This window comes from Lycium ferocissimum, chromosome 7 (genome assembly GCF_029784015.1).
Source record: "Lycium ferocissimum isolate CSIRO_LF1 chromosome 7, AGI_CSIRO_Lferr_CH_V1, whole genome shotgun sequence".
Lineage (NCBI taxonomy): Eukaryota > Viridiplantae > Streptophyta > Magnoliopsida > Solanales > Solanaceae > Lycium > Lycium ferocissimum.
In genome coordinates this window covers 31,395,107-31,527,954 of record NC_081348.1, presented here as the reverse complement: position 1 = coordinate 31,527,954, position 132,848 = coordinate 31,395,107, and the positions used below count along the sequence as shown (strand labels likewise).

At 33.2% G+C, this 132,848-nt stretch overlaps 8 protein-coding genes across 12 annotated transcripts; 4 read left to right on the top strand and 4 right to left on the bottom strand.

The window, feature by feature from the left end:
* Window positions 1–5,546: 5,546 nt before the first annotated feature.
* On the bottom strand, window positions 5,547–6,167 carry LOC132062128 (3'-5' exonuclease-like). Its single transcript, XM_059454767.1, has one exon. It carries the CDS (start codon window positions 6,165–6,167, stop codon window positions 5,547–5,549), a length of 621 nt encoding a protein of 206 aa, XP_059310750.1.
* A 13,878-nt stretch (window positions 6,168–20,045) lies between these two features.
* LOC132062127 (uncharacterized) lies at window positions 20,046–20,990 on the top strand. Its single transcript, XM_059454766.1, has one exon. It carries the CDS (start codon window positions 20,046–20,048, stop codon window positions 20,988–20,990), a length of 945 nt encoding a protein of 314 aa, XP_059310749.1.
* Window positions 20,991–32,250: 11,260 nt separating this feature from the next.
* Window positions 32,251–33,807, bottom strand: LOC132064379 (transcription factor bHLH149). Its single transcript, XM_059457333.1, has 2 exons — window positions 33,648–33,807; window positions 32,251–32,999 (listed from the first exon to the last, which is right to left on the bottom strand). Exon 2 carries the CDS (start codon window positions 32,941–32,943, stop codon window positions 32,362–32,364), a length of 582 nt encoding a protein of 193 aa, XP_059313316.1. The 5' UTR covers window positions 32,944–32,999; window positions 33,648–33,807; the 3' UTR covers window positions 32,251–32,361.
* An 11,522-nt stretch (window positions 33,808–45,329) lies between these two features.
* Window positions 45,330–70,713, bottom strand: LOC132064377 (protein SUPPRESSOR OF QUENCHING 1, chloroplastic). Of its 3 annotated transcripts, none has more exons than XM_059457330.1 (28): window positions 70,306–70,705; window positions 68,399–68,499; window positions 68,220–68,276; window positions 68,035–68,129; window positions 66,201–66,300; window positions 65,608–65,666; window positions 65,242–65,366; window positions 64,820–64,946; window positions 61,473–61,560; window positions 61,293–61,371; window positions 60,999–61,059; window positions 60,730–60,805; window positions 59,920–60,030; window positions 58,592–58,687; window positions 57,842–57,964; window positions 55,712–55,909; window positions 54,318–54,422; window positions 54,153–54,217; window positions 51,629–51,722; window positions 51,268–51,425; window positions 50,115–50,164; window positions 49,860–49,981; window positions 49,659–49,766; window positions 48,535–48,627; window positions 47,624–47,660; window positions 46,602–46,846; window positions 46,316–46,465; window positions 45,330–45,788 (listed from the first exon to the last, which is right to left on the bottom strand). In XM_059457330.1, exons 1-28 carry the CDS (start codon window positions 70,637–70,639, stop codon window positions 45,627–45,629), a joined length of 3,219 nt encoding a protein of 1,072 aa, XP_059313313.1. In that variant the 5' UTR covers window positions 70,640–70,705; the 3' UTR covers window positions 45,330–45,626. The 3 variants fall into 3 exon arrangements, with proteins under 3 accessions (XP_059313313.1, XP_059313314.1, XP_059313315.1); XM_059457331.1 differs by lacking the exon at window positions 70,306–70,705 and adding an exon at window positions 69,631–69,694; XM_059457332.1 differs by lacking the exons at window positions 45,330–45,788; window positions 46,316–46,465 and adding an exon at window positions 47,512–47,548 and having other exon boundaries at window positions 46,678–46,846; window positions 70,306–70,713.
* A 2,410-nt stretch (window positions 70,714–73,123) lies between these two features.
* Window positions 73,124–78,100, bottom strand: LOC132064376 (putative high mobility group B protein 11). The gene is made up of 6 exons (XM_059457329.1): window positions 77,765–78,100; window positions 76,956–77,031; window positions 75,598–75,802; window positions 75,299–75,442; window positions 73,975–74,189; window positions 73,124–73,767 (listed from the first exon to the last, which is right to left on the bottom strand). Exons 1-6 carry the CDS (start codon window positions 78,064–78,066, stop codon window positions 73,468–73,470), a joined length of 1,242 nt encoding a protein of 413 aa, XP_059313312.1. The 5' UTR covers window positions 78,067–78,100; the 3' UTR covers window positions 73,124–73,467.
* A 5,438-nt stretch (window positions 78,101–83,538) lies between these two features.
* LOC132064375 (solute carrier family 40 member 3, chloroplastic) lies at window positions 83,539–91,100 on the top strand. The gene is made up of 13 exons (XM_059457328.1): window positions 83,539–83,859; window positions 85,157–85,352; window positions 85,457–85,520; window positions 86,117–86,241; window positions 86,444–86,533; window positions 86,617–86,793; window positions 86,890–86,964; window positions 87,188–87,289; window positions 87,376–87,484; window positions 87,563–87,709; window positions 89,995–90,101; window positions 90,200–90,313; window positions 90,623–91,100. Exons 1-13 carry the CDS (start codon window positions 83,723–83,725, stop codon window positions 90,914–90,916), a joined length of 1,737 nt encoding a protein of 578 aa, XP_059313311.1. The 5' UTR covers window positions 83,539–83,722; the 3' UTR covers window positions 90,917–91,100.
* A 7,586-nt stretch (window positions 91,101–98,686) lies between these two features.
* LOC132064374 (acyl-CoA-binding domain-containing protein 6-like) lies at window positions 98,687–103,025 on the top strand. Of its 3 annotated transcripts, none has more exons than XM_059457327.1 (9): window positions 98,687–99,232; window positions 100,290–100,460; window positions 100,927–100,992; window positions 101,068–101,234; window positions 101,323–101,479; window positions 101,565–101,661; window positions 101,757–102,127; window positions 102,243–102,347; window positions 102,443–103,025. In XM_059457327.1, the coding sequence occupies exons 1-9, from the start codon at window positions 99,089–99,091 to the stop codon at window positions 102,755–102,757; spliced, it is 1,593 nt and encodes a 530-aa protein (XP_059313310.1). In that variant the 5' UTR covers window positions 98,687–99,088; the 3' UTR covers window positions 102,758–103,025. The 3 variants fall into 3 exon arrangements, with proteins under 3 accessions (XP_059313310.1, XP_059313308.1, XP_059313309.1); XM_059457325.1 differs by having other exon boundaries at window positions 98,689–99,232; window positions 100,290–100,817; XM_059457326.1 differs by having other exon boundaries at window positions 98,691–99,232; window positions 100,290–100,817; window positions 101,568–101,661.
* Window positions 103,026–115,873: 12,848 nt separating this feature from the next.
* On the top strand, window positions 115,874–123,760 carry LOC132064373 (uncharacterized). The gene is made up of 8 exons (XM_059457324.1): window positions 115,874–116,308; window positions 116,895–116,962; window positions 121,632–121,698; window positions 121,798–121,952; window positions 122,039–122,109; window positions 122,683–122,751; window positions 122,864–122,964; window positions 123,256–123,760. Exons 1-8 carry the CDS (start codon window positions 116,033–116,035, stop codon window positions 123,547–123,549), a joined length of 1,101 nt encoding a protein of 366 aa, XP_059313307.1. The 5' UTR covers window positions 115,874–116,032; the 3' UTR covers window positions 123,550–123,760.
* Window positions 123,761–132,848: the final 9,088 nt, after the last annotated feature.

Sequence of the window (132,848 nt, the reverse complement as noted above, 5' to 3'; positions counted from 1 at the left end):
AGACCTCTTTGAAGGCGCAGTAGCTTTGGCTTTGGCTTTTCTCTTTGATTTTGAAGGTCTAGCAACTTCAGAGATTGGTTGGCTGTTATGTTGGCTGGAAGAGGCATTAAAGCTAGAGTTGGGCATGAAAAGAAATTCAGAATCTTGACTGGCTTAGGGTGCTGACAAGGGCACATCTTGGACTGTTTGTGCACCTCTTTAAAGCTACAAATATTGTCAAGTTAGACATTTAAATAGGATAGTGTAAACATTGAATAATTAAGGAAAAAATATTTTACCAAAGGACATCTTCTTTTGTTGTGGTATGTTGCACTACAGTGCCCATATGTCATTTTCAGACCTTTTCTTGAATTCTTCCACAGCCCCTCCCTCTTCCTTGCCTCATTATTTTCTCTTGTTCTCTTAATCTTTGGTCTGCCAACCATTTTATGTATTTCTGGTGGCTCCAATAGCATGAGATGGATCAACTTTCCAGAATTTGTCACCTCTAACATGTTGTATCTTATGCATGTACACCAACATGTAAGCCTCTTTTGAATACCACCAATGCATCTCATTCAGTGGTTCTAGTTTGTCATGAAGTAAAGCTTTAATGGCATGAGGACATAGAATTCCTGTCAAGCCCCATGTCCTACATGTACACTTCTTCCTAAGTAGATCCACAACATGTTTATCAGAACCCTTAACCACCTCATACCCTAAGTCTTCATTACCTTGAACTTGATAGCCCTGTGCAATTATTCTGAAATCATTATACAAATCCATGGCATATGGGTTGAAATCTCCAGTCCAAATTCTTACCTCATCTTCAAGATCTTTCAACCTAGTCATCACCTATTCATAACATTTAGAATAAATGACAATGAATGAGACATATAGAATAAACTTAACAGCTCCAAACCAAAAAGAAAGCAGCTAACTATGCAGGTAAGTATTAACTATAAGTTCCAAAGTTCCAACTATGCAGTAATTAAACTTCAGGTATGCAGTAACTATGCATGCAGCAACGTATAGACATATTGAACTATGCACCTACTAGGCAGCAACATATAGACATATTGAACTATGCAGCTAAGCAGTAACTATAAGTTCCAAATCAAGAAACAGCCAAACATCAGAACAATTATCATCTCCATTACAATGACCACTTTAGTAGAAACAGCCTAACATCAGAACACTTGAACAAAAATGCTATAAGTTCCAAATCAAGAAAGTACACTTACCAGAAATTATAACTGGACATATAATAAAGCTGGACATTAAAACTGATTATAACTGGACATATAAGCATAGTCTTTGGACTTAATGAAGCTCCTCTAGTCATTATAATTGATTAATAAAGTGGGAAGAAACTGAAAGTACAAGTCTTTATATTCAAAGAGATATACCTTTATTCTAATATCTTCCAACATCTTGATTATTGGTTTGTTCCTTGCTTCTAGAATCCACTTGTTGAATGACTCAGTAAAATTGTTTTCAACTGAGAAGTTCTTGCAGACCGTGTCAAAATAGGCCCTGCACCAATGATCTGCTGGGTACCACAACAGATCTTTGACAGCTTGTTCAGATACAACACCTATGGAATTCAACTGATCATGGAATTCTTCAGCATATGTGCTCCTAGCAGACCACCACATTAACTTCTTCATCTCTACACCCCTCCACATCTTGCTCCAATTGGCTTCAATGTGCCTTACACACCATCTGTGGCGTGCTTTAGGAAGCACATGAGTAACAGCATCAATCAATCCCTGTAAGAATCATTAGCACAACAAGTTAAAGTACATCAACTATACAAAACAAAAAATCAGAAACATTAGTGTCAATCCTTCACCATCTGCCAGCTCTAAAGAATTTCTCAACAACTGAATGAACCAATTCCAAGTTCTGGATGTTTCTCTATCCACTACTGCCCAAGTTAGAGGATAAAAGTGCTTTTGTGAATCTTGACCAAGGGTAACCAATTAAATTCCCCTACACTTCCCTTTCAAAAATGTGCCATCCAGCCCTATAAATGGCCTCAAACCTCCTCTCCAACCACTTTTTAAAGCTTGAAAGCACACATACATTCTCAGAAATCTTCTTTTACCTTGTTCAAGAGCCTCTTTAGATATGTTTATCACCACATCAATACTAGAATTGCTATCCCTCAATTCTTGAGCATAAGCCTCCAACCTATTGAAATCATCAAGGTAGCTACCCTCCAATTTCTCTAAAATAAGTCTCTTAACCCTCTTCATCAACCAAATCCTGCCTCATATCTTTCACCTTGTACTTAGGATTATTCTGCATTTTGTTCTTGAAGTAATGTGCTAAAGCTTGTTGAGTAGCTCTTCTATTCTTAAATCTTTGTTGCTTGATTATGTCTAAATGCAAGGTCTTAATCTTAAATCCGATTTTTGTTATCTTCGAAATCAAACACACAAAGGACGACCATTATCACACTTATATGTAACTCTATGACTGTCACTATGATCAACTATACGTCCTTTCTTATTAGAAACTGATAATAGCTCACAACTCTTTTAGCTTCATCAAGATCCTTAAAGCTCATACCCTTTTCTAACACTAAAAACCTGTCTAGTTTCTCATTCACTTCCCTATTCTTTTCCTTTCTAAAAAGTTCCAATTCTTCTTCCGTCATAGTCTGTGAGGCCCGGTTCATTATCATCATCCTCTTCCTCCCGACTCACAATCGGTTCCTACATCTCTTGATACAAAGCATGGTTCTTTATGATGAATGATGTTGGGGCTAAACATTATCTTCACTTTCATCTACAATAAAGAGACACAAAACTCACTAGAACGAGAGAAAGATTGAAGTGTTCTAATGCAACGTCACTCTCAACCAAAAAATATCTCCCGAATGCCGTGATAATACATTTTACCACACTAAAACCTAATTTTTCAATGTATTCTTTACATATATCTATATAATACAACAAGTCCGGATCATATCCTCCCACATGGTTCTCGTTTTTTTTATGTAGATAACTTGAGGATCGGGACCCACTTGCCTCCATAATTAAATACTAAATCAACCTTGTCAACCATCCTTCAAGAAAAGCATATGGCAAACATAAAATAAAGGGAAAGGGACCCATTAGAAACATTAAAGAAAGGGAAATACAAAGCTGCATACACAACAATTGAATAGGAAATAGGGAATCTATCAATATTTATGTGAAGACAAGGACAAGGGAAGAGGGACCACATGCTTTAAAAAATAGCAGACACAGACATAAGCATTGAATAAAGTACCAAAAACAAACAAAAATTGAGCTGTGCATGAAAAAAAAAAACCTACACCTAACATTCATAAAGACACCCCACAGATACACAATACAAAAACAGGAAGAAAAAAAAAGGCAAGAAATGAAGAGGAAAAAGCATAAAAAGTGGTCTGACCAACAAAAGATTCCAACTTGAGATAACAATCAACAAAATATTCCAACCTGAAACAATAATGAAAAAAACCCTAACTTGTGACACTTCATATAGTGTGATAGAGTAACAGCAACAAAAAAATGACTAAACAAGCATATAACACATGGAAGATCAACAAAAACGATAATATACATCAAATCTCGCACAAAATAAAAAAGATTCTAAACCCTAACTGAAATAAATAAGCAATAAGCAGCAAAATCTTACTTGAAAAGGAGGAACACAATTCGTACAGTCCAAATCTTCACCTAACGAACATATTCACGCAGAAAATAGGGACATTTTGGCTGGAAATTGGTTTAAATTTTCTTGGGTTTCCGAAGTGGTTCAAGTTGGAATATAAGCAATAGCAGCGTTGAATGTTTTTTTAATGGAATGGGTTCCATTCGTTTTTGTTAAATGGTTAGTTGAAAAGGGACGGGTCGGGTTGGGGGGACATGGGTTATCCGGTCAAGATTATTAAAAAGTAATTAGTTTAGTTAATTTTATATGCCAACCAATAAAAACTTGCCACGTGTTTAATGAAATTGGTCTGTTAGCAATAAGGGTATGTTAGACTCAATAGGTGGATGGGAAGGGTATTTGGAGGCTGAAAGGTGGATGGAGGGTATTTTTGCTCCAATTTCAATAGTTCTAGGGTATTTTAGGCCCTTTTCCGTAAAACTTTTAGAAATATTTAATACATAAAAATATTTACTTGTAACGTAATTTATAAATATCTCTTAAATTTTTCATAGTCTTTGTCTTTTAACATAATATATTTTAAGCTTGACTTAGATTTTTGAATGGTCCAATAAATTTTATTGTCAATAGATGTTAGTAACTCAAATAAAGGCCAAATCGAAATCAAACCAATACTACTGCTAATTAAAAAAAAAAATCTAACACTAGGAATGACAATAATGTTGGATATCAATTTTTTTAGTTTTGCATTGGTTTAGATAGTAAAAATGCATAACTTAATTTTCTTTCTTTCTTTGTCATGTAATTAATACTTATTAGCCGTACTTATTTTACAAGGACTTAGTATTTTTAGATTATGATAATTTTTTATGCTTATTAACTAGCAATATTTATTTTATGTGATATCATTATCTTTTTTGTTGAATATTAAATTACAATGTCATCACTCATCTCTCATCTCACATTTTGTGTTGTATTTTTAAGAAACACCTCAATTATATAGTTATATCTTACTAAGATTAAATAAATACTTGAAGTAAAAGTTATATGTTTTGTATGAAGATTTTTTCGGCAAAAAAACCCGAAAAAACTGAGGTTGAAACAACCCGATTATTCTTTTGGTTAGGTTGAAACAACCCGATTATTGTTAGTTTGGTTTGGTTTATAAATTTGAGAACCCGACACAATTGGTTTAGTTTGGTATTTGAAAAACGCGAACCAACCCGGTTCATGTACACTCCTACCCGATGGGCAATAGAGGCAAAGCTTTTATTGCCCGTCAGACATAATTTCTAGCAATTTGATTTAATTATAGTTTTGATGATCTTCATTTGACAAAAATACTTTTTACAATGCAAGCAGATTTTGAAAGCTTCGTGAAACATGCTCTAACTCGACACATTAAGAATTTCGCATCAAACCATCAAAAGGGTATTCTTAATGAAGTACTCAAACAGTCAAATGATTCAAAAGATCTAAAATTATGTCATCAAATGGAAGGCACATGGTAATTTTATCTTAGTTGCGGGGATAGCTTAAATGGAGACATTTAGTATAGGAATATCCTTTCGGACTCCATTTAGTTTAAATTTGTTTAGAATGATCGATGCAAAATATATTACCTCGTTCGAGTAAAAACATAAACTTAAGGCTATGTGAAGATAATACCAGACAGACAATTCAAATTAAAGTACTACTGAATATAGAACATAAATTAAAGTACAAATATCATTCAACTTTCACGAATGGCAATTTAGATGCATACGAGATTACACATAAAGAAACACACGGCACTAGCCTAATCACACTGAAACAAAAACATTTTTAATTCAGACGTCGCTGATTAATATCATTGACAAATTAAACGGACATAATAGTTAACCACATATTTGGACAACTTAAACTTCAAATTAGCTTCAAGTTTCCATAAGGAGCTTATGACCAATCTTGTAGGAAGCATACGCATCAATGCATGCATACTCAACTTGTCCATCATTAAGAACCCTTGCCTCCCAATTGCTTTGACAAACATGTTTTGGCTTAGCCATATAGAGCCCACATATTGCATTAGCAAGATCCTTCAAACCTGGACGTGAAAATCTACCAGGCCACTTATTCTTAGCAACATCACGAATATCAGCTTTACTACTACAAACCAACCCATACTCATTCTTCAGTTTAAGGATATCTTCAGCAACCTCAACTCCAACAAATATAAAATTAGGATTAGCCAAAAAAATTTTCAGGGTTTGTGGGATTTCGTCCAAATAGAACAACTGCACTATCAGACACGAGTTGTTAATGCAGAGTTGGAGTGTGGCTGATTTGTTGCTAGTGTATGGCATGAAAGTGGGCCTCCATTCATTGTCTAAGCCCACAACTGTTTGTTTTCCATAATATTTGGAAAGCATTTCACTAGCCCATTGATTGGCAATTGCAGCTTTGTCAGTCACTGTTGTTTCAATTGTTTGTCCACCAAATTTGATGTGGTACCTGGAGGTGGTGCCAGAGCTAGTGCTACCATGTGATGAGTACATATTTGTTAAGTTGTGATAATAAAATCAGGATTGATGCATTTTGGTAGATGGCTCGTATGACATTTTATAGTAGGGAGATTATGTGTTTATTAATTAATCTTTTTTGGAAAATGAATGGTCTATTAAATACTCCATGCATGCCGATTGCCAAAAGTAAATAGGGATGACTGACGAGTTCTTCAAAATTTAGCTGTCCTATTAATGCTTTTACAGGTTTGATTTTACTCTATGTTAATTTTGTTTAAACTTCCAAGGAGAGAGTTTATCTTTTAAATTCTGATACATCGTCCATAGGATGTTGGAAAATGAAAATCAGTAGGGTCAAAAGTTTCGACGATAATTTCATTAGTGTTTAATTATATACATTCACAATGAGTATATTATCAGTGTAATTTAACATGTTACTCCCTTTGTCCTATAATAAGTGTTACGCTGTTAAAAATTTGTCCGTAATAAGTGTCGCTTGTGAAAGCAAACGTAAATTGGTAATTTTTTCAACTCTACCCTTAGACAAAACTGACAAGTTAAAATAACGTCTAAATGATGATTAAAAAAGCCACATAGTAACGTGGTTGTTGGATTCCCAATATCAAAAGAATTAGTACTACTCGTGCATGCTCTAATCAAGAGGAAAAAGTAATTTATTTTTATTATATAAGGGTAATCTAGTAAACTTCACATTGCATTATTGATTTCTTAATATGCGTGTTTTTGGCTAAGATGACACTTAATTTGGGACGGAGGGAGTATTATATTTTATTAACCATTTATTTTAAGTTACGATCAATGTTATTTAATCGAGTTATTTCAATTATCTTTAAAAGAACTAATTTTGTAAATATTATTTTAACAGTGCATAGTTTTAAACTCATTTCATTAATTCCCTCGACTCATTTTTTCATTATATCTTTGCTTCAAGAACTCGCTTTAAATTTTGAAGATAAGTTTGAACCTAGGATGGACCAAATAAAACACATACTTTAAATTTCCGTTGTAAAAATAGTTCGAGCTAGCGACTTTTCAATTTTGTAATTGAATAATAGTCATAAACTCCATTACAATAACTAGGAAGTTTTATCCTTTGGAATTTGAAACTCCACGTCCATGCTTATTTTTTGAATTACATAAGCTAAAAAGTATCTATCTGCGGATTCTATTCCAGAAAATTAATGCTCCACCAAGGCCTTTGGGCCACCAGCCTTTATCTGAAAAAAAAGCCCATGATTTTCATTCTACAACAGTCACGTTTAACTCATATTTGGAGAAAATGTCTAAATTGTGATGTTTATGCTCCAAGTTAAATGATTTCCTAGTATTTTAATAATGGAAAATATACAATTGAGCTTATTTATAAATTTTTAATATTTAGATAGCAGTCAAGGCAAAAGAAAGCAAATTGGAGTGATCTTGAAAAAGAAAAAGAAGAACTGAAATTAAACAATTGAAGATCTTGGAAAGTTTAAAGTTAAATTATTTCTAAATAAAAAGTATAATATTTTCTTTGAGATCAATATAAGAAAATTATGACATAATTTGAGACGGACGGAACATTTTCTTTCCAACCAAAAGTTTATATAAGCAAAAAGAAGATTAAAAAATATGGGAAGAAGAAGATCATAGTTCTCATTTTGCCCTTCTGTTGGACCCATGAGCATTAATGCTAGAGGACAAAATTGATAGGAAATGCTTTTACAGGGGGTAAATGTGTTAGTATTAAATTAAATTTTAAAAATAGAGATGTTTCTGTGACGTGGCAAGATTTATTGGGACACAAGGACATGAAAATATGATCCCTTGTCCTGGGACAACATCTCCATTTGGATTTGTTTGTGGTCCTCCAGATCCAACAATTGTCAGTCTACACGTGGATGCGCTAGTGCGGAAATTGACGAGTCAAAAATATAACTCAGTAGCTGTTTGGCCATAAAAATTATTCACTTTTTTTTCGGAAATTTTTTTCATTTTTTTTACTTTTAGGCGTTTGGCCATAAATATTCGAATACAATTAGGAGTTGTCTAATACCAAAACAAGAAAAACTTATTTTTCAAACTTTTTTCACTTTTTTACACTACATTTCACTAAAAACTACAATTTCAAAAACTATGGCCAAACACAACTCCAACTCCAACTCCAACTTCAAAAATTCCAAAAAAGGTGAATTTGTTTTTGATATTTATGGCCAAATAGACTGTAATAAACGAGATTTATTTTGTTGAAAATAAACTATCTTGAGATATTTATTTAGAAGTGGAAAAAACAACATTAAATATTTTGTTCTAATTATTGATGCTCTTGTTATTGCTAGGATAAAAACTGTATACTCCAAGAGCCATACCGTTTACCAGGGATTTCAAAGTACTTCTTGAAATTGTACTACTTATAGTATTCCATCTGGGCTTTTGGCAAATTTTAATCCTTTTATCTTTGAGGTTAGTTTGACTTTATCCTCCAAATATAACACTAAGCACTGTCATTCTTTAAATTTACAAAACTTGAGCATATACTATCCAACTAATTAAAAATACTCTCACATCTAGTTATGAAGGTATAACGAGCACATCCTGTCTCCACACAGGATCAAGAACATGATAAAAAGGATAAAAAAAAACCCTAGTTTATACAGACAGCCCAATTCCAACAGCCAAAATTGTATATTTTGTATGAACAGAAAGCAACGACCATGATCATTCATAACTACGGTATGATACGCTACCTAAGCAAACCAATAGAAATATCCTTCATATCAAAGATAAATGAATATATATATTATGTAACTTTATTGCATTTGAAAAGACTATAATATGCTATTCTATGGACGACGATAATTAGAGTAAGGACAAGCAAAATTGGCAAATATATATAACGGACCACAATATAATCATTGTGGCATGTGGTGCCGCGATGCGTAAATCGATGGTGCATGTGACAATCAATTATATATCTGCCCAAAATATCACCCAGAACTGATCATCAAGCATTAATTTACCACTACCTTGTAGGAAATAAATCTGAATACAATTCCCCTAAAGTAGCAACTTTTGTACCAAACATAGGCTTATAAGTTTGACGTGCTTGGTTTTGCGCGTGCTGGTCCAGAGATGTTGAAAGTGAAATAACTAGTAAATTTCCAGCTTCTAACCTAACTGAATTGAAGATGGTAATGAATAAAACAATAGAAATCTCTGGTGAATACGTAGATATATTTATATTTGACAGCATTAATTATCAGCACGTATTGTGAGCCCATGTAACATTGTCTTTACTAGCTCTGGACATTACATTTGTAAGACTTTTTAAAATTGCCTTGTTTATCAGAATATTTACGTGTCTTAACTTATTATAATTGAAAGAAAAAAGTTCTGTCATGGTGCTCTACATATATGGATATTTCATCTATATCAATGGACACCAAGGGCGGAGCTACGCCCGCCATCAGGTGAATGGTGATCAATTGAATTGAGATGAGTGTGACTCTCGTGCCATGATAAAAATAATTATTGGGTCTAACTCAACTCAAAAACCAGTTCAAGAAATGAATATATATTGTCCAAGAAATTCTAACGAGATCAAAGGATCACATCACCGCCGATATGGGGGTATCCACACTCCTAAAATATCTCTATTTTCTCATTGATTTTCCACCAAAAAATATTCAGTGGTTATTTCGTACTGAATGTCGGTGGAAAAAACCTAAATAGTAGTGTTTTCACATAGAAAAATTATGAAGTTTTTTAGTGTTTCAATTGGAACCTGTTTCCCATGCGTTTTTCCAAGTGAGATGGTACCGATGAAAATGAGGTGGGAAATTATGTTTTGTAGCACATATTTCACACCAAATATTGGTGGGAGAAACCCCTTTTTCTAGTAGTGCCAACAAATAAAAACTACGTATATATATTAAATCTTGAACATCTTCGCTAAAAATCCAAACTTGGTGACCGATGGTTACTGTCATAAATTGCAACCGAAAACTGTAGAGAGTTATCGTCGTTATAAATATGGCCATCATAATCTAAGCGCACGTGTTACTGCCTACACCAGAGAAACTAAGGATGGATGAGAGTGACTATTGTCTGCAATTCCACCTCACCATTGTTTTGGAGTATATGTGCATAATGTAATGAACAGACTCACAGAGTATGCATATGTATATGCAGCTAGTAAAAGTGATAGCTGATGTACGAAAGCAATTGAATGGTATTGAAAAGCAAAAAAAAAAAAAAAAAAAAAAAAGAGGATATCTCATCATCGAAACAGCAAATGCTTGGATTCTTTTGCACGTACTGCAACCCCATGCGCATGTGCATCTCTTCAGTGCATGGACCATAGGCGAATTCAGGATTTTAAGAGGATTGGTTCACCATTACAGACTTAGAAAATTTAAAAATAAAAGACGCAAAAGTGCATTTAGTCAGGTTCAATCCCACAACCTATACGAATTAAACCTATCACTTAACCAGTGCTCCACCGAGACTTGTTTGACCTCACGTTGTTCCTTCGATTAATATTAGATATATTTTAAGGATTATATCATAATATCTAGGTTTAGTCGAGGACTATGTGTTCACGTGACCCATTTTTTAAACATAAATTCGCCTTTACTGCATGGGGCAAAATAAACCAGAATTTAAATAAGGGGATTCAGGAAAATATACTTGGAATTTGAATCGATGGCTTAAAGCATTTTTTGATCTTTTTTAAATGTTAAGGAAATTCAACAATTCATATATAAACTAAAAATATATAGTATCATTTATGCCTATTTATAAAACGTATTTTACGATAAAGGGGTTCCCTTACACCCAGCCTCTGGCTATGCCCTTGGGCCTAAGGAAATAATTAGGGATAACCCTTTTGATAATGATCCACTTATTAATTAACTTGGGTTTTAGGATGTGGGGGAGCTCACCAGTCAGTAGGAAAAACAAAAAACAAAGGGCCAACTTAATATCATACAATTAGTAATAGCAGACTAAGTTCTATGCACGGGTAGGAAAGAATTCATCATATGTTTGTTCCTTCAACTTATAATTCAGCTGGATGAAGAACACTCGACAGGTACTTAGGTTAATGGACCAAAGATGTCATCAAGTAACTATACTAAAGCGAGCTACTTAGTTTTTTGGACAGTATTTTTTTTTTATTGGTTATAAAATGTTTTAGAAAAGTTACGTCAAGGAAAAACGTGTGTTCCTATAGTTTCTTTTTAGTATTTTCTCAAAATTCGAGGCACTTTTAACGTAAAAGCTTTTCTGAAAATGTTTTGTGAAATAGGGCCGGCCTGCAAAAGTGTCAACCAAATTCCACCTTAGATATTTAGTTAAAAAAAGAAACTAATATGCATGACCAAAACGTAGTTACTTTTTGCCCTAAGCTCAATCACGACTCAATTTCTAAATTCTCTGAAGAATATCTTGATGACTTTGAATATCAAAAAGATTAAGAAGGATTAGGGAGGTGGGGACTTAGATAACTCAATGCAAGGATGTAATGAAGAAGTAAAATCCAAAGTGTGAACCCTACACACAATGAAGCTGGTCTTGACCATAGCTGGCCATATGATATGGCCCATATTCCGTCTTATTGATGGGAAGCCTCTTAATTTTAATTGGCTTTCCATTCACTAAAACGATAATCAAACAGAAAAGAGGGACGAAGAGGGAACTAAAACAAGAAAAATAAATTATTAAAGAGTATTATAGAATAAATAAAAGTTCTCGACTCATAATCAGAGATCTCAGGATTAAGTCACGAGAATGAAGAAAGTAGGGCAAACTTTTCTCTTTAATAGGCCATAGCAACGCAACTATGAATTAATCAGATCAGTATGTACTAATACCATATGGTTGTACCAAAAAAAAATGAAAATGAAAAAAAAAGATATGTTTCTAGAATGGGCCTTAATTTCTACTGGTCCCATGATCAATAGAGGACAAAATTGATAGAAAATGCTTTATGCAGGTCGCATATTTGTTACTCCTATTAAATTTAAAATAGACAAGTATTATGGCGAGATGTATCGGGACAAAGGCATGAAAAATTTGATCCCTCGACTTGGGACAAAAATTGACCCTCATATTTATAACATCTCCATTTGGATCTTTTGTTGGTTTCTTAATTGTTTAGTCTACACTACTCCACACGTGGATGTGGTAACGTGGAAAATGACCTTTCACGAAAATAATTCAAAAATAAATGATATATTTAGTTATTATTGTTTTTAATTATTCATTCATATATGTATATATGGAAGACAAATTTTATCTCCTATTCCAAATATTAATCGTATTAGCTTAATTTATTAAGTTGACACAGAAGGTAAAAGTGCAATTATTTAACTATTAGTAATTCATACCCGCCTTGTTACTAGAATTGGACTTTCATCTCAGATTTAGAGAGTATATTTTTGTTTGTTTTAAGAACTTTCTAAGGACCCGTTTGGCCATAAGAATTATTCACTTTTTTTCGAAATTTTTTTCATTTTTTTCAAAAATTAGTATTTGGTCATGAAATTTAAAAAACAAGAAAAACTTATTTTTCACAACCAAAACCTTGTTGAAAATGTATATTTCAACAAAAAAATACTATTTGTAAAAATTATGGCTAAACATAACTTTAACTCCAAAATTACAAAAAAAAGTAATTTTTTTTTTTATTTCTATGGCCAAACGCCTACTAAATGTAGACATCTAATATGACTGCCTTAAAGTTGGACACGTTTACTTATTGGCCTACCAATTCCTCCTAGCTCTTCTTATCCATATTTCACCACAACAAATTTAACTTTTAACGATTACTATTTTATAAACAGAAATAAACTCGATCGTTAAAAATGCATTTATAGCAGTTAAGTTTTTTTTTTTTTTTTTTGGTTACCGTTAAAGTCATTTTAAATCAAATATATAAATATGAAAGAATAACATCTACTCCTTAAAAAAGCATCATATATATTCAGCCGTTAAAGACCTTTTTTTTTTTTTCCTTATAGTGTTTGTTTCAATATTCATTTTTTGCCTTTCAATTAGATTTTAAATTTTTTTTAAAAAAATTCTATCAGTTGCTTATTACTTAATGTTATTCAATAGAACTCCACAAGATGGCATGAGAATGGTGTAGAAGGAGGAATAAATACATACAAATGGTGGTCCTTAATCCAATGATTGTGCCAAAATGGCATTCATGAGGTGTCAAAATCAGATGGGCTAGCCTAGTGACTTCCCACTTCCCAGGTTGGATTTCACATGTGTGTATTTTCATATACGTGTGCCATACTCCCAATCCCAACTGAAAACATCTCCCATTTCTTTAATTTACTACTCCTAATTCCATAATACACATAATCCTATTTGATAAACTAATTAAATTTCTCCATCCAATTTTTGCTAATTTTATTTTCGTTTTCAAATAGCTCTATTCATTTGTTTTATAAAATCAACATTTTTAATAGAACTTTTGTTAATTTTATTTTCGTTTTCAAATAGCTCTATTCATTTGATTTAGGAATAGTTGAGTAATGTTCACAAAAGTTCCTAAATCAACTATTTTATCTGTTAAATCTCAGTATAAAATAATTTCTTCCTTGTCGGATACAAATTAATGTACATTTTCTTTCTGCACATGTAGTCTAGGAGAAATAATAATGTAAAGGTGACAAGGGTCATAAAGACCGATAAGGATGATACCTACGCTAATGATGACCAAAAAGTATTATGTCCATTCTGTGAGCAACACAAAAGTAGTAGCTAAAGTTTAATAAGACAAGGTTACAATTTTTGAATTTTTTTTTATTCGTACTTAATGTTAATTTACCCTGAATCAGGTAATTTATAACTTTAAAATGGCACAAGTAGGAGTATAAATTAAAGTGAGAGAAGATATCTCTTAATTGTTGTTATATACAAAACATATATCTTGCATTAATTATATTGTAAACATCTGATACAAGTTTTTAAAAAAACTGATAGAGTCGACACTAACTATATTAACAGAGGCGTATCTAGCCTACAAGTTAGGGGTTCAATTGAACCCCAAACTTTCGAAGCGAAGCCTAAATTTATATGTAAAAAATTATTAAAATTGTAATAAATAGTAGATATGAACCTCTAATTTTAAAAATATAATGGGTTAAAAATGTAAGATTGAGCATAAAATTTAAATCAAATTATACTAACTATATATATATATATAGAGAGAGAGAGAGAAAATGATACAGTATAGTTTTTCTAATTGGTTCGTGTAGGCCTTTCAGCCGGACAAGCATTATCTTTAGCTTTTCCAATAATTCAGCAACAAATCTCCACACACTAAAATTCCACATGCTACCATGTGACTTCAACTAAGACACCCCCATATGTATATATATATAATATATATATATCCCTTCTTTGTTTTCCCATGTAGGCCACCTTCCTTGTGTTTTCCATTTTTGGTAGATAATTTGAACCCCCTTTTTCCATTTCCTTTCTTGCCCTTTTTAAGTTTGTTTACTTTGACTCCGCACGTGAATTTAGGAGTGGCAAATGGGTTATTTGGGCTAAAGTTGAGAGGATCAAGATGGGCTGAATCTATAGATGGGCCAAAGTTCAACCTTGTCTAAAGTTTGTTTGGGCTAAGATGGGCCGGGTCAAGATGAGCTAATGAAGGGTCATAACCCAATCAGCCCAACTTAATCCACCCTTTCAACATTTTGAGAAACTAAAAATATCGATATTCTTTGATTGCAAATATTCTCTCGCTCATGCATTTTTTCAAAAAACAGTGTTTTGAAAATTAATTTTAAATACTTTTTAGATAGGAAAAAACTCAGACGTATGCTTTTGCTCAAAATAATAATGATATTCCTCATAAGTTATTCCAGCACATAAATTATATTCGAAATTATTCCAAAAAGTAAATCAAAAGAAAACTAAATGTTAATTAACGTAATGAATAGTGATTTTGTCAGATTCCTCTCTTTTACCCCTTTGCCTTATTTATATATTTTTGTGGTTGTATTGTACATAACTAGGAGTGGCAAATGTGTGTCGGATATAGGTGGGTTGAAAATAGGTTAAACAAAAATGGAAAGCATAGACCCTCAGGAAAAAAAAAATTAAAAACTTACAAATTAAAAATTACTAGTAAAAAATTTAAAATAAGGAAATAAAAATTTAAAAAATTAAAATAAAAAATAAACATTTTAAAAAATAAAAATAATTACAAAGATAAAATTAAATAATAATAAAAAAAGAAGTTAATCATATTTTGTAGCTTTTATACTTATGAATGGATGACATTTGATGGATCAGTTTGGGCTCATTTAATGGGCTAGTTTGGGCTGATGATTTGTGATAGTCAAGCTTGAATTTAGCAAATCGGCTCATCTTCAAAATCCTTTGTCGTTTAAATAATTAAAAGCTTGGGCCGGTTGGGCGGGTCAAATGGATTTGGGCAAGTTTTGCCACCCCTACACGTGACCACTCAAAATTCTAACGAAAGTTTGGTGTTGAAAGAAATAGTTACAATCGAATTTTAAGTACTCTAAGCTCTAGAGTACTTAAATTTTCCAGCAGATGTGTTTAGTAATGATATTGTAGAATTATTTAATTAAAAAACACGATCTTGGTTAATCTCTGCATTTTCAACTTAAAAATAGTTTAAAGTCTTTATGGATATTGATAATGACAACTAATAGACAAAATTCTTAAGACCACAAAATTTATTATAATTATTTCAAGTTGAAGAACCTAATCCTGATGGATAATGATAATGACAATAAACTTTGTGCATACCATACATTACATGAAAAGTTACAGATAGATTTATGGTTGAAGTCTAATCACTAGAAACAACTTTAAAAAAATTAAAACAGTTTTGATGAAATTACTAATCAAAATGATTCGCACGCTTTTAGTTCGTGAGAAGATGGCATTTGCTTGATTGCTCTTAGTTCTGCTAATATTGCTCATTCACAATATATGGATATTAATTGCATATCAAGCATGGAAGAAATTGTATAATAATGTAACATCATGCACGAATTGTATTAGAAAAGAATTGTGAGAACTGAAACGATGTTTGTTCTTAAAGTAAGAAAATATCTCGGAGTCCGGAGTCAAAATGGCTTATTTTTACAGCCATTAGAAAAAAATGGTATGCATTTTTTTTTTAAGACCAAAATGGGTATTTCGTTGGATAACCAACGAAATACCTATACAACTCTTGTTCATGGCGAATTATTTCAATCAAATTTTTTTTTTTTTTTTTTTTTTTTAATTTGGTTGCATTTCGTGAAATGCTTAACGAAATAGCATTAAATTTTTTTTTTTTTATTATTTGGCTCATACAAAAAACGAAAGTAAAAAAATTAAAAATTTTGTCCTAGTCCAACGAAATAGGACAAAATTTTTATTTTTTTACTTTCGTTTTTTGTATGAGCCAAATAAAAAAAATAAAAAAAATTTAATACTATTTCGTTAAGCATTTCACGAAATGCAACAAATTAAAAAAAAATTATTATATTTCCCTATTTCATTTTTGTATAAACGAAACATTTTTTTTTTTTTTTTTTAATTTCGTTTTTTATAATTTTTTTTATTTCGTTTATACAGAAATGAAATAGGAAAATATAATAATTTTTTTTAATTTGGTTGCATTTCGTGAAATCTTGAAAATAGCATTAAATTTTTTTTATTTTTTTATTTGGCTCATAACAAAAACGAAATTAAAAAAATAAATATTTTTGTCCTATTTCGTTGGACTACCAACGAAATAGGATAAAAAATATATAAATATTTTTTATCCTATTTCGTTGGTAGTGCACGAAATAGGACAAAAAATTTTATTTTTTTAATTTCGTTTTTGTTATGAGCCATATAAAAAAAATAAAAAAATTTTAATGCTATTTCGTTAAGCATTTCACGAAATGCAACCAAATTAAAAAAAAATATTATATTTCCCTATTTCATTTTTGTATAAACGAAACAATTTTTTTTTTTTATTTCGTTTTTTGTGTAAACGAAATAATTTTTTTTTATTTCGTTTATACAAAAATGAAATAGGAAAATATAATAATTTTTTTTTAATTTGGTTGCATTTCGTGAAATGCTTAACGAAATAGCATTAAATTTTTTTTTTTATTTGGCTCATAACAAAAACGAAATTAAAAAAATAAATATTTTTGTCCTATTTCGTTGGTAGTCCAACGAAATAGGACAAAATTTTTAATTTTTTTAATTTCGTTTTTTGTATAAACGAAATATTTTTTTTTTATTTCGTTTATATAAAAATGAAATAAGAAAATATAATTTTTTTTTTTTGTATTTCGTTTATATAAAAACGAAATAGGAAAATAATATATTTTATTTTTTTTGCATTTCGTTTATATTCATCGTATTTGATTATCTAAATCTCAAACTAACTAACTTCATTAATGTCTAAAAAACCTTTTTTCAGCGGATGGTTTTAAAAAAAAAACATAAAGGAGGGGGGAGTTGGACTACGACAAAAAAGGCTTGAACTACGACGCTCTCGGATGGGAGGGGGGAAATCGCTCACTCGATAATGAAGATGGACGAGATGGAGAGGAAGATGAAGATGAATACGATAGCATTAGCGTCATTCCTGAGACTGACGAAGATTAGAATATTTACATTAATAAGATATCGTTTATATTTTTAATGAAGTCGGATTTATTTAGTTGAAATTCAAATTGAAATAACATTGAAAAATGAAAAAGGTACAAATACAACACTTAACTAGCCGACATAACAACGAGAAAATGCTTATGGAAAATCATCTTCATCGGACATTTCGCGGTCGAGTTCCAATCGGGGGTAACATATAACCCCGATATTGTCCCTCAAACGCAACCATCGCAAACGCATCCTATTATTTTCTTCGCGAATGCGGTTCAAAGCAAGATTCAATTCTTGGGGTGATGTGAGCGGCATGCCTATTGCACGGCGTTTTGGACGATGTAGGCCACGACTTCTTAAATCGGTCTCAATATTATGAGCTTCGTCAGGCGGTAGTTCCATTCTCTCCTCATCTTGCTAATGTATTGTCTATTGTAGCGCTCGCTCGGATTAAGCGAGTACTCAAATTCACGTTCCAAAACCCATTTCCTACCCATTGACTCAAAAATGTCACGGGTGATATGTCATTGGGCGCGTTAGGAAGAATGGATTCCACGATGACATTTTGAAAGAGTTTGTTTTAGCGTGGTGAGATGAATGAGGTATTATGGAAGACTATTTATAGAAAAATACATGGTGCGAAAGGTCTAAACCCCACATGCAATTTTCGTATTTATTAAAAAAACAATTCATATAGAAGTCTAATTAGTCAGAAAAACACCATAATTCATATTGACGGAATATATGTCGCTATAATAAGTCATATATAAGTCTAAATAGTCATAGATACACAATAAATATTTTTGTTCATTTCTATTGGTTCAATCAGTTTCAGACGAGCATTGAATAGTTGTCAAAATAATATCTTTTACATTTCGTGACTTAATTTGCGAAATTTCTTACATTTCTCCGTTTATAAATATTGTCCTATCTTTACCTATGGTATATCCTTCGTCTTTCAATTTTCTTTTATCCATCTCATATCTTTCATCTATTGTTTTTCTCTTATCTGTTTCATATCCTTCAACTTTTATTTTTTCTCTCATATATTTCATAAAAGATGACGGAAACTCATGTTAAAGTGTATTTATTTTGGGGTGGTGAAGTTGTGTATGAAGCAGGTTCGGTTAGATAAGTAGTCTGAAATAGGACAAAGGTTTCCAATTTTCCTAAAATATGATCGTCTGCAACGCGTCTTAAGGAGTAAAATGTTCGTAAATGATCCTGAACTATCGGTGGTTATAACCGGATGATGTCCAAGTTCATTTACAGCCGATGGTTCACCAATTTATGGTGAGATGCCAATTACGGACGATGAATCTTTATCGTCATTTCTTCGTTGTCCTGAGATTTTTAAAAATCACATATGCATAGTTGACATGTATGCTACGGTTCAACGCTCGGAGTCGAAGTAGCGACAATGAGTTCGATTTTGGAGGTACTACCTATCTCCCAAGTTTGAATATTGATTTTTCAAGGGGTGTAGTTCAACAACAAACAATTGTAGGATTTGGTAGTCAGTCAAATGATACAACTAATTATGGTAGACAGTATGATGGTATGGCTTCAACGCACGATCATAACTTTGATTGGAGTGGACGAAATTGTGAGACAGGTGGACCAAATAATGCTACTACGCAGTTGCATAATTTGAATTGTAATGTACGACACCGCTTCACGTTACGGCCCAAGCGAATGGACGGTGATAGGTAAATATAATCATATTTTATTCACTTTATTCATGGATTGTATAATTGTATTTGACTTGTAAATTCTATGAATTTTCTTATTTATAGGCATAACAATTTTGAAGATAACCCCACGTTGACTCAGCTCACACAAATTGTGAGCAATAACGATTTAGCTAATGATATAATAAATGAGTCGGATAGCGATAGTCCGTTAGATCATGAAGGGACGGACGATGATCAATCGTCTGCTGACGGTGACGATTCTGATGAAGATGTTGCGGCCCCCAGAAATGTTAGTGTAAATTATCATTCAAATGTGATCCCATATTTGGATAATACAGAAGAAGTAGAACCGGAAGATTTTGCATACATGAGAGATAACGGATGCATTCGAATTTGCACTTTGGAATTCCGGTAATCCTAAAGTTATCAAATCGGAGTTAGTTTCTTTGCGACTAATTTTTTTAATAATATATTATTTTTGAATTTTGTGATTTTAATTGGTGTAATTAGGAATTGATATTTTTTCTTGTACATGCAAATAGGTATGTTATTTCACAACAAAAAGCAAATGAAAGGTGCGGTGAGACTCTATAATATAGCCCACAAAAAAGAATATAAAACGGATCAAACCAAAGGTACATTTTGGAAGGTTATTTGCAAGCGGCATGAGGAAGGTTGTAGTTGGATGATCCGTTTTTCGTTGATCGGAAGTGGTATGTGGAAAGCAGGAAAAATGATTGAGCCACATAATTGTGATACGGATGATTATACATTGGATCATTTCAATTTGAGTAGCAACATGATTGCTACTTCGTTGATACCATATGTTATGATCAATGCACAAATCAGTATTAAGTTTGTTCAGGAAACTATAAAAGGCATCCATCACAATACTCCTAGTTATAGAAAAGCGCAAAATGGGCGTAAGAAAGCTTTTGAGATGGTGTATGGTGATTTTGAAGGTTCTTTTAGGGCATTGCCTCGATACATGGCTGCCCTAGAACATTTCAATCCGAGCACTATTGTTGAGTGGATACACAAGTCAACTACAATGCAAGGCGAACACATCTTCAAGTATCTTTTCTGGGCCTTTAAACCAAGTATCGATGGATTCAAAAGTTGCAGGCCGGTCACCTCAATAGATGGCACCCATGTCTATGGTAAGTATGAGATGAAATTGTTGATTCTTGTTGGCATTGATGCAAACGGAAATATTTTTCCACTTGCATATCTTGTAGTTGCACGTGAGAGCTATGAGTCATGGACTTGGTTTCTCAGTTTATTATGGAGACATGTTGTTTGTGATAGAAAAGGCATTGGACTAATTTCTGACCGTCACCAAGGGATCTTGCAATGTGTAATGACACATGAATGGTTACAGCCACCCACCACACATCATAGATTTTGTGTTCGACATTTAAAAAGCAACTTTAACAAAAAGTTTCTTAACTCTGATCTTGAGAAGCTAATGTGGTTGGGTTCTACGAGCACGGAGAGAAGAAATACCAAATGAGGATGCAACAAATCAAAACTTTGTCACTGCCAGCGCATATGTGGTTAAGCGAGCTTCCGAAGGAAAAATGGACATTGTATAAGGACGGTGGTTATAGGTGGGGGGCTATGACGACAAATGTCTCTGAGTCTTACAATGGTTTATTGAAGAAAGCCCGTGGATTGCACAGCCATGGTTCGCTTGACCTTTAAAAATCTTGTTGATCATTTTGTTAAAAGAAGCGCCCTTGCTGCTCTGCTAATGGTAAATAAGAAGACTTGCTGTTTTCTCATTACAACAAACATCCATTATGCATTTTCAGTTAAGTAAAGATTAGAACATTCAAGCAATTTCCTTCCTTCCAAATACACAAAATTTCATCATTTCCAAATCGTGCAAATGAAGAATAAAAAATACTCAATAGTAGAAAGCGTATCATGACCAAATCCTTGCTAGAAGCACTTTCTTTTTTATTCAGTTCCAAAGCATAACAAGAACATGCTACAATGGATTTTGATGGAAATAAAAACAAAATAAAATAGTTTAGTAACCTTCTAGCCATTAAAACAAACCTAGACAAAATACTAATTATGCTAAAAGAAGAAAAGCTAATAAAAAATATCACAACCAGTAGCAAGTTGTAGCAAATTAGCTATAACAAATTAAAACAAAATCAACCCATTATCACAGTACGAGTTAGCAAAAAATGAACAAATCTATAAAAACTCTATTGTTGTTATATTTTTCACATTTCTTATCAAAAAAATTTAAAAGGAAAAATACGATCATCGGTTAGGTTGTCTAAAACATCTCTACAAATTACTAGCACGGCTCGTGCCTCGCTTTCACGAGCTCCACGCCGAGTCCATACTGCGCAAATACAATATCTCGTTCGTTTACTCTTGGAGGACGAAGTAATGGCTGCATCGGGATTATTCGCTCCCAAGCCCAAACTTTGTATAAGTAAATTTAAATATATAAATATTTTTTGAATTAAATAAAATAACCCAAAAATACACATGAAAATTGTGTTGTTATGGTTGGGTTAGATAATGCTCTAATATTGTCGTGCAAGCCATTCGACAATATTATAATTTTTAATGATTTATTATACAAATTATAACACTAGGAAATCTAAAATATTATTTAAAAGATAGCAAAGAAGTTGACTATATAAACGTGTATCAAGCAATATTTTTAAATTGTTAGCGTGATAACTCAAGGAAATATGATTAGCTGACATTTATATATGTACACAAATATTAATAATCCAGATTGCATTATATATAGTGGTACATTTAGTGTTTATAATAAAGCTCAACTTTCGGTTCCTAATTTCATTTTTCAAAATTTGGGTAATGGTGGTTATAAGAATGCTGCTTGATCTCTTATTTCTACTGAAGTAGAGCAATATAATATTGCAATTCACGTACCTGTAACAAAGCAATAAATCCACAAACATCACGGCTATTAGACATCGAAGCACGGCATGAACAACTGTACAAGTATGATAATGCGGCTGCTCCACTAAGCTTTATCGCCTATTGCATCAAGGTCTACTATGTCAAGCAAAAAGTGTAAACTAAGCTTTAAACCGAGAATTATCGGGGAATATAGAGCCACCAATCAACCAAAGCGAGGTACAACTTTGACCCTCTTTTGTACCTCGGCCTCATCGGTGTGTTCATCGATAATATCATTCCCGCAATCAAGGTTTCCAAATGATTAGATAATTGTGTTATTACTAACAAGCTATTACCTATAATTGCTTCTTCTCAGGGGAACCAACCGGTAAGGTCGTACATCAATTCCCGCCACGGCCGATTTAGTTATATTTTTAACATTACTGCACCAATGGGTGGCCATCCACGGGAATGCCATATAACACCTCGACATCTAACGGTGTGATGGTATATTCGCCAATCCGCATATGAAATGTATGCGTCTCTGGACGCCATCTCTCAATAAGTGCAGTGATGATTCCTTCATCATACTGCACATTACCTACTGCTAAAACTCCCCCAAATTCACACCTCTCAAAGTAATTAAGGATGCGATTATGTAAAGGGTATTGCCTCACGTGATTCCGTAATTCATGATCCGCGCGACGTATAATTAAACACGCGTTCCGTCCGATCAATGTTCCATCCCACACACTGGGATCGATGTTGTTCTTTGGAGTGTTAATAAATCATAGTTTTACGGACACTGGATGTACGGTGACTGCGGGGGCGATCCATATCTATAACATTGCAACACCAAGCCCATTTGTTAGAATAATTGACAACACCTTACACAATTATTTACTATATATTCAATAGGAAAGTCAACAAAGGTCAAACTATAAGATATATTATCACGTGAGAAAAGAAAAAAATTTCATAAGAGTACAACTATCAAAAAATAATTGCAGTTCCCTATGGGGTCAACGAAATGTAATTAAACTTTTGGTTAAGCTCATAATTAATTGCCATAATAGTATTCATCTTACATATAACTACTTCTTTTCTATTTAAAACAAACCATATTTGGAGAGGGGATGCAAGGTCAACCAATTTTTTTTTACCGGATCAGAACAGTATTTCGTTAGTTATCCAACGAAATACCCATTTTGGTATTAAAAAAAAAAAAAAGGTCATGCTATTTTTCTCTATTATCTTCATAAACAAGTCCAACTTCCTCACGGTTTCTTGATCTTATACTTTTAATTTGAAAAGTAAAAATTCTTCATGCTTATCAACAGCAAATAATCTCCAACGACTAGTCACAATTTGAACATAGAAAATGACCCAACAAATGATATAAATATCTTTATGTTATATTTAACAATCTTACTTTCCTCACAATTTCTTCATCTTTTTTTTAACTGTTGTTCTATGAAATTGACTAACTAAAAGAACATTTTATAATATAAATTTATACCTTTTTAATCAGTAACTTCGACGATCTTTTTAGTATTTTAATTGTAGGTCGTTGACCAATAAACTCTACTAACATTTTTTAAGCTTTTTTTTTAAGCAACGGCGTTGAAATTACCAATTATTGATTAATTAAACTTGTAACTTTTGTTTTCTTTATTATAGTCTACTACACTAAGTACTAAATCAAAAAATATATGTAAAAACTTATAAAATTAAGAAATTACCTCAATTTGAAGAAGATTATAGAGCAAAAGTTGAGGAATCCTTGTGATAGGATTAGTAGAAAAAAGAAGAAAAGAATGAAGAACGGAAGAGAAAGAATGGAGGAAGAGGAAGAAGGGAGAATGGAGAATGGAGAAGGTCAGCAACAAAATATAAAAAACCTTAGCTTCCGTATGCAATGTATACAAAAGTGCAAAGTATGCAACGAAATATAAAAGAAGAAAATCAATTTTTTAGCTTTGCATTTCGCAAAGTATGCAACGAAATATTAAAGTGCAACAGTGCTTCTTCCAAGTCAAAAAAAATAATTGAAAGCTATTCACTAGCTTCTTTTTTAACTCGACTTGGAAGCAATTCTTCTGACAAGATTCTTGAAAATAATTGAAAGCTATTGTCCCTATAAAAAACAGTGAACAATGGAATTCGTTTCCACCAATTTTTTAACTTTGCATTTCGCAAAGTATGCAACGAAATATTAAAGTGCAACAATGCTTCTTCCAAGTCAAAAAAAAAAAATTGAAAGCTATTCACTAGCTTCTTTTTTAGCTTCTGACTTGGAAGCAATTCTTCTGACAAGATTCTTAAAAATAATTGAAAGCTATTGTCCCTATAAAAAACAGTGAACAATGGAATCCGTTTCCACCAATTTTTTTACTTTGCATTTCGCAAAGTATGCAGCGAAATATAAAAGTGCAACAATGCTTCTTCCAAGTCAAAAAAAAAAATTGAAAGTTAGTTAGTTTGAGATTTAGATAATCGAATACGATGAATATAAACGAAATGCAAAAAAAAAAAAAAAATTATTTTCCTATTTCGTTTTTATATAAAAAAAAATACAAAAAAAAAAAAAAAATATATATATTTTCCTATTTCGTTTTTATATAAACGAAATAAAAAAAAATATTTCGTTTATACAAAAAACGAAATTAAAAAATTAAAATTTTTGTCCTATTTCGTTGGACTACCAACGAAATAGGATAAAAAAATATTTATATATTTTTTAATTTCGTTTTTGGTATCCAACGAAATAAAAAAAATTTTTTTTTTAATTTCGATTTTTGTTATGAGCCAAAAAAAAAAAAAAAAAAATTAATGCTATTTCGTTAAGCATTTCACGAAATGCAACCAAATTAAAAAAAATTATTATATTTTCCTATTTCATTTTTGTATAAACGAAATTAAAAAAAATTATTTCGTTTACACAAAAAACGAAATAAAAAAAAAATTTGTTTCGTTTATACAAAAATGAAATAGGGAAATATAATAATTTTTTTAATTTGGTTGCATTTCGTGAAATGCTTGCTAAAACAACATTAAATTTTTTTTTTTTTTTATTTGGCTCATAACAAAAAACGAAATTAAAAAAATAAAATTTTTTGTCCTATTTCGTTGGTAGTCCAACGAAATAGGACAAATTTTTTAATTTTTTTACTTTCGTTTTTTGTATGAGCCAAATAAAAAAAAAAAAAAATTTAATGCTATTTCGTTAAGCATTTCACGAAATGCAACCAAATTAAAAAAAAAAAATTGATTGAAATAATTCGCCATGAACATGGTGTGTGTGGGTATTTCGTGTATTACCAACGAAAATACCCATTTTGGTCTTAAAAAAAAAAAGCATACCATTTTTGTCTAATGGCTGTAAAAATAAGCCATTTTGGCTCTGGACTCAAATATCTCGCTGGTCACATAAAAAAACATACTTAGTACTTTATTTTCTGAAAGTAAAACAAAATGCTTTTCAGAAACAAAGAAGTACAAAATGTGTTCACGATGATTAACATTCTTAGGCTATTCAAACAAACATTTTTCCCACATTGTAAAACCTTTTTCATAATCGAAACCTAACGAAATCCAAAAGCCGAAATTGGTGTCACTTCTTTATGCTAATTTTAGTTTATATATCTAATGAACTATATAGAAATCACACATTTTAAAGCAAGAAAAAACTGCTGAAGTTTCTTGTTACTAGCCTCACTGACGATTTACTTAACTTAATTCTCAGCATAATGAAGTATCTTGGATGAATTTTCTAAAATATTTTTTGTGCCTTAAATTATGCATCTATGAAGAGATTGGAGCAATTGGATTATTTTTTCCCCCACCGAAATAAGTACTGTGGGAAAGTTGAAGCAGTCCTTCCACATTTATTCATAGTTCCTTTCTAGTATGTCTTTTTCCCTTTTCGTGATTTACTTTTAATTAATTCTTTAAAAAAAAAAAAAAAAAAGTCTCACTTGTTGTATTTCTTTTTGTTGTTGTGATTTAGTTGATGACTTGAAAAATTGAGCTGAAGGTTGATGGCGGCCCACGTGTTAGCTGTTTTGACTGTAGAAAAGTCCTATTTGGGGGCATGGTATCTTAAACCAGATGACAATTATTCCAAGGTCCAAGCTAACACCTCTTTCATTCATTTTGTAGCACGCAAGTTTTGATAGACATCATTAAGCAAGGTTTATTGCTTGGATCACAATTACAAACACTCACACACCATACTTAATTAGTGATAATTGGGTATATTAATTTATTTTTCGATTTTTCAACAATATTTTAGATCAAATATCCCACTATTAGTTTGTAAGGCACACATATTTTCTAGAAACGCATAAATATTGCATGTATAGATGATGATTTTCAGTTAATCCTCTAATACTCGCTTCAATTCCACTTTACATAGTAGGATATTTAGCCATTTAGGTGTAGTATCGGATAAAGGGAGGATGAGATTTTTAGTTTCCCCCGACTGAATGAGTTAATTGAGGATTTTGCTCAAGTAAATTTGCATATAGCTTCCTTTAGTTGAGTACTATATATTAACTATTATAGATTTATATTTATGTTAAAAGTAGTTTTGGCAGTAACTATACTAAGTAAGACAAAATTCATTCTGAATTCATACCATCTATAGGCATAATGGAGATACTAAAAGGGGAAGGTTGAGATATAGTATCCAATCAAACAAAAATATAGCGAAGATTTTAGTTTTTGTACATGCTATAAGTAGGATGATGATGGAATATTTTCAATGGTGAATAAGGGGATTCCAGGATATTTATCAATTTACTCCACGTTCTTACTGCATTATTTCCTTATAATTTCATAAATATATAGTAGTATCTTCCTAGATTCTCATAATTTTTCAATCATGAGGTGAAATTGAACATATTGGTTCGGGTAAAGAGAATTGAAGAAGAAATTATGGGATATATACCTAATCTCATTGTTGTGGCACTATTTGTCGTCTTACCAAATTTGCTCTTAATGTGTCATGTCCTTATAAAGGGAAAGTTAGGCAAAAAGTTAGAAATTGAACCCTTAGCTCCGCCCCCTATGCAAGTTAGAGGTACAATTTCTGAAGTTGCAAATATTGAAGTACGTATTTCTGTTAGGATAGTTTCACCTAATGCCTTCGAGGGTTTGAAAATGATATTGAGCCCTTAAAGTATGAGAAAATGGACGCTCCTTTTTTGGTGTTTAAGTTTTACAATTCTTTTGAGAAAAAATCTACTTTCTTTGTCCCAATTTATGTGATGTAGTTTGGTAGTCCGGAGTTTAAGAAATAAATGAAGAGTTTTGAATTTTGTAGTCTAAAACAAGTCAAAGATATTTGTTTGGTTATAAATCATCTCGTTAAGTGTAAAAGGTACTAAGTTTAAAGTTAAATATTCTTGAGATAAGGATATGTGTCATTCTTTTTTGAACTGACTAAAAAGAAAAATGTGTCATATAAATTGAGACAAAGGGAATAATTGCTTTTATATATGAGTAAGTGTCAATTTTCAAAATTGAGAGATTTGTTTACAGACAACCCTTTATTATTGGACCAATAATGTCTCTCGACTCTTATCATATAAAGGACAGCACTTCTTAAAACCTCGAAAGGCTTGAGTATTGCATTTCAAACTTCTAAGGGGGTTCAAAGTGAAAATTAGCAAGATAATACCAAATCAAAAAAAAAAAAAGACTTAAGGGTATGGCCTAGTAGTCAATGAAGTGTGTTGAAAAGCATTAAGTTACAAATTTAAACTCCAACAGAAATTAAAAAAAGATTACTACATAATAGGTAATTTCTTTTCATCTATGGATGATGAGAGATAAGAAGTATCCTACAAATTAGTCCGAGCGCAAACTAACCCAAACATTACGATTATGGAGCCGTTTCGACACGATTTCATCTCATGAGATGAAATCGTGAGATGAATGTATTTGGACGTACGATTTGGATTTACGAAGTTCGATTTTTTTTTTTTATAAACATAAAAACCCCACAAGTTGTGAAAACCATCAAAATTTTTCCAATTCTTATAAAATCTCACCAAATGAGTAAATCATGATTCATAATAAAATTAATACGTTACTAGAAGACCTTTTTAAAAAAAATACAATATCAATTGATCAAACGTTAGTTCAATAAAAAGAAAAATTTAACATGAATATTAATGTAAATACTCTTTAATATAATCCTTTCACATGGTACGAATAATATATCTACGACATGATTGATAAATATATCTACCAACTTATGAGTCTTTTTTTACAAAACATAAACATACGGGTCAAATTTTATATTTATATTTTTTGAAAATATGATTTCAAATCTCAAATCATGCCTTTTTGAATGATTTGAAATTTTATCTTATGAGATAAAATTGCATGTCCAAACGCCTACTAAGAAGGAAAATAGTACTCCTATTAATTAAACACAGAAAACTTTCACGTTGCTGAAAATAAATGGGTGGGGTTGGGGAGAATAGAGATTAGAAATAGTGGGTGTTTCAAAGCGTTAACTCGTACATGTCACATGGTCGTGAGATAGTGGGTGGGGGCAAAAGGAAAGAGGAGTTCAAAATGTAGCACGTGAAGAGAGTCTCTCTCTCTCTCTCGCTTTTGTAGACTCATCTTTTGGCCTATTCTCCCACTTGCCAGCTTTTAACTCATGTGCATTGTGGGGTTTGGTTAGCCACTTCGGCCCCCTAATCCCCCTCATCCTTCGAATCCTTCGAGTCCGCGACTTTTGTAGGATAAAAAAAAAAAAAGTTGAATCAAACTAAAAAAAAAAAAAATTACACAAATAGGATTCGCGCATTAATTTAGTGCGTGAAAAGCCAAACTGCAAAATTAATAATTTGGCCTTTCACGCATAAAATTTGTGCGTGAATGAGGCCTCCTCTTTGTCTCCTCTCAGATCTTTGTCTCCTCTCTTTCCTTGCACCATCTTCAACTATTCCCTTCATTTTCTTCTTCTTATTAATTACTTTTCCTCCTCTTTTTTATTTTTTTATTTTTTTATGGTGAACAAATAAATGGGTCCTTTTTTTTAAGTTGAGAATTAAAGAATATTGAGAACACATATAGATTTTTTGACGGTGCACCTTTTATTCTTTTTTAATTCTTCTTTTTTTGTTTTTGTTATTATTCTGCAGGAGGATCTTGTTCTATCTAATCTGTTTGATTTATCTTTCTCTGTTTATTTGTGTATAGTTCATTTTGGAGTCCGAAACCAAAATGACTCAATAAAAAATTAAGTGAACCAAAATACCCCAACAAAAAAAAAAAGTTACGGAGACGGAAGCTAGTTAGCGCTTTAGCGATGATATTTTACTACGCTAAAGATTTTTTTTTTTTTTTTTGCATAGCTCTAGCTTTGAAGAAAAAATTTGGTAAACTTTTTTTTTTTTTGAAAAAACTTAGTGTTTTTTCCATACTTTGACCAACGATTAGTCGTGTGTCAAGATTCAAAACGTTAATATTTTATATAGAACACGATATTTTTTTGCGTACAATAATGTGGCCCAATACATCAAGGATACATAGACGTTCGGATAGTCATTTTAGGGGTTGAAAAGGTGCCGAAGTAAGTTTTGTTTGAAAAAACTTAGTGTTTTTTCCATACTTTGACCAATGATTAGTCGTGTGTCAAGACTCGAAACGTCAATATTTTATATAGAACATGATATTTTTTTGCGTACAATAATGTAGGCCCAATACATCAAGGATACATACACGTTCGGATAGTCATTTTAGGGGTTGAAAAGTAAGTTTTGTTTAAGGTTTAAGTGTTTTATTTTTTTGTTTTGAAAAAATAAAAAAACTTAGTGTTATTTTCCGAGAAAAAATATCGGGTTACATATAAAATATTGATGTTTTTGACACCGATAATCGTCGTTAAGTATGGAGTAAGTGTGTAAAATGACTATGAAACGTCAATATTTTATATAGAACGATTGTACGCGCGAAAAAAATTTTCTATATAAAATATTGACAATAATGTATGGAAAAACACTAAGTTTTCATACATCGAGGATACATAGACGTTCGGATAGTCATTTTAGGGTTAAAATATTAACGTTTCGGAATCTTGACTGCAACTAAGTTTTGTTTAAGTTTTTTCAAAAAAAAAAAAAAAAGTTTACAGAAAAAAATATTTTTTTCTTGAATCTTGACACACGACTAATCGTTGGTCAAAGTATAAGTTTTTTTCAAAAAAAAAAAAAAAAAAAATTCTTTAGCTATGCAAAAAAAAAAAAAAAATCTTTGCGTAGTAAAATCTTGCGCTAAAGCGATTCTAACTCGTCTCAGTAACTTTTTTTTTTGTTGGGGTATTTTGATTCACTTAATTTTTTATTGAGTCATTTTGATTTCGGACCCCAAAATGAACTATACATTGAAAGCAGAGAAAGATAAATCAAAGCAGGTATTAGATAGACAAGATCTAGCGAGAATAATAACGGGAAAACAAAAAAAGAAGAATTAAAAAAAATAAAAGGTGCACCGTCAAAAAATTTATATGTGTTCCAATATTCTTTAATTCTCAACTTAAAAAAAAGGACCCATTTATTTGTTCACCATAAAAAAATAAAAAAATAAAAAAGAGGAGGAAAAGTAATTAATAAGAAGAAGAAAATGAAGGGAATAGTTGAAGATGGTGCAAGGAAAGAGAGGAGACAAAGACAAAGAGGAGGCCTCATTCACGCACAAATTTTGTGCGTGAAAGGCCAAACTATTAATTTTGCCAGTTTGGTCCTTTCACGCACTAATTTAGTGCGTGAATCCTATTTGTGTAATTTTTTTTTTTTTTTGTATTAGTTTGGTTCAACTTTTTTTTTTTTATCCTACAAAAGTCGCGGACTCTCATCCTTCCAACCCATTGCCTTAATTCCATAGCAATACTTCTGTTTCATAATAAGTATTACCCTAATAAAAAATATTTATCCCATAATAAGTATTATCTTAAGAAATCAAGATAGAAATTAATTAGTTTTTTTCAAATCTATCCTTATACAAAAACTGAAAAATTAAAATAATATCTAAGTGATAATTGGACAGACAACATAGTAATTTGATATTGTTAAATTCTCAATGTCAAAAAATTCTACTATTCATTCATGCACAAATCAAAAGAAAAAAATAATTTATTTTTATTATGTAGGAATAATTTAGTAAGTAAACTTTACATTGCATTATTAATTTTTTAATATGTTTATTTTTTGCTAAAATCAAACTTATATGAGACGGAAGGAGTATAACTAACCATTTTTTTATCAGTCAAATCCTGTAATTAAGTGTTGATAGTATTTCAATATAGCTCGATCAGTGAACAGTTTATACAGGTCCATTTCAAATAGATAATCAAGATTTGAAAGCACGCCAATGAATAATCAATCAACAGATATTGGTCCCTAATATCGATACTTTGTACCCATACGTTATTTTACTACCCAATGGCAAATGCCCTAGATGGCGGGTTTACCCAATACCTTAGTTTTATTTTTGTTTTTGAGTAAATAATCGACATGATCATTCAGTATTTACATTATATCATCATCTGCCACCCAATACCTTAGTTGTTTTCTATTTACTCAACTTGAACTTAAATTTATTTAAACTTCATTAACAAATAAATTGGAAGGGAATCAAACAATTGATCGTTCGACTACAGAAGAATTTAGCTGGCATGTCTACTTAATCAACCAATAATTGATGAATAAATTAATTAACAAATAGATATATAATGTTAATCCAAAGGCAAGACATCAAAAGAAACATAAAAGTGAATACTACAAACATAATCAAAGAAATAAAAAAATTTCGAAGGTAAACAAGGTGGAAGAGAGGGCAGAAACTTTGAGAGCAAAACAGGAAAAAATAAAGAGGCATCATGTATAGAATAAAATACACCAATATAAAAACTCTCAATTATTAACAAATAAAAAAAGGTTTAAAGAAATTAAAAAAGAATAACGAGCCATTTAGCCGAGCTGATCGGCTGTTCCACCGGCGCTAAGGAGACCGGTGAGAAAAGTCATGGCTCGGATTTGCATCTCTAAAGCTGATATATAATCAGTAGTTTCTTCTAGAAGGTTCGGAAACGGTAGTTTCTGACAGCCTGGAACTAAACGGCCTAGAACACGAACTTTCCGTTGCAAAGCCGGTAATCTCTTCTTCACCACTGGTTTTCTCGACTTTATATTATTACCGCTATTCAGCTTAGCTCTCTTATGCTTTTTATTGATTTGGCTAAGCCTTAAGCTAAGCCGACCGGTTAGAATAGCTCTACTCCAACGACTCCGTCCTTTTGCTGTAACAGCGAGTACTCTATCGGCGGTTTCCCTGATGGCGCGTGACGGACTGTCGTTACTCCGGCGAACTTGACGGAGTGCTTGGAGAAGCTTAGAAGAGTAGATCTGTTGTTCTGTATCAGTTCTCCACTTAGATTGATCAAGGTTTGTGTTTTGTGGTTCAACTTCGATTTTTCTTCTCTTTTTGCGCTTTGATTCTCGTGTGCGATTGGAGTTTGCATCGGGATTCGAGATGGTTGAAGATGACGACATCAGTATGCGAAATTCAGAATGATTCTCGTGAATTGTACGGTTCTGATAGATGCAAACTGCAGAAAAAAAGGAAAAAGAGGCGATGAGATTCTGATAACAGGTTAGTATAAGCTTTTTTTGAAACTGATTCTTCTGTGTGCAAATATATACTAAATAAGGTGAATCAGAAATAACGCTTTTCTGTTCCGTACATAAATCTATACACATATAAGGTAGTAGTAATATGATACTCCTTTCATAGAATGAATTGAAAACAAATTCAGAACTTTTTTCGATTCTCATGAATCTCAGTTCAAACAAAAGAAAAGTTGAAAATCAGAGCACAATAACGAAAGTAAGCTCCCGTTTTGGCCATAGATTTTGAAGTTGATAATTGAAAATTTGAGTTTTTAAAATTGTGATTTTTTGGAACTTAAAGTTACGTTTGGAAATGCATTTACTTGCCAAAAAATAAATTAAAATTTTGTGAGTGAAAGTGAAATTTCTCCCCAAAAAAATGCATTTTACTTGTAAAAAAATAAAATTTTGTGAGTGGATATGTGAAATTTCTCCCAAGAAGTGATGTGAGCGCATTTTTGTTTACTCGAAAAATACTTTGGAGATAAATTTTCAAAATTTAATGAGAAACAGATGTTTGAGGATGGCCAAACGCTAGCTAAAAGAAACAAAAACGAAACAACACAAGTTGAGTTGCAAAACAATACCTGAGTCGTGAGTGCGGCGGCGGCGGGGAGGTAGGTGGCCGAGGAGAGAAGAAGGATTATTATTGTAGAGAGAGAAAATGGGAGAGAAGAGAGTTTGAAGGAAATGGGAAGGGGGAAGGGGTGAGTTTTGTATTGGAAAAGAAGAAGGCGACAACCCACGCGTCTCTTGTTTATTGCCTTTTCCTTTTCCCCTTCTCTCTCTTTCATTTTCGTTCACCCAGGTTCTCTCTTCCCGCTTGTATTTTTTTACTCTTTTTTTTTTTGCCCTTTTTCCGACTTTTTTTTTCTTCTAATTGAAATTGAATAATCTAGTATTTAGTTTTTCACAAGTTACAAACTCCATGAGAGTCATTGGTATTCCTTTAAGTTACATTATATATAATGATGTTAGTTGCTTATACTCACTCTGTTTAATAAAAAGTGTCAACGTTGCATTTTTATTTTAGTTTAAAATAAGTGTCAATTTACATAATAAAGGAGGAAGTAATTATTTTCTTTCAAATTTAATGTTATTTAAATAAGTGAGTTTTTATATAATCAAGAAATCATATTAACTAGTTAGTATTTAATTAAAGATAGTTTAGTTAAAATATCTATTTTTTCTAAGAGCTCGTATTGTTTTTAGGAGTATGCTAAAGGCTGGACAATTATTTTGAACCGGAGGGAGTATTATAATACTGATAGTGGATAAAACACTAAAGTAATACTAGTTGAAAAGTTGATTTTGATTTGTAGAAAGAAACACTTACATTAAATATTTTTAGAATTTAAATAATTTGGTAAACCAATTTTTAAAAGTTGTGAAAGTTATTATATTAAAATTACGGTATTAAATATTTTGAAACGTCATACACATAAATGGAAATGAAAAAAATTTCCATGTCGAAATATTAAACTAATTTGAATTCCAGATTTCAAATTACGAATGTATATCCTTCACGTGGGAACTTTACATAGCCATGCCACCTTCATATTCAAAAGGCTTTGGACTTTGACCTTTGCCTTCATCAAAGAAGATGAAAAAAAAAAAAAAGTTCCATTAATCTTAGAGTTCCAAGATTGGTAATGCATAAAAGTTCGACTGCTATTTCAATTAGAGAAGAATATTGATAATTCCATTTACTTCTGTCCATTTGTTGAACTGTATGGTATTCTCCTTATTTAATTTACTGTGTCATCACATGGATATATGGCCATATAAGATACGTCTGTCTGTAACCTGTATGATGTTATGAATTGTGAATTTACTAAAACATGCATCATCTTAATAAGCAAATTATGAATATTTATGAACAATACTTAGGTCAATGGTGTTTGTTGCTTGGTACCCGCAATTGATAAATTATTTTATCTTACCCTTCATGAATAGTTTAGACTCCAAATGTATACATTGTGGTCAACCACGTTTCCTAAATTCTATTGTATATAAGTGGCTAAGAGGGACCAACACCCTAATACCTATTTGTACTCTAACTTGTACACTTTAATTAACTGCTTTTTTATCCCACGTGGACATATGTCATAGTGCTTAATATTTATTCACTTCTCATATATAGACGTATGCACTTTAATTTTAATTCTCCGACACATTTATTTTCTCCCTGTACTTTTACTTGTTCACTTTTGACTTTTCACGTTCTTGCTGAATATTTATTTCTTTCTCATATATAAAGTATGTAATTCAATTTTAATTCTTCTACACAAATTTATTTCCTCCGTGCACTTTTACTTGTTCGCTTTTGACTTTTCGTTCTTTAAGAATTAATAAATCTCATGTGGACATATGTCATCTTAAATATTTATTCTCTTCTACGTATACACGTATATGACGATTTTAATTCTCGACACATATTTATTTCCTCGTGCACTTTTACTTGTTCACTTTTGACTTTTCACGTTTCTTTGAATATTTATTTCTTCGTATGTGTACGTATATACTTGATTTTAATTCTCCGACGCATATTTATTTCCTCCGTGCACTTTTACTTGTTCACTTTTGACTTTTCACGTTTTTTAAGAATTAATAAATGAAGTACTCCCTCTGTCCCGTATCACTTAGTCACATTACTTAACATTTCACGTTCTTTAAGAATTAATAAATGAATACTCCTTCGTCATATTCTTGCGCGCATTCTTATCTTGACTTTTCATGTTTTTTAAGAATTAATAAATGAAGTACTCTCTTCGTCCCATATTACTTGAGCCACATTACTAAAAATATATGCCTATTTTTCTATTCTATATTTTTTCTTATTATATGGCGGACGAACACAGCAACAATAAGTTATACAAAAAGCAACTGAAATTGTACCCTAAGTAGGGACTAACATGTGTACATTTCAGAAGTTGAACATAAATTCTACCTCTTGTGTGTTTACTTTTTAAGTTAAGTACGGATCATGATATCTTAATTGTCTTTCATTTGGCATATACTCCCTCTGTCTCAATTTAAGTGTCTACGTTTGACTAGACACGAAGTTTAAGAAATAAAGATAGACTTTCAAATCTCGTGGTTTTAAATTAAAAATATTAAAAATGTGTATAATATAATAAAATATCTTTTGAATCTTGTGATTATAAACTTGACATGTAGGATATTTGAAAAGTCAACTCACTAAATATAAAAGAGGCGGACATAACCAAAATAAGACAAATTTATTTTATTTAACATTTAACAACAAACGCCCAAGGTGGACGAACACAACAATAATAAATTGTTCAAAAAAGACTAAAATTGTACTCTAAGTCGGGATTAACAAGTGTACATTTCAGAAGTTTAACATTAATACTACCTCTTTTGTGTTTACTTTTTAAGTCCCCACGTATCCGCAGTATCTCAATTGTCCTTTCATTTCCTTCATTTGGCATATACTCCCTCTGTCTAAATTTAAGTGTCTACGTTTGACTAGATACGGAGTTTAAGAAATAAAGATAGACTTTTGAATCTTGTGGTTCTAAATTTAAAATGTGTATAATATAATAAAATATCCTTTGAATCTTGTGATTATAAACTTGACATGTAGGATATTTGAATTGTCAACTTACTGAATATAAAAAGAGGCGGACATAACCAAAATAAGATAAATTTTAACAACAATTGAGAAATTAAGAGGAAAAATAAGAGGAAAAGAAAAAAAATATGAAGCCTCACTAAGGAGAATCGCAGTATCCTTTGCAAAATATACAAACCATAAAAATTAACCAAATTGAGTATCCAAATTAATTATATTGGGTCCTGTGCATCGCACGGGCATAGTTTGCTGGTATTAGTTAAGTAACGTTCTTTCTACTTCAGCTAGTAGGAAGAGTGATTTTATCAATTACTGAACCTTCTTTTTTCTTTCAAAATCTATTGTTGCTTATTTTTTTCCTAAATTTTTCAGAAACTAAATTATATACTAGCAATCATATCCATAGTTAGGAGGTTAGAGACTGCCATTTTAGAGCTTCAACTATTACATTGATGCTTCAATAAGCTTATATAGATTCACCTTGTTAATTCTTACCACAAATTCAATAAAAACAAGAGTAGCATGATGCACGAAATATCCTGCGTTCATGCCGTATCCAAGGGAAAGGGTCTCAACCTAATGAGATGTAGTGTAGACAACCTATATTATGACGCAAGCATCAATTGCTAATTTCACGATTCGAAACTATTGATCACATAGAAATAACTTTACCGTTATTTCAATGCCTCTCTTCATTTAAATATAAAGAAGATGAAAACTAATAACTTTTTCTTGATTTTATTCCTTAATATCTATTTACTTTTAACCTAAGTAATTTTTTTTTTTTTAATAATCCAACTTCATTTACTTAAAGAAAAAGTCAATTTATTCTGAAAATAATGCTCTTTTCTAAAGTTCTAGAAGAAAATCTGTGTAGTGACTCATCAATTACACTGCTTTACCAATTTGGAAGTAGGATTTCTTGGATGAAGAAGAAAGCTAATTTTGATTAGTCTATCAACATTATCCATCTCGCACTTGTACTTGTTTATTTATAAAAGAACCCTAGCTAGGGAGTAGGCATGTTAGTTGAATCACCTTATCTTGCTCACAAAGGTAGAGTAAGCCTGAAAAAAGACTAATTAGGTCAACCTAATCCTTCATTTGGTGTAATGTAATTATTATTTAAGAGACTTAAAGAGCGCTGTTTGGTGACATAACATATATGATCACAATCAATGTCACTTTCATATAGGGAAAATAATGATCTTTTAATTAATTTTATGCATTTTATCACATCCCTTATACGTTTTGAATGTGACCAATAAGAACCTATCAAACTTGATTTTACCTTTCACCAAACAATGCCAAAAGATAGCCATCACTACAAAAAGAAGAAAAATATCAACTATAAGACGAGGGACTCTTTGCCTATGTCAGACAAACAGAAAATTCATTGAATCTATTTTGTTTTGATTGAAGTGGGAAAAAAAAGTTGTGGGGAGATAGGTAAGGCTTTGAGACAACACGACATTATTACACCACAAAAAAGTAGAATATATATTTATATGTCTTAGATTCATATCTAGATCATGAGTCTCACTTGTAATTTTATGATATTGGATATCGTTCACTTATTTTCTATAATTTACTGCAATTAAAGTCCTGAATGATTGAAGTACTAAAAGTGACATTTGTTATTTATGACCATATTAGCAACAACAAAAAAAAGTAATTTATTATCATGAAAAATTAAAGATTAAAAATTCGTGTTAGAATTAAATCGAGAACACTTTTGATCCTTGAAGAAAGAAAAAGGCAATGTGATATAATCATATAAACAAAATAAAACAATTCGTTTCGTTAAAATTTTCATGTGCAAATGATGTGTAAAGGTTCTATTGAGCCAAAAAGGGAGTGTTGGCAGCCAGTGATTGGTTAACATCTGGGGTCAAATGGAATTTGCTTTTATTCTCTACAATGATTATATTAGTGGGGTGTTAGCACATGCAAATACGAAAAATGATAAAAAGGGAAGTGTGTGAGTGAAGAAGAGAAAAGAACATGTGGTTGTTTTCATGGCACTTCCTATCAAATTCTTGGCTTTTGCTTTGTTTTCGGGTCTCCTTTATTTTGTTTTTCTATGAATTGATGCCTTTGGACTCATTCATAATCCTGTTGTTGAATAATGTGGAGATGTTTCATCCACATGATTAATTCTTCTTTCTATAATATAATTTCTTATATATTTTCCTTTCCGTTCCAATAAAACTAAAGGCGCGATGTGTAAAAGGATTCAAAATTGAAAGTTTATTGATTTTTACAGTGACTTTAAGTTAATACAACAATAATGATTTGAATTCACATTAAATATTTAATAAATTTTTTAATACATATACATAGTCTGAATAAAAGTTTTTGGATACAAGTTAACCGTAAATTTGTCGTCTCTGAATCAGCCCGTGGATGTGTTAGCTAGGCAAATAGTTCATTAGTGAAATTAGAACCTTTGACTTGAATATAGTTCATAGTGGAGTTAACTATTAGACTGATAACTTCAAATAAATATTACTTACCTAAAGAGAGCGGGGGAGACATACATATTCTACTTTATATCTAGATGTTGGAGTGGCATGCACATTCTCATTCTATTTATGACAATTACATTACGTATGAAATATTAAAACTTTTGGACTCTCCACTAATAAGTGAGAGCATATATCATTCTAAAATTCTTCTATATTCATGAATGAGAAAGATGTAACAGTGCAAATTGAACGTCAATAGTTGCTCTACAAGTTAGTTGAAAAACTAGGTGCAGCACGCCGATTTACATTGCATTTATACGGGTCCGGAACTTTTTTAACCAAAAAAATAAAAAAAAAATAATTGAAACCAAACTAACCCATTAAAAAAAAAAAAAAACTAAAAGTAGAACCGCGCGGAATCATGCGTGAAAGGACCAAACTGTAAGTTTTTGAGTTTGGTCCTTTCGCGCCTGATCTGTGTGTGTGAAAACAGTCTTTTTTTTCTTTTCTTTTAATTTATCAAAATCACGTTTTTTTTAAATACTTTTAGCGAAGATTAGTCGTGTTTAAAACCGAAATATCAATATGTTATATAAAACTTAATATATTTTTTTGCGTACAATAACATCTATTTCGTTAGATCAAGTATACCTAAACATTCGGATCATCGTTTTAGGGGTTGTAAAGTGCCCCGAAGTAAGTTTTGTTTGTTTGGAAACTTGTCATCTTTAGATCTAAGTGTCATATTTTATAGGGTTTTGATTTAAGTGTTTTGAAATAATTAAAAATATTATATTAAAAAATAATTCATCTAATACGAGAGGTTCAACCAAGGTATAATATATCTCATTCAATGCTCCCACCAAGGTTTGATCCCATGTTGTGGCATACAAAAGAAGTAAGTAAAAAAGAGAGGCTAAACCACCAAGCCAAATTGGTGAATATTACAAAGTAGACACTTTTTATTTTTTATATTATTCACTAATGCTATCTAACTCGTTTTCATAAATTGAATTTCGAACCTCGAAATTGACATTCAAAACATCATTACCACAGGATTAGCATCTCGAAATAGATTTTTTATCATTAGATTTTTACTAGAGAAGAATGAATTTTTTGCACAAATTTGGGGGAAAATTCAAAGTGAATGGGATAACGAGCGTTTTTTGGAAAATTGGCTCAGCCAAACCGCCTTGTCCGCGTAGATCTTGAAAAAATACCATGGGTAAAAAAAAATCGTGTAAATCAGACATCCGAGTGCAAAGTTATGATCATTTAAAGTTTCAACAATTTACAACTAGTTTTCTACCTATGCTCATGTCCTTATTTTTTATTTACGTGAGTGAAGAGGCATATGTATACCTGATGTAATAAGCCAATATAATATTTATATTCCGTGGTTTTAAAACGTGACTAATCTTCGGTCAAAGTATGAAAAAAAAAACTTAAAGATAACAAGTTTCCAAACTTACTTCGAGGTACTTTACAACCCCTAAAATGACGATCCAAACATATATGTATACTTGATATAATGAGCCGACATTATTTTACGCTAAAAAAAATATGAAGTTCTATATAAAATATTTATATTCCGGTATTTGAAACGTGACTAATCTTCGGTTAAAGTATGGAAAAAGCTTAATTTTGAGTTTGATTTTCAAAGAACAACGATTGTCAGTTTCCAAGCAAACAAAACTTACTTCGGGGCACTTTACAACCCCTAAAATGACGATCCAAACGTTTAGGTATACTTGATGTAATGAGCCGATGTTATTGTACGCAAAAAAATATATTAAGTTCTATATAACATATTTGATATTTCGGAGTTTTAAAACATGACTAATCTTTGCCCAAAGTATGAAAAAAAACGTGATTTTGATAGCTTAAAAAAAGAAAAAAGAAAAAAAAAAGGCACCCTATTTCACGCACAGAATCTATGCGTGAAGCCTACTTTGATTTTTATTTTTTTTAAATGGGTTAATTTGGTTCCAAAAAAAAATTTTTGGGTTAAAAAAGTTCCGGATCCCATTTATACCCAACAGTAGTTGGTTTTTTCCTTTTATGCCTGCTATATGAGTAGATAAAGTAATCTCTGATTTTGCATGATTCCATACCAATTTTGTTTGATGAAAATATCATTACACTCCGAGCACGTAAGCGTAACAATTCCCTTGATATTTATAATTATTCTTATGTATACCTTTTTTTTTATGTCTTTTCCTTTTACTGCACAAAATTGATACTAAATAGATCGATTTTCCAGATTTTTGTGTTAAAACACATATATGTAGCTCAGCATCTAACTTTTATTATAAAAATGGGATAAAATAATCTCTGAACTATACCCGAATTTGCACAATCTTTGATTTTTTTTTAAAACGGAATAATTTAGCAAAGAGAGTGTGTTTGCTCTCTTTGAGAGAGTGAAAACATAAAAAAAAGGGGAAAACTTAATTTTTTTTCCTTTTGCATTTTCTTAAAAATTTGAAAATAAATCTAGTCTTCCACATTTAGTTTTAAAACGTGTTAAGAAAATAATTAATTTTTTCAAAATTTTATAAAAATTGCCTGAAAAAAACACTTTTGATTTTATTTGAAAAATAAAAGTGTCCTAAGAAAATGAAATCATGAAAATCTGATTTTTTTAAGACATTTTAAAAAAATAATCAAGTTTTCCATATTTTTAACAAATTTTTTTATTTTAAAAAAATAAATCATTTTTCCTCTTTTTCAAAAACGGGTTTTAAAAAAAAAACAAATTTTCAATTTTTTTTTTTTAAAAAGGGTTTTAAAAATCCTTTTTTTAAAAGAAAATTTCTTTTAATCCATGTTTTTAGATTTTTTTTTTTAAAATGGGTTTAAAAAAATTAAATTTTCAAATTATTCTTTTAAAAATTTTTTTTTATGAAAATTCAGTTTTTTATTTTTATTTTAAAAAAAATTCCGTTTTAAAAAATTTAAAAAAAAAAAAAAAAAGAAAACAAATAAATAGATCGATTTTTTTTGTAATTATTGTTTTAAATAAAAACACATATATGTAGTGTCATCTAACTTTTATTATAAAAATCTAGAAACCTGGTCAAACTAACACTGGATATATATAATATATCTCACGAACTCTGAGTTTTGAAGAATATATTGGGTTATTAGGTGTTATTAATTACCACTGCGAAAGGAATTAACTACGAAGTTGTTATTAATCGCCGCTAATATGTGCTGATTCGTCACTAAATGGTTAGTGACGAATTTTGTTGTTTAGTAATGCAATATGCCCGCCATTAATTTCTACTTTTTTTAGCTTGTAAAGCAAGATAGAGAGCTAGAACGAGTTCAAATTACCGCAACCTAATGTCATAATCATGCTTGTTCCCTCAAGAATATGTGCTTTTTGAAATTAACATTCATGTGACCTTTAGATATGTTCTCAATCTTTGCTTTAAAGCCCTCTCCATTTTGCAAGGGTTGATTTGGACACAAGGGTACATTAAAGAAATCCAGGAACGTTAAACAAAAATTACCATAATCTCTATAAGATAGTGTTAGGAAATTAAATTTCAATTTTTTTGAGATAGAAGTAGCATGCATGTATCTTACAACTCATAGCAAAGCATCCTTCTAAATCCTTGTGTGGATATATGCCTAAATAACCAAAGGAGCTAAAAAAAGGATAATGTAAAATAGAAAAAACCGGACAAAGCCAATTTATTAGGCAGTGACATGCTAGGATGTTTTGCCTCTTTTAGTCAGGCATGGTTCAATGTCATTTAACTTAGAAATTACAAATTTCCAATTGTAAGAGAAGTGATCAACAGCTATCGATCACATGCAATAATAAACTCCGTAAAGAAGATTTACAACTTGCATTTTAATACTTAGTACTCTAAATGAAAAAGAAGAGAAAAATAGTATTTCTGTTTTAACATCACTTTACTATGTCTCTTGCTGGAAATCCACCAATTATACATAGGCAATGCATATGTTTTTAATGTAATCTTGGATAAGAAGGTGAGAGCTACTGGATAACTTTAGGTTTTGCCAATATTAAATGATTTCTTTTTTCTTCATCTTCATAAGATATGCCTTTAATTTACTCTCAATATAAAAGGCAAAAATTTAATTATTTTGCAGTATGTTTGCATTTTTGTTCTCGTCCAACCTGTGAAGACTTAATATGAATTACCAGTACTAAACATGCATCTTTGATGAAATGTTTCGATAACATTAATTTATTTTCTTTTCAGTAAATAATACCACGCCGTAAATTCTCCCTCTTCCCTTCGCTCAATAAAAAGAAGTAAAACATACACTTATTGTCCTCTTTTCTTTTCTATTTGCCTTTACTTCTCCCCTTATTTTGGTACCTTGCAATTGTGATGTGGTTATGCTGGACCCGGAATTATATTATTTGATTTGTAAAATATAAAAGAGAAATACTCTTCACATTAACAAGATGCCAAAACGAATTAGGACCCTTTTTTGTTCTTTTTCATAAGGTAACGAATTAGGATGGTTTATATTCTATGAAACAGAATCAAGTCTGCTTAAAATAAACAGAATAATTATATTTGTTATCGATTCAACTTTCCATCATGTAAAACTGTCCTAATGACCACGCTTTTCAAAGTCAATTGTGAATTTGCTCTGCCTCAGTTTTTACCTGAACTAAAGTCACAAGACGAATATGGTACTCAAGAGTGTGTTCCATGAAAAATATTTTTATGAAAATAAGTAGATTTCTTATTTTTTTTTTTTTTTTCGGTATATGAGCGAAAAGTATTATCCTAAAAGCATTTGTATATAATCTAAATAAAACAGTAAAGGGTGGGGGTGGTGGGTGGGGTGAAGATGACGTGCATTCAACGGTAGGGAGGAGACAAGTGGAATGCCACTTGTGGCACTTGTTTTTCTTGTTTCCATTAGAAAAGTCATTTTTCTCATTTTTAAAGAACATATTTTCCTATAGAAAATGTTTTCCAAAATTTTTGACCAACCGAACAAGAAAATGTTTTTCAAAATTTTTAATCAACCGAACATGAAAATGTTTTCCTCCATATTATACACACCCTTAAAGTCTCTTAAAAATTCAGAAGAAATCAAACCCAAAATTTGAGCAAATTATTGATCCTCTCTTCGAGCACCTCGTAGAATACAATATATTGTAAACAGAAATTTCCCAACACTTTCACAAGAAAGCCTACATGAGGTGGTATCTATACTTTTCTTGTATTTGGTGAAGGGCCAAACAACTCCCACATGCTATCTCTTAATTCTTCTTCTAATTAAATCATTCTTTCATGCTAAGATTCTTACTTATCCATAACCTTGACCTTTTCGTGCATTTGAAGTCTAGCTTTGCCACTAAAGTACTACCAACTGATTATTAATAGTATTAATTAGCTTTATTTCCTCGCTCTTAAGATTTAAGAACATGGAGATATTTTTGTAGCACTATCTGACGAATAATTGTAGTTTTAAAACAAAATTAACAAGGATAATTGTGATTAGAAAATTAGTCTTTCATAGTGTTTGAATTTGAGAGACAAACTCTTCCCTTGTCCCATGGTATCACGGGCATTTAATTTTCGGGTTTCCAAAAAATTACTTCACATAGTTTCAAATCTCAACTGCCAGTTCATGATTATTTTTCAAGAAATTAGTTTTCACACTGTTTCAAATAAGACTAAAACAATTTACCATTATCAAATATAAAAATATAACAACAAATAATAATAATAATAATAATAATAATAATAATATATATATATATATATATAAGGACCGAATATTTAGGTTGATACTCACGCATAATTAGGGGCACCTCCTAAATTGAAATTGAAAGAAAAAAAGCTGGAGAGTGCGTAAGAATACAATTAAAGCTCACTTAATCATACTTATTGGTGTGCTTGGCGAGGAGATAGACACGTTAGGCTTGAGAGTACCATATGCATCAAATTAGTGCAATAAACGCGTTGTAAGCTGTCAATTAACAAATATAATAAGCGATTCCTCTTTGCATTATTTTGATTAAGAGGGCTCCTAACTTATTTGTCCTTCTAAAAGGATTAATTATATGACAAATCAATACTAACCAAAAGGTCTTTAAACCAAATAACAATGTATCTAAAATACCTTGAACCGAAATAATTGAAATTAGCATATGCTAGCAATCATCATCCGACCATTAAAAGACAAGTGCACACGAGTGAGTCCCTTTCCTTTATCCTTTGCTTATCATGCAATTAATGATCACGTTGGTCGTTAACTCGTGACTCATGATTATGATTATGACATCTATTAAAGTACTACTACTACTAAATATCATCAACTACTTTAAATATTTTAATACTATTTTGGAGGATAAGATGGTACCATATCTTGAATTGAATGCAAAGCACAAAGGTAGAAGACTACCCCCAGCGGATGTGTATTTTATACATTCATTTATCACGTAATCATGATTAAGTAAATATGCATGCTCACTTTAATTTGTGATAGATGAATCACCTGACCGGAATCTGTAAGGTACTTGGGGATGTTTTTGGCTTCACATCAAAAGGAAGTGTGATGATGGCAGGGGCAGAATCTGGATTTACCTCTTGAAATGGTACTTCAAAGGTCAATGACTGGTACAAGCAAACCTCATCTTCTTTGCAATAGTATACCTGAAATTGTTTTTACAAGTTTTTACATTAGGGAAGTGGAAAAAGCTGAGGACAAATAATCCTGTTCTTTTATAGTTAGCCCAGATGTAATAGGTCTCAAAGTGGAGAACACAGAAGTACTCATAGAAAATGTAACTGTAAGATGAATAATAATCACATAGCATCCTCATCGTGCAAAAATGAGGCACAAACTTAATCCTGTGGTAGAACATACTGCTTTGGTAGACTGAAAATTGAGCTAGCTATCATTATCGGTTTCATGAGATGTTACTAACCAGTGCTACTCGAAAGCGTATATATCAAGTCAGTACCAATGCCAAAGCACATGCAAAAGAGGTCAAATTGCCATATGGCAAATCTGAAGCAACTGACGCTTTACTTTGCTCGAAAGATTGCCTAGCTACCAGCCACAAGCTTTCTATTCATAAAATTGGTCATATATACACTTGCCCGTGGCTTAAGGAAGCAAATGCAAGCCATAACTTGATCAAACTAAAGTCAAAGATACATTCTACAGATAATCGTACCTTGCAATAAACTCTGCTGGTGGATGATGAAGCAGAAGATCTTCTGAAGTGCACAACTGCAGAACCTTCTGGGCTGAGATTTCCCTCCAAGGAATCAACCTCAGCAGCATTATCTGGATCAAAATCTATGCTAAATTTACTCTGTGCTTCCTGCATTTTGGTAGAAGGCAGAAAAGACTATGAGGCAAATAAAAAAGGGGACATATTGAGGTGGTAAATTCAAGGGTAACAAAGTACGGCTCCCTATTTTCTTAATCAATTAGTTCAGGAAAGAGAGAAAGAAAACCTTTGAGAAATGGTATCCTTCAGGTACTGAGATCCGTAAGTTCAATGTTCCCTCATTGGATGAACCGCCATTAACTACGACAGTCTGTGTGTCAGCTCCTGATCGGCGTCTCAGGCGCTTCAAAGATCTGGATCTAAGTGGAGGCTGCACTCCTTTCAACTCCAGAGTAAGAACTTCAGCTTCTGACTTGTTCAGGTCTAAGTATCTTATCACACTGTTATTTGTATCTGCTATGTATAATCTTCCTGAAAAGACTCGTAGAATAGAGTCAAATAAAAGTTTCAGCTGTTACATTTTCAAACATGACCACTGAGATACATAAGATTAGTATTAGTTGAATACAAGATACGATGAAGACGATCCAGAAAGTATTAATGGATCTTAAGCAATTGATACCGAAGACTCTCTCTCTCTCTCTGATCTTAGGACAAATGTGAAAGAACAAAGCAAAACAGGGTGGCCCATATGTGGTAACTTGAGATAGAGGAGCAGACCAGTCATGCAGGAATGAGCACTTCAGACGTGTTTATGCAGAGATGAGCATTGACATAATTGATTTCTTTTCACAGAGAACTCATCCCACAAATGGATAGACTTTAAACTTAATGCTTTAGCAGGAACATCTGCTTGATCAATTACAAACAACTGCCATGCATAACAAGCACTCGTATAGTTTCTTGCTAGTGCAAGCTTATGATGAGTATACAAAAATTAAGCGTGATAGTTCTCCTGCAGTAAATTTTCCCCTGCAGTAAATTGAACTTGAAAGGAAGAAGCAAAGTAGGTAATATCATTTGAACATATTCTAAATGACAAGGAAAACAAGAATGGTCTTTTCAAGGTGAAAATGCAACATTTGTCAAAATGCTACTGTCCTGCTTTGATTGCGAGTAAATTTTTGAGGACAGACAACCAATTCATAGAGATTAGTAATGTCTCTCTTATTCCTGCAAAGTTTTACGGTCCACTCTTAGAGTTAGCAAGCAGCCAAATGAAATTGTGCACATAGAAGAAGAGAGTACCATTTTCTGCTTCAACAATTCCAGATGGCTCTGAGAACTGTAGGAAAATAAAAATAAAAAAGAGAGATGAGAATCACCAAAATTGCAAGTCAGAGATTTAAGCAGTGGAAGCAATTTGTCTTTAGAATGAGAGAAATTATCCCTCCCACATGTTAATTGAAGCTTTAAATGGACAAAACACAAAGACTATAATCCCTACAGTATTGACTTAACAAATACTCCTTATTTTTTCCCTTGATAAGGTAAAATTTTGTGTTTATGTATAGTATCAACAAGTCTTTCCACATACAAGAGGTATGTAAAAAGTAGAAAATAGTTTTGTGCAGATTCACGGAAATAATAATATTCATTTGTGAACTCTTGGAGCACGTTTCAGGTCCAAATAAGTGTGTACATGATTGGGTGCTCTTTACAGAGACAGCACAACCTCTGCATTCACCACGCGCCTCACATTCTCAAGTAGCTTCAAAAGAAATTTGATTTGCAGTCAAAGATTCAAATAAAATTGTAGAAAACTTTCCATCATTTTAACATCGAGAAATACCAAACATATGTTGCCAAAGACAATGACCTCCACATGCTACCGTGATTGATGGTGAAATAAAACATAGAAAAAGTTTGGCGGGAGGGGTATGCGGCGCGTCTTATAACTAAACAGGTTGTCTACAGACACAGCCACACATTTTAGTTATAAATAATATGCTAGATTTAATTATTCATGTGTCAGCAGCTTATTATGCCCATCAAATTGGAGAAAATATGGTCTATGTCGTGATACCAGTTACTTATTTCCATGCAAATGCTATCAAGTGTAACATAAAATGTGGTTGGTTGCAGTGAATGTCAATGAATATAGCACTAACGTCCAGAATACGATACAAGTAAGAAAAGATATATGAAATCTCTCCCACCTGAGCTGTCACTGCTGCTCCATCTTTGAAACCAGCATGACCAATACCAGCTAATGTAGTCACCCTTTTACTAACTGGATCTAGCTTCTTAATCTGGCAAGTTAAACAAAAAAAGGAAGTTCAATTTACTTGAAATGTTTCTGTCACAGTACCAAATAAGTACTTCATTATCGAAACATAAGTTACATATAAGATGATTTCTTTGAGCTGAAACCGCAATAAGCAGCATACGAAACATCTCATTGCAAGCTCACTAGATGATTGCAAGAAGTTCCATATATACCACTTGAAAATCAGGAAACGGCCAAAAAATTGAAACCTAATACTTCGCTGCTATTCTTCATTCAGGCAACTGTTTCTTATCTGCCATCAGGCCAATATTCTATCTACACATAAATTACGACATAAATCTAAATTAAATGGTTTTGCAAAATTCTTTATAGTGCCAATTTCCGGTTGAGCAGACTAATCTTTATTAAATTGATATCTCAGTCATAATTTTATTCAGAAGGGGGAAACCACAAACTCCACCATAAGTTGTACCATTGTTGACATGTGTTCTCGCCTTGATATTAAGTGTAATGCTATTAACAATCCTATTAAGTGTTATCAACTAGTGCTTGCAACTACATCCTTCACACGGTTTTAATCCTACCAAAGGCCTTCTCTCTACTATCTTCTCCTCCACTTTTCGTAGACCCAACCCGTCATAAAGATTTTAAGACAAAAAGGTGTAAGTTCAAATAATAAGCTTTGATCAAGTCCAAATAACTAGAAATAAGTTAAGACTGTCCAGATTATGTTTGGAAAAAAAAAATAGCCAGGAGGCTCAAGGGCCTATTTCTCTTCTTTCTTCTTATGCATCTAATATTTCATCAATTGGAGGTATGCCTTCTAGAAGCACATTTGTTTGGTCTTCTCCACTTGAATAATATGTTGATAGTAGTAGAAACATATTTGAAAGTAGCGATTGAGAAGTTAGTTTGACAAAGAAATATCACATCGTAGTTTAAATTAAATTAATAATAAGATGTCTTAGGAAGTGTATCAAACATCATAAGATGTCATGAAATTATGTCACATATGGAAAAAATATTTACTGTCAAAAATTTGCCTGTAAGTACCTTGTGATTATAAGAATCTGCAATATAAATTTGACCATTCTTTCCACATAAAACACCTAACGGATGTTGAAGAAGTACCTCGGAGCCTATTCCATCATGGTCACCGAACTGCACAAGAAATGTTTCTTTAACAAGTTTTATTCTGCCACAAGTGTCTAGAGAAATGCAAATCTGGTTTCTTTAGCTTCAAACAGAAATTACCCTAAACAAGTTTTCCGCAAAAAGTGGATCACCACCAGCCAGTGATCTTGAACCTCCCGTTCTTAGATCAACTGCCCGAATAGAGCTACTCTCACTATCAGCAATATATGCCTCCTTTAGATCTACCAAAAAACAAGTAAACCAACTGTATCAAAGGAAAAGGTGAAAACTGTAGCCTGCTTTTTTTAGAAAGGTAACAGTAAAAACTTGTAGACCAGTTCAAAAGAACAATTCATGACTTGTTAAAAGAATTACCTCGTGATAAAGAAATCCCAGAAGGTTGTGCAAATGAGGTGCTTGTAGAGCTTTCCCATCGCAAAAAAGAAGACGATGCGTGACAATAGTCAAAATTTCAGCAAGTTCGTCTAAAGTGAGTGGTGATGATAGGAAATGTTCTCACAACTAACACATACAAGGAAAAGCCATACAATGAAAGAATCTCAAAACCCAAAAACTAAGCGTACAAAGCCGGTTTCTCTTTTCCACATTAAATTAGTTTTTTTCCCTGTTTGCTTTTGATTGCAAGCTCCTGCTGATTCATGAAGATCAATTAACCTCACCACGTGTTACTAGGAAGTAATAGCACTAACCATATGATAAGTTGCCGACATAGAAAATTTTATTAGAGCTAATGTTGAACCAAATTTTTTACTAGGAAGAGATCCAGAGCACATTATCAAGATTCAAGTCCAAAAGGGAGGCACTGCAAATATATTCCTTTGAGTGTGGGTTCTTGCTTATAGGAAGATATTTTTGTTTTCTTCATGTTCCAACTGATTTAGTTAGAGGATAATGCTAGAGTCCACAGAACATGGTTCCAAATTCATAATGGAATTTTCAAGAAAACAAATTGATGTTAAAATGCCACTCCAGCTAAATTCCCATGTACTTTTTGACAACTTCTCCTATCCTAGTGTATACCTACCTTGCCAAAAGCTCAGTCCATAAAAACTCTTAGTGTTTCCACAAAAATTGAAAGATTTTTAGAGGCAGTTCAAAAGAAGAAAGATATCCGTCCTTGCTAGAATATGAGTACGCTGATAGAATTTTGTGGTGAGCATGCCAATAGAATTTCAGAGGAAAACGTGAATTTTAGTTTGTTTCTGTAGGTATATTGGTGAAAGATCTGGTCCTCAGTTGGTTCTTCCTTGCTCTAGATTAACATATGGATCTATTTTTCATCAAAAAGAGGAAACTGTACCTTTTCGTCAAAAAAGCTTGGAAACCGGTTTAGAAGTAGAAAAAACACCTCAAAAGAAAGTGTGACAGGATCCAACAGGTGAGCATCATAGCATTCCATAATCAATCAATCACTATGCTTCAATCTCATATAAACAACTAGCACAGTTAATCAGCATTCTTAAGCAATTCCAGTTAACCTAACACCAGGCAGACACACGCATATTACCTTGAACCATTCAAATTTCTCTCATAACCATTCCCACTGAAAGCTCTTGTAACTCCATCTGACGTCCTGTGCTCCCAGATCTGATGCTGACCGGCAATTGCAATGTAGACAATTTCATTCTCGGGTTCAAAGCAGACATCCCAGGGAGAGTTGAGAAGCTGAAAACAAGACCAATGATGTTCAGTTCCAAGGAAAAAGGGATGATTCATCAGACTATTTGAAATTGATCTAAGAGAAAGACAAGATTAGAAAATGAAACTACAAATCATGGAAATAAGCTAGAGCTAACAGGAACCAGTTTGTGACCAAGTTATTATTTAATGACAAGCTTGAAGACATCATAAATTTGATCCAATCTTGCCTGTGCAGTTCCAGTTCCTCCCCCTTCATAATCAGAACCTTTTGTTCCATTTCCAGCAAGGGTCCGCACTGTCTCATTCACAAAGTCAATGACCCTACAGTAGTAGAACTCAATTGGTTAAATTAAAGACTTCATTAACATTACCCAGGCAAAGAATAAAGCTGTGATCTCATAAATAAGCTGATAAACACATCATGCCCAATTAAAAAGGAAAATTGAAGGAACAATACAAAAATTGGGAAACAGAATGTCCAACATCATGTTGTCAATGCTAGGAAATGAGAAGATATGTTCAACATGTTAAAAAGTTTTTCAAATGATTTAACCACAGTAAATACCTTGATAATTGGCTTAAAGAACTATAAGTTGGTTATATCAAATGAGCAAAAAAACATCATAAGCCTTTTCATATTACATTCCAATGGAAGTTCAGAATCGGGTACACCTTTTAATCCCTTAGATTAAAGGCTAATACAAAAAGAGTATGTATTTGGTTAACAATAATTTTATCGAAGACATTTTTTGCATTTGAACAGAAATTGTAGGGCTAAAAAGACCTTTCTTAAAAACTGTTTTACTTCAAATGAAGGGGTAACTGAGGAGAATATTAGTTTACTAGTAACTTTGTAAATGTTTAACAGCTGCTAATGTCTTTAGCCCATGAACAATATATGTTTAAATTAATCAGAGATCATGACAATTACTACGACATTAATATCATGTTATCTTCAAACTTAGTCAAGAAAGTTCATAGATGGGCAAAGTAGCAACCCTTGACCCAACCTGCCTTTCTGGTTTTGAAATTCTGTTAACGCCCATTTGGTAGCCATAAGGACTGGATTAATGAGGGATGATAGTTTCACAGAAATATGAAATCTGAAACTACTACTAGAGCAAATTGAGGAATATCAGCGCAATTTGGTATCATGTGATCCAGTGGGTGAGATACTAATCTGAGGATTAGTATTCCATTGGATTTCATCATAGTAAAAGGGCAAACATTTGCCTTCCTCAAGCCGATCCAGTTTCTCCTTCTCCTTCCTCACCTTATCCGCAGCCTTACTCCACTAATATTTTTAGCCGATCTAATTCATTATTTCACGTGGCCTGATCACAATGCCTGTCAATTCCAACACCACAAGCTAACCCAGCCTACTGGCTCCCCCCCAAGCTCGAGAAAATCCGTCTCTTTTTCCCCTCGCACCCACCCTATATTGAGTAGGTCTCCTCCCCCTTCCCATCCGTGGTGACATAGATATCCTTACTCATTTTTTTCTTCATTCAGTTGCTTCTTTTTCTGTGGCTATGTTTTTATCTAATATCTTCTGGTTCTTTGAGGAAACATAGCACAGCTATAAGTTCTCTGTTATCTACAATATATTTCCCTAAGTTCTTTGCCAGGAAAAGATATGCAGGCCTGTCAAAAGAAATCATTTGCAATCAATTATTCACGGTTTAATTTAACCTCGTGGAAAATCAGCTAGTTCTAGAAAAGACCTCATACGAAAATTTTCATTAATGCGTAGAATGAGTGATTGTAGCTAATACATGAAATACTGAACCTGTTTGGCTTCTAATTCTCAAATAAACTTCAAACCTACCCATTATTACCCACGTACCGATTGATCTCTTTTCTGATCAGCTACAGATTGATTAGTCAAAACTTACCAATTGATCTCTTTTCTAATCAGCTACAGATAGATTAGTCAAAACTAAATGAAAGGAGGAGTATCTTATTAAAAGGTACAGAAACAAAAAGCAAACATGGTTATCAACATGTATAAGTTACAGAAATTTGAAATATTCAGATTCTGCCATTGTAATCTTCAGTTGAAGAATACTGATTCCAACTTATTTTTTTGGCAGACAATGTTGGGTGAGAAATTTTATTTTGAAGCTCCAAATATTTGTCCTACACTAATAATCAATGACATTCTATCACAAATATCAAGAATTCAAGTAAATGCAAAAATCAAATTTAGCCATTGATGTGAAAAAATTAAAAAAACATTCAAACTACCTTGCGACACCTACTTTACCAGCTTGTATCCACCTACATCTAATAAAATATGCAACTCAAATTAACTTAAAAATCTCCATGTGCCATCAAACTACTTGACGTAAAGACAGAGGATACAATTATAGCACAAACATTTCCCATTTTAAGAAAGAAAGATAAAAACACATCACGAAATCCATCACAAGAAGTACAGTTTTTGATTTTGTAATCACTGAGGAACAAAAATTCTTTCATGCAAAAAAAAAAAAAAAAAACGAAATTAGATTCCAATATACCCTTTGGTCAATCCAAGTTTTTCCCGGTAATAATCAGTATAATAAACCCATAATGTCAATTTTATCCTCCTCAACGTCTCAAAGATGAAGGCATAAGCATCTACTCCGAGGAAAATATTTGTGGAAATGGAGAACTCAGAATATAAACAATAGGTGATAGTCATTTAAATATGAGAAGCAAAAACATATATGTATTGCCCAATCACAGGCATGCCTCTTCTGACATTACCTTAAAGCATGGTTTTCAGTATCTGCCACATATAAGAGGTTTTTCTTCGCATTGTAAGCCAAACCCTACAGAGATAATAAAAATTAAGATCTGAGATCATTTTTGCAAATGGGAAAAAGTGAGCAATCCAACTTTTAAGAGAACCAAAAAAATTACAATAATTACCTGCGGACGATTGAATGTGGCATCATCAAAGCTACCGTCACGAAGGCCCTCTGCTCCTGTGCTTCCAATTTGGACTAGAAAGTTTCCTTCTAGATCAGTTACTACCTGTCCGCACGTGAAAATTTTCTGGGATTACTAATTTTACCATTCAACTCATAAAGAGAACGTGGACATGAGAAAGAAGACTAATAATAATAAGATCTAGGGGTAATACAGGTGTGATACTAGCAAATCCGGTCACTCAAATAGTGTAGTATATGCGGGAAAGATCTGATTATGGGAAAAAGTATCAAAGAAAAATCAGGACCATGTTACAAGTTACCATTATCAAAAAAAAAAAAAAATCAGGACCATGTTCTTGAGACTGGGACAGAGTAAGAAGGAACTATAATGTAACAGAATGAAAAAATTTCAGAAGAGAGCAAATAAGAACCAGATTGTACATAGAAGGAAACATAATTTCCTACACAACTTCTAAGTCCCCCACAAAGAAGGAACCAGTTCTGTAATAAAATCATAACTAAAAGACTAACAGAGACATCTCTTATGAGCCCTTCCTTACCTCCTCCCAGCATTTTTTCCATCTTCCTCGTGAAATTTGATTCTACCATATTCAACAGCCCTAGTAGCTTACAATCTTTATTCTTTGCTCTTTCATCACCAAATTTGGATAAAAGGGAGACTGCCAAATGCCTAAAATCTCTCAATCTTATTTTTAATTATATTAATTTCCAGTTTGACATCACCCAATCTTCATGAGCAGGAAATACTTTCCAGGAGAAACTCTAATTTCATCTCCCAATTACCATTACTATACACTGCATTGGCATATGAATGATCATGCTTTGACAGTTTAGTGATATTATCCCTTGCCTTTTCAACAAAATGTATAAAGATTGATCTCATCTTAGCATAGCCCTAGACCTTTTCCCACTTGTGGGATTACACTGGGTATGTTGTTGTTGATTTCCTGTTCAAATTTTCTGTAGCACTTATCTTGCAAATATCTTACAGCAATTACCTTTTGCTGATATCAAAACACACTTTAACAATGAAATAAAATAAAAACTTCCCTCTTTAAGTTTTCATTTCCAAAAGTAAATGGAGACTTGGATCACCTGCAACTCAGTGTCGCGAATACATTTACTTTCAAAGGTTGGAATACCTTCATTTATTGATTATCAACAATTCATTTTCCGCGTTAAACTTGAAATTCTTCAATAACCCCATGGTCAGTTCATGACTTCGGAAGAAGAGCAAACCACAAAAAGGGTTAATAAACCTTCGACACAACAGACATCAACCACTTGCTGCATTTCATGCATTTAAAATTTCTCAAACTAATACAATAACCATAACAGAGAGATGACGGAGGAGAGAGAGGAAGAACCTACTATTCGGTTATGATTGCTGTCTGAAATAAATAGCCGGTTGTTGAGGACATCAACTGCCAGCTTACCGGGGAACTTTAAAGGAGATGTTAACAAGCGAGGATCATTATCTTTCTCCAAGCGCAAGGGAATGGGTTTGCTATCCAAGAGATTCTTCTTACCATAGAACCGAAGAGCAGCCTCGACTAAATAATCAAGATCCTACAAACCAAAGCAGAAAACATCAAAATGATAGCCAGTTCTTGTCAATGATCTTCACTATCAACTGCCAGAGATTCTTTTATGAAGTTGCATTTGATAACAGCAGGAGCTTCGACATTTTAATACTTTTTTCATGAAGGAAAAGAGAGGAAAAGAAGAAAAACAGAAAACAAAATAGAGGAGTTCCAGAGTAAAAGAGAAGTGACCTTGTTTCAATTCTCTAAAATATCAACACTTTCCTAGCCTACGTTTGTTATATTACAAAATATATTTTTAAAATTCAGAGATATGTCACATTGAGGTCACAGATCAGGGTCTGTCAGCTACCAAAAGAGATCTGGCTATCCACCACCTCCAATATTGTCGGGAGAAGGAAATTTGGGACAGGTTTCTCACTTGCCTAAGGTTACAGAAGCTCCAACTTCTAGACTGTCATTCCTCTATTGTTACTTTTGAACTATATATATCGACTGTAATACATTTTCATAGTATATTTCAACTAATTTCTTACTCAAACAACATTTTTCCACTTGAACTGGTCAATTTTGCCTCTCAATTTGGAATACTTCCGCAGAAAATTCTTTTTCCCTTCCACATTTCCAACTTATACCCCTTTACATCTGGAAGTAATTCGTTTTATTTTTGTGATGCAATGACATCAAAACAAGCTCTGGATAAGCTTTCTTTTATATATGGAAAGAAAAGGGAAAATAATCATCTACATTGGTCCATACTACAAGACGGTTTTACTCGATTTAAAAGTGGATTCATGAAAAGTCTTAACATGCCCGCAAGAATAACATGCATCTCTAAATATTACAGTCTGTCTTCCATTTTTCTTCAAATTAATTCAGTATGTAGTTTGACATTTACATTATATAACTACAGAGAAAAGATATTAAAGTTTGTTCAACAGAGAAAGCATATATCATCACACTTCAAAATTGATTAGCTAATGAATTTAAATTCTTGACTCGAGTGTAAGTTGTGTAAAACAATAATATTAGAGAATGTTGCCAAATTTTGGGACATCCGAAACAAAAAGTTTCAGAAATTGCAATAAAGATTTAGGACAAAGGGAGTGTAGCTAAGATTGATACAAAATAATGAGGGTTTTTGACTGCTAAATGTAAAAACATATCCCTCGTAATAATTGTTGGCTTTGTCAACTTTAGGAAGTCAAATGAAAGAAGAGCTTCTCCACTGAAACAGAAATAAGTTAATGGCAACAGGAGATTTGAACTGTGTTAAAAACGTAATTAAGTAAATAAAATGTGCTTTCTCTAACAACTTAATTTTAGATAACATGGTCACATAGTTCAACATGATATCAAATCAGGCAGAGGTCCTTGTTTCGAGTCTCATCGCCGCCCTTTAAGGGCAGCCCGGTGCACTAAGCCCCCGCTATGCGCAGGGTCCGGGGAAGGGCCGGACCACAAGGGTCTATTGTACGCAGCCTTACCTTGCATTTCTGCAAGAGGCTGTTTCCACGGCTCGAACCCGTGACCTCCTGGTCACATGGCAGCAACTTTACCAGTTACGCCAAGGCTCATCGCCACCCTTTATCAAAAAGAATTTCCACGTGTTTGACCTATGAAAAAGAGTCAGGCTCGCAGGTAAGGGGGTATATGTTATGGACATTATGACATAATTAAGTAAATAAAATGTGCTTTTTCTAACAGCTTAAACTTTTAGATGATTGTCACACAGTTCATCAGTGAAAGATGACATATTCTCTCAAAAGATTCCTTTGATACTGCACTTTGAAAGGCGTTTACTAATTGAATGTATTACATCAATTGTCAAGTTAATAAATGAACCATTTTCCATCATTTAATCGTGATTGCGCCATCATGAATGGGTTAGATAATCTGTATATATACTACTGCTAGTGCTTGAAATATCAAAGAAAAAAGGAATCCTGTAAGAAACCTTTCTATGACCTTCGCCAGCTATTTGTGCCAAGAGCTTGCCATTTGGCCCGACAAGAACAAACGTTGGCCATGAATTGATACCTAATTCGCGCCATAAATTCATTTCTCCATCATTGACAACCTGATAGTTTGAAAGAGCTTAAGGAAACTATTTAACATACAGAAAAGGAGGCAAGAAGCAGAGACCCACAATCAAAAATTAAAGCTGATATTTTGAAATGATAACAATGACAAATTAAGTTACCCTATGCACCAGTATACCGAATCTGAGTAATGAAGTGCAGTAATAAACAAGAGTTCAATTGGAAAAATAGATTACAGACATTGTCAGACAATCCTTAATCATTAACAGTGAATTAGCAAGTACTCCCTGCTGTTAAATTTATGGAGTCTTCCTTCTTAAAAAAAATATGGAGTCCCCGAGGCTCAGAAGGTACATTTGGATTGGAAAAGGAGGGAAGGGTGGGGGAGAGGTTCCCAAGACAGTGTTAACAATTGGAATGGCAATTTTAACATAGCCAAGTATGGTGTAGATAGCAGCGGTGGTTCATCCTTAATCTACCAAAAAAAGTAATATATAACCTAATATGGATGCTCTAAATTCTCTGCACATTTATGTTGTTTCCAAATATTCATTCATTTCTTGGGGATCTAATAGATTCAAGACCAAGCAGACAGGCTGTTCTTATTGGAAAGAACCATCAAACATTAAAATCTGTAATAGTTTAGCTCTTGAACAAGTACTTACTGGATGAGTGATTCCATAGCGTAATACAGCACTACGAATGGCTTCAAGGTCCTTCTCGTTGTCAAACTTAGCTGAATGCACCCCCACAACCACAAACTGCAAAACTAATGTTTGATGAATCAGCTACAACTATGAATAGAAGTGTGTATGCAAACCTTCAGATGCAACTGCGGATAAAAACTACTAAATTAATAACAAATATTAGTTCGTCCTCCTGTTTTTTTGGATAAGCAATATTGGCTTCCTCCTAAAAAGACTAGAAGTGAATATAGATCAAACTTTCCTCAGTCTGCAGTGTTAACTTTCACTCTCTTTTTTCCCGTTCCCAAGAGAATATCAGAAACGATTTCAGAGTAAGATATATGAAAAGTTGAACTTGTGACAATATTCCTTCATAAGCTCAAACCCAGTATACAGATCTTATTATGAAAGCTAGAAGGGCTCATAAGAAGTGCAGTTATCCTTCTGGTCATTTCACATGTATGAGACAATAATTTGAGGCTATATCGGTTTGACCAGTCAGTAATAACTCAGAAAGTTTACAGATAAGCCCAGTTAAAAGCTAAAACCTCATGAAATTTCCTTCTCCTTTAACAGCATTTGCGATCTGCAAAACGCACTTCATGCCTATTTTTTTGAAATTTGCTCAAAACCAAGAGTTTGTAGATTTTATAGATATTGGATACAGGGAATATTACAGAATAAACTAATAGATAAACTGCCTGGATTTCAGAGTAATCTAAAGCCTAACTAAAACTAAAACAAATTACTTAGTGCATTTACCGCACAGAAAGAATATAGATCGACACAGATGTGATATCAACAAAGACAAACCCCATGGAATTGCAGTCTAGACAGCCTTTCATTGGTATCACAAAAGTACAGCTTGATCTTAACATTCCTACATTTTAGCAATATTTCTTTGTAGATGAATTCTAAACATAATTTAAACCAGCTAACTCACCCTAACCTGACCTAGCCATGGCTTTTTTAACTTCACTTTCCCTTCTCTCCTGAACATTTAACTGCTGCAATTGTGCACCTCTATCTAATGAGAACCTCAGATTGTCTGTAGTCCTACATGAACTATAGCATGCATGTCCATGTATCCTTCTGCCGGAATTAGTAGAATAATGATCTACTCGTAATCAAACTAAAAACAATATGGTTAAGAATTTTCAGGATAGGTATACACTATTATAACTATGAGAAACAGTTGGAGTACATCTCCGATGATCAACTTGTTGTAGACAGAATATCATTTCATGAGACAACCAACAAAGCTGAGATTGGAACCCAAAAGGTGAAAGGGTGAAAGACAATCTTACAGGCATATCTTCATATTTCTTTTCCAGAAACTCCAGATCTGGCAGTACATGCATACAGTTAATGCAGCAGTAAGTCCAGAAGTCCAAAAGAACAACTTTTCCTCTCAAATCCTGCGCAAACATAGGAATGTTTCAGGGAATGAGTGCATAGTAATAGCACAGATATATCATCCAGAACTCCTTTTTTTTTTTCATTTTTCCAGCAAATATGTGCATATTAAACATACCTCCAAGAAACAATAAGATTAAAAGTACTACTCAGCAGAACAGAAAATTTTCAAATTCATAGATGGTATAGGTATTCATGGTTGTCTCCCATCTGCCTAAGCCTTGCGGGCAGAGTTATCCAGTACTTGTGTGGTGGGAGGTAGCAGGTGCCCGGTGGAACAGTCGAGGTGCGCCATGCCGCCACAAGCTGGCCCGAACACCACCATTTAAAAAAGAAAAGGTATCATGGTTGTCGCTAAAAGCTTTTTGCAACCAATATCATTGCCAGAAGATTCTTAACATCACTCAAAAGGATAATATAGAAATCCATTGAAATAGAACAGTATATTATGAAACAACATAATATTATATTTGGGAGGAATTCCTCTCCAAGTTTCAACAATTTTACATACACATGTAGTTGATAGAAAACACTGTTTAGATAGAAGTAGATAACCAAAAGTTTCCAGAAGAATATTTGCATGAAGACTGGAGGATGAAAAAAAGAACATAGATATGAACATATACAAAAATAAGCTATAAGAAAAAAGACATAAAGTTGCCAGAAGAAGCAGAAAGTGAAATATGGAATTATGTATTTACCCTGCCTAGCTGAAGGGGAGCTGTATTCAGCCAATCTAGTTTAGATGGGAACTCAGGCACAATGGTCGTAGATTTCCTAAGCAAAATGCAGAATATTAAACATGATAAAGTAAGTCAGGAATCAACGAAACAATTAAAGATGCCAAAAAGCATGCAACATAAATGATACTAATTTCATAATGTAGGAAAACTCGGCAACCTTTTTTATTTATAAGGCAATAAAAGGTTGCAGTTTACATGTTTAAAAAATACAAAAAAACTTCTGTTACCTTGCGTCCACATCAGATATATAGTTTACAAATTGTTGAATCCTCTGTGAACTGGATGCATCTGCAGTGGCAATAGACAAATAAAAAATAATCTCCTTCCATTATTATCTCAAATTTCGTCCAAAAAAAAGTAGCAGCCCATACTTCATATACAGAATGGATAGAAGCCACATTGGAAATGCCCCCAAAAAATAAAAATAATAATAATGTCATCGAGAGAAGTTTTCTACATCAAGAAGAATGGAACAATGATAATGAAGAGAAGATAAAAATACTTCATTGTAAGAGGCAGACCTTCTTTCTGTCCAAAAGGAGGATTGCCAGTGCCAAATAACAAGTTCCAGATAGCTTTGGGAGATGCATACTGCATTGCCTGCATAGGAATAGCAGAGCATGCAAATATGAACACCAAATCAGGTAAAACCAAAAGAAATCAAAAGGATGACTTTTGCTTTCTGTCTTTAAATTCTATACCTTCCAGTTTGTAATAGTGAAGAGGAGACAGGATGCAGCAATTCCTAAACTTCCATATCTTACAACATTTCGTCTGGTAACCTGCACCCTGTCCATAAATTACTTCTACAACCTCACAACATTATACCAAATTCCCTAAATGGTCATCCCATAAAGGCATATGAACCCTCTTTGGGGACAAAAGTATTCCAATTTGCAAACGAGAGAATTTCATTTGTACGAGTATTATTCATGTCACTCTAAGCAGATTTGACTTTTTGTTCATACATGCAGCAAAATGAAGCATGTAACTCAGTGATTATACATCAACAACAACAAGTGATGACAAGAAAAAATCTTACGCCTGCCTTTCTGGGGCAGAGAAGTTGTTTCCAATAGACCCTCGGCTCAAGAAAAACATTTTTCAAAGCAGGTTTGAAAAATACAAGAAGAGAGGGACAACCGCCCTTAGAAGAAAATCCCTCCACTCTATTAACCTCATTTCTCTTTCGGGGCTGAACTTTTTTTAGGAAAATTCTAGGCTCCCCTGACAATTTCCCAACTTTATTCTTCTCATAAGGATGCATTTAACAATCTCTGTTTCATCACAAAATAAAAAGAACATTTTCCTTCATACCGAGGACACCCTTTTAGAATAAAAATACAATAGGTAACAAGATAATAACAACATCGCCATGGCTGCAAACCTCGGTTGGATGACACCAAAATCACTTGCCTTCCGGGTCGCCCCACCAAGATACGGGTCTCTTAATTTCTCTTGCCAAGTATAATTGAAGGTCAGAATCTATCTATCTCTCTTCTTTGTGAGAAGAACTTAGTTCAGCTCCATAACATAAAGGACCATTTGAATCAGAAATCTCAATGGGGTGTGAATATTTCCTCAATTTTTTTTTTTTTATAAGGTAAGGTTTAAAGGGTTGTTTGATTCTTTTCAAACACTGGAGTTGCAGAGAGGGGCAACCACCCTTGGAAAAAATCCTCCTAACATGAATAACTCCCTTCCTAACCAGCAACCAAACAACCCCTTAAAGCACAAGAAGTCCGCTGTTTGATTCCGAAAAATTTGAGGCTCAGATACTGCATTTTGCTCGGACAAAGAGAAGGCAACCACGCCATGGCTGCAAAATCACGATTGCATGCAAAAAAGAGAACCTCAATTGCAGGCCATCTGGGATTTGCCAGGCCAAGATACAGGTTGGATCGACTTCAATGCCCAGCGAGTGACATTATTATCATCATTGAGATATATGGATTCATCTTCTGTTTCTGAGTACTTCGTGAATATGGGCTGTTGGTTTAGTAGCTACAGAAAATCATTGGCACAAAAGAGAGGGACAACCACCCTGGAAGAAAATCCCTTCTCTCTATTAACCTCATTTCTCTTTCTGGCTCACTTCTTTTAGGAATTCTTCGCTCTCACCTGAAAATTTCACTACTTTTCTCTCCTCAGAGAGATAAAATGGTAACCAAGTGGTAATTTCATCATGCAAAAATGTTTTCCATCATACCAAAGACACCTTAAGAGTAAAGTTGAGGCTCAGATCTGTTGATAAGACAAGAGAATGAAGACATCGCCATGGCTGCAAACACCGTTGGCATGACACAAAATCACTAGCCATCCGGATTGCCCCGCCAAGATACGGTCCCTTTATTTTCTTTCCCTATTGAGTTGCTCAAAAAAAGAAGGAAAGAAACTATCATCATAGCCTCATATTATCTATCTATATATCTATCTATTAACAACATCCACTGAAAAAGCAAAAGTGCTTTTGGTTCAAATGCAAACTGACAGGGTCTCTTAGGTAAATTCTCTCTGAAATCATGGGCTTATTATATCTAAGAAGAAGATAAAATAGCCATCATTCTTTGATACATCATTCTTTTGATTCCAAAATTTTTGAGGCTCAGATACTACATATTTGCTCGGTCAAAGATAAGGCAACCTCGCCATGGCTGCAAAATCACCAGTTGCATGCAAAAGAGAGAGCCTCAGTTGCAGACCATCCTGGGATTTGGCAGGCCAAGATACGGGTTGGACTGTCCTCAATGCCTGATTTTTGTAGCCCAGAAAGTAAAACATTATCATCATGACAGCCTCTTTTGCACAATTTCGCACTTTCTTCTTCTCAGGGTGCTGTATCAGTAACCAAACACTAATTTCATCATGAAAAACACTTCATACCAAAACACCCTTTTAGAATAACAATACAATAGGTAACAAGAAAATAAAGACATCGCCATGGCTGCAAACCTCGGTTGCATGACACCAAAATCACTTGCCTTCCGGGTCGCCCCCCAAAAGAGACGGGTCTCTTAATTTCTCTTGCCAAGTATCGTTGAAGCCTCAGAATTCTATCTCTCTCTCTTCTTTGTGAGATGAATTAGTTCAAATCCATAACATCATAAAGGACCATTTCAGTCAAAAATCTCAACAGGGTGAGAATAACTTTCCCCTGAGATTTAAAGGGTTGTTTGATTTTTTTTCAATTTTTTTTTTCATATGAGAAATCACTGGAGTTGCAGGGAGGAGCAGCCACCCTTAGAAAAATCCTCCTAACATTATAACTTCCTTCCCAACCAGCAACCAAACGACCCCTTAAAGAACAAGAAGTCCCCAGTTTGACTCCGAAAACTTTGATGCCCGGATACTGCATTTTCCTCAGACAAATAGAAGGCAACCACACCATGGCTGCAAAATCACAGGTTGCATGCAAAAGTTGCAGGCCATCCTGGGATTTGCCAGGCCAAGATATGGATCAGATTGTCTTCAATGGCCCATTTTGGTAACCCGGGAAGTGATATTATTATCAACACTACCTCAAAAAAGGCCATCAGTGCAAATTCCCCGATAATACACACTTACTGAGATATATGAATCATCTTCTGCTTCTGAGTATCTCATGAATAAGGGCTGTTGGTTTAGTAGCTACAACTGAGAGGGGCAACCACCTGGAAGAAATCCCTTCTCTCTATTAACCTCACTTCTCTTTCTGGCTGACTTCTTTTAGGAATTCTTGACTCTCACCTGAAAATTTCACAACTTTTCTCTCCTCATAGGGATACAATGGTAATCAAGTGCTGATTTCATCATGAAAAATGTTTTCCATCATACCAAAGACACCTTAAGAGTAAAATTGATAAGGATGTTTATTGCCATTGTGCACTGTTCTTAGCAATTCAACTTAGTCTAGGTAAAGTTCAAGAAGGAATTTCAGATGGACAAAAGAGGAAAAGAAAAAAAGAAAGGAAAAAAGATGAATCTACAAAATGCATACAGCAATTTGAGGTATTAGATATCAAAAGTGGTCATGATGATGGAGATGATCTAGATATTGAATCGCTCTTACCCTCCAATTGAGGATACGGCACCACTGATTGGATAGTTATCCAGCTCTGCCATAATCTCTGTCCTATTGGATTCAGGTGAAGAGAGAGCTAGATCATTAACGGTTTGAGATTCCTGCACCCTCACATCTGCAATGTTTGTCATTTTATAGTAAGCATAGAAAAGGAGCCACTATTAACCACAGATGATATGCTAGAGGAACATTAAAACCAGCAGCTTTCTATCAACTAAGTAAAAGACAGCAAAAGCATACTGCTTAAGGGAGCAGAGAAGAGGAAATCCTTCAATAAATTATATAAGACGTTACAAAAAAGAGCTTATTCGCAAGTTTTTTCATAAGTAACACAAAAGAGCTTCAGTTTTCTAGATTTCTCAATGGTACATGAAAAGGGCAGTTCTTAACATGTTGGTAGAACTACATACTATGGCTACCAGAGCCACCACTGAGGATATCTTCAAGTGAAACATCGCTTATCTCCTTTCTGATGAGTGATGGCTCCGCTACTTTTAGAGTATCTCCTGATAGTGTTGTCGTCACAGCTATACATCTGCAAGTAGGTCAACAGACTTAAGAATGTAGAAGAAATGGAATCAAAATTATCACAAAAACGAGATGCAAAGAGAGTACAATAGATGATTAGAATGATGCTGATACAACTTATTGATTCAGTTGACCGATGAAAGAAATGAAGAGGAAAGTTCAAGTAGGATTGGAGTACCATCAACTTTAAATGATTGCACAGAGTCCAACTATATAAAGAAAAAGAAAAATCGCTCAATCACAAATACCTCATGTTTGCTGCTTTGGCAGCTTGTACTCCAGCTAATGCATCTTCAATCACAATACACTGTCAAGATAGAGGATTATGATAATGTCTGACAAGGTCAACAAACAGAACACTGATCTACTTAACACATCAAAACTCCATCGGCCTCGAATATGAACCTTCAGCAATTCATAATGCACATTATTTTATAAGAGAATGGCGTATCATGACTCAGAAAAACAGTTCTCGCTGAAAGAATGTTTGTCACTTAAGCATCTCTTTTCCATCCCGACATTAAATTTTCAACACAAAAAATAGTAACATATTTATCAAGTTTCTCAGTATCTTTTTTGCTCATAATTGTTTTCCAGCTAGCTTCATCTGATTATTACAGCCATATATGGATAATAATGTAGAGAAATCTCACTTAAACAAAATGTGAATGCAAAAATCGGTGATATCTTAGGCGACTAGAAGTGTCTCGTCAGATTAGCATCACGCACCCACAGCTACATGTCTTTTTTTTATGACAAAAAGACGGAAAAAAAAAAAGACATGGAGTTGTTCTAAAAACAAATTGTGATGGGAAATAGCATTGCATATTCTGGAAACTACCTCACTAATGGGAACATCAAGAATCCGTGATGCAGCCAAGAAAATATCAGGAGCAGGCTTCAAATTTTTGAAAGCATCAGCAGATACAATTGCATCAAACCTGTCAAATCAAAGAAAAAGTACGTGAGGTCAAATATAAATAAGAAGATAACTAAAGATAAAGGTGACGGAGACAGGGAGCTTTCAATTATTTCACTGCAAAACAGCGAGTTTTATCAGAGTTTTACACTTTCACTTGTATAACCACGATAAAGTACTATGTCCTTCCAAACTACATTATCAACCAACTCATAGTGTGTGTGTTTGCGTATATACCATGAAGAAATGGACCTTGAACATAACTCAACCGCAAAAGTTAGCTCATATATATTCATACAACACACAGAAGAACGATGTTTGACTTGACACATTAATCATCGGCAAGTCGGAGAATGTAAAACACCCCAAAAATCCCCAAAATTTACTCCTATGCCTCATTTCTTTAGTGCTGAAATAAAATGCTTATTGAAAGAAAAAAGAAAATTCATGGTAACAACAATCCAAACAGGCTGTTAATAGTCCCTATGTAAGAGGGAAGAAAGGGATGTTTTGCACAAATAATCCTGAAGAAAGGGCTGTTGGAGTTGTTGAGAAATCACGGGCTAATACAGAGAGAGGCAACCACCCTTTCAACAAAATACCTAAACTCCCTTGTAGCCTCATTCTCTCCCTTCTGGGATTTTTTTTTTTTTTTTTCTCTTTGCATCTTTCCTTCTCTCAAGAGCAATTGGACGAGATGACCCTTCAAGTCTTGAATTAAGAGAAAAGAAATTCCTTTTATTTTCCATTTTCCCAGATATTGAGGCTCAGATCCCTTCAAGTGTTATAGCTCGGGCAAAAGGAGAGTCCCGCGACTCAATGGCTGCAAAAACCACCAGAAAATCTGGGGGCATGCCCCACCAAGATACATGTAGGATAATCTCAAATGCCCAATTAAAAGAGAAGATCTGCAAATCCATCATTGCCTCTTTCAAGCTGTCAATCAAACTCACCCAGCATAACTTGTTCATTCTTTGAGTCAGAAACGCCTCATTTTTCAGCAGAATAAAGGTAATGGGGGTAGGCTCAGATTCTGACTTTTTTCCAGACAAAACGCAAAGAGTTTTAAAACCTGTCATGGCTGCAAGCTTCAGTCAGCCTTGTGAGACAGAGAAGAAACATCAAAACTGGATCTTTTCTCCCCACACCTCACAGACACACGTGAGCTGCCATGCCATGCCAAGATAAGACTAGATTTTATCAACATCAATCAAATATTGTCCAAACACCTACAGTATTTTCAACTTCAAGAGTAAAATGTTATATTCATTTTTTCACAAACAACAATCTTCATAGCCCTAATACTATGGATCAGAGGCTATTGTAATAAGTAATTCAATCAAGGGTGGTTTTGTAATTGGAAAACAAAAATCATTTGAGTATCATTGGCAGAGGAGAATGACAGAGAGGGGCAAAACCACCCATTGTAACTCCCAACAGCTTTCTGCTTTCACCGCAGCCTCAAAATATCCTATTTGTGCAAATCCTTCTGCTTCGGTCGAATCCCACCATTGAAAATCGTCGGAAAAAAGGGGGGTTTTGAGCAAACATACAATTCAATTTCGCCGTAAAGATATCGTACCGGAGCAAGTTCAGCAGCCGATGATTTGGCTGGACATCCAAAATCGGGTTAAGATAATTTAAATAAATAAGTTCTTGATATGTGTTGATTCAGTACAATTCGGAGTTTCTTGAATGCCAATTATAAAAAGAAATGAGAAGCAACTATTCACGGCTAAAGTGCAATGCAACTCACATCGTTATTGGTAAACCTGCTGCAGCCAAGTTTGCATCAACTTTAATCCGGTCAGCGCTAGATGCAACAGCCACTTTGAGGCCATTGCTTTTACACTGTTGTACCATATCACCAAATTAATGAAATGCAACAAAAGCAGAAAGAGCAAGAACATTTAGTCAAGTTGCATCACAGTTTATACATACCTGAGAGACAAGTTCAAAAGCACCAGGGAAACCTATGCCAGAATTTGGTTTTGCATACTACAAATGTTTGTCAGTTCATCAAAAAAAAAAAAAAAATGTCAGTTCTGGGGTCAGTTACTATGACTAAAAGGAAAGTGCTTCGAGAGTAGATATTCTAAAATATATGAAATTTCAATCACCTTTAATAGATATATCTCAAAAAACCTCTTCTTTGCAGCCTCAGTATCAAATCCTTCAACACCCTTAGCAGAAGCAACACCACCTAAGAAGTTTGCTTCACCTGATTTATTTCGACGATAAAGGACAATGAAAAGGAGAACCGGTTATTAAGATAAAATGACAAAGAACAAGGTGGTACTCACACAAAAGTTGATTTTCTAAAGGATAGTAACATCAAACTAGCTTTTTTATGCGTTTGTTACTTGCGGGTCAAAAAAAGAGTAACTGAAGATCAATAAGTTCAACTGATTTATTTGGATCCAATGGCAATTAACTTTCTTTTTTGGGAAAATGGTGGTGTCCAACCAATTTAATATGCACCTCGAGTATGATACATGCTACCTTCCACCTGTCTGCCAGGGCTTAAGAATATGGGAAGAAATCACATACTGGAATTTCAACCCTGGTCTTGTCCAGTGGCAAGAAATTGATAATCATTCACAAGAACCAGTTTTTGTAGACAATAAGGATGATTTTGTAGTACAATTGTTTCTTGTGGAGAAGAGTCCTAGTTTCACATAGCGAATGAGAGAACTCATACAAGACCTTGGCTTGCTATATGCATGAAAGAAAGCAACGTGATAAGATCTATAACCAGAATTAAGACCTATTATTTGACGGGAAAGAGATAAAGCTTCACAAGAATCGAATATTCAAATAAGGTGGATGAAGGCCACTCTAGTTTTTTGCATAACAAAGTTCCAATGGAGGGGACTGGACACATATTCTGGTTAATTCTCTTGTTTTGCTATTCATCTTTTGCATATTACAGGTAGCTGACTTAGTTGTTACCTCATTAAAGTCACCAGCATGGCTTTTAAGAGAATGACGAAAGGCTGAGGTAAAAGATATAATGACTCAAACTGACAATAGCATTGAACAATTGCTTTCTACACAGAGATTTATCAACTAAAAAGTGAGGACTAATGCTGTGATTTAACCTCAATGATATCCAAAGCAGTCAAATGTTCCCAAACATATCAATCAAGAAACTATGTCTTAATCACAAACTAGATGGTTGGTTAATTGTTTTCAAAAATATGAATAAAAATTGGAACAATGACGATACTGTCCACCAGAATCCTAATGATAATTCCATACCCATCTTTCACATCAAACACATAGAAAAGAACGTAAATTTTCAAGAAAATCCCAATAAAGAAAGACTCCAAGAAGAAGAAGAAGAATTTACCCATGCCCATGAAACAATTGCATTGAACGATTGCTTTCTGGACAGGCATTTATCAACTAAAAAGTGAGGGTCTAATGATTTGTGCTTTAACCTCGACTTAATGCATGACATCTAAAGCAGTCTAGCGAAGTCAACAAAAAAAAAACACCCAATATTGTCAATTGTTCCCAAACATATCAATCAAGAAACTAGTTCTCAATCCCAGACTAGTTGGGGTTGGAAAATAGTTTTCAAGAATAGGAATAAAAAATGGTACTTAGAAAAAAACAAGAAGGGACACAATGATAATTCCATAGCTATCTTTCACATCAAAGACTTAGAAAAAGATAACAAGGGACGCAATGAAAAGAATATAATAATCAAGAAAACCCAATAAAGAGACTATCCAAGAAAAAAGAATGAAAAAAAACATAGCGATCAAGAAACTACTTCTCAATCACAATGTAGATGGAGTTGAAAAATTGTTTTCGAAAATATGAATAAACAATGGTCCAATGATGATGCTCTTCATTAGTATCCTAATGATAATTCCAAACCCACCTTTCGCAACAAACACTTAGAAAAAAGATAACAAGAAGGAAAAATACAAATCCGTATAAGCAGATTGACAAAGAAACCTCAAGAAAATAATGTAGTAATGATCAAGATAGTCTCCAAGAAAAGGAAGAAATTTACCCATGCCCATGAAAGGAACAAAGTCATCAACAGTAACTTGAACACCCATCTCAGCAAAAACATCAACAGCAGCTTTTCTTGAAGGTTCTTCACTATTGCAAAGCACACCATCCATATCAAACAACACAGCCGATACTTTCCCCCATTGAGCATTCTTGTCTTCCAATTTCTGGCAAGCATTCACCTTTAAACCATTCTTTCTTGACCCCAACTCCATGTTTCTAAAGGGTTTTGGAGAAAATTGAAAGGAAAATTTGGATCTTGAATTGAAAAGTGAAGAAAGTTTGGGTTTTCCAAGAGTGCAAGTGGACAGTGTAGTAAGCCTCAACGCCATTTTTTTTGTTTGGCCTTTGGAGTAACGCTTCAACTGAAACCTTTATTATATGAACTTGTTTTCTTGGTTCTTGATATTGGGTGGCGGGGAAAGGGATTCAGTTGTGTTTCGGTGTGATTGGACTATTATGCCCTTTTATCCGTCTTGGATATGAGGGCCGTTTTAAGCGGATTATCAGAATTGGGGTGGGATTTTGTCTTTTCCTCTTATTTTATGTGATGGACGATACATTTTGATTTCTTTTTGTTGATTTTATATTTCCTTTCTGTTTCTGTTTTACATGAGATTCCCATAAGGCAGGTTTTTTATTAAGGGTGAGACTTAAATCAAATTTTAATTAAATATTTTAGTTTCTTAATAAATTTATATATTTTATTTGGAGTTTATGCTTTTAGCTTTTGAGTAATAAATTCTTACTTTTTTATACTAATTGATTTTTTCATATATTTTGTGCGCAGACAATAGAGCCGGTCCAATATGTCTCTAGATATTGATATTAAATAAGATTTTATCGATTTAATTTTGAAAAATATGTTTCAACTGGAACAACTATCACGAGAAGTGTTAATTTTATTCTAATTGTGGTATAAATATTTGAAAAATAATCAAATTTGATTGATATGATTGAGTATATTAATTAAATCATTATATTTTACTTGTACAAAATTTTTAATTTCGGAAATTAGTCTAAACATCAATATTAGAGTGACTATTGTATTCTGTTTTAAGAGATTAAAATAATGTTTTTCTCCCGATCCTCATGTCTCTTTCAGTCACACCATCAATTAGAAGGCATATGTTCCCCCTCCCCCCCCCCTTTTTCCCCCATTTTTATAAAGGTTTTGCACTTTCATTCTTTTCTCCACAATCTTCTATATTATTTATGTGAAAATAAACCATAATTTTTACAATTAATAATTTTTGGGCTTTATTAAAAATATTGAGGCCTTAAGATGTACCACCATTAATAACTTGCTTAGGTCGTTTGCCAAAAAAAAAAAAAAAAAAATTATGCCATGATGAGTTAGTTGTTGTGTTACTATCAGAGATTGAAGATAGTTAAATATTTCTTTGACAAATAGAAATTAACCTTGTTTATTTACAATTTTTCGTCAATAGTTAGGTGATCAGGGTCATACTTCTATCGTTGATTTGTAAATTTTATTACCCAATTCCGCTGAGGTCTAGAAGAAAAATAATATTTTTCGTACTACTAAACATTAACAACAATGTTGTAGTCATTCCTAAGAGTCTTGATTTACATTTTAACTAGATTGTGACGTTACCATAACCCTAGTGTAGCTATATAGACTAGAAAACGGTCAATTGAAAATCCTTCGTCGGCAAATTATATTGTATATAAAAAATAATACTGCATATATAAGTCCAAAACTTATTTGCTCTGAGAAATTCCTAACTCAGTGCAAACTTTGTCAACAGAATCCTAATATTGGAACACAATCAATAGAAAACTATATAAATTACCAAAGATTGATACCGCCTGTTTTCGTTAAGTTCTACAAAATCCACATACAACAGGGGAGCCATTAAGCCTATCACCTACTAGTGCTAGCACCCAACTATAATAGCCATCCCCTTCCACTAAAGATAGATTAACACCATAATCTCCTCGATAAAAGTCTCTTTCTTGCTCTCCAATATTACCATCAGCTTAAATTTTTCAAAAGGGTAAGGACATTACAGACCAACCAATGAAGACTGCAGTGTGGCTTTATTAGTGTTTCTTAGAACATCACTGCTATGCTTTGAATCTGATGGCAAAAGGTAAAGCATTGCACCTGTACCAGAAGCATAAATAAATGCTGCATATTTTCTGGAGGAAAGCATTGCACCTATACCAGAAGCACAAATAGAAGCTGCAAAGCATCTTGAGGCAAAGAACATTGCAGATCAAAAACCAGTGCTGCAAGGAGCTGATGCTATTGAAATAACAAAAGTGATGCTAGAATAACGACGACAATTACAAAGCTTATGGTAATCCTTCTGGTTCATCCAGCAAGACTCATCGCAGCTTCAATTACGAAAACTGCCCTCATTCCAAGTAGCTGAATAAATCAGATGTTCCTTATATACACATACACGTTTTACAGTAAAAATGTATGTGGAGCAACACTTGTTCTGGTTTGTTCCTTAAGGGTTTCACCTTACATACATCTTGAGGAGTGCCTAATACCATTATGTTATGTGTTTGGCCATCAGGCCTGTGGTGTTCTAATTAGTATTTCAGTGACATGAAATGTTTTAGTCATTCTGTGTTATAATGAGGTGTGCTGAATACTACTATGTATGTGATTATCTGTTCTTAAAAATGACAAATAATCGAAGGCAAATATGTATACTAGCTAGTTGTATGGCCCGTTTCATAGTTTAATAAATTATTACCAAATATTTACAAAGTTTATTAATCCTGGATAACCGTAATGACATACAAACACTAAAAGAAAGTATCGTGGAAACCGATTCCTGCCAATGTAAATTGCTTATATAAAGTTTATACATTACTTGTTGATGCGAAAGTGAGTATTGCATATTTGCATAGACAAAACTTGTGGAAACTTCCCATAACCAGAAGAGCACATGGACCCTTTTACAAAATTTGCAGGCAGCGAGCTGCATTTTTCTTGTGCGTACCTCTAGAACCTAGAAATGCTGCTTCTTCACATGCTAATTTCAAAAGACTAAAAGCTATATACATCTTCAAAACACCATGCTAAGGTTATGACATACTTTCTATACATACCTTCTAAAAACTACTAAGCAGTAAGGCGCCCTAATCAAGACCTCTAGCAACTGAAACTTTGCCTCAACTAGGCTAAATAACCCCAATCCATCTGAAATATGGGGTCACTTGGCTTACCATTCTTCGTTATTTGTACTGTGGACTCCATAAAGGATGCATCAGGGACAATGTTGCTTCCAGTATCAGCTTGCGGTGACACATAATACCCATTATCTATTCCTGATGGTGCACCGAAGTTGATCATACTAGGGGACAAACCCCTGTGCAAGTTTTGATCTTTTGCAGTTTCCTTGCTCTTATGCTGATTATAAGCAGCCATCTCTCTGTTATATCTTTCCTTGTCCAGCTTGCTTGCTTCAATATAAGGCTGCAAAAGTTAGAAGGAAACGATGAACAAGGAGATAAGTATTACTTCCCACTTGTTATATGGAGCAATTCAAATTTATGTTTGTTAAAACATAAGAAAGAAACATGAATGCTTAATAGATACATAGAGTACATAAAAGGCCAAATAATGATAAAGAGATTTAGGAGGTGATTCATATCATTTTAAAGCTGCTGGCATTTTCCGTACCTCTTTGTCATTTTCAGACAGAGTCCTCCAGGAATTAATGGCCATATCTCTTATTTTCTTAGCACCAGCACTCTCCCCAAGTACTTTCTTTAGTCTTTCACATTCCAACTTGAGGTATATCTGATATGAAGTCCTTGTTCTTACTGGAGCACCGGGGTCTTTCTTCAGATACGTGTTGATTGATGAAATCTGAGATTTTAGTGCTTCTGGCCCTACTGAAAGAAAAATTTATGATCCACTTCAGTCTTGACCTAAGAAAATATGAAGTCACCTGGAGGAAACAAACTCAATTTTGGGTCTTAGTTGGACAGGCTTGTAACTTTATGACACTGCAAGGACTAATATCAATTCATGACTCTTCAAAGTAATTGCATGAAGAGAAACTTATCTCCAAACAAATAGCACGCATCCGAATGGACATGCCAAGGATAGAACATGTCTTTGAAGGTTATTGATGCCTTCTGAATGGAAGCAAATCAAATCTTTTACTGTATTCTTGTTCTTTTTATGGAAAAGGTTAAAAATATCTCCTACTCTGTATTGCTTGCAAAGATTAATCTTGATGCCATGTATGTCGCGCTTTTCATCCATCCCCTCTCTTTCCCCTTCATTTCTCTATTTTCTGTTTTCTTTTTGGCTTAAACATTTCTCCACAAGGGAATTCATACATGTCGTATATACCAAAATAGAATAAATCTTTGGCACTTAAATCATCATATGCTTCCAAAGAGAAGATCAAGAGTGATAGCGGAGTAGCTAAAGTAAGCTTTTGAGGTGTGAGTTTGTTGGGGAAGTGCCTCCACATTGGAAAAGATCATCAAAGAAAAATCCACGGCAGGATACTTCTTGGTTTTGAGTGTTTTTACAAGTTTTGAAGATTTCAGAAATGAAAAAGTTGTTCAAAAAGACTTCCCTTAGGGAAAAGGTAAACAACTTTGTGAGACCAGCAAGGTAAAATAGAAGATAATCATATTCTTTGTACAACAAGTCTCTCTCTCCCTCTCTTTCTTTCTTTCTTTTTTTTTTTTTTTTTTTGATCTAGACAAGTGTATGAAAGTCTGGTAGATACATATTCTTATCATTTACATAATTAGAAATCTACCCATTCTGTTTCACACAGTCACTTGGACCACAAAAATAGCAATTTCATGATGTGACTCTCTACAACTGCACCAACTTAGGTCCATCCCCAGTTTCATAGGACATAAAGCATGATTGTGTCCATTGATGGTTTAATATATTGACTTAAAAAGTGACATTCTGAGGTGAAGAATTTGGAACCTTAAAGAACTGTAAGTCTCTGTGATAAAGAAGAACAACAAACCTGTTGAAACTAGGCAAGTATCACTCTTGCACTTCCTTTTTTCTACTGGACCGTCCCTATTATCAGAGCGCAAAGCTACCACAGGAGATGACCAATCACAAAATTTTCTCTTCCCTGCGGAGTCATCTGACCTATCTCCAGAACCTAAAGAAAGATTATAAATCATCAACCTAAAGAAAGATTGTAAATCGTCCGCAAAAGAATTGATGGAAAACCACACACACAAACTAGGGGATTAAAAAGTTCAACTTCTAGTCTCTAGTGACCATAGACCTCCAGACTTTCAACAAGAAAGTTACCTTTTACTGGTTCTAACCTAGCAGCACCAGAAACCTGACTAGGTGGTTGCATGGTTCCTTTTTCTCGACTTCGATAGTAATAAAGTTGCTCAAATTGAAGAAGAAGAATTTCGTACACCTTCTGAAGTTGAGTCGGAAACATCGTGATATTGCTGTTCACATGCAATGTACAAGCAACTTCACCCCACTTAGCATCCTTCGTGACCTAAATATTGCAAATCAAGAGAACTCATACTAATAGTGGGAAAATCATATGCATTTCCACATTCAGTGCTAGTAGGGGCTTCATTTCATTTCCATCATTTTAGAAACTCTTATGATCAGAGACTTAATTGATAGTGGAACCATGTTAATTATTCGTTATATTTCTCTATATCTCTCGAACACACTTCTTTGCTGAATGAAATATGATACAGTGAGTGAATAAGCTTATGTCATAGAAGAAAAGATCCTTCTAAAGGATGAAGAACAAGTATTTGGTACTCATTTCAGTAGTTTCAATATGTTAACCATCTCATAAACAGCAACTACTTATCAAACTTATCAGATATGAGAAACTGAGGCATAGAGCAATTAGATATCAGAAACACACAAATCTTAAGTGACTAATTTAGATAAGGTTGAATCATAAGTGACTATTGACTACAGCATATTTTCTCCATCTGCCTACTATGTGTGGACTTACTCTGCTGTGCAGTTCAGAGAACTATATCCATCAAAACAGTTTGTGAATGATTTCAACTCATTCTTCAACATGTTCCTGGTTATTCCGTAGGTCTAAGAATACCAAGTCATGAATCATCTTAGGATATGACAACAAAAAAAGAAGTGATGATATGCCCATTTATCTCACGCAACTTTGAGGTTATTTTTCAAATGACATTGCACAAGAAATACACCGAATTGGCTAATGAGATCATACAGTATCAACTAGACTAGGACAGTAACCTCCTCATATATTTACCTTTGTAGAACTTCCCTTTTTTTTTTTTTTATTGGATAAGTTTTACATGAAAATATGTAAGCACTCAAAATACAAAACATGAAGGTCACTATGTTGCTGATGGAAAAGAAAAGGTAAATAGAACAAATACCCATGTTAAGTTGCACGTGGATACTAATATCATAGACTGTAGTCCAGCAAAATCAATTGTATTTTCCAGAAAATTCCAGTTCTTTCAGACAGTGAAAACATTCTTCATGCTTCAGAAGATATAGAAGTTCAATAAGTAAAGACCACCAATTCACTCAACCAGATAATGTGGGGAAAATAACATATGTTGTTGGTATTGATATAAACTACAAGTTACTACACAACAAGAAAGCTGAATCGTTGAGCCATGGTGGGCGGAGAATACCTGATTAAATCCACCTCTTTTAGTGACTTCTTCATAGAAAAGATGCAAATCCAAGGTTGTTTGTCTTAAGTTAAAGCTGCATATATAGAAATAACCTTCCTCAGGAGAAATTTCACTGTCTCAACCAGCGTTCAGAATTTTCAATATGCAATCCACTAAAATTAATTTACATAGTACTGCAAATACCCCAATTTGAAGTCAAAATAAGGTCAACAGCTCCAAAACTACAACAAAATTTATACTTTCCTCTCAAAAGCATTTCATATTTTTACACTGGATAATGCAAGAGGCCAACAGAGCTTGCTAGCTAGTCATGAGCATTATGCATTTTGACAATCAAACCTTTTTCACTGGATGATGAATTTGAAATTGCATGTGGCTTCCAAGTGCAGAGAAATGAAAAAAGGATCATTAAATTTTCATTGATGTTGCAAATGTGATTCTTAGAATTTAGATTTTTAGCACGTCCAAATACCCTTGGCTGACAATTTGCATGAATACTTCAACAACAACATACCAAGTGTAATCCGGCCACAAAGTGGATCTGGGAAGTGTAGAGTGTACGCAGACCTTACCCTACCTTGGAAGGTAGATAGGATGTTTCTGATAAACCCTCGACTCAAGTAAAGCAGAAACACAACAATTATGAAAACACAAAGAGTAATAACAACATAATAGTAAGAAAACTAAAGCAGAGGAGACAACAAGTAGTAATAGCAAACTAATAATAATTGCATGAATACTTCATGATGTATATATGACAGAGTAACTATTTACGCATTGTTAGGAGAAAATGTAAGAAGCCTCACACAAGACTAAGTCCAGAGGACTCGTTCAACTTGTTAAGCTTTTCATAAAAGCTATCCTTTCCATCATAGGAACTCCCTCTAGCCAAATTCTGCATTGTGCATGCATCAGTTCCGGCACCGGAAAACTTATCGCCGCCGTGGATTTTCTTCTCCGGTGTATCGGTATTATTCTTGTTTTTCTCCTCTTCCGCCATGCTGAAACTGCATACATGCATGGTCCAATTTTCAATGCGACTGGTATTTTTAGAGGGCCTGGTCTGAAGTGGCAATATTTGTGGGGCCGATTTATGTACGTGTGTCATACATGCAAAATGGATAAGATATCAACCGTTTGTAGTGGGGATTCATGCAAAATCTCAGCCGTTGCTAATTCCACTATCACTCTTGTTCTTTTGTGGCGTTGGAATTTATGCTTTAATTTATTACTCGACTGACTAGTGACACAGATATCGACGACCATTGTCCAGGAATATGTGTTTCATTCTCGGGCAATTCGCTGGATGGTCTTTAATTTTGTCCTTCAAATAGGTGATATTTAATTTTTGTCCTTCACTAAAAATTTTTTAATTTCGGATTTGAACTTTGGCTCAATTAAAAATTTAAAAAAAAAAAAATGCAGTTTTTTCTTTGGCAGTAGTTTCAAACTCTACCTTAAGACAAAATTTTGTCTTACGAATCCAAACCTCATTCGCCGACTGACTTTTTTTTTTTTTTTTTTATGAAATTTGCGTTCAAACCCATAACCTTGATGTATTAGGCGAAGGATAAAAATTAAAGACCACAAATTTGAGGGGTAAAAATTAAAGACCACCCTAAGAGAGAGAGAATCCGCGCAAAAAATTGTTCACTCTCTCTCTTTTTTCCCAGCCCTATATAAGATTTGAGGAAAACAGCGGGAGCAAATGATTTAATATGCTTAGTTACAATTTAAATAAAAGAAAATAATTTTGTAGCGATTATTTATATTTTTTATTCTGGAATAATATTTTAGAAGGGACAATTTTACATATTTCTGTCAAATTCTTCTTATTAAAAGTAAGTTATTAGTTTTTTTTTTAATTTTCAAGGAATTATTTAATTAATGTAATATTTGTAATTAATTACAAAATCAAATTTCAAAAACGCGGATCATTTGGGCAAATTTAAAAATGGTGCTGTTACTTTTTATCGTCCTCGTTAGGATTCACTTTTTCCTTCTCTTCTCAGTTATCCCTCAATTTCTTTTTCCCTTTTGTTTTTTTATACCTCTTTTATTGCTAAAAATAATAGTGGCGAATATTTAATTGAATCTCCCTCGTTAAAAAAATATACGGTCAAACCTCTGTATAATTGTCATTCGTTGTAATACATTTCACTATAACGGCCTGATTTCCTTCAAAACCGATTTTTCATGTTATTTTTTAATTTTCTATAATAGCATTTACTTATATAGCATTATTCATTATTTAAGACACTCTTTATTAAATTAGTTATAGATTTATTAGTAATTTATTAGTCTTTTCAATTTTTAATTAATGAAATGTGAAAATCAATTGAGAATTTAAAAGTAATAAGTACATTGTTTTCGTTTATGTGACGAGTGTCCCGCGTATATATATTTTAACACGTACTCTATCAAATAATAGTATAGTAATTTAAACAGAGATTGGTTTATCTATTCTACGTACGATTTCGTTTTAATTACTATTTGAGAAAATCGTAAAAGAGTTGAGGGGTGAATTAACTAATTAATAATTAAAAAGAGAAATTATTCCTTTTTGGTTTTCAAAATTATAATAAAAGGTGTTGCTTTGACTTCACTTGATATATCTATTATAAAGTAAATTCTTTTTTATTCTTCCATTTCTATTTTCAAAAATGTATAAATGCCTCTCGCGATTACATTTATATATTATTACTTAAGTTGAACAATTAATCGCACTTTTGCTATACAAATTAATTATCAAAATAGTAATATTAAAGAACGTAAATATATGCTTGAACCGTATTCGGGCAGTTCTTCGCTTACCTTACTCATATAACGAATTACTACACTATCCGCTCTCTCTCGATTACAAATAAGTGTAAAATTAATTATAACATAAAATAGATAGATGTTACTAAATAAATGTTAACATCTATCAATACCACAATTAACTATGTTACTTTTTCCGTCTCTCTCGATTCTTAATTAGTAAAATGTTAATTTGTAGTATAAATTAGATAGACGTTAATAAATAAAATAACATTGTTTTCAAAGCCGATAAAAGTTTAATTAGAAAGCTTCTTCAAACATGTGAAATGAGGAATAATATCTACCGTTATATAGAAATATTTATTATACTTCCCAACACAAGAAAAGTTACTCCATAATGGAGTTATTACCGATAATGAAAATATTTTTGTCCATTAAATAAGAAAATAGAAGAAATATTCAAGAAGAAGAATTCCTCTATTTAATTAAAAGCAGGAACTGGAATACTTTTTAACACCGAATAATTAAAGAAATAGTAGGAGAAGAAGGCTTCTAAGAATGGAAAGGATTATATTTGCCTCTTCTCCTCCGAATTGGTGTCTGAATTCCTTTTCCCCCATTTTTTTTTTTTTTGTTTTTTTTGTATCCCAGCAGCTAAAACAATCTCTATTTATAGAGTCTTTTCAAGGTCATATATCTCTAGATTTAGCAACTTGTGGCTTGTAACTTGCAATTTGCAATTGCGTTAACTTTAAATTGGTGTTCACTGCAGATTGTCTCCAAGTTGGCAAATTGCAACTTCATGTTTTAAAATTGGTTTCATGACCTACAAATTCTCCTTTAAATTATAGCCCACTTGCTTTAAAGTTGCATGTATATGGCAATAGGCTATAAAGTATGGTAGCCTCTCTCTTTTTTTTTTCTTTTTTTCTTTTTTTTCCTTTTCCAGCTGTTCTTTTTCCATTTTGTTTTTGTTTCAATTTGACGGCTCCCACACTAGAGAAAATTTGCACAAATGGTTTCCTCTTTGCAAGCTTCCTTTTCTCTTTCTTTCTTCTTCATTTTGATCTCTTGAGTTTATTTATTAGATTATGGTATTTCCTGCATATAAAACATGAAAATATTAATATTAAAATTAAATAACAACTTAATTTATATATGTATTTTTTCCTCAATCGAAAGAAAATAATTGTTTACACATTTTTGCTTATAACAACTAAATGAAATATAAACATCAAAGGCAATATACATACACCTCATTATAACCATGGAACATGCAGTTAAACCTACACATTTTAGAGAGGCTTGACTGGAATGTTAAAAGTTGTGATGATTGAGGTACAGTCAAACCTATCTATAATAGCATCGTTCGGTCCAAAAAATTTTGGCTGTTATAGAGAATTACCGTTATACACCTATAACAATATTTGACATTTAAATACTAGTTGGCTGTTATAGGCAAAATAAGATGCATAATTTTTTTTTTTTAATGTCATAAAAATAACATAATTTTTTAAATTTTAATCTCAAAGATATGCTTACTTCACTAACTATATATTAAAGAAAGTTAATACAGTACTGGATGTATAAAATTTTAAGCTCTAAGGCACACATTTCAACTCTACTTGAAAATTAAATAATTTCAAAATTGATGGAAGAAATTTATAATGGTAGCTTGTTTCGTAGATTTTTAATCTTTTAGTGGTGATATAACACTTGTTTTTCATTTTAAAAATTATTTATAAATTATAAATAAAAATAGAAGATAGTGATATTTTTAGATTACAAATGTGTATTCATACGTAATATTCTGTCATAAATATAGTATATTAAAGTATCATAATTATTTGGCCAAGACCTCTACACTTATCATTGGTCTATTATGATTTTAGTCTTTGTGTTATTAGTCTATTATGATTCTGATAAAGTGTGGAGAGATTGTTTAAGAAGAAAAAAAAGTTAAAAGTCAACGGTGTTAATTTCAAGTTAGGTATAAGGACTAAAATTACACACTCTATTGAATTAAAAGTTAAATATGCTTAGTCTAGTAACACAAGGACCAAAATCATAATTGACTATTAACACAGGGACTAAACCACCATTTCCCTTCTATTTTTTTATAAAGATGGTTAATTATTATATTACAAAAAAAAAAAAAAAAGATAGATGTTATATGGGGTAATTTTACAAAAAGAACGTATTGTTATAAAGTTACATTGTCTATTGCATAGAGAATTAAAATATAACATAAAAGATGGGTTCAAAAAAAAAAAAGAAAAAACTTACTTGTTACAGAGAGAAATGATTGTATTTAGTGTTGTAGTGACTGACACGATGGTGGCGGTTGGTAATGGTGATGGTGATGGTAGCTGATGTTAGTAGTTGCCGGTATTCGTGGTGGTGACTGAAGAATGTGTGGTGGTTGACGATGGTGTTGGTGATGATGGAGTTGGTTGGCAATAGGGATTGACTGAGTGGTGATAACGGCGATGTCAATGATAATTACAATGATGGAGATGGTAGGTGTGACAGCGACTGACAATAGTAGTTGACAACAGTAATAATTGCCAATGATTGTTGTGATGGCAGAGGTGGTTGGTCTTTCACGGCAGTGGTGATGGCTAACGGTGGTGTGCAGTGATGATAGGTGTGGTTAGTCATAGTGGCTGGTTGTAGTGGATAGAGTGATTATGAAAATTATTCCACACAAAAATACCTCTCAATGATATTAATACTTTATCAAAATCAAATTATTAAGATCTATTTAGATCAAATAAACACTTCTTTTATGTGCGACAATAATCACAACTCACATATATCATGAACTTCAAATCATGTCCTTAAATTGAAGTGATGTCTGAACGTTTTAACTGAGTGGCAAAAGCTCGAGGGTCAATTTTCGATAGAAAAGTGTACTCTATTAATTATTGAATCAACAATGAAAATCTATGGAACAATGTTTGGACGGAAAAATTTATTTTGTGTAAGATACAAAACTGATGTGGCCGACAATTGTTGCTTGATTCTATTTAATGGTTTACTAATTGAGATAATTCAATGTTTCAATTAAATTCAATCATAGTGTTGATTACTTGTTACATCTACTATTTTGTATAAATTGATTGAATTATATCTAAATTTGCTAATTGTTGCTTGATTCTATTTAATAGTTTACTAATTGAGATAATTCAATGTTTCAATTAAAGTCAACCATAGTATTGACGACTTGTTACATCTATTTTTTAAAAAAAATATTGATTGAATTAAATCAAAAGCTGTTAATTGTCACTCAATTAGTCACAAGAAGGTGGTCTACGACCATTAGATCCCTAGAAAGAGGAGCAACTAAGAAGAGAGGGGTATAAAAGAATGAAAGGAATGTCTTCGATCTGGCTCTTGTTCCCTGTAGGTTTATAGCACGCTAGGCTAGCTAAGAAAGGTATTCTATCTTTCTCTTTTTGTTGTTCGGCTCGATAGAATTGTTTAGAATCCTCGTACACAAATACACTTTAACGTGTAACCATTTGGAACATTCAGACTATTTAAACCTACACATTATTAGTGATGATTTCATTCCTCCCCAAATTTGTACTCCCCTTCTGGCCTTCTCCGCTCCTATGTGTATCGAAAAAGTAAACCTTGGGGGGAAAATAGACCTTGAAGCATAGTTAAGGGACGAATTTCACAATTTCCTTAAGGAACAAATACTAGCCAACAGTTTCCATCAAGTGACACAGCATTGGAGAAAAAGATAAAACACGTCAGCATCTAAATTCTGGTGTTAAGGCAATCAATCCATTTGTTTCGAACAAAAAGGCAATCCTCCATTTGAGTTGTCCGCCTCTCCTCTTTCCCTTATTATTCAACCAGATAACCATCCATCAAATTCATTGTCCAATATCGAATGACCAAAAGGAAACCCTAAGATTTACCAAATCTGAAGGCTGCATGAGTATTCACCGACAAGTATCAATCGAGTGCTTCATCAAAGTAGTGAAGCAGCAATGGTGGTCGTTAATGCTCAGCCTTGGTCTGCCTTCCTTACACTCCGTCAAGCTCCTATTACGACATCGTCTTCCTTTAAAATACGCCCTTGCTTCTCTTCTCGTCGACGGCTAACTCCTAGCTTTACCACTCTAAGGTAGTACATGTTTATGATGATCTCATACTGATTGTACAGACTTATGTATATGTTATTTGTCGTTATGATCTACCATAAAAGCAGTGGATGAACTTACCAGAGTTAAAACAAAGATTGCCATGTTGGTTCTGCTATTGGGTGGTTACAACATTTTATCAGTCTTGTAGTGGAAGCAAGAATACCTATAACAACTTACAAGTACACATTTATCAAAGAATGACTCTGGTTATCAAATGATTGAACAACCGGGAGCAATTTACTTTTATACTTAGTTGACATTCATACTAATGAATTATGAGTTCTATGTTTATGACAATCACTTATTCACAAACTTCGTGTGGGAAGATACATTACCAATAATTAAAAATAGATTCATTACTATGTTTATACGAATCTCGTCAATAATGAATGAAATTAGAGGTATTTAGTGAAGTTGTTCCTTCTAGAACTGTAGGAGCAGTTCAAACTCTTCTAGGTAAATGTAAAGTAAGTCTCATTGACATTCAGTCTTGTTATCATTTGGTACTGTGTCATGATGAAGATCAATTGGCGCTATGAGTGAGTTGTGTGGTGCAGTATGAGTGACCTGTTTATCATTGGATTACGAATGAAGTTAAAGCTTGTAAAACTGTTTGGTGCATTTGGCTTTATTGCAAATGAATTGTATTTCAAGACAGGAGTATGTTTTCGACATTATTGTGGGATGAAGCAGTAACTGGCTTCTCTATAATGCATAGTTACAGGATTGGACAGGATATCTTTGTTTCCATAAGTTGTTCTCTTTTTTCTAATCAGAAAACATATCTTGCTTTCGGATCCTATTTGTGTGAATTTGGATGGCCCAAAGGAAAAGGCTTAACTTGTGTGTTATAGTTTTTCTTGTGTGTCCTACAAATAATTGGGAACAGATGCATGCAGACAATAGATATACACGTACAATCGCACATATGTGGGTGCATGTGTTCCCCAAATATCTTGCAGTTGAAGCACAATTAATTTACTGTTGATGCACATGCGCACATGTTAGACGGAATTGAAGCAAGCAGTGGTCTTAACTTTTGGTGTTATTCGGCAAGTGATAAAGTATTATCACTAGAATAAATATAGCATGTTCACTGGCAGGTAGCCTGTAATGACAATAATGATGTTCAGTTTTTGTCTTGGTTTTACTAACTCCAAATCTGCTTATGTAGTACTGCAGAAAATAGCATTGCGATGTGACAGTAGTTGATTGTCATCTTTATCCAAAAGAGTTATGGATTGTCATTGCAATTTAACTTCGTTTCCTTCAATGCAGGGTTGGAAGTCTTAACCCTAGATGTTCCATAAATACTGACATTGCGACTGATCAAGAGGTTCGGGATGATGTTGCAACTGACGATTGTGGCTGTTCAGTACCTGTTCTTCATCTCAAATCTGATATTCTGGAAACTGAAGCACTAAATCTGCTAGCCAAGGGCACATTTGTGGACACTCTCTTGACAACATTGCCTGTAGGATTTGTTATGAATAATTCTGCTCCGTCATTTCTAGTACCTCTGCTCCCATCTAACTCTAACTACCGCGCTTTTGATTTGTCTATTATTGTGTTGAACAGGTCTTATCAGAGGAAGAGCAGAATATTATTGCTGCAACTCCTGCTCATCCAGCAGGGTTATATGGTTAGTGCCCCTTAATTGAGTGGTAGAATCTCAACTTTTGTCTGTAAGTGCATCAGTTGCTCTCTGTTGTATTCTAAAATGATGATAAAGGCTGAACCTCGACCTAGTTTGGAATTTACCAAAGGATACTTCTGTGAAATGCTAATACTTTGAGAATCCAGTGAGTTCCTTTGGAAGTTTGGACAATATGAGGTTTGGACATAAATATATAATATCTTTTTTATCAGATTTGATACGTTATATGGACTATTTGGAGAAACAAAGCAATGCCACTGTACAAGCTGAAGATTTGAGAGCTCCCTCAGAACTCAAATCTTTTATCTTCATTAACAGAATATCTAATGTTGACTATGAAAAGCTATCTTCTGTATGCTTTGATACTTTAATTTAACTAGGCTTCAGGCCACCATACTGTGATTGGTGGTTCACGGAAGCCTGTTAGGGTGAACCCCCCTCCCTCCCCTGCCCCTGGCACGTCAGGGAAAGTTTGTTTATTAAGTAGTTTAACTTTGAAAACATGACCAGTTAATCATTAGTTGCATTATGTCTGTAATTCATCATTTTATAGATTTCTGATGTCAAGTGCATTCATACAGCTTTGTATGCTAGTTGCCTGGCTGGGAATATGGTGGAACAACTGTGGAATTTTGCCTCGCCTGCTGCCATTGCGTTGATTCATCCTAGTCTTCTTCCTGTAGCACTGATGGGTTTCGTTGCTAAGGTATTATTAATAAGTGCTACAAAATAAAAAAAGGCTAGAAGATAATTGTTTGCCTTATTGTTTTTGTACGGGAGGTCCCAGATTATGTACCTGCAGGCTGCAAGCACGATCTTAGTGTTTTGTTGTTTATATCAATAAAATACTTAGTTACCTGTTTTTTTTTTTTTAAATATTTGCCTTACATCCCGCTTTAATTGTACAGCTTGCTGTAATTGGTGGAGGTCCTCTGGTTGGCAAACTTATGGATCATTTTCCTAGGGTTCCTGCATATAATTGTCTATCTATAGTCCAGGTATCCTTTTCCGTGTGTGTCACTAAGGAGAGGTGTGTGCAAAAAAAATTCCTGAAAGTTCTCTAATACGTCTCTTCTGTCAGACAGCTGCCCAGTTGGTGTCTGTTGGAATGATTATACATGGTCATACTCTTCATCCAACCTCTGCATCATCTTTACTTTTCCGTCCTTGGTTTATTGTGCTTGTTCTTGTGGGAGCTGTTGAGAGGCTATCTGGGTTGGCATTGGGGGTTGCAGTGGAGCGTGATTGGGTTGTTTTGGTATTGCTGATTGAACTTTGTTTTGTCCCCTATGTCTCACTTTTGACTCCTTACTGTGCTTGAGGAACTTTCTAATTCAGAGTCTTGTTTATGCAGTTAGCTGGAACCAATCGCCCAGTTGCTCTTGCTCAAGCAAATGCCGTTCTAAGCCGTATTGACCTCTTATGCGAGGTAACAGACACATCAAGTGGCAGCTCCCCCACACCCCAATCTTTTGCTGCATAACGGATACCAATGATCTTAACAAATATATTCAAAAGTATTGATATTTTGTTTCTGTTTAGTTTAGTTTATGATAAATACTTTTCTTGAATTTTGTAGTGCTTATCATTTAAGTTTAAAAAATTATTTTATTATTTATCTTATAATTCTCCTTTTTGGGGGATTACTGTAGATTGTTGGAGCAGCATTATTTGGCATTCTTCTATCTAAATATGAACCAGTGGTATGCTTAAAAATTGCTGCTGGTTTGATGATGGGTGCACTTCCTATCGTGGTAAATCTTAGTCCTGGTTCTATTTCATTCTATGATTTGAAGTTTAAAGCACTGCGTAGCATTTGATTTGATCATGCTTTTACTAGGTATCTCTGACATGGCTAACCAACAAGCTTTCCGCTGGGGTTCTTGACCGTGCTGTGGAAACTTGTTTCAGTTTTTCCTCCCGGTCTTCACTAAAATCAGAAAATATAGGTATCTTCTCTTGAGTTCAGTTTCGTTGAAGGTGGAAATAGATTTTACTTTTATACTAAGCCCGTTGTTTGTTTTCAGTGGGAGTGGGTCTGGAAGCTATAAAGCATGGATGGTTTGAATATGTTAGACAACCTGTTCTTCCAGCAAGCATAGCCTATGTGCTTTTATACTTCAATGTTGTTCTTGCACCTGGTGGTTTAATGACAGCATTCTTAACGCAGCAAGGTAATGTCTGCTTTCTGGACTCGTGATATTTTCACCTTTAGATTTCTGGCTGCAGTCACTAACTGGATTTTGACGACATAGCTACACTTAATACACCAACAATGGCTATCATGATGGCTTTCTTGTCTCTAAGCACGGTTGTGTTGGCTATGATGATGTTCTGGTGGCTCTGAGCATTTTCACATGGCGGGTTTTGGTTGAGCGGTGTAATAAAAACTGATTTGAGATGCATGACAATACATTTTCTTTGTTTTGGATAAGTAAGATGTATGATAATCTATCTGATTCTTGCAGTGTGCTGCAACTTACTTACCACTTCATGAAGCAATTTAGCTCATACAAATTTTAGAACATTAGGGGTAGGCTTTCTGGATTTGGTATGATTTGGACCATGACCTATCAGAAATTAAAGAAGTTTGACCTGGATCAAATGATCAATGCTTTGGTTTGTTTGAGTTGATTTTTACTTCATCAATCTAACGTATTCATCTGGTATTTTATTATGATCCTGGTTTGTTAGATTGAGAATGTTTAAAGCAAAGGTAGCTACTTTCACAACCCTTGAGGTCTTGAAAGAAATTACAATTACTTCAGCATAAATACTCATATTTGTCATGCTGGCACTTTCAAAGTACTGAAATGTGCCACATAGAAGGGATTTCCTTAGAAAGAAAAGACATGTTTACCTTCGTTGACTTTAGAGTAAGTCTTTGTGACCAGAAACCTTTAAAAAGGTTTAGCTGTTGATTGTTATAATGTCTTTATTTTTTGTTTTTACCTTTTTGACAAATGAGTTCTATGATGATTTTGTCAAAAAATCCTTCTAAATGCCATAAAATATTCTATTACAAGTAGCCAAAACTCTTCTTTATAATGTGAGATCGTTCCCATCTTTAGTTCTCACTAGTTCTCTTGCAGGAATGTACTTTTAACATCTTGTGAAAGAATGTGAGCATCGACTCAAAATCTTAAGACAACACAGAAGATCTTTACAAAATCACTTTGGATTCCCTTACCTACCCAATGTGTAATATCACACGAGTATCTTGATGAGTTGAGATGTGGACTTTAATGCAAATAACACCCTATGTGTAACTGATTTTGGGGTTGACACGTGTACCTCATTGCAAAGTTATGAGTGTGAGAACAGGTACACAAAGCTTGGTCTTGATATGAGGATCCAACTCGAAAGCTTAAGACAGTAGGTCGAGTATTTCAAGACCTTTAATACTCTCTTTTAGGACATTAAAGAATTGCTGAAGAAATGGATCTTGGACTTCTCCAAAAAGTTAGCTCATGAGGTGAGGATTGTCCAAGACCATATAAGGAGACAAATGATCCCATGCCACACTGTTGTGGGACTCTTAACACAACTCTTATCACTTAACAATAAACTAGTACATATTATAAATTCATAAAGGGTTTCCCTTATCCTCAGAATGGATTTTCCTAGAAAATGATCCATTACAAGAGCACCCAGAAGTGGGGCCTATCGGTCAATGAAGTGGGACAAAAACCAAGAGTAAGGTTCAAGTTTCAGCAGAGATGAAGATGCTAGGTTGCCTAAGACTTGGTGGATAAAGTTATTCCATACCTATGTTGGTTAGAGGTAGCAGGTACTCATTGGAATAGCTGAGGTGCATGTAAGATGGTCCAGACACCATCATTGTAAAAAAAAAAAATATCCATTACAAGAAGGAAATAATTAATTATTGATTTCTAAAATCCGTATTGATTGCTATTGACTTAGAAATCCATGTCTAATCATTTGACCTGCACACACCCTGGGAATGTTTTGGTGTTGGCAAGTGTAGGAGACTGTTTCTCTATGTGGTGCCTTGTGCAGTTTCACTCAATGGGCCGGTGTTTTCACTTAGTTTACTTACACACACATATCACCTCTCAGTTGTTTCTTTTGGGATATTTTTCTTGTGAAATTGTGAGTGCTTCAAAGAGTGCGGTGGTCTTTTAGGTGTAAATTATGTGTTAACAGCTTTTAAATCCAAACAGTTTGCTGGCTTATTAATAATGTTTTTGCAACTCTGACTGGCGCATATCCTGTAAACAATCCACTCCATCTTAAATCTTTTGCAACTAAATTGGCCATTCTTTGTAACTTACATTAACTTGCAATGGTTTATACTGCATAAGTCCTGTATGACCTATATGCTTTCTGTAGTTCTGTACTTAATTGTTGGAGGAGAACCTCAATGCTTAAAAAAGCCTGAAACTGAAACTAGTGACCACTTTAATCTCAAATGTTTCACCACTCTTAATGATTTCAGGTTTAAATCCATCTATTATTGGGGGCTTCAGCGGATTATGTGCTTTTATAGGCGTTGCAGCGACATTTGTGTCTGCAAAGATGGTCAAGCACCTTGGCATCTTAAGGGTTGGTTCTGCTTCTTACATTTTATCTTGTTCTTGTCAGAAGTAATATCCTCTTATCATTCACAGTCTGGGCCTAACTCTAATGAATTTCAATACCAGGCTGGAGCGGCTGGCCTATTATTCCAGGCTTCGCTTCTGACTACGGCTGTTGCAGTTTATTGGAGTGGATCTCTTTCTCAGCAGACTCCTGTTTATTTTTTCTTGGCTTTAGTTGTAAGTTCACTGCTGTTACCTTTATTGCTTTAAATGAGAATTTTGTGGCGAACCATGTGTCTTTTAATTTGCATTTAAAAAGGTATATTCGAGAGTGCTTTATCTTTCAACATATTGCTTCATGAGAATTTCATATTCATCTAGTTTCATTGGAATGGTCTGCTACTTATGTTACTTAGTAACTTAAAGATATCTGATATTGTCATTTCTTTTGAATTGGGACGATCTGGTACTCATATTGTTTAGTAATAGTAGAAATGATCTGAAATTGGACAATTTTCAAGAAGGCTTATGTTGACCCTTTCACAGGTATTGTCAAGGCTGGGACACATGTCCTATGATGTCATCGGGCAACAGATTCTACAAACTGGAATTCCTGCATCTAAGGCCAATCTTATCGGAACAACGGAGGTTTCTGTTGCAAGTTTAGCAGAATCAATAATGTTAGGAGTTGCGATAATTGTAAATGATGTCTCACATTTTGGATTTCTAGCGACACTTTCCCTTGTATCAGTAGTTGGGGCAGCAGGTCTATACTGTAGATGGTTGGAAAATCCGACAGATACTCAAAGGACTCTTTTCTCTTTTAGCCCTGATTTATGAAATGCCAAAAGTATATAATTAGTTGTATGTTATTCTGTAGCATGGTATTAGTCATCACATTGAAAGTTGTACTTCGCAATTGAAATGCATCCAGTATGCCTTTGTAAATTAGTTATTGTTTCCACTAACGTCAATGCAGATTTTATAGAAAAGTTGAGTACTCATTTGAAGTAGGATCTGTCAAGTTTCTGTAAGGGTTTGTTAAGTTTGGGCATTTGTGAGGTAGAATCTTTAATCTCTATAATGGGATTATTTTACGCTGCTGAAATTCTTACCCCCTCCCGCTATCCATAAGGCCAAAAATTTTCTTCTGCTTTGTGGACATGACATCCTTGTATAACTCTCGATTTTACTCATGTGCAGTGACTGCATGACTGCTAATATTAACATGTTCACTGATGCCAAAAAAAATTATGCTTCTCCTGAGGCTTGAGTTACCCAATTTGTTTGTTAAAAAAAAAAAAAAAAAAAAAAAAGAGAAAGAGTTACCCAATTTGTATGATTTCTTGCTATTGTATAGTGAAATGCATGTCATGATCAGAAATGACTCCTTTGTAACACTATGTAAAAATACATATCCGGTAACTCGAGACAGTATTAGTTATTACCTGGCCATCCAGGTGAGAATTGAAAAATAATTATGCCCAACATGTTAAAACTGCTGTACATATATTCAAGCAAATATGTGAAATGGTGATTTATCTAAAGTAGGTACCTTTTTTTCCCCTCACATGTCAATTCCTATTACATCTGCTCTTATGTCATTGTTTGTCATTTATGCTGTATGCACAGCATTAAAGATGAACATTGAACATGTAGCTGCAGTTCTTTTTCTGCTAACTTCATGTGCATTATGTTTCTTGTAGCAAATTTGTAAGTAAACTAAGATGATTTTATTGTTCTTTTGCTACAAGAGTGTCAGTATCAATGTTCCAGTAAGGACATATTAAACAGCATTGGCATTGGTTTCAAATTGTCACGGTAAATGCTTGTAGTTGTATTTGAATGACGCTTCAAATCTTATCTCTCATAATACGGTGAAAGTGTTTTGAGCCATAGATATATTCGTGTATCAAGACAAATAATAACCCTCGTGACTATATTAGCTAAACCATCAACTCAAGTCTGTTGGTAAGTTTTCAGCCCAGGGTCTTTAATTGCTGTCTGGCAAAGTCGAGTACATGACAGCTAGTAAAATGAAATTAAAACGTAAATTTTCCGTTAGAACTTATAGCATTTCAATCATATTTATATAAATTAAGCTGGCATTGAGGTACAATTGCTGTGGTGGACCATTGTAGTAGTCAAATAATGGGATAGAAACTTCTAGAGATTAGTCTGTGCAAGCAATTGCAAATAAACAAGAAATCCTAGCATGTGAAGTTGGTAAACTCGTCTAACCTTTTTAAAAATAAAAATACTAATATTAGTACTTTGTTGGGGTTTCATTTTGAGTCAGATTTGAAAACGAGGCACAGAGCCTACTTCGAATGTTGCAAAAAGTGAACAAAACAATGTGTGCCTAATTACATTACACGTTGATAGTAGCAAAGAAGAAAGGAAGGGGCTTTGATTGTTGGGTCACGAGTGAGTTTAGGGTAAAGGGTCAACTGCACGTACCCGTTACGTTGTTTCTGCCTAAGATTCCAATTAAAATCTTAGTCTTTTACTGAGTACTACATTTCCACATACCCCAATACAATTAACACACTTTCACACAAAAGTACAATTATATTATTTTATTACTAATACCCGACAATCTTTTGGTATCTTCATGTCGAGTTGCATTCCAAATTTATCCGTTCAACTTGTTTTTTATTTTTGTTGAACTTTTTCATTAATATGGTATTGGGAGAAGGAAGTGTAACGAAAATCAAACATGCACCGTGCATCCAAAGGTGTTACGCGGTCGATGAAGTGGGTTGAGAATCATAAGATCTCAGGTTTAAATTTCAACAGAGACAAAAAGATTAAACATGCACGCAAGCTGACCTGAGCACCACCGTACTTATTGTGTGTATGATTCAGCATCGAATGTTGTACCGTTAGTCTTGAAATTTTATTTTATTTCATTTATTTGACCACGCTACACTTTTGAATGACAAAATCTTCTATCTTTAATAATCCATTGAATAGTTGTTTCTAGTGCATTAAATATCACTACTTTCGAATATGTTCCTGCTTATATTTGAAGCATCTGTCTGAATTAGTTCTTGTACATTAAATTATCATCCTTTTGTTTGTTTAACTTTTTATACGGATTTAAGCTTGCGAAATGCGAGTAATTATTTTTACTCTTGAGTACCTTAAAACACACTTTAGAAAAGAAAAATCGCTCGTCGTACCTGGAATTAAATTCTAATTTACTAGTACATCACATGTTTATATTTTCGAAACATTAGATATAAAATCTTTGGTGTAGAATCGTTTGAATTGATTTTTTTTTTTTGTCCTTAGTTTTCTTATTTTGTTTTTAAAAGTTGATTATCATTGTTAGTTCTTAACAAAGACAAAAAAAGGAGAGAGAAATATGTCAAACAAATACACTAGGAAAAACTTTTATGGACAAACACTAAAAGAGTATGTCTAGTCAAGCAAAAGATCCAAGATTAATCGAGAAGAAAGGGAAAATTAAATGGGTAATATAAGTGTAAACTGTAAAGCCACCCACAAACACTATAGCACACATCCAATCTATCATAAATGGTTTCCCTCGATAGGATTGATGTCTTTCAGTTTTCTTTTCCTTTCTTTTCTGTCTCTCTGTCAACTAAACAAAGCAAAAAAATTTAAAAAATATATTCCAATTCACATTCACAAAAGAAAAAAGAAAGGAAGTCAGTGAGGGTCACGTGAACCAATGCATTATACCTTCATCCAACACACCAAACACGAATTTAATATCTATTCTACTCCTAGTATATACAGTGATAATGAAAAGTAAATTTTTTAATTCTGTTATAAATAAAACTAAACTCAATCAACTGTTAGTTTTTCTAATATCTAGCTTACCTATGTTACTTTTAAGTTTATCTTTGGATGGACACGGTGTAATTCTTTTTAGATTAGCGGTACATAAATAAAAGTTAAATCCTATGTCAAACAATAAAATGGTTTGAACAATTTAAAGCATATTATAAGCAAAATCATTAGGTGTTTTTCTCCAATCTATTCAAGTATGTAGAACAGAGTTATCTAGTACCGGTGAAAGGTGACAAATATTTAACGAATTAAATTAATCGAGGTGTGTGTAAGTTAGTCCGGACATAAATTGTATATATGTCTCATCACAACTTGAAATGATTAATATTTTTGAATATTATCCGTGCATGTCCTATACTAGTTGTATAGTCCCTCCATTCAAGTTGTTTGTCTTACTTTCGTTTTTAATCTGTTTAAAAAAGAATGTTTCTTTTCTTTTTTAGATAACTCTTTAGTTTCAACTTTCCCTATGACATATATAAGACCACAAATTAAAGAGCATTTTGATAAATTCTACATATCTTTAGTTAGTAACCACAAGATTCAATAATCTTTTTTTTACTTTTTAAAATTGCATATCAAGTTAAAACTAGACAAATAAATTGAAACGAATGGAATAAGAAAAGCGGGTTAAATATACAGCCCGTATTTGTCGCGTGCACTGGTGAAACATCTTTTGGTGTGTGTCTGACCATAAAAAATGCACTACTAGTGCAGTTCTTTTGCTTAGGGTTTTCCTGTCAGTAGTCAACAAACTCTCATTTCTTTTTCTTCCTTTTTGGGAATTGCTTCAGTCCTTCACTGCTCCTTTTTGTTTTTCCTATCCCTTGCCTTTCTTTATGTTTGTTTATTCATAATGCATAATGCATAATATTATATACTTCTTTCTGGCCTCTCCTCACAACATGCATCCATAATGCATTCTTCTGTCTGCATGACTGTCTCTATATGTTTGGTTTTACATTCTATATTATCTTCGAATAATTATCTACATCCAGACTCCAGTAACAGTGTTTCTAGTCACAACATATAGAAAGTTGTATACTCACAGCTGAAGTTCTTTGGTGTTAGTCAGTTTATTTGATCCCAGTATTTTTTATACTGAGAATAGATTTATATATGTGAAAATATGCTAAAATTTCAGTAAGTATATATTAGTTGGACCCTTAATTTTAAAAGTAGAATAAAATCCCTAAATTTAATAGTGCTAAAATTGTTAAAGATAAACTCAATAATTTAAATCCTGGATTTGTTTCTATCTATCATATCACACATGGTGAATCTAATACTATGAAAGTTAGTTTATTTAAACTCATAACTTTTAGTTCAAAATAATAGATTCACTGAAATTGTTAAAAATATTAAAATTATGAACCCAGAATTCAAACAAAGGTGATAGATTCAGTTATTACAATCTGAATCCTGAACTCATGAATTAAAATCTTGAATCCGCCCAAGATACCAAATTGATTCAACATATAGGTTGGAATCTCTCGGTAATCTCATGGTTAACTGTTTCTTAAATTAGTTGCTACTTCCTTGCTAAGCATACTAAAGAAAAAGTTTACCTATAGTTTACCTATAGCTGATAATAGCTCTTCAGGACCCCCAACAAATAATTAGTTTTTGTTTTATAATGGATTGAACTCCTTTTAATTTGCATCCATTAATTAAAAAGAGTATTCCTTTGGTGGAATATCAAGTCTACTTCCAGTCCTACACCGCAAGTATATATCCATTTCAGCATCTTTTCAATATGAATGATTGGTATTAACTAAAGTATTGATGTAACTCACCCTTCCTGAGTATTACGGGAGTACATCGTATCATTGTAAAAATGATCTTATCTTCATTATAACGCAAACTAACGATTTAACCCTTAAATGTAAATTGTATGAACAGAAATTAAATTCCGAGCCTACAAAATTTACTATGTGTGCTTTATATAGATCTAATTTAATCCCCTCACACTATTGAAGTATAAAACCTTTTTTCTCTCATGATAGAACGAAATACCTTTGCCAGATAACCAACGATGGTATTAGGCTGGAAAGCTACAACCCACCTTTGCCTTTTAGTCAATCGATCAGATCATAAAGACCTCGAGAGCATGACTTGTCTTTTTCCCTACTCTTAAGTTGGTGTAGAAGTATTTTTCTATTTATATCTAATAAAAATAAAATCTTCCTAGGTGAAATAAAAGTCCCTTTATTTTTCATTCACGACTAACCCAAAGATCATAGGATCAAAACCCATTAACGCTTAAAAAAAACCCAACTGACATAAGATATACCTAAACGATCATGATTGGAGAAGTAACTACTAAGATGGTTCACTAATTTGATGGACAGATAAAGAGAGAGGATATGAATTTCAACTTGATAAGACGGCGAACAAATGCTATAATAGAGTAGCCTAATCATCAATTATATTTCAAACCCCCCGTCTGATAAGACAAATCTCAGAGACACTTTGCATTGAAAAAGAGCTTAATCAATTTATGGCTGATTATATACTTACATTGTTTTTTTCGTTGCCAATAGATCTAAATAGTCCCTTTCAAGTTAATATACTAAAAAAATCGATTGCAGTTCAATAATAATCTTTCATTTTAAAACCATTTTAAACTATTCAAAGTATTTTAGTATCAATATTTATCATTATTTTCATACAATTTATAAATAACCTCAAAGATAAGTACGACGTGATATTCATTTTTATTAATTAATCACATTTAACTTATCAAATGATGTCATATAAATTTGCGTATTTTGCAATTGCTGGCCAGATTCATTTGCTATTTCCTGATAAAGAACAGTACTCCATATGATCTTATATCCTTGTCAATTCGAGTTCTGAGTATGAATTTTTTTTTGGTAGGGAGCGTTTTTCTTCGAATGGGTCATTACATGGCTCGAATTCAGATATAATCGGACTTCAATACATATACAGAACATCGGATGGGAAACCAAAAGAAAAATATCCTTGTCAAGCTAAGGTAATATGATGTACAACCAAAGTTCTTCGCAACAAAAATATGTCAAATATATTTAGGTGAGTGACCTAGATTCAACAGCACGCGTAGACAATTAGTTTTAAGTATTATATTCATTTACAAGGTGAATTCTTCAGGTTCTACTACGAGAATCTCTTTGGGTCTGTTAAGTTGAGGAAAATATTTTTTTCTCATGTGTAGTTGGTTAAAATTTTGATTAATTTTAAGAAAATGATTTCTTTAAAAATATGTAAAAATGATTTCTTTCGGAAAAAGTACACTCTACCCTCCGAATCTTCGCGTTGTGGATTTCCTGGGTTATTGTTGTTGTTGATGTTTAGTTGGTTAAAAATTTTGATTTTTTTTTTTTTAAAGAAAATGATTTCTTTAAAAATGAGAAAAATGACTTCTTTAAAGTAAGGAAAACAAGTTTCACATAGCATTTCACATTAATTCTGTCCTCTCCACTCTACAACACACCTCATCGATCTTCACCCTATCCCACCTCCCCTTACCCCTACCACCCACTCCCACCCCCGCCTCCATATTATTTGTCTAGATTATATACAAATGCTTTCTGGATAATATTTTTTACTTATACACGGATACAAAAAGATAAGTAAGAAACCTATTATGCTGAAACATTTTTCATAAAAAAATATTTTTCTTCATACTTAACACACCCAAAAGTGAAAATAAAAGTGAAAAGAAAACGTATCTTACTCTTCTCTTTGCTGGTATGGTGAAACAAGTTAAGAATTTATTACTCCTAGTAGTAGTAGTAGTAGTACAAGTTAGTACTCGATTAAAGAGAAGAGTGAGATGTAAAATTAGAGAAAAAATTGGAAACTTTTGAGGGGAACAGGACCCTTCCCATTTCCCAAAACTAAAGAAAGAATTAACACAGTTCAGTTTTAGTATGAAGAGCACGAAGCCCCAAGTTGGCCAAAAACACCTTGAGAAGGGACATTTATCTAGATCCACTTCACTAAACCTACCTTGAGAATTGGGTTTGCGTCAAAAACTTGGCAAACCATCAATCCCAAGATAATTATCTTCATCACCAACAAAAACGAAAAATCAAAGGAAAAAAAAAAACACTTTTTCACTTTCTCTCTAAAAGCTGGGCAGTTTAGAACGATATATAATACTAAGATTTAACGAAATGATTTATGTATCAAACGTAGATCATCTTTTCATATTTAGAGTAATAATTAATTTTTTTACTTTAATGAAATGATTTATGTCAAAAAAGTGGAGTAGAGTTAAGATTTATTTTAAATCATAAGTATCAAAATATTTCTTTCGTTCTCAAACATCATGTACAGTAAAATAATGTTATATAAATTTCTTCCTAAGTTTACCTTTAATTGATGAATATTTGTAATTGTTTCTTAAGTTTGATAGGGTAATATAATGTGGACAAATGTTATATAAAATTTCTTCCTAAGTTTACCTTTAATTGATGAATATTTGTAATTGTTTCTTAAGTTTGATAGGGTAATATAATGTGGAAATATAATGTGGACAAATGTTATATAGTAACAAAATAAACCAAAAGAGCTTCCCCATCATTTCCCACAAACCAATGCCCCAAAACTCCACCATTTTGAGTTAGACAAGTGAAAAAGTAAAGAGACCACAAGTAAACAACACAACAACAATATAAGCAATAGACGTGGAAAACAACAAACAAAAAGATTCATCTTTCTCTCTCCCTCATACTTTGGTTTGCTACTTTGCTTCAATATATATCATCACCTCTTCTTTTTAAAAAATAAATTTCTTTCCTTCTGAAAGAGAGAATATGGAATTTGAAATACTAGCGTGTAGTAGTACTCTGTAGTAAGTGTAAATGGTAAAAATTGGAGTAATTTCCTTTACTGGTCAATAATAAATATTCTTTTCACTCACTCTAGCTAACTCCCTCCTGTTGTTATTGGTGTCACAGTGATTTGGACGTGAAAGCGCCCATCTTTTCATGTCTATTGACATTGATAGTTGATATGTCACTTGGCTTCTTCATGTCCTCTTTGACCCTAATTGCTAGCTACGCACCCCCCCTCCCCCACCCCCACCCTCCTCCTTTTACCTTTTTCTTTAAAATATATCTTTTTTCTTTCATCACCATTTTGAGTTGAAGTTTTAGTTCTTGAACTTTGATAAGAGAGAAAATAGAGAGAGGGAAAATAAAAATGGGATCTTTAGGTGGTGAAGTATCAGCATCAGTACAGAAGAAGAAGGCAATGTGGTTATATCCAAAGGTGATGGGTGTTCATCCTTCTGAGAGATGGGGCCATTCTTCTTGTTACTCTAATGGCTTTGTTTATGTTTTTGGGGTAAGTTAAATTTTTTTTCATGTCTTTTTTTGTGTGTTATAATTTTTCAGTTCATTTATACTACTTTTTTTGTTTCTATATTTGCTTGTTGAAAAATATTGCTAGGAACTGTATTTCCTATTCAAGAATGGGAGTTATGGATGACAAACTCTGAGTTAGTTTTGTCATGTTTTCATTCCATTTTATGTTAGTATGTTACTGTAGTAGTTATTTTTGGTTATTACCAGCAACTCTTTCTAAAGCTGTCCTTTTTGTTTTGCTATATTATGCCTCTCTTGTTTGTTCTTGTCCTAACGTCAATAAATCAGCATATAAATTTGTGTGTTATATGTATGAATGCTGAATGCATGGTTCATTCATGTTCTTTTTTCCAGGAAAAGAAACATGAAAGAGATGATGGAAAGGGAAAATAAAATGAATGAGAATTCAGTTTTCTGCTTTAGGTTTTGTCTCTTTTGTACTTTTTTCATATTTCGTTTTCAACCTAGATGCAAGAAAATAGTAGTGACTTGCTGCAGCAAAGAAAAAAATGGACCAAAAGAAGGTAACAAATTTCATTTTTTAAGATTTTCAAACTCAATTTCGGACTTCTGAAAAAACTAAAAAACTCCAAAAATTGCTCTTTTTCCCCAAAAAAATCATGACTCTTAGGGAGAAGGTTGTTTGGTGGGGGGAGGATGTCAAACTTGTCACAAGATGTTTTTTTCTTTATGTTTCTTCTTGTCACCATATGAACAGGAGGATCATGCTATTTCTTGAATAGTTTTTCTGGGACTTAAATGTTGCCTCAAAAGAAAAAATTACATTTTATGGTAAAGTTGAACTTTTTAATCCTTTAAGATTCATCAACAAGACAGCTTTCCATTAGGCTGAAAATCTCTTCGTCCTGTTTGATATGTGTTGGATACATATATAAAGGTATTCTCTGTTCTAGAGATTGAAGTGATCCACAGCAATTTTAATATGTGCAGCATATGTCTAGATAACTTTGTGTGAATTGGTTGATATCTTTTAGTGGTCAAATATACCTCCATTAAATCGATTTTCTCAATTTCAGGGATGTCGAGGGGGTTTACATTTTAGCGATGTACTTGTACTAAATCTTGAGGCAATGGCTTGGAGCATCCTTGTGACAACAGGGCAAGGACCGGGGCCAAGAGATAGCCACAGTGCTGTTCTTGTTGGCCACAGAATGGTAGTATTTGGGGGTACAAATGGCTTAAGGAAGGTCAATGATATTCATGTATTGGATGTCAGGAGCCAAGAATGGACTCAACTCGAATGTCAAGGCAATCCACCTTCCCCGCGTGAAAGTCACACGGCTACTCTCGTTGGTGGTGATAAATTAGTCATCTTTGGTGGTAGTGGTGAAGGCGAGGCAAACTATTTGAATGATTTACATGTTTTGGACCTTAAAACTATGAGGTGGTCATCTCCTGATGTGAGGGGTGAAATGCCTGCTCCTAGGGATAGTCACAGTGCTGTTGCGATCGGTAATAGGCTCTATATTTATGGTGGAGACTGTGGTGACCGATATCAAGGTGACGTTGATGTGCTCGACATGGACACACTAATGTGGTCAAAGGTACTAGCTTCAGTCTTTGTCTTGATTTTCTATTTCCTATAGTCTGGATATAGAGATAATAATTGTCTAAAGATTGTGTAAGATGACGGTTCGTTCTCTTTCTTACCAGCTGGATGTTGTTGGACCATCACCTGGTGCTCGAGCCGGTCATGCCTCTGTGAATTTTGGGTCGAAGGCAAGTAACTGATACTGTAGTCTTTCAGTAAATATACTAAACAATTATTAACAAAGGCAAAAACTCACTTTACAGGTATATGTGATTGGTGGAGTTGGAGACAAGAAATACTACAATGATGTTTGGGTTCTTGATGTGATAAATTCATCATGGACGCAGCTTGATGTAATGGGCCAAAAACCACAGGGACGATTTTCTCATACTGCTGCTGCTCGGAACACGGATATTGTAATCTATGGAGGGTGAGATTTTTATCAACTTTAGTCCATTTTTTCCTGTTTAATTCCAGTTTATTTTATATCTTTAACTTTTGTTTCTTCAACCTTGCAGTTGTGGTGAGGATGAGCGGCCACTTAATGAGTTACTTATCTTGCAGTTTGGAGTAGAATATCCTAATGGGACTAGCACCTTTTCTGGTTGCAGAGCTTCTGGAAATACAAGTCATTATGATAAGAAAAGGTTCCTGAGAGAAAAAGACAATAGCTCGGTACAATAGATGAAAACTTGGTTCTTTTTTCGTGAATATTAACAATTTGAGATTTAGTTTTCTGATTCATATAAAATTGGTTTAGCAGGAAGCTATATGTAGGGGAAAGAAGGAAGATATACTAGCAACAGGATCTCAAGAACTTGAGTTCGTATCAAAAGCAGCTTTTCGCTTTAGTTCTGGTAGGTTATGAAATGATTTTGTCATGTTAAGCAGCAAGTAGTTTCTAGAAATGAACTAAGCATGACTAACTTATACCTCTCATGTATTTTGGAAGACACATTGCATCCAAAGAGGAGAAGAATGAGCCACAATTCACACGTATTTAATCTGGAGTCGGATCAAGAAGATCAGCCTTCTCTATCTCAACGCTGTTCTCCTCCGTCCCAATCCGACGTAGAAATGAGTACTATTAAGCCAGTCTCTGGTTCCGGCACTGCATCAGATCGGTTTCCTTTAGCAAGGCAGCAGCAACATTTGACCCCTAGCAATTGCCAACCGAGGAATGTCGTAACAAGGAATCCTCATGATTTACAATTATTTAGAGAACAATTAAATCCATCAAACTCAGGACATGTATCTGCCGTTCTTATGGGTAAGCAGGAAGTACAATGCCAATCCGTGGAGGCAGGACGATTCCACAACTTGGTATGCCATTCAAGTTAGAATTACTTTTGTTATTCATTTACTGTTTAGTGTAGCATTCCAACTTTTATTTTGAATAAGGACCTAATGTCCTTATGTCTGTATATTTGCAACTCAGATTGGAGCTGAGATCCGGGGAAAAGTGGATGGAGCATTTGATTCTGGTTATCTGATGACCGCCATTGTTAATGGAAAGATTTTTCGAGGTGTTCTGTTTGCTCCGGTATGATTGCATATCTACTCTATATACTTTCATTTCAATCAAATTGTTTTTAGTACCTCAAACTCAACATCAACTTGGATCTTTTTATATGCAAGGCACCTGATCTAGTACAACGAGGACCCATCCTTGGTCAGAATCCTTCACCCCCTCCGGGACAGATTGGTGTCAGCTATGCTAACACACACGCTAATCATGTAAGTCTGGCTTGTCGAAGGCAACCTCAGCAGTTGGTGCAAATGCAAGTTCCAGAACTCGGACGACAGAGCTTAGAGAAGGTTCCGGTTAGAAGATCAACATCATCAGTCATGAGATCATCTCATCAACTAGAGAAGGATTCACAGCAAAGAAAAGAACTTGAAGGAGTGGTTCTCACACTAGGAGGTCCAGGATGTGGCAATGGAAGAACATAGATGACTTAAAATAATGATATAGAGAATTAGAAGTTCTCCATCTTTGGTCTCTGAGTTTTTGTACATGCTAATTAGGTAGATATACTGGATCCATGTTCTATGTATTCCTTTCAAGTCTTTTTACTACTTAGTTTAGTCTAGTGCCTCCTTTCCTCTAAATCAGACATGTATCCTCTCTGTAATTTGAAGCAAAGTTTTGCAAGGTGAATATTTCTTTTTACTAAAGGCACGTGGAGAATACAATAATATGTCACACTAGTTAACGGTCTCTCACAATTCAATTTATAACAAATGAAATAGATAATGAGCTTTTCATTGGTGAATCACGTAACATACCTTTGTTGATTAATTAATGTGTACTTAAAAAAAAGGGCACCCGATAAAGAAAATTAACTTTAAGCCTAGCTAATTCAAACTAGCGTGGGGGAAGATTGTTCAAGATTCAAGACCAGACGTCTCTGGAACGTGAACTATTATGGAGATTCATTATTAGGAAATCGTGAATCGGGATGGGTATGATTTTAATACCATGATAAGGAGATACATATCGGGTCTAACTCAATCTAAACTAATAGTTTATGGGTGATTCATTATTAGGAAATCACAAATCGGGATGGGTATGATTTTGATATCATGATGAGGAGATAAATATTGGGTCTAACTCAATCTAAAACTAGCAGCTCATGGGTGGGCATTGTCTAAGACTATATAAAAAGACCTTTCCATCCTTAAAAAGGCGATGTGGTTATTCAATAATTCATATACTAAACATTTTGTGTTAACACAGAGTCCAAGGCAAGAACCACACCTCAAAGGGGCTATAACATAAACAATCTATCTTGACACAAGCATTATAAATAATTCCACAGCTTGAACCCTTCACTTATACTCTCTCCATTCACTTTTACTTATCAACTTTTGACTATACACACTCTTAAGAAATAATAAATGAAGTGCATAATTTATCAGTGTACACATATTAATTGATGCATATTTTCATTGGAGTTAAAAAATAATTTGAAGTGAGTATTTAATACTTACCATTGGTAAAACAGAAAAAAAAATCATTTTCTCTTCTTGATATGCTAAAAGTGACAAGTAAAAGTGAAAATCGATTTTTAGAATACTGGACAAGTAACAGTGCACGGAGGGAGTAGGTCATACGAAGATTTATGTATACTCATTATTAAATTATCAATAAACATACCCAATGTAATTACATAAGTGGGATCTGGAAAGGATAAAATGTACACAGTCCTTATCCCTAACTTTGTAAGATTGGTTTCGATGGACAGACACAATGCAGGATTATAGAAAATACTCCGTAGATAGTAAAATAAATACATAATAATAATAATAATAATACACATCAAAAACCCCAAGTGGGAGTGAAAAAAGAATAGTGACTCAACGTGAAACTGTGAAGAAGTCAAAAGACCTCTCAAATCTTAACTGTACATTTTTGCATGTGGCCTATAAAAAACAAAAGTAAGTTAAATAAAAAAAAAAAAAACTTACATCAACACTGTTACTATGATTGATTTATTAACTCACAGATATGTCCCATCTCTATGATACAAGTCTGTACCCCCCTCTTACTAATAAAGCTCCCGTGCCTCCCGCGGGATTTTGCTAAAATTCAGTCATTTTCAACCGTCCGATCTATTCTCAAACGTCATCTTACCACCGCCAGATTCACTTTTAGATTTCAAGTACGTTCCCTCATACGTCTTTTCAAACATGACATGTAGTTGATTGATTTTTTTATATGACGTCATTATCTGTACTTTTTTTTATCTGTGACTTATTTTTTTACCAAATAAAGGAAAAGAAGAAAAGATTCCTTTGCTTTGTGGGCCCCATTTTGGGTTCAACTGCAAGTCACGTGTCGTCATATGATTGGGTTGGGCCTCTTAGCTGTGTTTCTCCCCCGGATGAGAAGGGATCTGTATCCGTTGGAAGCAAGTGAAGGCCCTTTTGGTGCTCTGGGCCCACCGTTATCATTGATGTAGGGCTCCGACTGATGGGCCATTATAGTCAAAGCCCAAATAATTAGGTGATTGGCCCGTAATTCGTTGATGCTTAAATAGGGGACAATTTGCAGGATTGGCCTTCGCTGGGATGGTCTTTAATTTTATCCCTCAAATTGGTGGTCTTTAATCTAAAAATCTCTTGATTTTGGATTTGAACCCCTACTCAATCAAAAAAAATTTAAAAAATAATTACAAGACAGAATTTTAAACTCTTTCTTAAAGGTAGAGTTTTGCCAAAACTCTATCTTAAGAATCCAAACCTCTGCCTTGCGATTTTTTTTTTTTAACTGAGCTGAAGTTTGAACCCAGAATTTTGAGGTATTAGGCGAAGGAAAAAAAATAAACACCACCAATTTGAGGGACAAAAATTAAAGACCACCCCAAAAGAAGGTCAATCCGCGCAAAAAAATGTAAATATGTGAAGAAATTGCACGATTTTCCCTTCAGTTGGGTTGGTCTTTAACTTTTGCTCTTAGCAATCAAACTTATGACTAGGGGTGTACAAAGTAAACCAATAAATCGAGTCAAACAAAGAAAAAAAACTCGATTAGTGGTTTGGTTTGACTTGGTTTGGTGTTGGAAAAAAAAATCGACCATAATTGGTTTGGTTTGGTTTTAGTTGAAAAAAAGTTAAACCGAACTAAACTAACCCGACATTACATGTATTTCATTTAAAAATATTTATTTGTAATGTAATTTATAAATATTTCTTAAATTTTTTCGTAGTTTTTTGTCTTTTATCATATTATTTCAAGCTTGAACTTAAAATTTTGAATATCAATAAGTTTTATATCCCATGGATGTTAGTAACTCAAATAAAGTCCAAATCAAAACCAACTCAACACTAATGTTAACAAAAGAAATTCAATTTTACCACTAGGAATGACAATAATGTTGGATATCTATTCTTTAGTTTTGCATAATTCGTTTAGAGAGTGAGAATACATAACTTAATTTTTTTTCTTTGTCATGCAATTAATATTTAGCCGTACTAATTTTTAGCATGACTTAGTATTTTTAGATTATCATTATTTTCTTTATGGCTTATTAATTAGCAATATTTATTTTAACCGATTTTATTATCTTTTTTTGTTGAATATTTTAATACAGTGTCATCACTCATTTCACATTTTGTGTTATTTTCTTAAGAAACACCTTAATTATATAGTTGTATTGAGAGTATATAATAGTTTATTTATGGTACAATTATACGACTAAAGAAATATTTGATGTAAAAGTTATATGTTTTGTATGAAGACTTTTCCGGAAAAAAAATCCCAAAAAATCCGAGAAAACTGAATAACCCGAGAAAACCCGAGGTTGAAAAACCCGAAGTTTATTGGTTTGGTTTAGTGTATGAGTTTAAAAACCCGACGCAATTGATTTGATTTGGTATTTAAAAAATTTGAACCAATCCGGTCCATGTACACTCCTACTTATGACTACCGGTGTATAAGTTCTTTAAGGGCGTGGGATATAACTTGTGAAATATTATAATGCGAAAATATAAATTTATGCACTGCTAAAATATGTTTGTTATTATGACTATGGTTAATTAAAACCGAATAAAATATGTTTGTTATATGTTTGTAAATTAAAGACCGGATCATAAGTGCCAATGACCCTAAATATGTTCCCTGGTTTTTTCATTTCTTCTCTTGAAGTCTGGCATTTGGTTCAGAATTTTGTAACTGACATTTTGCAAACTTTATCTATTCTTGCAAAAACTGTTTTCTCAACCAATGTTTATAAATAACATTTTTTTTTTTTTTTGCAAAAACTAATTTGTGATTGACTTTTGTTTGAAAAACAGCTAAATACTTTTATTTTTGGCAAAAGTGATTTTTTTTTTTTTTTTGTTAAACTCTTACTCATGCTTTTGAATCAAACGCCAAATGTATTTAAAAAAAAGGAAAAGGCTCATAAATACCCCTAACCTATTGAAAAAGGCTCATAAATACCATCCTTCCACCTTTGGGTCTAAAAATACCCTTCCATCCACCTTCTAGGTCTAAAAATACCCTTAAGATTTATTTTTGGCTCAAATATACCCCTCAAACTAACAGGTCAAATTTAACTCTTTAAAAAGCCACATGACATTTTGTAATTAGTCACACATTTTAATTTCAGAATAAGTAAAACCCACCCAATTTTTAAGACCCAAACCTATTGACCCGTTTTAAAGTAAATTTAACAAAAAATGCTTGCAACAAGCCACAAGTATCCCGGATACTGAGAGTTCTTATGAATACTCGATTGACGCATATTTATAAGCCAATCCTCCTTAAAATATCCAGCACAAGAAAATTTTCTGAACATCGAAGTTCTTTTGGCAACAGGAGCACGAGTCCCGAAAGCTTGGTGGAAAATTTGATTCGTATAGATGCATCCGACTTCCTTATTAGCATGGAGTTTTCCACCACAGCTATTTCACCAGCGTATTTCATGAAATTGTTAAGTTGATTAACTACTGTAAGTGGAAAAAAACTCCCCTCCCAAACTGTGCAAGAATTCACGACTAGCACGGGTCGTTACTAGTATCATTTACTTTAAAACGGGTCAAGAGAAAGTAGTTGCCCATATCATAACACTTATAAGCAGGCCCAGAGCTTGACATTCCATATTTGATGTTGAAGGTAGAAATGGCACCAGGTAGCTGCTAGTTAAGGTCGTCTCAACTAGATTGGAGGCCTAAAACCAAACTTCAAAGAGGAGCCCTAATTTATTTCGTTATTTTAAAAAATATCGTCATATATATCTTTATTTAAAATTTACTTTTCTAGTTTTTTTAGATGCGAAGTCATTAATTACTGTATATAAAGAATTTCCAAATTAATTTATTCTAAACAAAACTCAGCTAACACTATAGCTAATCAATCACGTGACTAAACAATTTTATTCTCCTTTTTTATATAAAAATTGTGTACTCCTCTGTCTCAATTTATGTGATACAATGATTTTGAGAGTCAAAATTCTTTATATTTATCGTGAATGCGGACATACAATCTTTAAGTTTTTTGAAAAATAATTTACATATTTAGAAACTACATAAAAATACGATAAGTTACAATAATTTTTTAAACAAATTAGCAATAAAACTTAATAAAAAAATGGGGCCCCAAAGTTTGGGGACCCAAAGCCATTGCCATAGTGGCTTTGGTGCCATAGTGGCTTTGGCCTTGAGCTGGCCCAGCCACTAGTAGCAAGCATCCCAATTTAAAATGAGTCGAAGTTATATACATTGCAGGTATAAATCTTTTTTTATACTATCAGGCCAATGAAAAGATATCTACGGGTAAGCCTTATTAAAATGTGAGATTTATATCTTGAGTCTAGATTACCTGCTTCAATAGAAAAAAATGATCTGATGATATAAAAATTCCTTACACTGACGGTGTATATAACTTACACCCATTTAAAACATATGCAATCTTTAAAATCTTTTAAAATGTAGCTAGCTTCAACAAACTTCAGACTGAACATCATGATGTTGCTACAACTTCTACTTCACGAAGGTTTGAAAATTGGGTTTTGTCAAAGCCTAATTTCAAACACGAAGATCTGAAGTTTGAAAACTCAATACTAAGAATCAGACCTTCTGATCTAAAGTTAGGCTATTTAAGAGCTTAAATTTAGGAACTTTCTTCAAATCTGAAGTAAGATTTTTGCAAAATCCAACTTCAGACTCGATAACCTGAATTTTTAAACTTCATATTTGCAATTTCAACTTCAAAAATGTATGTTTAAAGTTGATTATGAGGTGATTAAGCTTTTAAAATATATTAATTTCCAATTTTTATTTAAATAGAGGTCCTACAAACGACTATTTGTGCACTTAGCTCATGTTGAAGAGCAGCAACTGTTGAATATATTTGAATATCTCAAAAAGAATTACTATTTTCTAAAAGCTGCAATTACACTTGTAAAATATTGTTGATATATCTTTTAAATAAACTTAATGGGCAACAACTATGTTGTAACATTGAAGGCCTTGAATATTTTCATTTATGAGAAAATGATGGAAGATTTCAAACGGTATTTCGACAAATTAAATTGGTCATTTAATTTGGCTTTATGGCTTTGATTATTATTAAATATTATAGACGTTTTCTGGTGATTGAAAAATCACTACTTTATTATATATACCTATATTCTTATGTCTTCAAGGGAGGTACAGTGATAGAAATGCAGAGACAGTGAAAGTGAAAATCAAGAAACAAAATCTCTTTCCTCTTATTTTGTATTGCTAGGTTTTCTTCAAGATAAATCTTTGTTAGATTCCACAGTTTTGTCAGAGGAGAGCTTTTGAATCCGGGATACACCTATACCGGGTGAAACATCCTTTAGGACAATGTCTTAATTGACACTTCTCGAGCTATGAAATTGTTCACGAATTCTCTACAATGTTCGTGATCGAGTATTTTAAGTAAGATTTCCGACAATCTTAAGATTGATTCTAACTTTATTCTTCCGGAAAATAATTCACAATTATGTTGATGTTGTCCCAATCACTCCTCTGATTCCACTCTACGGTATAAGATCTTTCACTTATTTCCTTTTCAGAGAAGGTAAATGTATGTGCTCAAACTTCTTAATATATGTTTTTCAGTTTGTGAATAATTTATATTTCGGGTGTTAAGCTAAATACAGTACATATGTTCTAATATATAGCTTGTGCAATAAAGCTCTTGAAAAACTTATTTTGAATGAATATTTTTCTTTATGGATTAATGGGTGTGTCAGAAGTTAAAGACCCCTCTTATAAGGTCATTGTTTGAATTTGATGTTTGGACAATGTTCTCGCACCTTGATGGTGGTAAATATACTTTAAGCTCTGAAAAGTTGATTTGTGCTTTTTAATTATTTGGGTAAAATAACTGCTGAATTATTACATATTTTATTATTGTATAAATATGATATATCTATGAGCAAGTCAAGCCTGTAGCTTTGTACCTTTCGTATTGTGAAAAAGTTGTTTTAATTTGGTGTTTTAGGAAATGAAATTGAAAAGAATTTTATCATGAGGTGGTGCTTGACAAAGTCGATTTCACGTGTCAAATGGTATGATATTGAGATTCTACAAAGCTAATTATCAAACCTTCGATCGAAATAATTATTATTTTGTGTGCGGCAAATTATGGCATCATATCCCTCGATGTAAAAGAGATTCAGAGAATTGATAGTCCCGCTAAGCAAAAATAAAATTGTCTAAGTGGATGATATCATTGTCGTGGTCATTTCTCAAGTGAATCTTGTGGCTAATGTGAGAGATTGAATGTTAGACTATGGTGCTATTAAACATATTTATGCTAACATAGTTTTGTGTTCTACACCCGTGTTGAAGAAGATGAATGATTTATTTATATTGGTGATTCTAGAACTACTCAAGTTCTTGGAATGGAAAAGTTCTTCTTAAACTCACATCTGAAAAACATAGCATTAACTGAGGTGGTGCATGTTCCTAATATTTGAACTAATTTAATTTCTGTGGATTATTCGAAAAAGTGGGGTGAAAGTTTTATTTGAAATTAATACAATTGTCTAACTAAAAACAACGTTTTTGTGACAATGAATATTTTAATCGTGATTTATTTGTGTGTGCTTACTATGTTAAAATAAATACTCCTTGAAATTTCTAGTAGTTATGATTACTTGATTCATTCATGTAATTTATTGTGGCGTTTATCTTCTAATGCAAGATCTCATTTTTAATTAATATTTCAAGCATTGTTAAGTATGTCAAAGTTCGTTCTTCTAATATCTTTTTAATTAATTTTAATATGATAAATTTTCCTTAAACATGTCTCCAATGTCTGTTTTGTGAAATGTAATGAGACATTAGGTGGTTTTATGATCTCTTCTCTGCCTATATATGATATTATGTATTCATTTTGAAATGTGAAAAATATCTTTGATATATTTTGGTGTATAAATTTGTACAAAATATGATACCTTACAAGACTCGAAAACTCTTGTGCATCGTGGAAAGATTATCCCTTAGATTGAAATATTTGAAAGTGTGGGGGTGTCTTGCTAATGTTTGCTTGATTTTGGAGGGAGGAAAAAATTATTTGAGAGGTACCGCAATTATGGTACTATAATGAATCGTTGGTGATGAGGCTAAGCCGTTAAGAGACCTCTTAGTGAGTATTCCAATTGGAATAAAATAACATATTTTTGTGTTTATATATTGTGGTTGTCAAGCAGCAAGAACTATAGTGAAAAATAAAATAAAAATTATTGGCAAACATAGACTTTGAGATATAATGTGATAAAGCAGCTGCAGTGAGATGAAATTATTTTTGTTAATTATGTGAAGTCAGAAGGTAAATTTGATCAATTCTCGGACTATAAGAAACATCGAGGGAAATGGAATTTTTTAATCAATTTGAGAAGATCAACAATGATAGTAACCCAACATATGTGATTGGAGATCCCATGAATTAGGTTCATATGGGTAATAGCAAGCTAAGTCATTAGTTGATCGAGTATGCACTATAAAATTATGTCCCTTCTATGGTGTGTGAATATAGTGCAGTTATGCAAGGCAAAATGAGGTTGAGTTATAAATTCTTAATATATTACCATATCCTTTATAGGTGATGTATTGTTCTGCAGAATACACTTGATGGGTGGACCTATATGAGTGTGGAGTGGTGCCGCTCCTATTAAATTGTGACAGATTTCTAGAGTACTCATGAATACCAGGACACACGCATGGCCTCTTAGCGCAAAACCGCGATAACGACAGAGATTGTGCGAGTATAATGTGATAGAATAAGCGCTTGAGCTTACAAAAGAATTCTTGGTTCATAAGAGTTTTAAACTTCACCAATTGTTCTGTAAATATTATTCTTGTTATATCTAGGTTTGATTCATAGTATTCGACGCATTGTACTCATATGTGAAAACCCAACAAAGTTTCTTATTTCTTTCTATTCCAAAACTTATTATTTCATTTTATTACTTAATATTCTTTTTAAGATATGTGGGGATTGTTGAATATATTTGAATATCTCAAAAAGAATTACTATTGTCTAAAAGCTCCAATTACACTTGTAAAATATTGTTGATATATCTTTTAAATAAACTCAATGGGCAACAGCTATTGTGTAACATTGAAGGCCTTGAATGATGTCATTTATGAGAAAATGATGGCAGATTTCAAACGATATTTTGACAAATTAAATTGGTCATTTAATTTGGCTTTATGGCTTTGATTATTATTAAATATTATAGACGTTTTCTGATGATCAAAAGATCATTACTTTATTATATATACCTATATTCTTATGTCATCAAGGGAGGTACAGTGATAGAAATGAAGAGACAATGAGAGTGAAAATCAAGAAACAAAATCTCTTTCATCTTATTTGGTATTGCTGGGTTTTCTTTAAGATTAATCTTTGTTAGATTTTGGCTTATAGTTTTGTATTAGAAGAGCTTGTTGAATCTTGGGGGATACATCTATACCCAGTGGCGTGTGCAGGATTTTTGATAAGCAGTGTCGCATTTAAAGAAGTGAACAAAAGAATAAATCACTGCAATAACACCATATTAAAAGGTCGCATCTTTTGTAAACATTATCCTCCAACCTATTATACTCAAGTTGAGTAACTCAACAAACATCGATGATTTAAACGATGCAATTAACCATATAAGAAAAATTGAGAAAAAATGTGATTTGAAGTGGAAACTTATGTTTTTTAATATATATTTTCTTCTAACATCATGGTCATTTAGATAATTTCAAATGTTAATCTTTTCCATGATCAACTCTTAAAGAATTTAAATCAACTCTTTCACTTTACAAACACTTTTTCTTTTTCTGACTTATTCACCTTTTCTTTCAAGCTGGATGAAATTTGATATGTTAAATTTAGTTTTAAAAATTTGGAAGATAAGTTAGAAAAATCTCTTCACTTATTTCTAATTAAGAAATTAATTTAGATAATTTCTAAATAATATCATAGAAACAAACAAACAAAAGTAATTAATTATTCAAGAAATTATAATTAAAAAGAAGAAGAAAAATAGTAAGAGACGTGTTACAGAGAAAATCGTAGCAAATAGAAGCTTCGCCCCCAAAAAATTACATATTAACATGAATAATTGTTCAAAGTTATATTTTAACATGCTCGAATAAGCCATATTTTTCTAGTTTCATTATCAGTTTGCAACGAAATGAGGTCAATTTTTTGAGGCTATAAGCTGCAAAGGCTCAAAATGTTAAAAATCAAGCATTCCGTGCTTACAGAGGATTGAACCCCCCGACCCCTCAAAGGCCATCGGCTTCCTTTGCCACTGAATCAAATGCTCTTTTCTGTGAAGTAGTGTCATTTTATATAATTTATCCCATATTTTTTTCATATAATTTGTATTTATATCTAATAAAAATTTCCAACGAAGCTGTGTCGGGTGACACACCTTCATACAAGGTGCGCCCGCCCCTTTTTAAACCGGGTGAAATATCCAGTGAACAATATCTTAATTCGACACTCTCGAGTTTGTAATTATTTTCAAGAATTGCTATACAATGTTTGTGATCAAATATTTTTCGTAAGATTTTCACTAACAAAGTTGTAATCGTTACGATGATGAGATGCGTGATGTATATATACTTGATATTTCTCGTCAATTTTAGTGTGAAATTTTAATCTCATGTCATTAAAAGAACAAACTTAAAGATAGGACGCTTGACAAGATTCTACACTTAACAAACTTAACAAACTCATGTCGCATGGGCAGATCAACATGCGACATGTTTGGTTGCTGTTTCTACACGTCATCTATTCTCCACTTAGCCAATTATGCTGACCCTATCAATAAGGTTAGTAAATGTTCAAGCTTTTTTTAATGCATGGATCATCACAAAACATATTAAGCCCATATCCTAACTGGTTTCAAAAGTTCGATTCAAGATAGTCTTATTCGATACTACTATATATTATGCAGCTTAATTTTTGTCACAAAATATTTCATTTAATGCCCCGAGGGTTGGCTGTTGAGGTCTTGAGTAACAATATTAGGAATTAGGATTTCAATCTTAGTCTTAACAGAGACGCACTAACATAGTGAAATTTCTAATTATCCGAATCTTAATGGATATAATTGGTCGATATATCTATATATACTGATTGAGATAATAAGTATACCAATGAATTGATTGAAGCACAATATACACGTAATCTAGCCTGAATACTATAATATAATAAGTTAAGAGGATATCTATGTTTAAGATTTGTTTCTTCAGGAAGTTGGTGCTTTCCTTACTTTGTTAAAACAGACTTATGAAAATACACTATTTATCCCTCAAACTTATCCCATTATACACTATTTATTTTAGGATTCAACCTTCTCACCAACAAAAAGCGCCATGAGATGATTTTCCTCTATTTTTAATTCGAAATTGCAAATTAGAGCTTTGAAAATAGAGGATATTGAACGTTTTATCCGCTTACAAGAATCTACTTGGCGTGAATGGTTAGTTGTCTCAATCAATTTCGAATATCAAATGACTAAACTAAAATGACTTTGCATTTACTAATATTAATTGCAGTTTCAACTATGAATGACTAGATCATGATAAGTGGACGACACAAAAACAACTATAGTACTTCTGGTTCCATATCTATATTGACAATAATTCATCCCCTTAAAATGTCTCACTGTTCTAGAAATCTTTGGTTATATGCCAAAGTTTTAAAATTCATCACTTCATTAAGAGCTTGTACGTTAGAAGGAAATTTCTCCATAATTTCTAAGTCATAGAATCTTGAAATTTACATCGTGTAAAAGCTTATGTCATTTAGTGAGTAAGAAACTTCCCTTAAGAGTTTGCAATGTATCATCTTAGATAAATCCACAATACCAAAGATTTGAGAACTATCAGTTATAAGATAATTTCGTTCAAATTTAAATAGCGTACAATTAACTACTCGATTATTTTGATGGAAAAAATTGAAGACTACTGTTATCGAAAGAGATAAAGAAAGAGTTCCGTTAGTCATGTCATGTTGAAGCTTCGTTAATGGCATGTTCAACTAATTACCCTTAATTGAACTTGGAGGACTCTATGAGCGCTCTACTTTATGCATATGTATTTCCTCCGGTTGAAAATTAGTGTTCACTTAGCCTTTAGCATACCCCTTAAGAAAATACTAACTGCTTTAGGTATTTCAACTAATTACCCTTAATTAAAATTTGCATATTACTTGAACCAAAATAAGATGATTAAGAGCCCGTTTGGATTAGCCGGAAAAAAGTGACTTTTAAGCATAAGTGCTTAAAGTCCTTTTAAGTGCTTAAAGTTATTTTATAAATAAATAGTTAAGTGTTTGAATAAAAGTGTTGAAGTTGAAAATAAGATGTTGAAAGGGAACGATGGTAGCTTAGAACTTTTAATAGTGAGGGTAATATTGAAATTAGAAGAAAATATAAGGGATAAAAGAGTAAAATTGTTGGTCAAATCAAAATGGCTTTTAAGCCAAAAAGAAAAAGGTTGGGGTTCCCCAACTTCTTATTTTAAGCACTTTTTTATTTTGCCAAACACACAAAAAGTTAAAAATGTCTTATAAGCTGATTTGATCAGCTTATACTGTGAACGAAAGGGGATGCCATTGAACCTCTATTAGAAGTCTATTTTGGACCTTTTGCTAAGGCCCCGTTTGTCCATAGATACAAAAAAAAATTCACTTTTTTTTGAAATTTTGGAGTTGGAGTTGGGTTTGGCCATAGTTTTTGAAATTGTAGTTTTTGGTGAAACGTAGTTGTAAAAAAGTGAAAAAAGTGATTTTTTTTTTAAAAACAAGTTTGTTAAATTTTTGGTATTCCGGAATCCAACTTCAAGTTGTATTCAGAATTTTTATGGCCAAACGCTGATTCAGGAAAAAAGTGAAAAAAAATTCGGTAAAAAGTAAATAATTTTTATGGCCAAACGACACCTAAATATGTAGAGGGGCATTTAGTAATTAAGCCACAAAATAAATGAAAGTGAAAAATCTAAAAGAATTATTTAATAAGAAAAAGATAAAAGTTGGATCAAACTGACGTGAAGGAAGGAAACATCCTCGAAAAAACAGTTGTACGACTAATCTACAATTTGTCCCCCTTTGTACTTTGCTCCAAATTACTAATTAACTGCCATCTTCAATGGCAGCCAATTCTACAGTTGAGCCAACTCTTCATTTCTCCGAAAAAACACTAAACGATATCTCTTCTTTCTTCCCAAAAATTCAACCAAATGGAGCAACCCATGCTCCTTAAACTCTTGTTAGTCTCAATTGCGGTTCTTGGGTCAACCCGGATCCAATTCGTCTCTACCCATCAAGAATCCGGTGACTGGCATTGCGATGCTGACGTGGAATCCCGAGTTTCTGCAGAGTTCAAACCTGGACTTGTAACACTTGATGGACATGCTGATGATTGGGAGAATATTGATGGGTTTGAGTTTTCTCTTCTTCCTGCTCTTGACCCGGATCATGACCATGAATATAAAGATGGAAAGATGACTGTTAAGGTACTATTGAATTCTTGTTCATAATTGCTTTCTCTTTTTAGAAATAATAGTATTTTTTTCCTTTTCAAAACCCCACAAAGGTAGAGGTAAGCTGTATGTACATCTTATCCTTCCCAGTCATCCAGACCCCACTTGTAACATCACACTGGATACTTTGTTGTTGGGTTTCTTTTTTGTTGCAAACCCCCATAAAGGTAAGAGTTAAGATATAGGTACTTAGAATTAAATTCTGTGTACATCTTATGCTCCCCAGATCCTACTTAGAGTTAGGGTCTGTTGTACACCTTACGCTCCCCACACCCCCACTTGTGGCATTATAATGGATAGGTTGTTGTTGGGTTTCTTATTTTTATGAAATCCCACAAAAATAGAGGTAAGGTCTGTGTATATCTTACCTTCCCCGTACCCCACTTTTGAGATTACACTGGGCACGTTGTTGTTGGATTTCTTTTAGGTAATGTTTGTGTACATCCTATTCTTTCCCAGACCTCACTTGTGGGATTGCACTGTCTATGTTGTTGTTGGGTTTCTTTTTTTTTTTTTTTTTTTTTTTGGTTGCTTATTGGGGGTTTTTGTTCTTAATTAGGCTTTGCACGACGGAAAAGATGTGTACTTTTTGTTGCAAGTTGATGGAGAATATGTATACAAGAAAGGGTGAGTAAATGCTGTCAAAATTTCTTGTCCTTTATTCAATTTGTTAGATTGAAGAACATGCTTTTGCTGTGCAGTAGTGGGATTTTAGGATTCAATTAGTGATTAGTGCTTCTTGTGATGGAACTATTCCAGTGTTAGAGACTGTTGCGTCTTGTATAGTGGAAAATTGATTAGTAATCACATGGTCTCTCTAAGTGATCCTTCATATCTTATTTGGTTTTGAGGTAAATATGATTGCTGTCATCACACAGCAAATTGCTTGGTGGTGTAATTTTTGTTTCTTTCTTTAGTATGGTAAATCCTAAAAGGAATTACATTAATAGCCATGGATGCTTAATTTCCTCTCTTTCCCAGTGGATGAATCAATGCATTGCTACTTCTCGGCTTTTATACAATAAATTTGGTCAGGAATATTCTACTAGTGATTAGTGTTTCTTGTGCTGGAAATATTCCAGTTTTAGGGACTGTTGCTTGTTATATAGAGGAAAAGTAACTATCTTTCTTATGGTTTCTCTTATGGAATTAAATTGATAGCCATGGAAGATCATGCTTCTTCAGTTTCCTTTCTTGTCATGTACGTTAACTAATGTGTTGCTACTTATTTGGTATGAGAGTTTCCAAAACAGAACTTTCTTTTGCTGAAAGACACTTAAAGAAAATTTTCCTGCATTTCTTCTATAGAGAAGGTGCCAACAAGAATATAAATGTTATTTTTATTTCCGACATAATGGAGGTCTCAGGTTCGAAACCCCTTGCCTACAACAGTAGGGGATTTGCCTATCTGGGTCGAGCTCGTCGCATGGGGTTGCCTAGTGTGGATTATCTCTTCTGTGTGGTTTGCGGGCTATTACACAGGAGCGGGGTTTAACCTGTGCGCAGTCGAAGGGTAGCGGTTGCGGGTTCCCTTGTCATCAAAAGAAGAATATAAATGTCATGTATCTTATGTTACTACATGAATTCTGGGGTAAATGGAACAGAAAATCATTTCCTGCAAGTAGAGACATTTTACAACACATTATGAAATTCAATATATTTCCTTTTTCACTGTACACCTATCACAATTTCAAGGGTCAGTGATCAGTGGTTCAGATAGAGTATATCCAAGGTTAGCTTCTCTCTTTTTGGAAGTAGATGATAGGGATGTCAATCCAAAAAGGTTTTGGGAAGTATTAGACAAAGGATGGAAACCCAAATCTGCAGGCAAGGATTGTTATATGGATATATAAAAACCTTCAAGATTTAGTTTAACTTCCAGCTGAGTTGTTGATTGAGTGAAAGAAAGACAACCAATCAGACAAGAAGCTATTTTGAAGATGTTACAATCTAGATGAGTCATGAAGTGGTTAACAAAATAGTCCCTTTTTCCCAATCTATGTTGCACTTTTCCCATTTTTGGACACTCCGAAGTCCACAATGTGCGACCTTATTTTATTTTTGTATAATTTTCTGCACTTTCAAGAATTCAAATTCGCTGGCCAACTCAAATTTTAAACTTCAATGTGATATTTTTATATCGACCTAACTTTTCAATCATCACTTCTATATTTTCTTCCACAATAACTAATATGTATGTCATATTAATATCTTGAACTCTAGCCAGTCAAAAACTATCAAATGAAATGGGATTGTGTGTTGGTGCGTGGGGTGGGGTGGGGGGGGGGGTAAGAGTTAATTGTGAAGCAACACTCACTCATAGTCATGACAGAAAAAGCTGTCAAATAGCTTGAGAATTCAAGCTCAAAAGTGTTTAGAAAGTACCATTGATAAGGTACCTATCTCGTTTCTATATTTTTCACCTCAACAGCACCATTTTCTGCTCTATTTTGACCTTCGATGATGTGAAAACAGCTTTAAGTATTAACTCTAGCTAGATTGGTTGCTTGTAGGAATAAAAAGGTGGAGTAGATACTTTAAGAGATAGGTGACTCCCTCTTGATTTGGTGTCATAATAGTTAGGTGACTCCCTCTTGATTTGGTGTCATATTGTTCATACTCAGTCTTGCCTTTCATGTAAATATATGTACTTTTATCCCTTCCAAGATTATTTCAGGGTTGTGAACAAGATTGACCACCATGTGCCTGATTTTTGGGTGAGAAAGTAGGAGGTCTATGGGGGAACATTTTCTTGGGTCCAGTTTAGTTTACGATGACTAAAATAAATGCAAAGAGTATTTTAGTGAAGCTCAAGGGAAGTATTGAGGGAGAAAAGACAAGCAAGTGAGATGAGAGAGTGAAGGAATAGTTTGACGAGGTAAACTAAAAAGGGAAGCCACGTTGCTTTCTTTTTTTGCTCTTACCAGATATACCATATAACAGTTTGAGGAATAATTCTACTTGCTTTCCTGCTGCTGTTCCTCTTCCCTTTGGCCTGCCAGCTTCAAAGCAGACCCTTGACGATGCTGGCATTCTCCTAGCAGACTTCAAATATATTCAAGATAGTGTTCAAGTGAATTTTGAATAAACATTAGAAACATGCAAGTAGAATTTGGTACAGAGTTCTTGGTACTAGTTGCATATGTGCAGAACCATGCGAACCATGTGACAGAATCATACTTCCTAAGAACTGTTTTCCAAAGTGGAAGGTTGTAAAATGAGGTTATGTGTGGATAATGAGCTTTCTTTACATGTAGAAACACTTTGACTGATATCAACTTACAGAGCCTACAAATCTATGTCTGCTATACTACCTCTCCAGGATGGGTTAGGGGGACCAGAGCTTCCATTGAGGTCAGTCAATAATTACTGCAAGCATGTGCCCTAGTAAATCATTTCTAGCTGCACTGGGAACCTAGTTCCAAATGTTGTTGTGAACTTGGCGTGAACTTGGCGATATGTAGTTTTGAAGGACTGCAGAACAAATATTAGTTGTATTTTGTGTAAAAAAGGAAAACGGTTGCATGTTTTTTTCTTTTGGTATGCGTAATATCATTTATTTGTCTGCCATTTTGTGCTTATGCATTCTTTTGATAAGCCATTTTCTGCTTGTGCCTTATCATGCTAAAGTCATGGCTACTATCTCTGTAACTTTTCTTAAGTAAAATGGTGGCGACTTATTCAAAGATGGTTTTTTATTCAGAACTCTCACTTACTGGAAAATCAAAGTTTGAGGGTAGTTTGGAATTTTTTTTGTTAAGATTTGATTACGTTTTTCAGTGATTTTAGGAAGTTAAATCTCAATGATTTGTTATCATTTTTGGGACCTTTTAAGCAACTTTTGTGACATCAAAAAGATCTTTTACCCAGATTTTTTTTTTAGCTCTTCCTCTTAATAAGTTAATAGGCTTTTTATAGATATAAATATAACTCCTTAAGGACATACCTCTTCCTCATTTAACACAGATCTTTCAACTTGCCCAACTGCCAGTTCTGATCATACTTGACTTGGATGTGGGTGTCGTTATGGTACATACCGGATTTGGTTTGTTCACCTCGGATGTATGGACTACAAGTATGGCTGATAACCATAGGTTGACCAGGTTTTCAGTTTTGATTTTTGAGGTTTATACACACACCAAACACAGTATACATCTATTAACCGTATTTGGACACCCCTGCCCGTACTACTTACCATATTCCTGAATTGTGAGATCTATGCGACAGTGAATCCTACTTATCCAAAAAAACAAGTGATGATGAATCGAGCTTCGAAATCTGCACGTAGACCTCTTCTAGGTCTTGTAAACTCATATACTTGAATTTCTCTTCTCTTTTTGGCTGTTCTGTACTTCTGTTTAGTTCATGCTTGTAGCCTATAATTAGTGAAACAAAAAAAGTACAGTATGTCATTCTAAGTATGTAAACAGACTCACTCTTGCACCCTCGGTATGAATATCTTTCCTAATCATGTCAAAGCTCGGCCACTTCTTTCTTGCTCAATTCATCCTAATTATGACGTGCAACTTGATATGATGTTGAATGAACCTTCCTTACACCTTTTAACAATCATTTAAAAATACCTTCAGCCAACTCAAATATTACAGAACCCTCATAAGGACTTTCTTTCCTTATCGTTGGTCAAACCTGGTCATAAAAGCGTGGGTGAAATCACGTCTTAAAACTATGTGCACTCGCACACACACATATATAATATGCATGTATATATTTCTTGATTCTTAAGGAGGAAGATTTTGTTTTTATTGAATATCTTTCTTATTTGGGATAAAGTACATGAAGTTTGGCCAAGGTAATCGAAACTTGTAATTCTGCTTAAAGAAGTGTCTGCATGATATTGGTATCTACATACAAATATAGATATTCTGTCTTAATTTGATGCTTAAATACATTACGGAATGTGTACAACATACAATAGAAGTTCTGAAATGTAATGCATAAAAAATACACGTTATCGTGCTAAAAAAGTTATTTGACCAAAAGGCATGCACTTTTAATTTCTTCATCTCTATTAAACTGAGGTCTATACAAGCTGATATGTGCATCCTGGGGATTGAAACTGATCTGACTTGTTTCATGGCAAGTTTCGCTGTGTTACATGAATATGATTGAGTAACCGTCTATATTTTGTAATTGCTAACTCTCTATATTTTATGTCTGAGACACTTCATATTTTCTATATGGTACTTGTACAACAGATATAACACGTTATCAACTTAATTGTGTTATATTGTTTATTTCATGCCACCATACTTAGGGTTCTTTCTTAATGATGCAGAAATGACAAGAATTGCCCATCTGTAGCACTGATGTTTCAAATTGGTGAGAGTGCCACATATCATAGTGTAAGTTGTGCTCATTCATTTAAAGGAAAAATACAACTTTCTTATATTTCTGTTTGGTATCTTTTTTGCCTAAAATGTGGATTTAATTTGTTGGATTAGATGGGTGGGTGTAAGCAATCACCTGATGCATGCAACAAAAAAACTTGTCGTGGGCACGAAGTCGATATCATGCACTTCTCTATTGGAAATGCTATCCCTGGCAGATTGTATGGTGGAAATCCAGTCGACAACCGAGATGGTAATGGGGGAGACAGGTAAATTTGGATACACTATTATCTTGTTTCATAAACACTTGCGAAATTCTCCAACTTATCTTCACTATGTTCACATGGTCTAACAGATTTGGTCATCTAGTTGATTTGTATGCATGGAGCCCACACTGTCTGAATCTGGATGGGGTTAGTCCTAAAGGTAAGAATGTCATTGGAGTTATTGGCACTAGAAGGAAAATTACATTTTGTTACAACAATATACCCATTATAATCCCACAAAGTGGGGTTTGGGGAGGGTAGAGTGTACACAGACCTTACCCCTACCTTGGGTGGTAGAGAGGTTGTTTCCGATAGACCATCGGCTCAAGAAAAGTGAAAATTACATTTTGTTGAATTAAAGATATGCATGTAACTTGAACGATAGATATAAATATCAGATATAATTTCTAATGGAATATCTGGTTGCTATCGTGGTGGAAATGTAATATCAGATGGATAGGCATCATTAGGTCTAAGCCAGTTTTAAGGAAGAGAAAACCTTGCATTCATCCTAGTCCCTGCTTGTTGACTCAGAAGTGGTCTCTTAAGAAAGAGGACTTTAACGCACATAAATTTGGCATCAGTGTCTTCTTCAACTATTATATGCATGCACTTCATTCTTGTGATTTTGGCAATCTTGTTTCTGCTAAATTCTATTAGCAGGACACAACATTCTTGACCTGCGATTTTTGACTCGAATCTGTTAGTATTTACCCTTATCGTTTATTCTTAGGAAATGATACTTCTGCTCAGAATGACTGGAGGGGCGCATGGTGGCATAGCAGCTTCACAACCCATTCAGGTAACATCTCTCACCCCATGTCAAATCAGCTTTGGGTTTCTTCAGTGATCCTTCTTGGTGATGCTGTGAAGTTGGGTTCTTCTTCATTTCTCAAACGAACTTGTATTGACAGGTTATTCTGAGGAAGACAGTCCTTATTCGACAAAGGGTCAAAAGGGAACATTCTATTTTGAATTTTCTAGGCCCCTGAGAACCATGGATCGTCTTCAGCAGGTATTCTATTACACTGATGTATTTCATTATCGACTGTCTTAATGAAATTTGGTCATGCATTTAGGAATCTCGGCATTTAATATAAACACCTTAAAGGTCCCACATCCAAAGGTGGACACGTATGTATATAAACATCGTCAATGAGACACAAAAGTAAATAGAAAAGTTCACTAAACAAAACATCCATTAGCATGCTACTTCATATTTTCTTTCCCACTTTATTAGCGCCTGGAGAAGGAAATATATATGTTAAGAAAGAATGCATTAATTAAGTTTGCTATGGGGCTGTAGGATGTGCAATTCACTATCGGTCAGATGAGCAAGTTTTCAGCTGCATTTTGGTATCCGGAGGATGGAAATGCATGGCACGGATCAGGACATTACACGATTAGCTGTGACTGGGTACCTCTAGATGTTCCTCCAGGTTCATCTGCAGGAGCCAAAGTGGTATCAAGAAGCTCTTGGGATGCTGTTTCCAGTGGTTTTGCTTTTCTGTTATCTATTGTTTCATTTGGTGTAACCATTTTTATTGGTTATTGGGTTCATAAGAAAAATTCCACCTCTTTTCAACGCATTGGTGGTTAGACTCTTTTGAGTGCTTCTTCCCTTATATATTCCTATTTTTTTCCTTTTCTTAATACAGAATTTTAGTATTGTCTTTACCTTTTTATATAGCGGGATGATGGACAAGGTATATTCTTTTGTAATAAGTGCAGTTTTGTATACTTATCTGGTGCTTATATCTTGTACCCATTGAATGTCAAAATAGTGGATTTGCAATATCATTAGGAGATAACTCCATCTTGTATTACTTTTGCAAGTTAGCATATCGAAAAAAGAAAATAATCTAGTTAGCAGGTACGTGTTTCTTAAGACACCTGCAAGTCGGTCCAACTTGAAAGTAAGTCTTAAAGAAGATGTTTCTTCAACGCTCGAACCTCCACTAACTAAAAAGACAAGAGGTTTGGCCAAAAAATAGAAGGTATGTGCACAAAGATACCATCATTGTTTGAAAAAGAAAAATTATGATTTCTTTTGTTTTAGCTAGTTGATATTTCAAGTTTTTAAGGGACGATAAAATAGAGATTAGAGATTAAGTCCTTTTAAGTTATCAGAAAAGAAATTTAAATGTACTACTGAATTTAAAGACAATGGATTATAAAGCACCAAAACCAGAAAGTCATGCCATTTCATTGAAAAGAAAATTCAACAAGAGAAAAAAAGATACAGATATATACATACTAAGAACCATCAACATTGTTAATTTAAAGGGTTATGGGTCATTGGATTGTCATTAAAATCAACTAAAACTAGGCCATCAGTGAACTCGACAAAATTCAAATCATTCCCTTTATCTTGTATGTGCAAATCAAGCAGCTGATTATTGTTGAAATTATAGCAAAATATATTTGGAAATATATTTTGCATTATAATTTCTCCATTTCTTGTGAAAATCAACGGCATATAGATCGTCATTCCTAGTACAATAGTAGCATGACAAGTCTAAGAATTCTTGTTATCATACTCCTCCGTGACCCAAAGGTGACAAGGTTGTTCCCCTAGCCCATACCAATTGGACAAAATGCAAAAAGCCCGAGTTTACCTTTAAACTCACCGATACATGCTGTTAGATTAATTCCTGTTTCACCATGGAATTTTGGGCGTTCAATTTCTTGAAATGTCTCTTCCCCCATATGAAATGACAATATGACAATTTCATCCTCATAGGTGTTGCTCTTAATAGTCTTCCAGTGCAGACGTTCATTAACAACAACTCCTGAAACCATGTCAATTCTATTGTAGGAAAGATTAGGACTTAGTTCAAGTGCTTTCCAGACCTTGGTATTTAATGAGAATACCTCAGCCCTAACCACAACATCATATCCATAAGGAGGTATAATTGGCTCTTTATAATCATCTTCATTTAACCCATAATCATCATGTTCAATTAATTATATTCTAACAACCTTAAAATCATTGGCTATTTCATGATAACCAAATCCCAGACTCACTTGTATAATCTGAAGATCAAATTTATTACAATAAGTACTTGAAAGGGGGAGGATCAAGTACTTATTTATAGACAGATTAGTCAAATATATGGTATGACCAAAATGGGTAATATCAGTGAGACAAATTAGACCATTGACTGAACTCACAACATTGCAATTTAACATGCCAGGTAAGTCAAAGGAGACTCTTAATTCAGACTCATACTGAAAAGTTTTGTGATTAAGCAAAGTAAAGGTCTTTTCAGGATTGCTTAGAACAGGCACATAGAGAATGTAGTTTTTACCTATTGCAATTGACGTCTCAAAATGTTTCGTGATGAAATCTTGAGTTTTTATCGTTTCACACCAAGATTTGCATGCACCTAGAAACCTAATTAGTGCTCTAGCAGGGAGAAGCAAGAGAATTGAAATGATGATGTCAACGGATAAAAATGGTAGAGACATTTTTTTGCAAACACACACAAAGTTTGAAAATTCATAAAAGAAAAAAGAGTTTTGAGAAAGAACTAGAAAGATGTTAAAAAAAAATATATCTAAACAACTGAGCTCATGTTTTATACGAGGATTTTCTTTGCATAAATATCAAGAAAAGAGGAATGTATATGAGATGAAAAACACTGTATATATAGGGGGAGGAGAGTTGTATTTAGATTCATGTAATATGGCGGGATTACTTTTATTAATTCAGCAGATAAGAGTGAAATTATTAATAATCAATGAATAATTTTAAAAATTTAGATAATTTGGTATTAGATTACACTAAATTAAATGTTTTGAGCTAAAAATCACATTTAATTACACTAAATTAAATGTTTTGAGTTCAAACCCACTAAATAAAATTTTAAAAAAAATCACAAACATAAGTATGGGGTCCGGATATAACTTTGATAATTCCTTGGGCCATGCCCATTAAAAGTATTAAAATTGAACCGATATCTTATGTCAAGGGTCAAGATAGGCGGTCGCATAACTTTGATAATTCCTCCACAAGTTTATGTGGCATAAAAGTTTGCCCATTAAAAGTATGCCCCCCAAGATAAACTTGTGAAGGAATTATCAAAGTTATGGGATTCGGCATTTATGCCAAGTCTCATAAAGGTACGAGTATGCCGGTCCGCATAAAATTTGTAATTCCTTAACGAAAGAGTATGCCGGGTCCGGCATACACGCGACCCAAATCTTGCCTTGCAATTTTTTTTTTAATTTATACTTGAGCGGGGGTTCGAACTCAGAACCTCATGATTTCTGCGTGAAAGCTCAAAGTTACAATGCGAAGGGCAAAAATTAAAGACCAGCAATATGAGGGGCATAATTTAAAGACCACAAATATGAGGGGCAAAATTTAAAGACCACCCCAAAAGAAGGGCAATCCGCGCAAAAAAAATGAAATTGAACGGGTCAAGATAGGCTGAATCTATAGATGGGCCAAAGCCCAACCCTGGCCAAAGTTTTCAACATTTTGAGAATGATGGGTCATAACCCAACCTACTCAACTTAACCCACCTTTTTAACATTTTGAGAAACTAAAAATATCGATATTCTTTGATTGCAATTATTCTCTCGCTCTTGCTTTTATAAATAAACGGTGTTTTGAAAATAAAATTCAACTACTTTTTGGATATTAAAAAAAACTCAAACGTATGCTTTTACTCAAAATAATAAAGATATTTATTGTAAATATTTCCTTATAAGTTATCCCAGTACATAAATTATATTCGAAATTATTCTGAAAAGTAAATCAAAAGAAAATTAAATGTTAATTGACGTAGGGAATAGTGATTCTGTTAGATTCCTCTCTTTTACCCCTTTGTCTTATTTATATATTTTTATGGTTGTCTTGTATATAACTAAGAGTGGCAAACGTGTGTCGGATATGGTTGAGTCAAATATAAGTTAAACAAAAACGATAAGCATAGACCCTCAAGGGGAAAAAAAACTTTAAAAAAAATTACTAGCAAAAAATTTAAAATAAGGAAATTAAAAAAATTAAAGATAACATTAAAATAAACATTTTAAAAAATAAAAATAATTACAAAAATAAATTTAAATAATAATTAAAAAAGAAGTTAATCATGTTTTGTAGCTTTTATACTTTTGAATGGAGGACAATTGATGGGTCAGTTTGGGCTCATTTGATTGGTCAGTTTGGACTGATGATTTGTGATATGTTGCTCTGATAAGCAAACAGCGGTTGGGCATCAATTCACGCATCCAGCTATTGGGTTAGCCTGGAAACCGTGCAAAGCTCCATCACTGATATACCACATGAAGGTTTACCAATATAAACACTCAACATTTGTGTTGTTGCATCGATGTGGGACTTTTCATATAAAATTATTGAATTACATTCATGGAGCCTTGTACTTTTTGATCATTTGTTTTTGGGTTTTTTTAAAAACCAAAATTCAGCCCATTTTTAAAATTACTCTAGCTTGAATCCATTAAAGCTTGGGCGAGTTGGGCTAGTCAAATGGGTTTGGGATAGTTTTGTCACCGCTAGTTCTACGTACACATTTGAGTTAAATTGATATAGTACATATAACAAATAGAACTTGTTTTTAACGCCGGTAACGTAATTAACGTTTTAAATCTTTCTAAAAAACTTTTTCTTTCACATAATTAAAAAAAATGATCAAAATATAATTAAGTAATGAAACACGTATTTTCACTAACAATTTAAACTTTTAAATTAAATGATTACACTCACTTCAACCTATGATATCATAGCCAATATGTGGTATCAGAGCCAAAATGTGATATTAGAGCTAGACTTATCCAAACTTTTGTTTCACCCTATATTGATCCTCCTATATTACGTTGTCCAAGCTCCAATTAATGGCATGCGGAAGGGTGTTGAATTGTCACACATCAAAGAGATGTGAACGATTTCTCTCCTTATATATTCTTGAACAATTCATGTTATATGGTTGGATTAATTTTATTAATGAGAAGATAAGATTGAAATTAGTACTAACAAATGAATTAATTTGAAATTTGAAATTTTTGATGTTCTTCTAATGAGATTACACTAATTTAAATATTTGAGATGAAATTAAATTTAAGATAGTTCTACATTCATATCTTAATTAAGTAAATACAGTACAACTAACAAAGATGACTCGTTATTTAAACGGTAACAAAGATGTCAAATAAATAAGATCTAACGGTAGTAAAGATGTCAAGTAAAATGAGATCTTTCTTTTTTCATATTTTTTTCTGAAAATAAAAAGAATATAATAAAGTAAATAAAAATTCATTCTCACTAAAAAACTTAAAAAAATTTAAAATGACATAATTACATACGCTTCAACATGTGTTTTTAAGAGTCAAACTCATCTCATTTTTTACGTTTAGATATAATTAATTAAATAAAACATATTCGTAATAGCCCCAATGGGTTGAGGCTACAGGGAAAAACAAACATAACCCTTCATAAAACAGAAGAATATATTATCCAAGATGAATTTACAAAACAGGAACAAAAAAAAACATTATCGCATTATGGCACAACTAAGCCAAATAAGCAAAAATCATTAGAAATAACACATATTTCGAGAAAAGACAGGCTAAGATTTCAAAAAATTGAAAAAATTAAGAACTTCATGACACTGCTTATCAAGAGTGGAGCTTTGAAAGAAATAGAAAAAAGGATTATCGCATTATGTTACAGCATCCAAAGAAGAAAAAAACATTAGGAATAAAAAATAATTAGGAATAATACATGTTTCGAGAAAAGACAGGTTAAGGTTTCAAAGATTTGAAAAATTAAGAATTTTATGACACTGCTTTATCAAGAATGGAGCTTTGAAAAAAAAAAAAAAAAAACTTTTAACAACTTTCACGAGAATAAGGAGTTTCTAAAGGTAATGGTTGCGTGCAAACTACAAATTTATCGATGTAAGACCTGAAAAGGACGATATCCAGCTTTAGAAACTTAGACGTCGAGCAAAGACTAGAGAACTTGAGACAGACGAGATCGGGAATGATTTGATCAAGCAACGACAGGAGAAAAGGGGACTTACGTACCAATTAGGCACTTTTTGTTGACATGGCTTAGTGAATATGACACACTCATTAGTGGCGGTGAAAAGCTTTATTTAGTCAATTTTTATTTTATTTTTCTCTCTTCTTCTCCCTCATTTTTCTAGATCGAACCAAAATGATAAAAAACCAAATGAACCAAAACAAAGAAAAAAAAAAGTTACAAAACTACCTTTACGCAATAAAATACGCGCTAAAGAATTTTTTTTTTTTTTTTGTATAGCTAGAGCACCAAAAAAAAATTTGGTAAACTTTTTTTTTTTTTTTTTTGCAACACTTAGTGTGTTTTTTCATACTTTGACCAACGATTAATGTTGCGAATGTCAATTTCACTTATGTGGTTTCAATTTTTGAAAATAAAGTTTCTAATTTTCTTACATATAAAGTTGACTAAAATAACCTTTAAACACTAAGTTTTTTTCAAACAAAACTTACTTCGGCACCTTTTCAACCCCTAAAATGAAGATCCGAACGTTACGTATCCTTGATGTATTGGGCCTACATTATTGTTCGCAGAAAAAATGATTTATATAAAATATTGACATCGGAGTCTTTAATCGTTGGTCAAAGTATGAAAACACACACTAAGTGTTAAAAAAAAAAAGTTTACCAATTTTTTTTTTTAGTGGCTTATAACGTATTTTATTTATTTAGTTTTCATAGTATTTTTTTTTAAAGATAATTTTGTAACTTTTTTTTTTTTCTCATTTTAATTCACTCGATTTTTTATTTCATTTGGTTCCCTCATTTTTCCAACCACTACCTCGCGCCCCTACCTCATTTTAGTTGGTCAAAATCTTTTTTAAATTATTGAGCAAAACAGGCCACGTGTCATCGATTCATTAGTCACTAAGTCAAGTGTTTTGGCCGTTCTGTTTTTCTCTTTAAATTTTTTGGGTGTGTGTATAATATGATTTGGACGACTAATAAAATGACATGACACGATTTAAATGGCTAATTAATCCATGTGTATAATATGGTTTAAGCTTTCTCTCCTTACTGCTCTTGACCATGAATACAAAGAGGAAAGATTACTGTTAAGGTCTATTAATTTTGTTCATAATTACTTTCTCTTTTTAGAAATTATGGTAATGGTTTTTTTTTTTTTTTTTTTTTTTTGGGTTGCTTATTTGGGGTTCTTGATTTTGTTCTTAATTAGGCTTTGCATGATAGGAAAGATGTGTACTTTTTGTTGCAAGTAGATGGAGAATTTGTATACAAGAAAGGGTCATCTGGTTGATTTACTGGCAAAGTATGCCCGTGCGATTTACCGCGTTGGCAACATGGTTAATTTGGTTATTCACTTTACCTAGTCTTTAAGGTTTGTTAATGTACCATCACTTTAGTTAAAATTAAAAACTGGAGTTTAAAAATTAAATATATCTTCTAACTTTAATATTAATACAAATAAGTTTCATGTGTTTTAAATCATTTTCTTTTGAAATCTCAAACACGTATGATAGAATTAAGTCTTTGAGATGGAAAGAGTTGGACTATTTCCTTGTTGTCATATGAAAGTTGTTCATCGATGGGAAAAAGAAAATTAGGAAGAATTTGAGGAAAAATTAATATTTTTATTCTAGTTTTTTCTTTTAATATTTTAATAGAATATGTATCCCGACAAGTTGATATCCATCGCTATTAACTAATTGTTCATATCTAAACATAAGAACCATTGTTGTATATATTAAATTTCATAAAAGAAAAACTAATAAAATATTTTTAAAATTAATTAAACAAAAAATAAGTTAATAAGTGGTAAATCAGTTACATTAGAATTTTTTATATTAACAATTATAGATTAAAAGAATTGTTACAAAGAAATCAAAATTAGAAAGATAGACGTAATATTGTAAATCATAGAGTTTTAATCCATAAGTAAAATTATCAAATTCCTAAATGAAAATATAAAGTAATAAATTTTATAAATGTACAAAAACAACAATCAGAGATTACAAAGGAGAATAAAAATAAGTAGAGTAATGTCAAAGAAGGAAAAGGGGAATAAAAAGGTAATCCGTTCAAAATAAGTGTCCACTTAGCCTTTTTACTGTGGTTCATTGAATTTCATAAAAGAAAAACTAATAAAATATTTTTTAAATTAATTAAATAAAAATAAAAAATTAGAAAGATAGACATAATATTGTAAATCATAGAATTTTAATGCATAAGTAAAATTATCAAATTCCTAAGTGAAAATATAAAGTAATAAATTTTAAATTTTATAAATGTTAATAAATAATAATCGCATAACACACATGAGAATAAAAATAAGTAAAGTAATGTCAAAGAAAGAAAAAGGGAATAAAAACGTACTCCGTTCAAAATAAGCGACTTAGCCTTTTTACCGTGGTTCAAAATAAGTGTTAACTTACATAATCATGAATTAATTGTATTCTTCGTATTTACCGTATTTATTCAACACAATAAATAAGCAAGAATTTTATTAATTAAAGATAGTTTAGTCAAAATACCCATTTCTTTCTAGAAGCTAGTATTTTCTTAAGAGATGTGAAAAGGCTAAGTAAACAATTCTTTTGAATCGGAGAGTGTAAATATGTGTAACTCAAAAGCGGAGGATTAGAATGAAGTCAGACACACGTATATATAGGACAAGAGAATAAATATTCGCACTATGACATATGTCCAAGTGGGATGAAAAAGAAGCTTGGTTAAAGTGTACAATTTGCTAAACTTTTGGTACAAACACGTGTCCATTCATCATTAATGAAATTGGCAAAATTTATTGTACAATCTATAAGACTTTTGGTACAATTTGTCGTAATGTCAAAGAAGGAAAAAGGAATAAAAAGGTATTGTTCAAAATAAGTGTCCACTTACCTTTTAATCGTGGTTCAAAATAAGTGTTAACTTACATAATCAAGGAATTAATTGTATTCTTCCGTATTTGCAAGACAATAAATAAGCAAGAATTTTATTAATTAAGGATAGTTTAGTCAAAATAACTATTTTTTTGTAGCTAATATTTTCTTAAGAGATGTGAAAAAAAGGCTATAAATAAGTATTTTGAATGGGAGAGTGTAAATATGTGTCACTCAAGGAGGATTAGAATGAAGTGTATACACGTGTATATAGACATGTTAAAGAATAAATATTCAAAGACCAACGACATATCCAAGCGTGGGAAAAAAGAAATTTGGTTAAAGTGTACAATTTACTAAACTTTTTGTATAAACACATGTCCATTCATCGTCAATGAAATTGGCAAAATTTATAGTATAGTCTAACGTGTCCTTCACCAGTGAAATAGGGTACAATATGAAATGCTCTATGTACAATTTATTAATGCTGTGTTGGTCCTCCTTTAGCACTTATATATAATAGAAATATGCTTGGAACCCACACTGTCTGAATCTGGACGGGGTTAATCCACCAAAAGGAAAATTACATTTTGATGAATTAAAGATGTGCATGTAACTCGTACTATAGATGAAAATATCAGATAGAATTTCTAATGGTCTATCTGGTTCCTATCATGGTGGAATTGTAATATCAGATGGATGGACATCATTAAGTTTAAGCCACTTTGAAGGAAGAGACACCCTTACATTCATCCAGGTCCATGTTGTTCACTCAAAAGTTTAAGAAAGGGGATTTTTATCGCACACAAGGCGTTTAGCATTTCAACTTTAGCCGAGGGTCTATCGGAAACAACATCTCTACTTCCCAAGGTAGGAGTAAGGTCTACGTGCACTCTACCTTCCCCAGGCCTCACTTTGTGGAATTTCATTGGGTATGTTATTATTGTTTAGCATTTTAACTTTCATTGTCGATAAAATTAGTACTTCAAACTCGTGTTATGCTTATCTA

Coding starts and splice junctions, on each gene's coding strand:
- LOC132064379 (XM_059457333.1), bottom strand. CDS start 32,943: ATGTCGTCATCTTCAACCATCTCGAATCCCGATGCAAACTCCAATCGC.
- LOC132064374 (XM_059457325.1), top strand. CDS start 99,089: ATGGGATCTTTAGGTGGTGAAGTATCAGCATCAGTACAGAAGAAGAAG. Junction 99,233..100,289: donor GCTTTGTTTATGTTTTTGGG/GTAAGTTAAATT, acceptor TCTCAATTTCAG/GGATGTCGAGGGGGTTTACA. Junction 101,662..101,756: donor AGCTTTTCGCTTTAGTTCTG/GTAGGTTATGAA, acceptor GTATTTTGGAAG/ACACATTGCATCCAAAGAGG.
- LOC132064375 (XM_059457328.1), top strand. CDS start 83,723: ATGGTGGTCGTTAATGCTCAGCCTTGGTCTGCCTTCCTTACACTCCGT. Junction 86,965..87,187: donor GTATTGACCTCTTATGCGAG/GTAACAGACACA, acceptor GGATTACTGTAG/ATTGTTGGAGCAGCATTATT. Junction 90,102..90,199: donor AGCACCTTGGCATCTTAAGG/GTTGGTTCTGCT, acceptor TTTCAATACCAG/GCTGGAGCGGCTGGCCTATT.
- LOC132064377 (XM_059457330.1), bottom strand. CDS start 70,639: ATGGCGTTGAGGCTTACTACACTGTCCACTTGCACTCTTGGAAAACCC. Junction 61,060..61,292: donor TCCTTTTGGACAGAAAGAAG/GTCTGCCTCTTA, acceptor TTGCCACTGCAG/ATGCATCCAGTTCACAGAGG. Junction 47,661..48,534: donor GAGCAGCAGTGACAGCTCAG/GTGGGAGAGATT, acceptor ATTTTCCTACAG/TTCTCAGAGCCATCTGGAAT.
- LOC132062127 (XM_059454766.1), top strand. CDS start 20,046: ATGAAAGGTGCGGTGAGACTCTATAATATAGCCCACAAAAAAGAATAT.
- LOC132064373 (XM_059457324.1), top strand. CDS start 116,033: ATGGAGCAACCCATGCTCCTTAAACTCTTGTTAGTCTCAATTGCGGTT. Junction 121,699..121,797: donor AGAGTGCCACATATCATAGT/GTAAGTTGTGCT, acceptor TTGTTGGATTAG/ATGGGTGGGTGTAAGCAATC. Junction 122,965..123,255: donor CCATGGATCGTCTTCAGCAG/GTATTCTATTAC, acceptor ATGGGGCTGTAG/GATGTGCAATTCACTATCGG.
- LOC132062128 (XM_059454767.1), bottom strand. CDS start 6,167: ATGTACTCATCACATGGTAGCACTAGCTCTGGCACCACCTCCAGGTAC.
- LOC132064376 (XM_059457329.1), bottom strand. CDS start 78,066: ATGACACACGTACATAAATCGGCCCCACAAATATTGCCACTTCAGACC. Junction 75,443..75,597: donor TAGGTTAGAACCAGTAAAAG/GTAACTTTCTTG, acceptor ATCTTTCTTTAG/GTTCTGGAGATAGGTCAGAT. Junction 73,768..73,974: donor TGTCTGAAAATGACAAAGAG/GTACGGAAAATG, acceptor TAACTTTTGCAG/CCTTATATTGAAGCAAGCAA.